Source organism: Populus nigra, chromosome 18 (genome assembly GCF_951802175.1).
Source record: "Populus nigra chromosome 18, ddPopNigr1.1, whole genome shotgun sequence".
Taxonomy (NCBI): Eukaryota; Viridiplantae; Streptophyta; class Magnoliopsida; order Malpighiales; family Salicaceae; genus Populus; species Populus nigra.
Genome location: NC_084869.1, coordinates 13,164,585 through 13,308,763, shown reverse-complemented (window position 1 = coordinate 13,308,763; position 144,179 = coordinate 13,164,585). Strand labels below are relative to the sequence as shown.

The following is a 144,179-nucleotide window of genomic DNA, read 5'->3' as shown; positions in this document are numbered from 1 at the left end:
AATAAGCTAAAATCAAAGGTCTACGTTCAAAGCAATCTTCACCAAGAACAGCTATACAAAGCCCATTTTCCATTTTATGGACTTCATCACTAACCAACTCTTTTAGAATTTAAAACAAAAATTCAAGGGTGAAATTTCTCGCCGACCTTTTGCCCATGAAAGATTGGCAGCTGCCCTTGCAAGTTGTACTGTATAAATACTCTCTGGCTGGATTCTAAATCAAGTTGTCTATGCAATTAATTTCAACGTGATCATACTTCCCAAGAAGTTCAAATATTGATCTTCTTTTATTAATTTATTCATCTGTTTTGATCAGAGAGCCAGTTTCCCGAATAAATGCAACAAAAAATAATGAAGTACCAATTATCAATTCAGTCTAAGAAATAAAATATGATTAATTCTAATTAAAAATCCCTATAATAATCATATGCATTATTGAAGTCCGTGAGACCATATTGACTTATTAAAGTTTTATTCTAATTAGCTGTAATTAAATTTATTAATTTAGGTAATGAAAACGACTCAATTGCTAGACTCGACCTTGTTTAATTATAAAGTTTAGTTAACAAAATGATATAGTTGGTCAAATAAATCAAGGATAGCCAGCCCATGTAATAGGGAGAGAAGATTCTTTCACGAGCTCATACTAACTCGAGCTTTTTTTATGGAATCGCAAAATATATTAATAATTAACAACAATAATAATCGGTGTATTTCACATGGTAATTGCAGAACCAATTAAGTAAGCAGCTTGTGTAATTTAATTACATTTTAGACCCTGTTAATTGAGGTCAATACTATTATAAAAATTCTTTTTGGAAAAAGACATGGCAATTAAAAATTATGTCAAATTATATGTTGGACATCAATTCAAAAGAAAACACCAAAATGCAATCCACTTCAATTAAAAATAATGATGAGTATAATATATTAGATCAATATAAAAAAATTTAATTTTTAAAAAATTATTCTCTATTGATACACACAAATTAATTTCAATATATACACCATTATAATTAAGGATAATATCACGGTAACTTTTCTCGTAAAACCACCGAAAACTAGAAAATTAATCGGTTATGTTTTCTTTAAAAAAATAAATCTCTTGTAATTAGAACTCTTTGTATTAAACAATCCGTGGATGCATTCAATGCGCGCATATATATATATATATATATATATATATATATATATATATATATATATATATATATGATCGGAGCCATGCATCAAATCTCGACTTACCTTTCCATTCTATATATTATTGACAACAAGTTCCTTAATATCTGCCACCAAACATAAGAGTTCTTGAGAAATCTGTAACGGCAATACAAGAAGGTACCTTAAATTGTTACATTTAAGAAGGTACCTTTTCGAGAATTGAAGAGAGCATTCATCAAGCTTACATCATTTTTAAGCTTGAAAGGATAGGAAATTCTTGATAAACTAACCCTGTGGTTCCCTTGTTTTGATAACTGCAGCAATAATGATGAATAACAAAATAAAAAAACAAGAAAGATTGGAATGTGTTTACATCCATATAAATAAAGGGTTATACTTTCATTGTCTATTAAATTAGGGTTACATGATATGTATTAATAATAATACCCTACACATACAAGAAATATTAGTAAATTATAATAATACCCTCTTATTTGATTGCTTTATTAGTAAATTCCAATAAAGTGGTGCGTGTTGTGTAATTATGACCGGTTTGGTTCATGTTGATGTTATTTTTTTTTCCTCTTTTTCCTACTTGATTTTTGTGTTGGCTTTTTAAAAAATCAAATCAGCTCCTCAAGTTATTTTTCTTAAGATTTATTCTCAATTCATTTTTTTATTTAGAATAATTAATGAAATTAAATATTTTTTTCAATTTCATCCCTCGTAGATTTCTTCATCTTTCAAATTTGATTCTCATTCTTTTAATTACTATATTTTTATTTAAGATGATTTTTTAATATTATTCTTTTACACTTTAATCCTTGAGTTTTTTTTCTATCAAATATAATATTTTTTGTTATTATTTTTATTTTTTACCTTGCAAGGCTTTTTTAGATTGATTTTTTTATTGTTTATCCTACAATAGTTAATCGACTGGGTTTTTAGCTTCTTAATTTTGCTCGAGTTGAAAATTTTATAGCTTGTGAATTTAAGAAGTTAACCCGGGTTTCCTTGGTTTTTTTCCTTTTTTTTAAGCGTTTTCTTTGTTTCATCATACAATATTTTATTGTTTTTTAATTCATTTTCAATGGGATTTTTCAATCATTTTAAAGATAGAACAACTTGCCTCAGTGTTTTTTTTTCTTTGTTAAATTTAGCTTTTTTAAAAGGAATTTTATCTTTAAATTAAATTTATTAATTCCATCCTCCAACATTTAAATCTTCAAGTGTTGAGTTTCTGGGTTGAACCCAAGTCGAGAATTTAACGATTTACGAGTTTGAAAATTTAACCTGAGTTTGTAATGTTTGCTCAGGCTTGCTTGATTTTTTTTTTTAAATCAATTTCATCTTCCAGCACTTGTTTTATTCTCTTTCTATAGGATTTATCAATCTTTTTTAAAATAAAAAAGGTTGCCTTAAGTTTTTTTTTCGGTCTTTGTCATATTTAGCTTTTTTTAAAAGGATTTTTTAATTAAATTAAATTTATTAATTTTATCCTTTAATATTTAATTGGGCGGGTGTTGAGTTTTTCAGTTGAATTTGGGTCTGTAATTTAATGGGTTATGAGTTTGAGAGATTAACCCAGGTTTACGAGGTTCACAAGGGTTTGCTTGGTTTTTCTCATTTTTTTAAGCTTTTTTATTTTCAATTTCATCTACCAATATTTTGCTAGTTTTTTTATTCACTTTCTTTGAGATTTTTCTTTTATTTTGAAAGTAATAAGTTAACTTGAATTTGTTTTTGACCTTTGTTAAATCTAGCTTTTTTAAAAGAAATTTTATTTTTTTATTAAATTAAATTAGTAACATAAGTGTAAGAATAAAATGTTCGCTTCATAATGTTTTGTTTTGTTTACTTTCCAGGACACCACCCTTACAACACGTACTACCTCTCGTCTCGTGACTTACCGTATTATCTATCTTGTTAGATCCTATAATAGCTCAACCCAACTTGCCATATATTGTCCATTTTGGGCCTTACCACTATCACGTTTTTGTTCCTGGTGATGCGAGCCCACATCTAAGCCTGACGCTCCAAAACACGTATGACAAGTTAGCAACCAGCACTCTTTATAAGGCCAGCTACCAATCCTTCACTCGACGATGTAGGATATGACAATCCATCCCCCTTAAGGAGTCCGACGACCCCGTCGGCACCATCGAACAACTAGTGAGGTCGGCTCTGATACCAAATGTAACAGTCCGACCCAACTTGCCATATATTTTTCGTTTTGGACCTTACTGCTCTCATGGTTTTGTTTCTGGTGACGCGAGCTCACATCTGAGCCTAACGCCCCAAAACGCGTATGACAAGTTAGCAACCAGCACTCTTAATAAAACCAGCTATCAATCCCTCACCCACCGATATGGAATATGACAGAGCCTCTAATTGATCATGCCATTGAAAATATTTTTCTATTCTTTTCTTTTGACCTTTCAATTTCAAAATGAGATTCACTTCGGAATGACCTTCAAACAATGCTTGGATTCGAGCCCGTTAAGTCCTCGTCACCACTCCAATATAATTATATAAAGCAATTACCAAGATTCATCTATCTATGGATTTGTTTGAAAGATTAACAAAATAATAATGATAACAATGATAATAATGTTGATATATAATAGAACCTTCAACATTTTATATGTTATCATTTCATCTCCTTGGATCATTAAAGAGACAACCCATGATTTTGTGAAGGATTGTGGCTTAGGAATTATTGATGATGCAGCCATCGGCTCTATGACACCGCCAAATCAAGCACTCCATTATAAGAATCCTACGTGGATTTTCATTATTGCTGTAGTCAATTCATGAAACATTAATTAGTATATATTCCATTAATTTGCTTATTAAAATAAAGTTGAGACAGAAAATAATGGAGAATATGGCTCTTCAATGGCTCCAAAGTGATTCTACATTGCCTACAAAATAAAAATTAAAGTTATACACAAGTAAACACGATTTAATTTTAAATAAATACTAAATAAAATAATCACATAAAAAAAGTTTCAAAACTGACAAGCTAACTTTAATTTAATAATAATAATAATAAATATTTTTTATAAATTAAAATTTTTTTGGTACGTTCAAAAAATTAAAATCTAACCCATAAAGTAACGCCATCTTATAAACTAAGTAAATAGTGTATACATAAGGATCCACTTGAACAGGCTTACTTAAGCTATGAAGTTACGAATCCCAAGACCTTAATTGAATATCATTGTTAATTTGTTCTAAAGGATTACATTTTTGCTCAAATGAGGAAATTAGAAGGTCAAAGTAAAAAAGGGCGAACTTATTTAAGCATGGACAACTTCATGTTTTTCCTTCGACTGTTTTATAGGTAAGCCACTAATGTAACCATTAGTTGTAAACTAGTCAGTACTAACCTTAATGCTTGAAGCATAAATCATTATTTATAAAAGAGTTTAAGTTTAATTATCACTCTTAACTAGTCAGTACCTTTATTTATTATAATCACATCCTTGTAATGCAAAAGAAATAAATAAAAATGGAGTGATTAATTAAAGTCTTACATGCATGATCAAATTAAGTAAAAATAAAATTATCATTGAAATTAAGTCTAGGAAGTGAGAAAAGAAAGAAAGAAAAGGAAGAAGAAAATAAAAGATTAGTGAAAACTTATCTCATTCGATGAAATGATGAAGGGATTTCGATCCAATAGCCACTACAAACACCAAAAACTTGAATAGATCATAATATGGAGTGCTCTAACAAAGGCTATAGAACATATTGATTAGGGCAAATTGTAAATTGAATGCAAAGCGACATGAAAGTTCGACTTGGTTCATTAAAAAGGCACTGCAAGAGTGAGAACGAATGTGAAGAACTTGAATATTTAAAATTTAAGCAAATATATATATTGGATTCGCTAGTGAATAAAATATTACTATTATTATTATTAATTATTATCGAATCAACTTTCACATATTTCACATATGAAGAATAAATTTACTAGTTTAATAAATAAAAAATATCATAGTTAAACTCTGCTTTTATGTATGTTCTTAAGAAAATTTGTCTTCTCTACTTGTTCTTTTTTTAAAAAAAATTCTTAAAATTAGTCATGAGTTTATAATCACTTTTCTCATTATTTACATTATTGTCATTGTTTACATCATAATTAACATCAAAATTATCATCAAAATAAACATTATGTTTTGATAGTTGACTCCAATCTAAAAAAAAAAACTATAATTATAAAAATTTTCATTTTCAATATCATATCCTTTCTAATGAAGAAGTTCTCTCCTCTAATCATGTCTCTAAAAAGAATTCTTAAAATTGATTATGGATTCGTGATCACTCTTTTCATTATTTCTCGGGCTCCTCACCATTGTCAATTGGCTAATTAATTCTGCAATTTATTCATGTATGTTTTCTATCACTAGTTCTAGAATGTTTTTTCTCGAGGAAGAACCAACTTATCTATATAAATACATCATGTTCTGCAACTTTTTTCAGACATAGTTATTCAACAACACATAACAACTAATAACCAGGAATCATTGGGCTCAAATATCAAATAATGTTAACAAAAACAATATAAAAAGGATAGGTATAAGCAAACACAAAACTCTATAAAATAGGATTACAACAAAAAATTTCTAATTCAAAATTTTATTATTGAAATTTTTTTATTTAAGTAATCGGCTGAAAAATAAGCTAAACAACTTTATTTTACATTATTTTACAAAAAAAAAAAAACTTCTAAACATAATAATTCATAAACTAAATAGGAAAAAATAAAATTATTAAGTATAATATTTGATTTTTTAAATTAAAAAAATATCTTCTAAACTAAATAAAAATAATTTTCTCAAAAAATTATCAATCTCAATCGTTGTTATAGATATTGCGTCATTTAATGAATTTACTAGTTAAATTAGCTATACGCAAATATTATGGATGAGCTTGATGCATGCTCAAAACTTATGACAATTAATACAAGGACGTCATGACTCGTATTCTTACTTAACAACGAGGTGACCCGGCTGTGTACAAAATCCTCTAGGGGAGCTAGCTTGATCAATGGATATTTATTTATAAGAATCAGAAAATAATCAAAGTCTTTTATCATTATTGGGGTTCCATTCACTGGCATGCGTTGCCCAAGTGGGAGTATGACTGTCATTTTCTATACTCGTGCTGTTCTAATCAGCAATTTCATACGCTGCCCACCATATTTTGGGTCAATCTTCAAGATTCTTTGCAGCTTAACTTTGTGATAAAAAAGTTGCAATATAAAATTTCTTGCTGAAATCAGTTGGCACCCCAACCGCACAAATTGATGAGAGTTAAATCATCACATGCTTTGTTTGACCAGCTTTGTGCGTCCATTGTTGATTGTTGAAGCACCAAAAAAATATGTTCAAATGAGGCCAAAATTTGAAACGGGTCAATGCCAATTTCTTCGAATTAGCCACTGGGCACTGACCAGAGAAGCACGGGAGAGAAGAAAAGTCCGGTGGCACCCTTTCAAGGAGACAAGACGGCGCACGTAACAATCCACTATTTTGGCTATAATGCTTGGGATAGATCCACCCTGGTTCAATGAATTCGTAGCACACAGTATCCTCCAAGAAACTAACATATCTCGAGTTTTGAAGGTGTAAGGCTTAATATGAGCACCTAATAGTTTACTCTCACCCAATTTCTCGGTTGATTGGATTTGACATGGACAAACAATTTTTACGGAGGTTGAAAATCAGACCAAAATATCATATAATGTTAAGAATAATATAATGTTAGAAATCTTGTAGACATTGGATTGTTTTATCTAAGAGAAAAAATACTAATCCTCCATCCATTAAAATAATTAAGATATATTTTTTATAAATATGTGTTTGGGCCTAGTTTTTTTTAAAGGTTAATTCTGTGTGCTTTTATGTACTTAAACGATAGCTAGTAATAGAAATTCATAATATTATATACTGTGAGGGTGGAATGCTTAAAATTTAGGTTTGTTGCATGTGTGAGGCGTTACGGCGATTATTTTTCTGGTTCAGGAAAGGTCGTAGGTGAAAAGGATAGGAAATTCTTGTTATTTATCAATAGAAAAAGGGAATGGGAGTTGTCACATGTTATTTTGGTCACTATGAACCCTAACTAGTCTTAGCGATCAAGTGCGGGGACTGGTTGCGTAAAGAGAAGGTATTAGCACTTCTAATACATCTTATCTAAGGTAAGCTGCATTGTTTAATTGTCTAATAAAACTAAGGTATTGTTGTGTTTTCTAATTGTTGGTTTGTCTAAGGTTTAAGAAAAGTTCTCAGTAAGGAAATTCTTATCTTATTAGGTATAAACCTAATTGTTTTAATGTCAATATAAAAAAATAAAAAGAACTATCTTTTTATTTAATATCAAGAATATGTTTTACGTATAAGTTCGTAATCTCATATACTAAAAAAAAATAAAATATTTTTTTTCGTATCTTTGAATTATGGGCCTAGTTCTTATGGCTTTAATAAACTAGTTATTAAAGCCTAAAATGCATGCTAATACATATCATTTTTTTAATGTTTTTTTATGAAAATACGATATAAATTTTTATATGTTTTTGAGAAAATTAGTCGTATGCATGAAAACAAGATATTTTTTTATTTTAAAAAAAAACCTTTTTGCAATATTTCAGAGAAAATCAGGTATTTTAATACCGGATTTGTATATTTACAGTGTAAAAATACAAACTAATATTAAGAAAAATTGGTAGAAACATTCACGAAAAAATCACAAATGTTTTGAAAGGATTTTTGAAAATTTTTTGAATTTTTTTATTTAATATATAATAAAATATTATAAATTACTATAATTATATATTTAAATATATTGGAATGGCCATACCCAATTATGTGGGATGATCCCATCTTGGTTGGGTCGATATCGACCCAAAAGAAAATGGGTTGAGATCAACCGAAAAGATTTGGTCCAAGATCAACCCAAAAAAGAGGTTGGACTGGTGTTGGCCCAGTAAATCCTATTCTAAAAGAGACAGGGTCAGACCCAACCCAACCATTTTGGTCTGGTCCGGCCCAGAAACAGTGGGCTCTCCACTCTTCACGTCAATAGTGGAGAGTGAATTAATTCACTCTCCATTATTTACTTGCAGAACAGTGAATAAAAGAACGAAGAAGAAGAAAAGGAAGAGGAAGAAGGGGAAGGGAAGCTGACCTGTAGATAGGGGTAGTATGGTTGTTAACGGTGGCTAACGATGGCGTTGTTGTGGCGACGATGAGGAAAACTAGCAGGGATAAAAGGTACTGCTCCTAGAGAAAAAGAAGCCATAGTTGCTGGAGGTCTCTGGTATGGCAAAACGAGTGTAGAAAAAAGGGGTCTTCTCTTTGCCTACGTCCTCTACTGTTTTTTTTTTTTCTCTCTATTTTTTTTTCCTTTTTCATTTATGTTTCTTCTTTTTATTTCCTTTTCTTTTTCTCTCAATTTTTCTTTCTTTCATCTTTTTTTCATCCCTCAGCACCTCCTAGTGAGGGGGTATTTATAAAGGGAATGGGGAGCCTGTGCCACCCTACCCTTGTCCAATCACGTTGAAGGGGTGAGATGGCAGGGTGGCCATTGTGCAACCGCCCGCAAGACTTGTCCCCTCTACCTTTTTTGTCACAATGGTAGGCCATAAGAGGGGTGTGGGTTGTGTCAGGGTTTTGAGCACATAGGAGACAGAGGAAGGGAGAAAGACACTGTAAAGAAGGAGAAGAAAACCTTTTTTCCCCCACCTACAACGCACATCCAGGGGAAGAAGATGGTATACAATACCATCAAAACGGTGTTGTTTAGTTCTGTCTCTTTTGTTTTTAATAATGACAAAATAACGTCATTTTGGCTTTTAAAACAAAATAACCTAAGAAGACTCTATCTACAAATCAATCCTTAATTTTTAATTCATTCAATCAAGTCCTCAATTGAGACTTTGATTTAAGAATCAAATCAATTGCATCCCTACCAAACCCAAATGCTAGCCCTAAAGTTGGTTACCTTTTTTATTTTGGTTCTTAGTTTTGAATTTATATATCTTGACCCTCAATTGTTCAACAAAGTTCCAATTTCTTCAATTTGACCTCTGATTTAGTCAATTTCAACCCCTATATTAACGTGTCTTTTTCAGTTTTCTCATTGGTTTTGGATTTCTTTGATCAAGTCCTTAATTGCCCATCAAACTTCAATATTTATGCAGTTAAACCCCTGATTTGATCAAATTAAACTCTTACAAATTGTAATTCAACCCCTAAACTTTAATTTCTTCCAATTAAAGCCCAAATTGACTTTAAAAAATCAATTTTCTTGTAATTAAACCCTCCATAAATTTAATTAATCAACAAAATCCGATTGGGTCCTTCAAATATCCAATTTTGAATTTCTCTTTCTTAAGTTGAATTTTATTTGTCAACAAGGTCTTCATCAGTCGAAAATATATTGTTAAATTTTAATCTTTATAGTTTTTATCCTTCTCAATAAATCTTTAGCCATTTTTTGGGCACTCTGGTATCCTCTTCTCATTGATTATTTTTTTTGTTTTCTTCTGACACTTTTTTTTTCTTTTTCTTTTTTTTGTATTTTCTCTTTTCCTCTCTCTTTTGTGTGGGGATCCAAAGAATGGGTAACAACAAGGTTTATGAGCTTTTCAAAACTTGTATTTGTTCACACTATAATAAAATTTATCCTCATCGCATATGAATGTAGATATATCAAAATAGGTTAAATCGTGTTGTGTGATCTTTTTAGTTGTTTATTATAAATTATGTATATTTATGTATTCGGATTCATAACATTCATATGTTTTGAATTAAAGTTGTAGTTTACTAAATGATTGAAGATATATAAGATTGGACCATCAATGTTTTTTTGGTGCTTAATATGAAAAATGCACAAATGTTTTAATACATTCTTTGTCGTGACGTCCTCGTGAGAGCGTAACGTCGTGACGACCCTTCCTTAACAGTTTCTAGAAATCTATGGTTATATAGGGAGTTTCCACCTAGTATTATTGTTACTAAGAATCCTAATTAGTCTTTCAGAGAATCTAAGCAAGGGACTGATTGCATAAAGGGAAGGTATTAACACCCCCAGTACGCCTTACCTAAGGTAAGCTCCATTATTTTTTCTTTGTTTGTTATGGACCGATGGTGTTTCTATTTCTATCAGCCTACAATTATAGGTTTGTTACGCTGAACAAACCATGGTTTTCTAAGTCAAGAACTTAGTTTGGAATGGTGAAATATCATCAATTATCATTGAGGTTTCTTTCAGGATAAACTTGGAATTTTTTGCTATTGCATATTTCCAATATTTCGGATAAAATTCCTTGTGATTTTTTGTTATCCTTATATTATAAATGAATGAGCTGTATTACTCCAAATAATATTTTAAGTATTAACCTCATATAGGTTTTTTATCCTTATATTAAAAGTAAGTAATAATAAATTATTATCTCTAATAATATTTTAGATATTAACTCTTTTGTAGGTTTTTTATCCTTATATTAAAAGTGAATAATATACTCTTTCCAAAAATAAATTTCTAATAATTTTGAAATATAGACCAAAATCCTTTGGTAATTTTACAAACTTGTAGTAAAATGCATACTAACACTTTTTTTTAAAACAAGCCAAAATATTTTAGATTTAAAACAAAATCACTCAAATAATTTTTAGGATTTTTAGCCATATACAAGGGGGGGAAGGAAATATTTTATTATTTTTTATTTTTTATTTAGGCTTTATTTGACAAAAACTCATTTTTCCTTGAAATAAAACTGTCAAAACAGATTTAAGGGGGTGTTTGTCAAACACATCCTTAAACCAAAAAACCCTTCAACAAAAAACATTTCCAACCAAATAGGGTCTTAACCCTTTAACTTGATTTTGACTTGAAATATTTGATTCGACCATAAATCGAACTGAAATCCTAGTTTGACCTAAAAAAACTCAAAACAAAACCAAAACCCAAAACGAATTAAACTTGCACAAACATAAAACAACAAAAAATATTTTTGTCAAAACAGATCAAAACACTAGAAAAATGAACATAAAGAACACCGATGAACACTCATACTAATTTCAGCAACATAACTCTCCAACCAGACCAAATACTATCAAATCAATGTCACAGATATATAGTAAATCATGTAATGATCAATAATTTAGCATCCATTCACTTTGATTATCAAAGAAATCATCACGATTTAGTCAAAATAGGTTTCAGTTTGAAATCAAAACTCTAGGATTAAAACTCATTAAAAACTTGTTATTAATGCCAATAAACCCTAGATTATTAACTAATCAAGTATCACAAAGTGTTTAGTACAAAGAAATGAACCAAAATTGATCCAAATCATAGAGTTAAGGCAATGTTCTTTCCAATAATGCAAAAAAAACTGCCTAGCAACCCAGAAATTGCCCCAAACCTTGAACTAGCCTTTTAGACCTCTAAAACATATTTTCTTAGTTCCAATAAACCACATTACTATAACCAAGCATATTTGAATCAAAATAACTAACAAATAAAATAAAATCATTAAAATCATACATGAGATTCTACTTTCCAAAACTATCAAATTAGAATATCCTACATATTCACATAATTTGAATTCAAAATTAGTTTTCTAAACCTTTAAAAGGACTCAACCAAAACCTAGAAACCAAGAACAAGCATCAGCCAACACAAAAAAAAAATCACAAACCTTACTACCACATTTGGCAGATTTCAAAACCACTTAATTCATCAAAACCAACATCAACAAACAACTTAAAGCAAGATTTAAAGAATAAAAATAACATTTTTACATATTAATCAAAATCAAAACTAAGAACATCATACCACTAAAATAAGTTCAAAAAACATCATTAAACATGTAAAATAAACTAAAGATGTGCCTCGTGAACATCACCTACTAGGTTAGTGAAGGATTATACCTTCCCAAAACTCAGAATACTTATTATCCTTTTTCCTTTAAAAATCCAATCTTTTGTTTAATCTTTAACTTATCCTTTTAGCTCTTAGATTCCAAACAATAAACTTGATTACTAATTAACTCCAAGAATAAACTTTTCTCCTCTCTCCCATTTCATTTGGTTTTGATTTTCCAAGGCATTAATAGGGTTTTGTTAGGTTTTTTTGATGGATTCAATCAATGATTGATCCATGCTTGGCCTTCTGATCGAAATGAGAGAGTTTTGGGTATATTTTTATAGTTATGAACTTTGTACCTTGTTGGTTTTGCAACAAACTTGGGTTTGGAGATTTTGGTGGTTTTGCTAAACTTGAAGACCAAGAAGTTGTTTCTAGCCTTTTGATCCTGAGAGAAACGTGGGCAACATTTGATAAAAACCCACTAAGAAGGCTTGAAATGTGAACACATTAAAAATATAAGTGGTTTTTTCATAATGGATATCAAGTCATCGATGTTTAAGTTACCTACTTTCGAAGCCTTGTCGAAACAAATTCGACATCATTATAGTTGACTACCACTTGGAGTTAATAAGGGAGTGCACGCCTTTGTTTTGGATTCAACCTTACTCAATTTAGAAGTTTGTGACCTCACAACTATTCATTTGAAGGTGTCAACTCAATCAGTCAAGAATCTAAAAATACAGTGATGGTTAATTAGGTACAAGATGTGGTTGAGATTGTTGAAGAAAATAGGGTGTAAATGTTTGATGGGAGCAGCTGATATTTGTAGAAGATGTGTTTCTCATTCGAATGGTGGTGGTTACAGCCCCTGAAATTGTCGGAGATGCCATATTCATTCGCCTGAAGTTGCGTATTCGATCAACCAAAATTACCGAAGAAGAAAATAAATTGTGGTTGAACAACGCGTCGTCTAGGTTAAACCGTAAGAATTAGGGTTTTTAATTTGAAATTTGACAAATTTCAATTTAGTTCTTATTCTTTCAATTTATTTTAATTGCACATGTAATTGCCTCCCAACTTTTAATTTTATGCAACCCCACCCCTATTAAACTCAATTGTCAAGTCCAAAGTTCAGCGCCTCTTCTAATTACGTCCTTAGTTCCCAATTTATGCAAATTAACCTTTAATTTACCTTCAAACTTTCAATTATCTTCATTTTGGCCCTTGATTTTGTTGATTCAAGTCCCTAATGTCTCACGTCTTTTACGGTTTGGTTATTGATTTTGAATTTCTTCACTCAAGTCCCTAATTGTCTATCAAACTTTAATATTTTTGCAATTAATCTCTGATTTTACCAAATTAGCTTTTTAAAATTGCAATTGAACCCCAGACTTCAATTCCTTCTAATTAAAGCTCAAATTGAATTCAAAAATCAGTTTTTCTTGCAATTAAACCCTTAATAAATTCAATTAGAACCTTGAAAATCCCAATTAAATTAATAAACATTCAATGTTGAATTTTTCTTCCCAAATTGAATTTTTCTTATTAATAAAGCCTTCATCAGTAAAAATTGAATTGTTAATGTTTTAACTTTGAATATTTTGATCCTCCCCAACCAGTCTTTGACAAATTTATGGACATTCTTTATGTTCTTCCCACTAATATGTTTTTTCAATTTATATAAATTTTTTTTATATTTTGTATTTTTTTTGTTTTTTGTATATTTATATGGGGTTTTAAAAATGTGTAACAGCTTCTTTAAATAGAAGTGTAATAGACAAAATGGGACAAACCGTTCTCTTTATGATACACAACTCGATGTACATTCTTCTTTTCGTGTGTATAAATGGTTTCTGTATCCTCGATTTCACTAAAAATACGATGAAAAGTTCTTAAAGATCAAATAGATTTGAAAAACATGTTCCTGTGTTGCAAATTATAATATATATGATATGGCAACATGACGTGGCTTCGATGGCCGCAATTTGTGCCAACCTTGGGCCCCTTGGTGAGATTATGAAAAGGTCAAAGGCATATCTCTCTTTGTGTCAGGTTGAGGGGTCTACTTAGATTCTTTATCTTTTAGGGGAATCGATTCTTTAATTTATTTCATGCCCATGCATGCACAGTTTGTGGTGGATACATCATGCTCGAAGAGTCTGGAAAATGCAACTTGCAACCATAATTATAAAACCTGACCCAAGATTGACATGGATTAGATAAGAATCATGGTAAGGTGTGTAACTTATTGACCAAAAACAATTATTTTTTTAATTATTTTTTAAAAGTAAGAAGTTAACAATCCGGTTTTATATATGATTGATCTAGTTTTTTAACTGAATTAATCTGATTAATATCTTCATTTATTTTTATACAATTGGAACAATCTAAACTCTTAATTGCACGGATCCCCAATCGACTTGAAAGACTCTTCTAAGTTTTATAATCATGGTTGCAACATGGTGCTAGCCCAAATCTTGCGTGCAGGCTAAATCCATGTTATTCTCATGTAATATGATGCATGCAACCAGATAAATTGAGAATAATTAGAAGATTTAATTTTTAGTTTAGTCAATTTTTTTTATTTATATATGTAGCGTAATATATAATAATTAAGATAAAGATTACAATACTAGAATAGTATATGTAATATTTCCTATATATATTTTATAAGAGAGAAGAAAACAAGATCTCAAATATAATTGATTTATCCCATCGAGGCATATCTATGTAAATGCATATTAAAAGAATGGTTAGGAGGAAAAAAAATTGAAAGGATATGTTAGGATAGAGTCTTAACTATCCAAACTAAAATTTCAACAAACAAAAATTTAGTAATAAATTTTTATTATTTTAGTATCGATGCTTACGTTACAATCTTATCAAAGGACCAAAGATTTTACTTTTTTTTTTCCTAAGGAACTAAAGAATTGAATGAACAAAGCTAGTGCCAGAAATTCCATACTTTACAAATAAATAAATAAATAAAAGGGAGTCGACGAATCTCCCAATTGAAGCAAGAAAGAAAGATTAAGTGGGCATGCGCTTGATAAACATTTTCGTCATCAACGAACACCTTGCCACGTCTTAATCGTGGGATTAGGAATAATAATTAATCGAGAGTTTTTTTTAACAAATAATTAACCAATAACTTTTCGCATTCACGAGGGAGATTTCATCAGAATCTTCGAAGCACTTAGTCACACAAAAACAAAGTAATAGTCAGCAGACATGATTCCAATATTGCTCAATGCACTCAACACTTTGTTTTTATATTCTAAAAAACCTTCAAAATTCAAAGCAAAACTCGAATTAATTCACTACACCCACCCACATTCGGTCTAGCAGTAGGTTCCATATTTGCTCACGGGCCGAAGTTGTGTACTTTCGGGGCGCCATGCTTGGCTTCTTTACTTGAACATTGTGCCTAGTGCAGTGCTTAAAGTCTAATTGCAAGATGATTGCCTGACCGAAAGTTTCATCATCATTTGTTTGCTTTGAAATTCAAAATTTTCAAAGTAAAGTACAACGTGATTTTGAAACAGAAAGCATAAAGTTGCCGGAGATAAATCCAAATTTAACTGGTAGAAAAAATCCTTAAATGTCAGAGAAAAAAAAAACCCATGATCTTGTACAATCTTCTTATGCCAAACTGTATATAGGCTCGTCATTAAGACAGAGCTCAGTATTATAGGTTTAGCCTAGAAGAAAAGTTTAGTTTTCATAGGCTTCAGAAGAGCTTACTATTATAGGCTCAATTTAGAGAAATAGCACAGCCCCTGCAACCTCATCGTGGGAATGAGTACAGTTAATTATAAATATTTCATGAATTTTTAAAAAAATTTATTTTTATTTTTTATTTTTTTATATATATATATATATATATAGTTTATCTTTCTAAAATATCATTATATTTTCTCTCTCTGTAAAAATATTTACTTAAGCATACGAAAGTCCTTACATCTAAAAAAAAAAACCTTTTGCAAATGCTAACTATCAGCCACCTTAGCTTGCTGAACACCAAGCACCAGCTACTTTGACTAGAAAGAATAGATCAGATTGTTAAAACTAAAAGATAAACTAATTATCCAACACATAAAACTTGTTCCTAAATTACTTGAAATTTTTTAGACATCATCATTAGCATCGTCTATGGGAAACTGAAAAACATCCACCAATTTCTTTCTAAAACTTGTTTTTGATATTTCTAAGTCATTTCATAGCAGACAACCAAGAAACACCTGGGCTAGGATGCGTGACGAATCTACTCGTTACTGTAGACATTTCTACCCAGCAAGACCTTCAACAACTCATCAACCAAGTGCAAGTTCTTACTCAAGTCGTGCTGTCAACCTGGGGTGAAGTCAAATCTTGTCACCCCAGCAAGTCTTGGCACATGTGTTAACACACTTGATCCCAGCACTATCATTATCAGTCGCTCTCGATGCTCGTAGATAATTACACTACACAGAGGAGCTAGGCAAAATGATCTCCATGAGAGTATTTTATATCCACACTCAAGTCCCTTCAAGGGCCGCTCACTCCATTACGATACCCATGCACATAGTCGGTATTCTAGACACACTTCTTTTGGCTATTGCAAGATTGAACTATTGTGATACTCGGGGTTTTTAAGGCCTAACATATCATCTCAGGGTGCACTATCCTTGATAGGCAGTAAATTTATTTTTAAAATAAAATAATTGTATCTCTAACATACATTTCCTATATGCAGATCTCTAATGAGGCTTCTAAGCCTCATGAACTTTCTAATGGACTGACCATGGATCTTTCCAGTGTAATGACACCACTCTTCAATGGATAGACATATTCTTCTTAATGCAATAACATCACTCTTCAATGAATGGACTTGGTCTCTCTAGTGCAATATCACCACTCTCTCAGGGATTGACTGAGGGTCTTTATAGTGCAATAGCATCACTCTCCAAGGGACCAATACAATAGCACCACTCTCTAAGGAATGGACCAAGGGCCTTCTTATTACAATAACACCACCCTCTAGGAGTTTCCCTCATCCTTTTAGAAATTCTTATAAGTATAGACTCACTTATAGAGGTCCCCCAATCACTTAAAAGTTTTCTAAGTATAGACTCACCCTCCTTGAGTTCTCCTAATCACATAGAAATTTTTCTAAGTATAAGCTCACCCTTCATGGATTCTCTTCGGCCTCTTAGAAATTCTTCAGTATGAGCTTCTCCTCTAAGGGTCCTATCAGCCTACTTAGAAATCTTTCTATGAATAGACTTCTTCTTTATAGGTCTCCCCTAGCTTATTAGAAAAAAAAAATATAAGTATAGATTCTTCTATGGTTTCACTTTACCCTCCTATAAAATCTTGTAATTAGAGGTTCTTTCTTCATGGTTTCTCTTTATATACTTAAAAATTGTTTCAATCATGGTGCATACCCCTACATACAGGCTCTTTATTATATTACTCAGGGTCTCCTCTCAGTTTCTTATACAAGAAAATTCAACAAGCTTGTCATGATAATCAAGTAATTTTTATAAAGTCTTTGTGTTCCAATATCTCAAAGAATTGGAGGGGCTAGTGATAAATCCAAATTCAACGGTCCTAAAAAATCCCAAAAGCCTAAAAAACCTATGATCTCAAGCAACGTGTCTAGGCTCAACTACTCATATGCCCAGCCTAAGAGAGAGCCTAGCTTCCATGAGCTCGGCCTGTGGGAAAAGCCCAACATCATGAGCTCAACATATGAGAAGAGCTCAATATCATAGGCTCAGCCTAAAGGAAAAACCCTGCCTTCATGGGCTAAACTTTGAGGAAAAGGCCAACTTCATAGGCTAAGTTTAAGGGAAAAACTCTACCCTGTAAGCTCAGCCTAAGGGAAAAGCACAACATCATGGGCTCAACATAATGGAAAAGCTCAGCCCCATGGACTAAGCCCAGGGAAAGAGCTCAACCTCTTTGACTCAGCCTTAATGAAGAACCCAACTTACTGAGCCAATACATTTTGGATCATACTCTCCTTATATCCCTAGGTGTATAAAAAATATCTTAAAAGCCTATCATATTTTCATCTCATTAATATTTGTGTAAGAGATATTTATCCTTCATTAATGCATATGTGAGATATTCATCCCTCATTAATGATATCAAGGCAAAAAAAAACTCTTTAGCCCCTCTACTACACAAAAGAACAAGATTCATGGGCTATAAATACCTTATGAATCCTTAAAGCTCGAGGTTTACAATCTTTTTTCTTTACTGCATATATATTTTCAGAGGTTATCTCTCTATAATACCATTGCACTTTCTCTCCCTTCAAAGGTATTTACTTAAACATCTAAGAGTCTCCATATCTATCATATATGACATTTTGCAAATACCAATTACCAGTCACCATGGTTCACCAGACACTAAGCATCAACTACCAGCTACCTCAACTAAAAAGAATGGATTAGATTACTAGAACTAAGAGTTTAACTGATTATCTAACACATAAGTCTTATTTCTAAACTACCTAGATTTTTTAGTACATCATTAACTAGTGGTTCATCTTAAATTTAAGAGATGTGAGCTTTGTTTGATATGTGGAAAAAATAAAGATAGTTAAGGTGTAAAATTTCTAATGCCAACATAGATGATTTACTTTGTTTGAGTTAGGGAGACAAATTTAACCATGTTATGCTAATGTTGACTCATCATTGAAGTCGTACCCAAAATTATCATTCTATCCTAGTCTATTAAGAGGCTCATCATGTTTTCTAATGTTGAAGTTGGTTGTATTTTTAATGTTAGGTTTTTTTTAATATTTAGGTATAAGAACAAAAAAAAAAACACAATAACAAAATAAAAGGGTTGTAACAAATTTCAAGAATAAAACAAGGTTAAGGTAAAATTGCTTTGCGTACCACCGGCTACTATATATATAGTAGCCGGTGGTACCCAAAGCAATTTTATAGCGATTGTGTGTGTGTTTCTTATTATGACATGGATCTATACAATGACAATGATTAGTGTTTTTCAAAGTTATTAAATCAGATCTGTCTCATGACCTCGTCCAAGGTCTTGGTTATAAGTTGGGAGGATTGACTCGGGTTAACCTAAGTTAATCCAAAACGTATTGCTTCAAGATAATAATAATAAAAAAAGTCAAAACCTTTTTGTTTTGAAAAAATAGTCAAACCAGGTTTTGACTTTGTTGATTAGAGATGATTGGATTAACTCTTATTTAATTTCTTTAATCCCAGATCGAGCAAAGTCCTAAATCGACCAGGTTATGGGTTGATTTGCCAAACGTGATCGAATTTAATGATATTTTCTATTCTGGTATGTGCCTCTACAATGACTTTATTTCTGAATAGTGGGAAATGTGGGTTTAATTTTGCTGATAGAGAACATGACTTGATGAGATGTAAAATTTTCTTGAATTTTATGAACCACTATAAGTGGCTTGTTTTTTAATTGAGTTGGAAAAATAAATTTAATTTTACTATACTAAAATTAACTGAAGGATACATTATTGTTAACAAAATTAAAAAAAACAATTTATCAGAATTCATTGGTTTGCACATTACTGATAGTACACCAAAAAATTAGGTTTTTTCTATATATATATATATATATAAATCTTGGCCCAAATGGTTGGAAACTTTCCAGCCAAGCCTAGTGGTGCCCCGATCCGACCAATTCTACTCGACATGCTCTTCTATGTATTTTTTTTGGTTTTCATGAGCTGCCCACCCAACCTTTTCATATGATTTTTCTATGCATATACATGGTTTTTTATATGTAGAGCTGATACCTTTTTCTATGACAATAGTAAACCATCACCAATATTTTTCACTAATAGCATTCATAACACATCAACCAAGAGCCATCATGGCTACCAAACCAATTTTTTCAACATTGATACGATCACTTCTCGATGAAAAAATTATAAAACCTGAATACACTCAGTCACCCATGCAAGAGGCTATTCTAGCCAGCCATAACATTGTCATGAATACAACTGAAGAGCAATTTTTATCAAGAAAAGCCATGAGAGCCAGACAAAACTATTGAAATCCAGGTCAGATACACACCTTCTAATCCTCATTTTATTTTTTCTCTTCCTATATATTTTTTCCTTTACATGCATGCACTGACTTAAATATTAAAAAGTTCTCCATTCCTTACAAGGTTTATTTTTTCAGGACTCATCAACCCAATCAATGAAAAATTTAATTTATGTGAGAAGCTTTTTCACGACTCATCCATCACCTTTTCCAATATCAAGTAATTACAAAGGTTATTTTTGCTTTTTATTTTCATTTTTTTATTAATTTATAAATAAAACATTCAGTAATTTATTATTTCTTATGATCTTATCGTATCCCGTTCTCTTGAGGGGAAAAAAAAAAGTTAGAATAACAGTACTTTCCAAAAGTTTCAAGAAAGAAAAGAAAAGAGGGAGCTCACTCAAAGGCTGAAGATGAATTGAAATTGAACACAATCAATCTTGTCTCACAAAGGGGAATATGCTTATCTTATCAATAGATTAAAAAATTAATAAAATTAAATGGATGATTATGAATCCATATTTCTGCTCACATTAGATTGCGTTGCTTCAAAAGCAAAAATCAATGCGCACCCCCTTTTTTTTTCTCAGACAAATTGAGTTAAGAAAAGGCCATTTTCATCGTAGTAAAACCGGACCAGTTGTTCTATGAAGAATAATCTAGCTAGCCTGGGAGATGAATAGAGAAGAGAGAGTCTATGCTTACGGAGACAATGGCAACAGCAGAGCTATCAGCGCCTTCGATAGAGAGTATATATTTTTTATATTTCTTGATTTCAGATAATAAAAATTTATTTTAAAATTTTTTAAAAAATATATTTATTTTATATTTATATCTCATCTTTCTAAGCAAATACATTTGTATATATATTTTTTTTTACTAGAATACTAACCAAACACATTAAGTACTACTGTGTGAAGTTAAAACTTTAATTTCTTATTATATTAAAAATTATAATAAATTTTTATACATCGATGCTCAGTTTTAGATAAGCTAACTATATGTCCACATCCCAATTAATGTTTCCCAAAAAAAACTAATCTTTTTTTATATGATATCTTTTGAAAACCAGGATTAAAATGATAATACAAATCAATTCCAAAAATTTATTTTAAGCCTTGAACTTCGAAACCCAAATTATGACTCCGAGATCTAGGCTCGGCCGTCCCACATGTGGGAGACAAACTTGATGACCCATAGGCCACGATTCTTAGTCAACTTTGTTGTTTTGTATGCATGGCTGTCTTTAATTAATTGCCATAAACGAAAGAAGAAGAGAAAAATGCACATACTACAGATCATACATGGATGGTTGCTTCTTTACCTTAACTTTTCCATGGGGTGATACAAATTAGAGAGGAGGAGGAGGAGGAGGAGGCTACATTTATCTATGTTATTCAAATTATGCTATTGATGCTCTTCCAGACCAGACATGGTTTAAAACACGACATTACAGTGTGACAAACATGTATCATGAAGAACAAAAAATTTACTTATGTAGGCATGAAAATTGGATTTTGTGCTAAACAATGTTTGTGGAAATTAATATAATCTTCCAATACCTGAAAAATAGTGATTTGATGAGACTTAGAGCTTAATTAATTAGATCATGGAATAATTTTTCTAGCCTAACATGGTTAACTCTCTTAGTGTATCCAGTTAAAGAATCTTAATTAAACACCTCCTTTGAGAAAGACTTTAAATCAAATAATTCTGTAGATCATCCCCATGATCCCACACAATCTAAGCGCGTCCACTCTCACCCACATGAAAACAAAAAGAAAGACAAATCTTTTCAAATAATACATCAACATTAAATAATATTGTAAATCAATCATTTTCAATTACTCGGAGAATTGAAATGCCTTGCTTCCCGTTCATGCATCACCTGTTTTTCCTGAAAACTATGGGCTGCTGTGCCTATAAATATTGATCCTGTGTTGTTCATTGTCCACATATTCGAACCACAAATTAGGTGCCGAAGCTCATGTTTTCTTTAGCCGTACTCACTGCGTGTAAAGGCAAGTGTCTTGATGCATCATCCACAATAACAAATAATAAGATTGCATAGACCGACCAATGTTTGGTGGTTTTGATTGTAAATTTTTTAAAAAATAAAAGAACGGTTTGAATCAATTCGAAAAAATCCATTATAAATTAAAGGCCTATTAAAGCGTACCTGAAGGTATGTTAATTCAAATTAACTTATTTGATTCCAACAAATTTAGAAATAAATCAAACCAAATCAATTGGTTTATTTAGATTTAATATTTTTAAAAAACAATTTGTTTGGTTTAATTTTTTTATCCAAACAAAGTGTCTGGACCGACACTCCCCCTAGCTATAATTAGAATTCACTATTTCTTAGTGCTTTCACATACAAGGATGTTTAGATGTTCATCATTAGAAAATAATATAAATCATATTTTAGAATCTTATCCAACAATTTAAGCTATTGGGTTAAGATGATTCTTTGACATGATATCAGAGCCTTAATGACCAAGTGATCACGAGTTTGAATCTCATCATCCTTATTTATTTGATAAAAATTAAACACAAGATAATGTAGGTCTTAAGAAGTTTTAAGTCCAAAGAGCTTTCACTTTAGAGGATATATTAGAGAATAATATAAATCATATATTGAAACCTTACCTAATATGTTAAATTATTAGATTGAGATAATTCTTTGACATTCATTGATTTTATTTATTAAGATTTTCCAAAGTATTTCACTTTATACACCTGATTTTGACGGGAATGATGCCCTAATGATAATTAATGGTGGAATAGAAGTTTGAACTAAATAGAACCTCCTAATTGTAAAGTCTTGAAGTGTAAACTCACCTAACCACCCAACATCCAACGGTCCATCAACTTTCATAGTAGTAACCTCTTCTACCTTTCCTTTTTGGTGAAATAAAGTATTAGTACATTAAGTCGTGAACCTAATCTCAAACTGCACTTTTTAGCCGAAGTTGGCTTCTAAAGTATTTATTGATAACATTATGATAATGATGGCAGTATACTACCATCTATCTTCTCTTATATGATGAAACCGTGTTGAAATTCCTCTCATAGCTTTGTTGAGCTGATGTTGAAGTCCACTATATGTGTCATAGCTTTGTTGAGCTGATGTCGAAGTCCACCATATATGTGTATGAGTAGTTTCATTTGACAGGAAAAGAGACGCAGAGACTGATAGCTATATATTACTATGCATTGGAGGTAAGAACTAAGCCCATTAAAGATCTTGTATGAGCTTGTATAAAAGCCTTGATAATTGTTTGAAGAAGTCCATTGGTAAGGCCAGCTACTTTACCAGGCCATTATCAGCCTTGATCGACAAAGAAAAGGGAGAAAAAATTCCTAGCTGGTTGTCACCACAGAAGGTGCTTCTTGTATGCATAATAACTTCGCTATAGATCGAATCTCAAGCTGCATTTTTTTCCCAAGTTGGTTGTTAAGCAAGTTAATTGCATAATTCTTTCTCACAGTTGAATATATGCAGTATGCAATGATATAGAAGCTCTGTTGAAGTTCTTTTTCTCACAGTTTTGTTAGGTCGGTGTTTGGAGCCCACTACCACTTCGCAATTATTCTGAAAGCTTTGCTGGATTGATGTTTAAAGCCCACTGCATGTATGAATAGTTTGATTTGCAAGGAAAAGAGAAATTGCCGACACTACTATGGACTAGAGGTACAAAGTTTGCCTTCCGAAAGATCTGCTAGATGTATACGTTGACCCGACCTAAAGCTTGGTTCATGGATTGAGTAGGTTGGCCCATTCAATTCAAAATTATGATTTCAAGATTCTTTTTAAAAAATTAAAATAATCTTATTTTATAAAAAATTAAACAGGATTTTGATTAGGTTACTGGTTAACATGCTGAGTCAATCGAGTTTGCCCATATTATCTTCTCCTCTGTTTAACTTGAAACCTAACATAGACTAAGTCCTGGAATAACCCATCAAGCGGAGCTTAGTTTAGTAACACTGCTAATGAGATATAATTCGTCCCCGCATAATTGTTAGCCCAACTTAATTTATTTTTAATTTTCTGGAAACAAGTATCATTGCTTTATTGATAATTTATGCTATCGAATAGTGTTTAAAATTAGTCAAACCCTAAATGGGTTGTGAAGAAAGAAAAGCAAAAGGGAGTCTTGAAGTGGGCTAAGTTAGTTTTACATGCTCACCAACGTACTTGACAGACCATTATATATGGGCCAGTGGATCGTGTTTTCCCGACCAAAGATACTTTGGGTTTAACCAGGCACCAACAAAGGTAGTCGGGAGGTTCCAACCATGTTGTCTATCAATTAAGCTAAAAGAGTGAGCCCCAAATGGTGGCCTTCACCCGACCCATTCTCGAGCCACCAATGGGGCCAGCTGAATTTTAAGGCAACAATCCACAATGGATTGGTCTTTGGAGCTGAAATGAAGAAGAAGGAAGGGAGAATGAAATTTTGTTGTAACTGATGGGGCCGGGTGTTGCTGTTTTCATTTGATTTTAGCCACACAAATAAATTTGGCTTTGCAATAACATAATAATAAAGCTTGAGATTGTGTTGATATAGGTTTCAAAATTCTATTTCTAGCACAATTTTGTTTTCTAATATAGTTTGTGATACGTTGGGAATCGAATAAAAAAAAGTTGAAAATTAAGAAAAACTTAAGTTGTAGAAAATTATTTAATATTGTTATTAAACTCGACTTAACATATCAAATTTTAAACTTCTCAACCTGACTCCTTGTCTAATCTCGGGTTTAAAATTAAATTATATAGAAGTTACTCCAATATGACCCAATCAACTTGACAGGTTTGAAGGCAACTGGGACGATTGGTAAAAAGCATGATTTGAGTTTTAAAAAAAATCTTAGATGATCTTTTCTTCAATATTGAAATGTCAATATATCAGATTGACTCAGATTTTGTTGTTTAACCCGTTAGATTTGTGATACGGGTAATGGACTCCATTGTGTTTAGTATTTTTGTTTTTTTAAACTATTTTTTACTTAATTATAAGATAACAAAAATATATACTCGTAAATTCGAGTATAAACTAGATGTTGAGATATTTGTTTGAAAACACAATATTCTCATAGAAAATAAGTCGAAACAATTTATGAATACAAATTTAAAATAAAAAAAGTATTAAAAAATAAAAATAACATAAATTAAAGAAATAAAAAAAGAGGGGAGAAATGTTAACAAGAAATGGGGGGAATATAATAAAAAAAAAGATCATCTCTTTCATTGTTCACATGAACAGTTAAAGAGATAAATTGAAACACCATCTCTTCTAGATATATTAAACAATATCCAAATTTATATCCACATCCAATTCTTCTTTTTTTTTTTTCATTTTTTCATGTGATTAGAGTGTTCAAGATCTATACTCATGTTCAAATATCTAACACTAGACACGATTATTATAACGCAATATCTGAAGGGTCATAGCAATATATATATATATATATATATATATATATATATATATATATATATATGGAAACGTGTGAACTCTGCAAGATACATGAAATAAGAAATTCACCATATTCTTTTGTAATTATTGAATATCCTTTTTTATCTTAATTTTTTAGTTTTTTTTATGTATTATATAACATATATGGGAATTTGAGAGGAAGAACAAGAGAAGATAAAAAAAAATTGTAAAATAGTTATTTGTTTTTAGTACTAAAAGGAAAATCTGAAAGATTTTGAAATCTATAAGAATTAATGCAGAAAAACTTAGAGTTGCGGTGGTAAAAGTAGAATATTGATAAATCATGAAAAAGCTATTTTTACCAATTTGTCAGAAAGGATTTGCCGACTTTCAGTAACAGTAGTTCTGCCAGACAGAAATCTACTATCTTGTTTTATTTTCATCACTGTCAAGCTTCATGTGGGTGGCATGACAATAATGTTATTCTGCTTTGTGTTTTATGCAGGAGTATTTTGTACTCTAGCATGAAAAAAAATACAGTGAAAAATATGTACTGAAAAAAATATGTAAGAAAATAATATAGTTTAAGTTTAAAGAGTGATACCTGTAATTTTTTTTTTTTTGTTTAACGTGGATGTCCGGGTTAGTTTGCGTACACCTCGACTATTCCCACGGGTCCTAAAGTTAACAACCATGTAACCCTCCACTAGCTATCATATGAACAGCCACAAGATTCGAACCTGAGACCACAAAGGATGATACCTGTAATTTGTAATTTACAAGTAGTAACTGTAATTTGCTATATTTTTTAAATTGTAAAATCTGATACAAACATGATTTAATAAGAAGAAATGAAAGACGAGGGATTAAAAAAAAAAAGAAAAATAGATTTTAAAAGTACACCAAAACTCTAATGATGACATCATATATATCGTTGAAAAGATTTCAACGAGATGAATCTAACGATACTAAAAAAAGTTATCAATGATGCTCGAAGTGGGCTACATGAGCGATTTAAAAGTAAGTGAACTTCGAAATTTTTAAACGACTCATGTGCTCATTTCTTTTATCTTTTGTGATTTTTTTTTGTGTCGTTAAACTCGTCTTGTTAATATCTTTCCAATGATATCAGTGATGTCATTATGAAAGTTTCTGTATGTCTCATGAGTATCTTTAATTTTAATTTTTTTTTATCTTCTCTCTTCATAAATTACAAGGAAAAGAGGGAAGAGAAGAAAAAAAATGATATTTTTAATAGTTCGTGGGAGATGAACAATGAGATGTTGAAACTTAGATGCCATTGAGCTTAAGTTTTGACATTTTATTTAAAGAATAATGATAAAGTTACGTTGTCACTAAGTTATATTGTCACTAAGTAATTAATAATTAATATATATATAAATATATATTATTTAAAAAACAATGAGATGTTTTTTGAAAAACTCCCTCGATGTAAAATTACTTTCCAAACGGACCCATGTGTTTGTATAATATTATTATAATTATTTATTTTTTATCCACCGACTAATTAAGATTTTGGTTATGCTTTGCTTAACTGACTCTTTTTTGGCTTTATCCATTGATGCAAGCTTTGATGAGCATCAGAAGATAGAGACACGACAACCTTTTCTAAATTTAGATCGTAACTTTTTCTCTCTTTCTTTCTGCTTCTAGTTTGATATCAAACCATTAAACTAATATTTGTTTAGAGTAATTCAAGTTCCAAATAGTAAAACTATTAATTTACTTAACACAGTCATAACTTTGATGATGGATTTGGTTCTTTAGAATAGGACGCAGAAAATGTAAAACAAACTATCAAATCATGAAAAAGATCGCAAATGCATCAGATTTTTACCCTTTGATTAGCGCTCTAACAATCTTAATTATGAAAGTTAAAGTTGTTTTGTGCTGAAGTTTCGCAGCAATCCTTTCCCTATTGAGACCTATAGAAAGTCTAGCGGTAGTATCCATTTGGAAAAGAATTTGGAGCCATTGTTTAGAATTTAAAAACTTTAAGCTTTTTGTTGATTTGGCAGCCTTTTGATCATCTTGTTGATTTGGCAGCCTTTTGATCATCCTCTTGAAGAAACAATTGGAAATCTTTGTACTTTACAAAGCCCCATGATCATTTTATGACTTGAATAATCGTAACATGTCAAGGATTGCAGGCAGGTGTCCAATTTCTTTCCCTGCACTCCATCTTCTCATACTGGTTGGTCCTAGCAGTTTCATGTTAGTAGTAGGTAATGGATAGCTAGCTATTCTATAGAGGAAGCAAAGTGAGGAAGGTTACTGAATTTGGAATAGGTTCCATGTGTAGAACAGATCATTCCCAAGACACACTCCTTTAAAATAGGTTAAACTAATCCTCTGTTATCATTTCCTTGTGCACTTTGCAAGGCTTGTCTTTGTATGATTGGAGGTTCGTTACTTGGATTTGCAAAAATCTTTCATGGCGACTCCCTTTTTGTCAGTTTGTAGCCCCTACAGGAAGCAAGGCATGAAGGGGTTAATTAATTTATCAGCAAGCATTATACTGTTCCATTTAGAGCAGCTGACAGTCCAAGACAATGATTTACAGCAGCGAGGGGGGAGAAAAGGGGTTTGTGAATTGTAACGTTCTTGAAATAGGGCAGTGATGCAAGTATACAGATCCCCCTTCATCTTGGAAGTGAAAAGGCCTGGAAACTGAGTAACCATACAGAATGGCAAATGAATGTGTACAACAGAATACAAGATAGAAGATATTAATAGCAATAATCAACTACCGTGCTAACCCCAATTATTTCCTGCTTGAACTGAATGTGAGACACAGACAGTAGGGGTTGCTGAAGAAATCTAAATACATTAAAGAATGGAGGAGATAGCAAACCAACTGGAGATAAATCCAAAACACATCCACACAATGAGAAAACAACAACTACGTGGAATAGAGTTTAGTTGAAGAAATCCCAAGGGAACTTCGGCTGAGGGGCTGAAGTTTTGGTCGCTGTGGAGGATGTAGATATTGAAGGGACCGGCTCTAAAGCTGGAGTAGAATCAAATGTTTCCCATTGCGTGGTTACAACAACTTCCCCTGATGCTGAATGCCTTGATGGCTGCTGTTGTTGATGGATCGATAAATGTTCGAATGGGTGCCGCTGTTCTTCTTCTTCGATTGGTATTAATGTGTGTCCATTGGTATACCTTGGTTGCCGCTTTTGAATTGAGGCTATTTTTTGTCCATTAGAATGTTTGTGTTGCTGCTGCATTGGCGCGTGGTGTCCATTACCAATAGGCATGGAGTCCTTGATTTCGTCGTCGGCGTTACCATTAGGCATGGAATTCTTGATCTTCAATATATCAAGAGTCTCAACATACTTTTGCACCCTTTGAACCTTGGAAAGTAAGAAAGTTCAGCACCACGAAAAAAATGTGTTTTATGCAGTAATCAATTACTGAAACCAATATCTACTTTGAATTCAAAATCAAAGTTAATTACCTGTATTTTCCTTTGCAATTTGACATCGCCATCAACCATAATTCCATCCAATTTCAACAATTGATTCATCAATAACTCGATCAAATTAAGCACACTTTTCTCTGCTACTTTCCCACCTTTGGTAATTACTGATTCAAAGGCTGAAACCTAACCAATTTGCAATGAAAAGATCAATATCCACTAAACAAGAACTACCACTACATTTTCTGATCAAGCTACAAGGCATAATTTCAAAGAATACCTGGCCGGCAAGCCGGTCAACTTCCAAGCTGATTTCTGATATGGATTTTGACGCCTTCTCCATCTTTGCATTCTTTCTCATCTCAAGAAACCTCTTCTCCTGACTAATCGGGTCCTCAACTAGCACCATTTTGGACCTGTCCTTAACTCCAGAAATATCAAGAAATGCTTTTGAATCCCTCTCTTTATCTTTGTAAATCAGCTTCTGATCTTGGTGATGCAATCCTGTGGGTGCTGACAACATTTTCTTCAACTCCCCTGCGTCCCAAAAGAACCAGAAAGAAACAAAAAAAAATCATCATTCAATCAATCTCTCTAACTACTGCAGACACCAAAATTCTGACCAACAACAGTTACAAAACCTAAATTCCCATCTGAAGTGTTACAAAAAGAACAAAAATTTAAGACTCTAAACAAGTCAAAAAAGGAAAATAACAAGGAAAAAGGAAGAAAGAAAACTTACCAAATGTAGCCTGTGAGCTAATATTGATTTCATGATAAGTTGACCCATATTTAACCTTGATTCTAATTGTCGGTGGAGGGATAGAGGTCCGATCAGAATCCGGGTCTCTCTTCTGTACTAACATTCCTCCTGGTCTAACCTCCAACTCACCACCACCACCGGCTGAGCCACCATTCATGTGTGACAGCCCAGTAGTTGCCTTAGCAGTCTTCATCTTCATCATTTTTTCTTCTACCTTTCTGTACCCGTCAACAAAAAATATGAAACTTTGAGACACAGAGAGAACACTAGCTAGATCTCTGAAAACAGTGAACCCTGACAATCTTTGCTAGAAACCAAAGCAACCCAATCGGGACAGAGGTTGCTAGACCTTGTTTCAGAAAGCTGTAACCCCAGCATTACACGAGGCCAATCCTAACAGCCACGCGTAGAGTTATAAAACACTAACTAAGCTTGTGTGTGGGTGTAATTTCTACTCCAATGGCGTCTCTCAAAAGACCCAAAAAAAAAAACAAGGGAGAAGAATCTTTAACAATTCTTGCAATTCAAGAAAATCAAGAATCTAAACAACAACCTTTGAAATCAAGAAAGCTAAATGCAACCCCTCCCGGTCAGATCTCTCTTCAACAAAAATGGAACCAGATATTTTCAAGAAACACTTCAAAAAATATTGAAACAAGCCAGAGAAAAATGAATTCAAGAAATGGGATTCTTTCCTTCTCTCTAGAGATTTCAAGAAGACAAAAATTAGACTACTACAAGCAAAGAAAATGGAAATAATGTAGAGAAAATTTATTAAAAAGAAATGAGTGGACAGCTAACTAGGCTGTTGTTGTGACCAGAGAAAGTGCATTTATATATAGAGAGAGAGAGAGAGAGAGAGAGACAGATTATAAATAAATATTAATCTATGTATTATTTGATGATTATAAAACTACAAAAAGCCGCCAAAGCTTACTGTTTATGGTTTAAAGGTAAAAATCTTATACAACATTTTGGCCCCATTTCTTTTTACCAAATTTTAGAAGGTTGGCGTGTTCTTATTCTGAATTCACTAATTAATTATATTATTTTCTTTAAATACATTGATTTTTTTAGTAATAGAGAGAATCTATAAATTGAAATGTAAGATTACTTGCATAATAATTTATTAAAAAAAACTTAAATTCGATTCATAATAAAGATTCATTGAATGTTTAAATTAATTAAGTGATTTGCTTAAAAAGTTATTAGTAAAAAAATATAATTCCAAAATTTTATAATTAAAAAAAAAAAACTATATACGAAAAGGGTAATGTCAAGAAACACGATGATAAAGTTAAGATTTAATGGGTTTTTTCCTTTAAAGCACACGTTTTTTAGTGGTATTAAGTACAATTAATTATACGACAGGATCTCAAAATTTATGAGGATTTAGGTTTATCTGTTTCTTTTTATATTTTAAAAAATTAAAAAAATTTATTTTTTTATTTTAAATTAATATTTTTTAATTGTTTTCAGATCATTTTGATGTATTGGTGTTAAAAATTATTTAAAAAAAATATTATTTTAATACATTTAAAAAAAAACACTTTAAAAAATAACAATAACCACACTTTCAGACATAAAATTTCAGTTATTGAGCGGATTTATCATTATTTATATAAGGTTTTTGAAGAAAATAAAATAAAATTATTTTTAAAAAAAATATAATTATTTTTATAACCTAGCCCTGACAAAGCTTCAAGTCAGCAAGGTATTAGGTTGGCCTAATATCTCAGTGAATATCAAATAAAACTATATGTAAAGAAGATAAAACTAAAAAATCAAGTTCTTATCTATTTTTATAATAACTATAAACCATAATTAATTTTTAAAGATTCTATATAAATGAATAATCATGGGATAAAAATGACAACAATCATTACATGTAATTTTAAAAATAAATTGCATTATTAATTGTCTGTAATGATCAATGTTTTTATTGTATTCACATGCTATTACATTTTATTATTAAAAAAATAAATTGCATTATTATAAATATTACATTTTATTATTAAAAAAAATTGTCTAGATAACTCCGCTTAGGGGTAATTAGAAAAGTAGTTCAAAAGGATATTGTCAGAAGCACCTTTAAACCACCATGCCTATATTCACACAAGACAGAAGAAAAAAAAATCATTGTTATTTATTTATTAAATAAAAAATTATTTATTAATTGCTTCTATTAGACAGGGTTCGATATTATTATTAGAACCGGTGACGTTTCACTGTTGCATAAATCATAGGTGTGGGAGTTAACACAGAGGGAAGAATAGATTTAAGAGTAATTAATTAGAGGTTTTTTATATATATAATTGGGTTATGTAAATTTAAAAAAAATTAATAATATTTTGAGAAATTCTTATGAAGATAACCAGATTAAACGATCATTGGTTTTCACATGACCAATATAATCATGATTTAGAATAATTAATTAAAGATAAAATATTTAGATCAATAAAACACCAATATATATCTTATGCTTAAAATCAAGGAAACTAATCACAACTCAAAAAATAAAGCACGTACTCATGAATTTACCCATGAATGTCAAAATGTAGCTCAATATTTAAAAAATGTTTATGTATCAAGCACGATGTAATGCTCATTAATTAAGAAGGTAATTAAGAATAATTATCTTTTCATAAGTCATTGCTTGTAGTGATTCTTCTGTGGTCCCTGGCTCAATTAATAGAGTTTGAAATCAGTTGGGTTAACCGACTGGGGGCTTTTATTATATAAAAGAATCTAGAAATGCGACGACAAAAGCAATTCTTGAAACGCCGTCGTTTTTTATCCATCCATCCATCCAGACGTCATTTACTATTGTTCCTATTCTTTTATTGTACAAGTGAGAAGACTGTGGTGCAAAGAATCAATTCTAGGATGAAATATTTTTTTTAAGGTAAAAAAGTTATTCAAGTTAACATTTTTTTTAAAAAAAATAATCATAAATTTAAAATTTGATGTATATTATATGCTATTATTTTTAAACATTGAAATGGTAATATATTATTAAAAAAAATCATATTATTCATATGAAAAATTTTAAAAAGAATCAACTCAAATGGATGACGTTGGTTTTTTTTAATAAAATAAATGAATGATGCCTTAGTCTAGAAGCCCAAGCCTTTATATCTATTTTTTTAAAAAAAAAATTGAAGTTTACTATGTGAGTGTTTTTTTTTTAAAAAAATAAATAGTTAACATATATTTCACCAATACTTCATGAATTAGTAAATCGAGGTAAAAGATTTAGACTCTAAAATCCGAAAAAAAAAATCTAAAAAAAAATTCCAATGTCTTTATTTCTAGCCAAAAACCATCCTCTAATTAGTCTTAAAATTTAAAATAAAAAAAATATAAATTTTGATCTATTTTTGTCATGATTTAAATGTTCAGATCACCTCTATTAAATTTTTAATTTCAAGACAAACTTATTAATATTAAAATAGATTTTTTTATGGTAAGAATATGACCAACCAACATTTAATAAATTATATCAATGCATTAAAAGAAATTTAATAGTTTTTTCTAAATATTAAGTCCAAATTTTGAACCTAAAAACTCAAACAAAATAACATACTCTTAATGATAAAATCAATCCCTTAAATCAAACTTAATTTAAAAAGAAACTTCATCTTAGTCTACCAAAATTGACTCAAAATAGCAGCATAAAGTTTTTTTTTCATATAAAGTGCATAAAAAGGGACTATAATAAATAATAATAGTACAAACGTGGACCGTGTCAATATTCTCCGTGGAAACCAAGTTAAAAAACATGGTGCTTACGTCACACATAGGTAAATCACACGTGTCAATCATCGGTACAATCAAAACACCGTCCCAAAATCTAGGTTACTCTACGCCCTTTATTTTTCACTTGTCTCTCTGTTGACTTTATTGCCTGCCACCGACGCTTTTACACGTGAGAGTCACACGTTCGTGAATATACACGTGTCGATTTACTGATGTGTGATTTGCGTGACGGGAATAGATTCGGTGCATACGTATATGATTTCGACAATGTAACCTACTTATGCTTGCATTTAATTTGGAAGTGATGTCCGGGTCTGTTTGGATTTGTCTTAATTTGTCAATATTAATTAATATTTGTCCATCAAAATTAATTTTAGTTTTAAAATTTTCATTTTTTTCATAATAATTATGCATTTAGAGCCCTTTTAAAAATAAAATATTTGCTCTTTAATCTTATAATTTTTATGATGGCACCCCAATTAAAAGATTTCTAGTTCTGCCCATGAACATACATGCATGCATGAATCATAAATCATAAAATATAATCTTGCTTTCGAGATTTATTTCCGTGATACTTCTTCATGTGTTAGTAATTAGTTAGTTAGTCGCTCATTTGATTAACAATGGGATTATAAAATATCTTATTTCCGTGATACTTCTTCATGTCTTAGTATTGTAGATATATTTCTAGATATAATTCACAGATACCACTTTCAAAAATTAAATTACAAAGTAGAGTTTGTTAACTTAAAATTCTAAAAGGTGTAACTCGACTGATCAGGTTATTAGTTTGCTATCACTAATCATGAAGGGTGTAATTCAACTGGTCAGATCAGGAGATTGCTCTCCAGAGGTTACTAATTTGAGTCTCCATAAACCTCAGGATCACTGGAAATTTATATGATCGTTAACTTTAGGGTCTGTGAAATTAATTGAAACGCGCACAAACTGATTCATAAACCTACAATAATCTATAAAAAAAAATTCTCAGCTATCACATGTTTATATATAAATTATAAAATTCAAATTAGAGATGTTATCATTACTTATCTTTTCAATTAAAAGAAAGAAAGAAAGAAAGTCTCTTTAATTAGTATAAAGCTTAATGATTAAACTAGTGAGATTAATTAATATCGATGCATTGTTTTAGGGTTTCGAGCAACTGGGTTTGAAGGCATGTTTGATTTGGGACAAGATGCCGACCAATTGGCATATAAAAATAGGGTTTATCGGAAAATGCTCTGCTAGCTACTGGTTTTCATGGAATTTCTGTGGGGAATATGGTAGAAAAATATATGCAGCATGTGACAGTGGAACAGAGACACTTTTTCTGTACTTTAAATTACAAAAACAAAAATGGTGACAAATATATGGTCAAGTTCCTGCCTAGCAGTTTCATCAAGGCAGCGAAACTTGGAGCCATTGTGTTGGAATCTCTACCAAAGGAGTTAGGACGAAGAATTAATGCATTTTAAATGTGATTCTTAAATCAGAATTTTGTTTGATTAATGAAAATCAAACTACATAGAACTTGATTGATTGCCTTTTTCGAGAAAAAAAAAACAAAAATAATTGGGATATGTCCCACATCCTTTTTATTTTTGAAATTTCAGAAACTTACTCAATTTTTATATCTTTATTTTTATTTTTCTAACCCGATAAGACATGTTTTTATTTTTTATATATTTGTTTATTTATTTTGTCCGTGACACTGACCAAATACAATCTAAATACATACCAACTCTTCAAAAATCACATGATTAATGTTAATCTTGAAAAGAAGTAATAAAATAGAATCTGAAAAATCCCATACGTTGGATTAGTTGTGAAGTCCACCGACAAAAACTATATATTAGGAAACCTATTTTGTGTTAATTATATATTCTAATTAATTACTTCTGTAAATTAATGAAAAATCATAAATGAGAAAAATACAACATAATAAGTTAGAAGATTAAAGTTTGACAATCTTTCTTACTCTTTTTTGTAGGTTTTAAACTTTTGACACGTGAAGGAGTTGATAAATATTAAAGTTAGAAATCTCAATTTATATATTTATTAGAGCATTCACAAATTAATTCCAAAAGATTGAAAGAATTTAATTAGACAAAATATGGTCATAATTAACAAGTATTCTAAGACATTATTATTAAGAAAAGTAATATTCTAAAATATAGCTCTCTCTTTTTTTTTGCTCTTTTTATTTATTTATTTATTTATTTTTTTGTGTTTTTTTAATAATTATTTTAAATTTATTTTGTTAATGTATTTTTTTATTTAGTTATCAGATTTTAATGATATGGATCTCGAATTTGACAGGTTAACAATGATTTTTTTTTTACTTTTTTTCTTTTTAATTAATTTTTTTCATTTAGTTTAGTTTGTTAATGTTAAATTTCTTTCTATTTAATTATCAGATTTTCATAACACGTATCCCGGGCTTGACGGGTTAACCTGATTTGACGGTTTAACCCAGTTAACCTGTCAACTTTTTTTTTCTATTTAGTTATCAAACTTTCATGCCGCAAATCTCAGGTTTAACGGGTTAACCTGGGTTGAAGGGTTAATCCAGTTAATTCAGTTTTTTTTTCTTTTTCTTCATTAGTTTTTTTTCTTCCTGTTGGTTTTTTTTATTATTTTTTTCTTTTTCATTAATCTATCTAATTATCACACTTTTATGACACGACCTTGCAGACAGACCCACATCCAAGGCTATTAGGTTTGGTGTTGCAGCCAAACTCACTTAAACTTAGGTCATGCAAGTTTAATGTTATTATTAATATTATTAATATTATTTTTGGGTCAGACGTTACAGTTAAACTCAAGACTCTTAAATATAATTTTACAGAAAAACCTAATATTTTTAGATTTTTATTTTAGATTTTTATTTTTTATATAAAATAAAATAGACCTGCGGCATCACGCAGATAATGTAACTAGTATGACCGTATATAGTTCGTAGATTAATATCTGTTGGACTGTTCAAGAGAATTGCATTGTTCACTATTTTTAAGTGAACAGTGCATCACTTTACACTGTTCATTGAACAGTGCAATTAACATGAACAGTGAAAAAAGTAAAAAATAGTTGCTTTTCCTTTCCTGCGTTGCTAATGCAGAAATTAAGTGGGGGCCAGTGAACAGTAAATGTAAATCAATTTTTTCCTTAACCAAACAGCTGCGAACTGCGTTTTAAGCAAAACGCAGCCGCAGCCGCAAAGCCAAACAGACTTTTAAAATAGTACGAGAAAGATGGAGTTGAGCAGGGAACTAAAGGTCAACCCGACTTACCCTCATCCTTTTTGAGGATACCTCGTGATCCAGGCTTCTTCTCATCTTCTTCTTCTTTTTTTTCCTTCTAATTCAAACCTGTTTTAACTTTGGGTTAATCAAGTTTTGAATTGATTTACCAGCTATTTGAGAATACACACATTTCTAGAACACATTAATACATCAAAATAATTAAAAAATAATTAAAAAATTAATTAAAAAAATAAAATCTACTAACATTCTGTACAAACATAGTATTAAAGCTGTCTTTGTCAAATGAACAATGTCGGTAACCTCAACATCAGTTTTTAACAGTGATTCACCGATCTTTAACGATGATGACTACGGCGGGCAAATTTGACCCTATCTTCTTGCAAGTTGGTAAGGCTTAGGGCTCAGATATGCAGCCACAAGCATTACGGCAAAGGGCTCCAAACTTCACGTTCTTCAGCCTTCATCTTCATCCAGACTCCAGAGCATACAACCCACCATCTTATCACACATAGCCTCTACAGATTTTTTTTAATATCAATATATTAAAATCAATTTAAAAAACTAGCTGGATCGATGCATTACAAAACATGCTGCATATCTACGGGTTTCAAAATTCGACACGGTCATGAATATATGTTTAAAAGGAAAATTGATCCAGAAATAGAAATATCTTGAATGATTAAAGTTCAAGAATGTTTGTCGTGGCACAGCACTCAAACTTCAATGCCGCACCAGCCATGGAAAGCTAGTTTTCTTATTGCCAATGAATGGGGTCATCAAATGAAAGAAGCGAAATGGAAATGATGTATGACAAGCACATGAACACTATTGTCGATAGGGGACATGTATGAACTCTCCAGCAAAGTATAAGCTATATAGCTGCCATGCACAACATTACTGTCTCGTAAGTCAAATCAATAGTATTGGATAATCCTGGCTTGTTGAAGATTGTTTATTTTTATGTTTTAAAAATATTTTTTTTAAAAAATATTATTTATATATTTTAAATTAATTTTTTATGTTTTTAAATCATTTTAATGTGCGGATATCAAAAATAATTTTTTAAAAATAAAAAAAATATTATGTTAATATATTTTCTAGTGAGAAGCACTTTAAAAATAATTGCTATCACAGCCCTAGATATTAGGTGGAATATATAAGTTTGATTTTATTTTGTTGTTTTTCTATTTGAGATGCATGATTTTTTTCTTCTTTATTTTTTTTTATTCTAGAGCATTTGAGAACTATTAATTACAATTTAAATGGTTTATACATACATATATATAAAATAATATATATATATATATATATATATATATATATATATATATAATAAGATATTTTTAATAAACTTTCATAAATTAAAACTAATCAGTTGTTAGTTTTGTTTTAAACAAATCATCTAAATTTGAATTAACATATTTATATATATAAAAAATAGGAATTAAACTTTGAGAATAACATGAAAAACATACTCATTTAACAACAAAATTAAACCTTAAAATTTTGATTTTTAAGTATCATAATTTAAAATAAATATGATATATTTCTCTCAAAATCCATTAATTTGATTCTCAACATCTTACCAAAGAACCTCCTCAATTAAAATTGAATTATTCTATAATGGACACTATTATAGACAAGATTATTGTGTCATGATTTTTGGTATTTCGTGATGATGATAGTGATTTATATGTTGATGTTAAATTAGTAGCAATATGGGGTCTATCTAACATGAATAATCATAGTCTCTAAATAATAATAATAATAATAATAAACCAAAATCATGATGGTATCATTTCATGTCGTTTATGGCATTTTCAATGGACGTGGGATCAGTTCCTCTACTGTCTAGTCTAACTTGTTGGACTTGGTGCAAGTGGGTTATCATTGCCTCTGTCTGATCACCAAAATCTGTCGTTATACCAGTCTGACCTGCGAGCCTTTGGATCTGCTGACTTTTTGTTTGACTGAAATATTCATGCATAATAGTTAAATTTGGATATTCCAATAATAATAAATCTCCCAAGGTAAATAATAAAAAAAAAACGGATGCAAATTATTATTATTTCAAGCAATACTCTTACGTTTCTTCTGTATTTTTATGTTCAGAGTTTATGCATACCATCTTTCACAAGTCAAAAGCTTAGCTCCTCTCTAATCGAGTTTTTGCATTATTAAGATTAGATATTTCATTGAAATTAAGATTAGTATATTCATAACAAATACTTTTATTATTAGATTTGAACCCATTGCTAGTTAGTAAAACTGATGTGACATTGGTCCCGGGTAATTATATAAATTATATGGATAATTTAATAAAAATATTATGAATTAATGAGATAAATTTAAATCTAAAAAAAGATTTAATATAACATTAAACCATAATGATTATAAAAAATCATAACAGAAAATCTCCACTATTGAATCAGGATTAAGTTTTCACAATTCCGGAAGCTCAGTTTTATATGGGTTCTCTTGAAATTAAATTAGGTAGAATATCTATTTGAGTTAATTTTGTTATGTTTTCTTGATTTTCTTAAATTTTATATGTTATTTTAGATTTTATATTATTTTTCTTTATGTTTAGGGATTATGATATTATTATCTAGTCTAGATTGATGTATTTTAAGTTGTTGGGTTGAAATGGTTATTTGATAAGGTATCAGAATTTTAATGATCAAACGGTCACGAATTTGAATCTCAATGTTCTCATTCTCTTTTCAAAGAGTTTTTATTTAAAAGAGTATATTAAAAAATAATATAAATTATAATTTTAGGTTTTATCTAATAGTTTAAATTCACTTGAAAGAAAATATTATAAAATAATATATATTTTTTTATTTATTTATAATGATTAAAATATTTAGTATTATTGCAACGAGAATAAATTCTTAATTAGAAGATAAGATTTACGGGGGATGAGGAATCTTGTCCCGAACAGAATTTAACAGCTATCAAAAGTAAATCTCATTTAACTAAAAATTCAGTTTTGCATTACAATTTGTCATTTACCTGTCCTTTCCATGGAATTTATTCGCAGGCTTGGCAATGCATTTCAGGCTACCTACTTCATTTCATGAGAGCAAAATTCTCTCTCAAATGGCTACAGACAATGCCCTGTGATATATTCTACTAGCTAGATTTGGCTCGAAGCCTAGAACCCACCCAACATCGATCATTGCCTTATTATTTTTGGGCTGTCCATAGCATTCAATAATTGGAGCATCAGCCTTTGAACACCACCTTCTTGGATTATTTGCAGATCTTGATAAAATCTTTAAATCAATACTGTCTCAAACTGACAAGAGGAATGGAGGTGGCATGTGCTGTGGATTCCCATTTTGTAGGAGATGATATAGGAAATGTTTCCTGTTCCTTTTCTTCTCTCGAGTCATAATTGCTTAGCCCTTTGCTCCATGATTTACTTTATGCTTAATGATTAATCCTTTTCTCTTCTTCGTCAAATGAAATACCACTAATAAATGATCTAATTATGGTATTTAGGTTCCATATCTCAGGTAATTATATGATTAAACTAATCAATTAATCTCTTATTCAACATGACTATAAAGCAAAAGGCTCATCAATTGAGCAATTTGTGATATCTTGCCAGTGCAGTCAAAAGAAACAGGCGTAGCAGTTGATTTTACTGATCCTTCCATAGTTTATGACAAGGTGAAATAGGTTCATTTCCTTTCCATTTTGATTTTTTTTTCACATTATCATCAACAATTACTCCTAATCATAGGCGTTTTTCTGTTTGGTAATTCTCATTAGGCAACAACATTTAGCATGAAAAGTTCAGTGCCTTGGATTAAGGTATTTGGAAGAGTGATTGCGGTTCAAAATGTTTTTTTTTTGGAAATATATCAAAATAATATTTTTTAATTTTTTTAAAATATTTTTAATATTAGCACACGGTATAAAAACATAAATTTTTTTTCAAATTTTTGGTAAGCTAGACACGGTCGGAGCGTTGTCTACATTCTGAGACAAAGCCAGCATGCTGAGCAGAGGGTGAGCTAGAAACCATATAATTACTGTTGGAATTTGTTGATTGCTAGAATCTTAAGACCAACATTTTTTCTGATTTTTCGAGCAATTATTTCGTACCATGAAGATGCCTGTAGGGTTGTCTGATCGCACCAACTCTGTCCATTGGTTCTTTACTCCTTCAGCAAGCTGCCATTACAGCTTCCTTCCATTACAACATTGTCGAAATTGTTGAATCAAGGGCAAATCCAACAGTAAGTGATAGAAAAAAGATGTTAGTGTATTGGTATCAAGTTAACAAGAAACCAAACGTTATGCATTAAGCATTATCTTTTGAACGTCTTTGATACACAGGATTTTCCATCATTGGATTCTATTCAAATTTCAAAGAACCTCTCTAATATGGGTCAAATTTATGAAGATATCGTGGTAAGTTTTTCTTCATCAATTATGAAGGATTAAGAATTTAAACCTTTCATATTTTGAAGAATTGATGAGATGCCACATTGTATAAATTCTGATACTGTAAGGCAAGAGGTCAAGTTCTAGGAGAAGATGGGGATAGGGTATACAGCACAGTCCTGCCAGGGCTTCCCTATATTACAGCCATTTACTTCTCTGGCCCGGGAGTGGTATGATTTCTGCTTCAATTTTCCCATTTTCTGTAATCATAAAGAAGGAATCCAACCGTTGTTCTGATGGCCTCAGGTTTACTCTATTAAACACGATATCACTGATGTGAAGTGCCTCAAGCCTGGCCTAATCCTAGCTATTAGAAAGGCCATCCGACTGAAGGTCAACCAATCCAATAATATTCAATCCTTTCTTTTGAGAAATTATTACATGAACCTCTATATAGACCGAAACAATCTGGCCGAATGGCGCTTCCAATGCCATTGTTCCAATGCCATTGTTCCAATGCCATTGTTCCAATGCCATTGTTATGACTCAGCTTTTTGCCTCAGCCCATATCAAAGTACAGCCATTAATCTATGTCTTTCTTATCATGGAAGAATCTAGTGTATGGCTTGGAGAAACTCTTGTAAGCAGCCAACATCTTTCCCTGGCTTCTGCACCCTCCTTTGGCATAGCTTACAGATTAGATAAAGAAACATGTCATCATGTGGGAAACATGCCCATTTCACTTTGCTATCGACAATAATCAAAACACTAGCCAATAAAAAATATTTATGGTAGTAAGGAAGCTTTATCTGGAAAACAAACAAAACAAAAAGGGAAGAATAGTGGTTCAAAATTCTACAAGATTCCATGAAAAATTAAAGTCTAGATTGGAGCTCAAAAGCAACTAACATAGTGGTGCTCCTCTTATGGGGTCAGAAACCCAAAGCCTTGTAAACTGCGAAACCCAGAAGCCCGAAACAGAGTCCTCTTCTTATCAATGCACTTCTATCCCGCTAGGTTTGTTTGAAGAGACCAAACCAACTTGTGTTCTTGCAAGAACCAAAATAAATTTAATGTTCTGGGTGGTTGGATTAGGTGGTAAGGAGAAAACTTATATAGTCTGAAAGTTTCAAGTTTCAGTCCCGCTACTAATTTTTTTTTTAAAAAAATAGTATATGTCTGTCCGATTAATCGAAGATATTTAAGTTTTTGTCTTAACGTATATGCATAAATGTTTTGTGTTCGGGGGCCGTCCAAACACCTGTTTCTGTATTTTTCTCTTAAGAAAAAAGAATTAGTAACCAATAAATGGAAAATATTAACTTCTAAATACTGTTGTGATTCATGCCAATTGGATACATGCAAATTTCCATAAAAATTCCATCCCTTTCCTCTTTTTGTTTCAACAACGTTGACATTTTGTTGGTGTATTTAGGTTGACCTTGGAGAACGCATCATGGGAATTTCTCTCCACAAAGAAAAACCCGACCGAGGCCGACTAGTTTTTTTTCCAATCCAGCCTGTGTGATGGTGAAGTAATCAAAGAGGCTAAACACAGGATTTAAATATATTTTATTTTGCATAGTAAAAAGAGGTGACGATAATCGCAAACAAGGACTTAGTTGAGGTGATTAGCTCCAATAATTTGTATATAATAAGGACCTGCTAATCACATGATTTCACATTGCAACATACAGTTCTGAAACTTAGCTCCATGGCCAAGTTGTTGCACCTCTCTATTTTCTTTCTTGCAGCATTGGTGCTGCAATGCCATTGCGGTGAAGACGACAGGAAGGTGAAAATCCTATCTTATTGCAGTTTAACACGAGTCAAGCTTTGATTTATAGGTTTACATTCTTGATGGAGATTATAATGCTTTATGATTTATGTGTGCAGTCTCATGTTGTGTACATGGGAGATCGTCCCAAGGATGCTGCATCAGTCGCGTCAACGCACCACAATATGCTAGCAGAAGTACTTGGCAGGTTTGTTATCATCATAGCGGACTAAGTTCTGAAGATATTCCGTGTGTGGAATTGAAACAAAGATTAAAGTTTAATGTGGTTGATTTTATCACATGCAGTTCATCGGAGGCTAGAGAATCACTGATTTATAGTTACGGGAAGAGTTTCAATGGATTTGTAGCCAAACTATCAGACAAAGAAGTTGCCAGGATCAAAGGTAATCATGTCTTAATGTTACAGGTCATGTCTGCATTTCACACTCATGTTTCTGAATTTGTGTCACAGAAATGGAGGGAGTGGTTTCAGTGTTCCCTAATGCCCAACTGCAAGTGCACACTACAAGATCATGGGATTTCATGGGCCTCCCTGAATCTCATCCCAGGTTGTCTGCTGAAGGAGATGTTATTGTTGGGTTGCTAGATACAGGTGACTTGTCAAACGCAGAATGAAACAGAAAAGTCCCTTGAAAATCCTAAAATTCAGCTTTAGTGAAAAATGGATCCGTTTCTGTGATTTTTGCAGGAGTTTGGCCTGAAAACCCAAGTTTCAGTGATGAAGGCTTTGATCCACCACCAGCAAAATGGAAGGGTATCTGCCAGGGTGCAAACAATTTCACCTGCAACAAGTATAATCTGTCTTCCATTTTCTTTCTGTACTAATGTTTAATAGGTCCGATGCTGAAAAACGTTCCTTGAATTCACAGAAAGGTCATTGGAGCCCGTTTCTATGATCTGGAGAATATCTTTGATCCTAGGTATGATATCAAATCCCCGAGGGACACGTTAGGACATGGAAGCCATACTGCTTCAACTGCAGCAGGGATAGCTACGAATGCAAGCTACTTCGGATTAGCTGGAGGTGTGGCTAGAGGAGGAGTTCCGAATGCAAGAATTGCTGTCTACAAAGTATGTTGGGCAAGTGGCTGTACCTCTGCGGATATCTTAGCAGCTTTTGAAGATGCAATAGCAGACGGGGTGGACCTTCTATCTGTTTCACTAGGGAGTGATTTCCCAGCTCCGTATCACGAAGATGTAATTGCCATCGGAACTTTCCATGCCATGAAAAATGGAATTTTAACTTCCTGTTCTGCAGGAAACAGTGGACCAAACAGGAGACAAGTCTCAAACTATGCACCTTGGGCACTAACTGTAGCTGCAAGCACCATTGACAGGAGTTTTTCCACTAAAGTCGTGCTCGGAAACGGACAGATCTTCCTTGTAAGCGTTGCTTGATCCCATTTATGATACATTAAATTCAACCTGTACTGCCATTTTTTTTTCCTTTCGTAATTCAAGCAGAAGCTTCTTTACGATATTTAATTCTTTCCTTCAACTCGTATTTGTAAAATTCAAGGGAAATTCACTCAACATTTTCGATCTCCACGGAAAAACATTCCCATTGATCTATTCTGGAGACTCCGCAAACTATACTGCTGGAGCTGATCCTGAATTAGCAGCATGGTGCTTTCCCGGAACTCTAGCCCCTCTAATAACCAGAGGAGGAGTGGTCATGTGCGATATTCCTAATGCACTTGCCTTAGTGCAAGGGTCAGCGGGTGTCATAATGCCCGTGTCCATAGATGAATCTATACCTTTTCCCTTCCCTCTTTCTCTGATCAGTCCTGAGGACTACTCTCAGCTTCTGGACTACATGAGATCCACACGGTAAGTCACTAAAAATCTATAGTACCTTGAAATGTAATAGTACTAAACTGGTTTGTGTCAGGACTTTACGGATTCTTATCGAGATTTTATTCCTTTTCCTAGGACTCCTACAGCAACCATTTTGATGACTGAGCCAGTGAAGGATGTCATGGCTCCCACAGTAGTCTCTTTCTCATCAAGAGGTCCAAGTCCCATTACTCCTGATATCCTCAAGGTATCTATTATTTCTTCAGTCTCTCACTAAAGAATATATCTCAACAATGAAACACTAACTCTTGCTGTTTCCGGTGTTGAGAATGTAACTTTTCTGCTGAACAAAACACTGAAAATTTTACCTTTGTTTTCCATCGATGTAGAGATAGCTCCTCAACACAATAATGGTCACATAATTCTGATTATTTTGCAATGGTACTCCTTGAGAAGCTGTCTAACTTAAGCATCTTGGTTCCTGAATGCAAAAACAGCCTGACCTTACTGCCCCTGGTCTGAACATCCTTGCTGCCTGGTCTCCCCTAGGAGGTGCTTCGATATCCCCCTGGGATGATAGGACAGTAGACTATTTTGTAATCTCTGGTACATCCATGTCTTGCCCACATGTTACTGGTGTTGCAGCATTTGTAAAAGCAGCTCACCCATCATGGTCTCCTGCTGCTATCAAGTCTGCCCTCATGACCACAGGTAAATGAAGACTGACACTGAAAACAATATAAAGAATTGGTGTTACCATATCCTGCGTGCGCGGTTTATTTGTCAGTAGGAACCTCTCATCTGACTTCTTTTTTATAGCTACAATTATGGATTCAAGGAAGAATGCAGATGCCGAATTTGCCTACGGATCTGGACAGATCGATCCATTGAAGGCACTAAACCCAGGGCTAATCTATAATGCAAGTGAAGCAGATTATGTCAATTTCCTATGCAAGGAGGGTTACAACACTACCCTTGTAAGAATAATCAGTGGAGACAATAGCACTTGTCCAAGCAACGAACTAGGCAAAGCATGGGATCTTAACTACCCAACATTTGCACTCTCATTGTTAGATGGAGAGACTGTCATGGCTACATTCCCAAGAACTGTCACCAATGTGGGCACTCCAAACAGCACTTACTATGCAAGGGTTTCAATGCCATCCCAATTCACTGTTACAGTACAACCATCAGTTCTTTCCTTCTCACGGGTTGGAGAGGAGAAATCATTCACTGTTAAGATTACAGGAGCACCCATAGTTAACACGCCTATCGTCTCGGGTTCACTAGAATGGACAAACAGGGAATATGTAGTTAGGAGTCCAATTGCTGTTTTCAACAACATGCCTTCAATTTTTTCATCCATTGATGAGCAGCCACAATCAAAACCCAAGTTTAAAGGTCCATGGGAGGGTTCCACTTCCACCATCTATCACAAGAAGAGCACCTTTAAGAGCATGCATAGGACAGATCGTACTGATGGCTTCCGCGGCTTGGTATCCAATAACAGGTTGGGTTATCACAAGCACTAAGGAATCTGAATTCCTTGCCAATCATTCAAAGAACGCATCATTATTCACTGAGACTTCCCCTCATGAAAAGTGGTTTTGTCACCATAATAATATAAAGCTAATCCTCAACAAGTGGGTATAAATCCATCTGTACCAGGGTTCTCTATGGATCTCCATCAATAAAGCTTGCATCTGTTTGAATACAAGTTTTCTAAGCTGTGAAATGTGTTGCATGGTATGGTATTATTTCACTAGCAATTCAAAAGAAGTTTTCGCCAGCTATCATGCTCTCCAGAAGAAAAGGCATGACATAATTTTTAACGAATCATATATCCTACTAACTTGGATGCAATATGAGCAACTGGTTAAGTTACATTAATCCACATGCAGTTTTGCACTTAAAAGAATCTCACTTCCATTGATTTACAGAGGAGATCCATCAAATGTTCTATTGAAGTCAATCACTTTAGATTAGACAATGCTTCAATCTCGGGTTTGAAGTTTTAGCTAGGTAACTATCAACCTGTCAATACTAAGAAAGAGATATTTTTGATGCATGGACAAGATATTCAAATCACAATCCAGTAATGACAAATCGCCAACAGACTGTCTTTCAGAAAAGGAGAAGGCAAAGTCAACAGACTAATGTGCATTCTACAAAACCATTGTTCAGCAGCAGCATACAGAAAGAACAATGGAATCCACAAACTTCTCTTAGATAAATGATCCTGGCATTACAAGAGCTACACCAAGGCCGGCTCATTCTACATGTTGAGTTACCTCCACAATACAAAAATTGGGTTTGTCTAAGAAGAATAGTAAATTACAACAAGATATGCCAGAATTTCAAATGTAATCCCAAGATGAACCCAAGAAAAAATAAAAATATTACAAGAAGTCGGGATCCTGTTTTAACACAGGAAAATATAAGACAGTATAAGTTGAGGGAACTAAAGTGAAAAACTTACAGAGATTGCTTGATATAAAAAGGATCTTAGAGATTCAAGCAAAACATGCATCTGAACGGAAAATGTATTTAACACCCTTAGTAACATTCTGAGCTTCATGCAGCATACACTTGACCCCATGAATATGTAGGAGAACCATCCCTTCAGCAGGAGCCACCTACAGAGTAGAGATGGGAACAATAAGAGTCAAGACAGTGTACATTTGATTAAATAAAAACTTAAACTCATTCATAAGGCAAAGAATAATAAAAAAGATTGTTGAAGAAACACAGATGAAAGGCACGAGAGGGGAAAAACAGATTTATAAAGATAAAATGAAGGGAATTTACATCAGCCAAAATACTATTCCTTGAGCCATAGAAGACAGTCTCTCCTCCAACTAGAGGCTCTGAGGAAGAATCCATCTGGCTGTTTGGATCAGTTTTAGTTTTGGCTTTATTCGCACCACTTAAATATATTAAAAGCGTATAATGAGTGCACTTCCCATCACCCAGATTAACACTTTCATCAACATGTCATAATTTTTAATTCTAACCTAGCAGGCTCATCATGTGAATGATAATCTTCCCTAAGACAATAAAGTTACAACATTTTTATAGATTGCTTGCAACTCATTAATAAGCCCCACATACAAAGTGATATTCCGTAAACAAATTCATAGCTTGTAAAAGTTTTATAAACTAGCTAGCAATGCGCAACAATATATATATATATATATATATATATTAAATAGCATAGGAACTACCATATATCTCTATAAGATTTGAAAAGTGTGAGGCAATAAAACTCAATAAACCTGTAAAATCTGATATTTGGATTCAAGCCGACAGTAACCCCCCCCCCCCCCCCTGCATTTTAATATCAGAAAATAATTTGCTAAGTCCTGACTCCATAACATATTTGCAAGAAAAGGATCATTGACAGAAATTCTGTCATTATCTCTTTAAGCTTCACCATGTAATGGACCAAGACTCCCTGGGTGAACAAAGCCAATAGATTCTGCGACTTTAACAAACGCCTTTGATTCAGCAGAAGAGAAGAAATCTTGCACCTGAATTTACTACACGAATTATAACTATTTCAATAATAAAATGGCCAAAAAAAGCAAGAAAGAAAAATTGCTTCTACAAGCATATCCAGGACTTACCCTTCACGCCAGGATCAAATAATTCAAATTTTCCTCACTTCATACAGCTGAACAAAGATTTGTTATTTTTAACGAAAACTGCAGGTATCCAGTCCAGGCATGTGCTTCAGATAGAGACTATATTTGCTTACGGATTTTTCCTCTTTTCTCGAAATTCTCATGACATAACTCTTACCTTATAATCTCAATTCACATCAAACCTGATCTTCAAGAGACCCAAAATCTATTACTTCTGATTGCACATCACTATGCAACCCAAGGGGAAACCTTCATTAATCACTCTAAAGGAAACTATGGACACCAAACAACATACCTTTTGAGCTCAGCTAGTCAAACTAACATCATATCCAAGCTCTAAAAACAAACAATAGAAACAAGTCCAAACTAAGATTATTAATCATATAATCATTCAACAATCTTAAACCCCACACAACTCATCTCAAAAATGAAGAAAATGGCTCTCAATTCTCAAAACCAGCTTCATATTTAATCCCTTCACCACAATCAAAGCTCAAAGATTTAAACTTTAACTAAGCCCCCTCTTTCTCATATCCCTTTCAATTTCACCCCTTTACAGTCAATTCCCTAACCCAACTACAAGAACCCATGTCAAAAAACCACTCAAAGAACAGAACTTTAAATAAAAAAATCATTCAAACACTTAAAAAACCAAAGTGGGCATGATTGCAATTACTAAATCTTGACCGTAAATAACAGAAATTTGTCCAAAAGAAACGATAAAACTTAGAGTAAAGAGATCGTTCTCTTTGAGACGAGTAATTTGGAGATTCTTCTTGTGTTTAATGAGAGGCCACTTCGACTTTGATGATGTTTTGTTTTCTGCTTCTTTTCTATCTCCCATCTTTCCCTTTATTGTATTTCTTCCAGTTTTCTCTGCTTCTGCCATTGAAGGGCAGCTCTAGTTTCATGTACTACATTTGTGTTTCTATTTTGGGCTAAATCTTCATCAAAATGGATCTCTATTGGGCCACTGCTCATTTTCAATGACTAATCACCAAGCCCACAATAAGAATATTTTCCTTTTCCTTTCCTTTTCCTTTTCCTTTTCCTTTTTTTTTTTAACTATACAGAATAATTCAATTTCTATTTTTCCCTTTTAACCTTTTATTAGAACCATCTTATCAATAATTGATATTATCTAGAAAAATCATTCTATTTTTATTTTTATTTTTATGATAATACTTAATAATAAAGTTTTTATTACCAGCAGAGATATTCTTAAACTAGCTAGTATTAATCAAGATTAAATATCATCCTTGAATAATTTTACGAGTACTTTTTTACACTGATTTTTTGTATTAAGAAAAAAACTAATAAAATATTCTAGATACTGATCCTAACGTTTGAATCCAAAACATTAATGAAGAAAGCATACCTTCTAGATCACTCATCCATCACATTAAAATATTGATGAAAGATTAAATACCAGATAAATAATTTGCGCTATACTACTAGTTGGGCTAATTCTTTGTCAACATAAAAAAAATATTTATGCGATTTAAATGTTTTAAAATAAATAAGAAAATTTAAGAATTTGGTAACTAAAAGAGGTCATACGGGCTGTCAGAGTAGTGACTCGAAAAGCAAACAAAACACCATGAATCGAGCATTTCATGCTTACTTTCACATAATTAATTTAATTTAATTAAAAAATAAAGTTTATTTTTAAAAAGCTAGATTCAGCAAAGGTTAGAAAAAAATCTAAGTTAACCGTTGTTACTTTCAAAACCACATAAAAATCAAATAGAAAGAAAATAAAAAAAATGATGGATGAAATAGGAAAAAAATGAACCTAAAAAAAGAAGGAAAAAAAACAAGTCTGAGTGAATCTTGTAAACGCAGATTAATCTTTCAAACTCGTAACATGTAAAATTATAGACTTGGGCTAAACTAAAAAGCTCAATACCAGCCAAATTAAATGTTATAAGATAAAATCAATAAATTTAATTTGATTGATAAAAAATAATTTCTTTTTAAAAAACCAAATTTAACAAAAACCAGAAAAAAAGCCTCGAGGCAACCCTTGTTATTTTTAAAAGAAAGATAAACCTCATAAAAAGTGAATAAAAAGAATGTTGGAGAATGAGATCGTAAAAAAAAAAGAGAATAAAAAAAAACAAGTAAGCTCGAGTGAACCTTATAAACTTGAGTTAAACTCTCGAATTCACAATTCATTAAATTCTCGACCCGAGATCAACCCAAAAGCTCAACACCTGAAGAATTAAATGTTGGAGGATGAAGTCAATTAATTTAATTTAAAAAAAATCCTTTAAAGAAACTAAATTTAACAAAGACAAAAAAAATACCAAGGCAACTTACGTTATTTTCAAAATGACTAAAAAATCTCATAAAACGACTAAAAATCCCATATAAAATGAATAAAAAATAACAAAATGTTGTAGGATGAAAGAATGCTTGAAAAAGGAAAGAAAAAACAAAGGAAGCCCATGTCAACTTCGTAAATTGGGTTTAATCTCTAAACACAAACTCAATTAAAAAGCTAAACAGACCAATTAAATATTAAATAATAAAATAAAAAAAATCAATTAAAAAAAACCTTACGAGTTACAAAGAATAAGAAGAAGTAGCAATAAAAAAAATGATTAGATTTGATAGGAAAAAAAAAACTTCAAAAGGATAAAATTGTAAAAAAAAAAACCATATAAAATAAAACAAATAATAATCAAAAGAATGAGAACCAAATTTCACAAATAAAAAAATCTATTGGGGATGAAATTAAAAAAAAAAAATTCTTAATTTCATAATTATTCTAAATAAAAAGAATAGTAACGAAATCTTAGAGACAACAAATCTCAAAGACAACAAATCTCAAAGGTTGATTTGATTTTTTTTTAATAGCCAACACGAAAATTGAGTAGAGGAGAGGGAAAAAGAAAAGGAAAACAAAAGGTCACACGCGCCGAACCGGCAACAACTAAGCCACGCAAGCCGTTTATATGTGGAGGGGACGCCAATACACTTTGGTCGCCATCCTGAAAGTAAGGTTTTGGCCACAGGACAATGTCACACACGTCGTCAGAACCTTATAGACATTGTTTATGCGCTTTTTTATTTATTTATGAAATTACTCTGCTGCCTCCTAATAATACCTATTAACTATCAAATAACCATATGTAAAAGACAAAATAACCCCTAAATCAATGACTAAAAAATCCCTTAACCAAAGTTTTAATTTTTTGTTGTTGTCATGGGTAATAAAATAATTATATTGTGTAATAAAAATGCAAAAAGACTATTTAATGTTGTTCTTTCTTGTAATAGCTAATGGGTTTCATGAAAAATGACCTCCCTATCCTTAAAACAAAGTTAAATGATTTTGCCAACCAAAGACAAAATAGTAGTTTCATTATGAAAAATACAAAGTAAAATCATGATTTTTTTAGCTTTTGTTATAATAGTTAACAAGCTAATATATTAATATATTCATTATGATTAATATGTTAACCTATTTATAACTTGACAACATATATTAATTTATTGATGACTTGACAGTCAAAATATTAATATGTTAATTTCATGAATTGATAATCAACAAGTAAATATATTAGAATCAATATTAATTATATAATAAAATAGATAGGTGATTCATTTAAAACATTATCCAAACATTCAGATTTCACTTTTCATTATCCACCCTCTTGTTTATTGCCAATTTTTCCTTTTAGATCTCTTAAAACTTATTATTTGCATTTCAGTTATTAAAATTTATTCCCTTTAAATTCCATCCTTCTAAATTATTTTGGCATTGTTTTATGTGTTTGGATATGTTTCTATTTGTATGCTTTCATGGATCTAATGTACAATTAAACATTCTAACGTTAACTTAAAAATCAATATTACAAATTAAAAGTTTAGGTTATCGTTAAAAAAATTGATAAAAAAAGAACAAAATTAACATAAAAAGAAAAACATGGCCTTTTAAATTTCACCATCCAAAAGTACACATAAAACTTCAAATTGGTCCCTGAAGTTTCAAATTATTATTCTTTGGCCCTTGTTATTTTAAGTTTTAACATTTCAATCCAAAACTTTATTTTTGTTATAGTTTATGAATGGTTAGGAAAGAAAAGGTTGTTGAAAAAATAAAGAGATAAAGTGTTTGTCCAGCTACATTCTTGCCACAAAAAAGCCAAACTTTATGTCTATAAATTTGTCTTAAATATAAGAGTTTAATAGTTGTGGTTTTGCCTTTTAAACATGCTCAAAAAGGTAGATTAAGACATATGAATGCTATTTTTATTTAGTTTGATTTTGTGTTTTTATATTGATTAAAAGATATTTTAAGATTAAAATATATTTATTGAAGTTTTTAGAATGTTTTTAAGGGGTTTTAGATGAAAACAAGTTGCAAATTAGGTTTTTAATTACTAGAACTCGGACTCTAATTTTTTTTTTATCATCAAAGGTGATTGGAAAATGCTTGAATGTCATCTATTAATAAAAAAGCTAGAGTGGATGACATATAGTCTTTTTTTTTTAAAAAAAAAAAACTCAATCAGGCATGCATAAACTTCTTCATTTTAGGACAAGCATGTAGCTACCCCATTCTTTTTTATATTTTCATTAATTTTTTTAATTGAAATTTCTATTAATACCCTCTTTTATTTTGAAAATTATTTAGTTTAACTTTCTTAAATAGTAATTAATCTTTTGAATTGTTTCTATAACTTCATAATACTTCAAAGATATAGGATCTATACAAAACTATAGTCTTTATTTAGATATCCGCAAACTAAAACCTAATGTCCCTCACACTTTCTATATACTAAGATCAAAGGGCGTTGTGGATGAATTATTTCAGCTTCACACTTTCTATGTACTATGTTAATAGCATTATAAGATTGGAAAACCTATTGTCGATTGAAACGTTTTATTTTGTCTGGTGAGTGCGAATCCAACAAAGATTAGAAAACCTATGGTTGATCAAAACGTTTTATTTTGTCTGGTGAGTGCGAATCCAAAAAAGATTGGAAAACCTATGGTTGATCGAAATGTTTTATTAGTGGATAAAGTAGGCAATTAGCATGTAATGCAAATAAATGACAAAATAAAACAGAAGAATTTTTTTTTGGGAAAATAGTACACTTTTAAAAGTCGCAGTTGAGAACCATAATAAAATTTTAATTGACATCACAATATTTATTTAAATTTAAGACTAATTGGTTTACTGGTTTATAAAAAAAATTACAAAATTACCAAAACTTAGAGTGATCATGGAATCGCTACCTCGACTATTGAAGAATTTTTTTTTGGAAAAATAGTACACTTTTAAAAGTCGCAGTTGAGAACCATAATAAAATTTTAATTGACATCACAATATTTATTTAAATTTAAGACTAATTAGTTTACTGGTTTATAAAAAAAATCACAAAACTGCCAAAACTAGAGCTCCAGAACGAGATTTTTAAAATCTAAAAATTCAATAGTCGGGGTAGCGATTCCATGATCACTCTAAGAAAAATGATATTCAGAAACTTTTGTAAAAATCTAAGAGCGATTTAACGGTTGAATCAAAAGTCTAGATCTTTTTTAGCCATCATTTTAATCTGGCGTGACCAGACCTTCTTCTAGATCTAGACCTGTCCTATTCATTCATAAATACATTTGCTAGGTCATCCCTATAATCTATTTGTGATAGATTCTCATCTAGTTATGACAGACTCACATCTGATTACTCAGAATTACTCGTGAGAACTACTATGTGAACAAAAACTTTTTAAGATTTTAATTGAAATATGTTTTTAATTCTATAAATTTGACAAAGATTTATATTTTTACTTATAAAACATATTTGAAATAAAAAATTTATAAAATTATGATTTTTATGTGAAATGATCGACCAATTATATGTCTATATTTAATTAGCTGATTGCTTTCGCAATTATCGCGTTTTAAAAGTACAACATGTTTAAATATATATTAATGTTTTAAAACATAACAATTATCTTATTATGCTTAATAATAATAGTATTTATTAAATATCATGTTTCAAAATCAAAATGTGATAACTGATTTTTCTTTTTTTAAAAAATATATTATGGTCAAACTTTTAATTTACAATGCCAATTTAAATAAAAATTCCAACATCAAAAGCTGCACGGTCCAAGACAGGTCCTCCTACCTAATGGGAAATGTAGAATGTGGACTGTGGACCCTACCCCACACACACACCAACCAGTCTGCCACAGCTAATCATCATCATCATTAATCAACTTCTTGCGTAACTTTAAGACAATCAAGTCTCTTCCTCCCTAATTCACATTTACCAACCTCCATTTGGTCTTGACAAGGGCTCGATTAACGTTACGTTTTTACCAACACTATGATGGAATTAACTTGTTGACTCTAATCAAGTTTAATAAATAATATTTATTTTTACTTCATTTTTTTTTTTGCTATAATTGTTATGAAATCTCATTCGTTCAAGTACTGGATTTTTTTATTATAAACATAACCAATTATCCATATTAACTTAATTATCTTTATAAGAAGTTATTCTGAATTGGATAAATAAACAACGAAACTGTTTTTTATCTCTATTTTAGATAATTTTTAATTCAAAATTTCATGTTTTACTATTTTAATACATTCTCTTGATTCTATATATATATATATATAAAATTAAAAAATCAATGTTGGAAATGTTTGTTCATATAACAGTCAATAAATTAATTAATATTTTAGTAATTACATTAGCAGATATGCCAAAGTTATACGTTGAATATTTCTATGTTGGGATTGCTAATATGTGGCCATGGGATACATTTATATATAGCAATGATACATTTGCAATTGAGTGTTATCAGTTTCATAAATGTGGATGTACACCTATTACCCTCTTGAATCCCTATTCAAAAAATTGAGAAATTTTTTTCTTAAATATATCAATTAGGTGAAAATATCTAGTTAAATTTAAATAAAATAAGAAAATTTCTTTAGCCCATCATTCATTTATTCATGAATAAAAATAATTATATTTCAATTAATGTTATTCCTAATAAAATTGTTGTTAGAATAAACTTAAGTGCAAGTAGATATAGTTACCTGGTCCGATCTAAAACCTAAATTATAAGTTGGGTGAGTTAATTCTCAGGTTGGTGAGTTAACCTAGGTTTATTTTTTTAATTTTATTTATTTAAAACGATGTTGTATTATATAAAATTAAAATAAAAAATTAAAGATATATCATTTGGATAAAAATTTAAAATGTTGTTTAAAGTTTTGAACTCGACATTTTTTCAAGTGATTTAAAATCAAACACCGCTAAAATCAAGTTTTAAATCAATTGATTAAGAGAATTTTTTTGTTGTAATAACTTTTGTTATATTTCCAAACACATAGAAAAAAATTATTTGGTTAGATAAATAGTTTTTGTTTTTTGCATTGGGTCTCACCTATAATTGTGTTTCAAATATTAATTTTATAAAAACTAACATGTTTTTTTTATTTATTACGATCTAATTTTTATTTATTTTACATGCAAAAACCCATCTCCCGATGGTTTTAATAAAATAAATATTTTTTTAAATTATAACTAAATTTTTAATTTTTTATTAAATCAGAATCACAAAAATTACTGTAAGATGTAAAAAACACTTAAAGATCAATCCATTAATCCACTGAAGAATGTTGAGTTTAATAAATATAAATGAATATTTATGTGGATTCAAGAACGTCAACCTTTACTTGTTTACATATCTGGTAATTCTAATTGTTCATTTTATTTCTTCCAATATTTATGAAGATTCAAGATTGTTTTTCCAATTGTATCTTTTCACCAAAAAGAAATTCCAATTGTTTCTCAATGATAAAAAAGCAGAAACATTGTACAAGCAGAAGACCCACGTGACACAGTCTTTGCTCATTGGTCGATGTGACTATCTTTTAACGTGTCAAGATTTTATGGATCCTTTGCTTAAATCATGGTACGATGATAGAGACATGTCAATTGTTAATGTCCACTTTCCATATTTCCTTTTTGTTTTTTTAATTTAATTTTATGTGTTTCTAAACTTTTAAATATTTTAATCACTAAAATTTTTACTTTCTTTCCTTATCTATCTTTGATTTTTCCTTAATTTTACCAAATAAGGGTAGACAAGGCAATGAGGCTTCTAAATTTCTTAAAACATTCTTAATTAGTTTAGATTTTTTTTTTTTGGAAGCATATATGCCTTTTCCTTTCTTCTTTCTGAGAGCATTGAAGATTGATGAAAGATTAGAGAATTTGTGGTCATAGAATAAAGAGATCCATCCATCTATCTATCCATCCATCAATCTTCAACCCACCAATCTGAATATCCTCTGCCGCTATGTGAATCTTACTATTCTAGGGTTTTTCACCTTCTTTGATTCTTTCCCGTTATACCGTTTTGATAACATATACCTCCTCCTTCTGTCCCTTCTCTCTCTCTCTCTCTCTCTCTCTCTATATATATATATATATATAGGAAACACCTTCATGAATTTATTTTTTAACCATAGGACTTTAGACTGAATTTCGGTGTGCTTTTTCATGTTTTTAATCATCCCTAGGGTCCATTCTGTAAGGATTTCTAGTTTCTTTGGAGTTTTGTTGATTGTTGTAAAATTTTCTTGAGCTCAAACACAAGATTTCTGGGATTTGGTGAGATATTGAATCATTTCGAAAATGATACTAGCTCTTTTTTTTTTTTTAATTCTAACTTTAGGGTTTCATTGAGAATCCTTTATAACTTGGTTTAGATTTTCTATGAATATGTGAACTAGGAGGACATGGCGAGAGGAAAGGTTCAGCTGAAAAGGATAGAGAATGCAACTAGCAGGCAAGTGACCTTCTCCAAGAGAAAAAATGGGTTATTGAAGAAAGCTTATGAGCTATCAATTCTGTGCGATGCTGAAGTCGCAGTGATCATATTTTCACAGAAAGGAACACTCTTTAAGTTTGCAAGCATTGATCAGTATGTTTCTTTTTCTTTCTCCTTCCTTGATTGCTTTGACCTTGTTTTTGATGATGCATAATATATAGAAAAGATCAGTATTATTAACTAAAGAAATGTCTTTAGAGAAGCTAATGATTTGGCAGATGGATTAGCTAAGGAAGCTTTAGGGAGAGATGCAGAGTGCATATTCTATTAATTCAGATGGCTGTAAGCTTTATTGTTTTATTTGGCTCTCTAAGTACATGCCTAGAGGAGACTGACTTCAAATATTTAATAGAGTTGAAAATGGCATGAAAACTTTGCTGCATCCTCCCTGGCCTGTCACCTGCAGAATCTGTCATCCCATGTTTCGTTAGCTAGGTTCAATGGTGAAGACAGGTGTATGTACGATATTGTAGGGGTCCTATATCGAGGGAAGCGATGACATTTCAACTCATTAAATTGTACCATATAGATTTTACAGTGGTCCTTTCAGATTTGCATATCAAAAGGAAATGCTTTGAGTGCAAATCAGATAGATAGATAGAAAATTTTAGTCATCAATGACCCTTGATTTTTCCCCCTCTTCCTTTCTGATCTTCGGCATCTAGGGCTAAAATTAATGCTTTCTTGAGAAATGGCCCGTGGCCATTTGTTTGTCTTGAGAAAAAAGAGAAGAAAAGAGAAGATGGGTGCTAGCAACTGTACTTCTGGTTTTAGCCAATTGGTTTTAGCTCTATGAAAATTGTACTTCTGGTTTTAGCTCTATAAAAATTGATGTACTAAAGAAAATTCTTTTACATACATTTAATTTGTAGTTTAAATAAAAAAAAATATTCTTCTTGGAATGTAAATAAAAATGGACAATAATTCAGGGAGAGATTTGTATATTGAATAGTCTTATAATTGTATTAATAAGGCTTGTTTGGTGTTGCTCAACAACCTACTTTTAATTTGTTTTATTATTCAAAAAAACAGGTCGAAAATTAATACCAAACAGGTCCTACGTTTTAGATTGAAACCAAAGTGTAAATTGTGGAAAACTAACTTCATTTTACAATTGCAGCATGCTCCAAAACAAATTTTAAGACAGTGGATTCATTATATACCTGTAATTTGTAGTTTAGTTGATGGTTTCTTTGGTTTTAGCAACATCTTATGCTGTGAAAGAATTTTGATGTCTTTGCTTTGTTTTGTACTTTGTCTTGTTTGCTATAGCTAGTTCTTGTTTGTGTCATTGTGTGTGATATTGAAATGCTTGGAAGAGACCTAATCTACTTGTCAACGTGTGTGTGGGAGGTGCTAAAATCTCTGAGCTCAAAGAATCTTCTTGTTTTCATCCATCGATCAGCTACTGAAGGCATGCTTTGTTGCAAAATTTTCTTCATGTGGAGCATCTATATGTGTTCGTACTAATTAATTATGTTGTGTTTAAGAACATTAATAAAAAAAATATATAAACCAATTGAAAATTGAAATAAGAAATTAATTATTTGTTAGAAATATTGAAGCTTGATGTGAGTTTAAAGGTATATTTAGCTATTATCACCGGCCAACTCTACAAAAAAGGTCTGGTCCTGTATAGTAAATTGTGGATCGAAGCTGTTAAGCTACCAAAAAGAGGCTTTGAAAAATGCTTGGTGCGTGGTGGCTCCACACGTTGCACCTCTTTTTTTTTGCTACTGTTCTTGATGCCTTTTCAACTTGAGAACCTGTTACTACAAGCTGCCTTGAGAATGCTAGTCATCGATTGGTGAAGAAGCCACTGGTTCTTGTGTTAGAATTTTCTGACCCTTACACTATAGTATTTCCTTTTCCTTGTAAGCTTTTGTTTTTGTTCTCATTTCTCTGTTCTCTTCTCCAATTGGGTTTAGATTCTTGAGCTACCAAATATACACTATCACACACACAAATTCTGCCCCTTTTGATATTTGTTCATAAAAAAGTTTTAGTTCCATTTTTTTAATGCTATATCTTATCAGATTTTCCTTCTGAAATCACTTCATAAAAGGTTTAATATATCGAATGAGTGGATCCTATACATCTAGCCATATATTATCGAGGTATATACTTTAGTGGTAAGTTGTTACGTTAGAAAGGAGGAGAGCTGAGATAAATACAAGTTACAACGTGAAATAATCTGATCATCACAATAAAGATTTGGAAAGTAAATAAGTTTAATTTTCAATATTTTATTAAAAATTGATCCCCTGACTTCTTAGAATACACCAAGAGTACATTACCACTGGCCATCTTTTATGTTTTCTGCAACGTAGGGACTGGATGCTATGCATAGGGAGGTTATCCTTGTGAAATTTAACAAGGAAACAGAATGTGATATTCAAGTTATAGTCAAGATTTACTAGCATTATAGAGTGGTTCTTCTAGTTTTCTTGTCCCTTGTTCCCTTAGAGATAAAGGAAAGCTTCATGACTTGATGCTATCTTATATGTTTGGGATGCTTCAGGATACAAAAGACGATTGATCGGTACCGTAAAAATGCAAAGCAATTGCACACTGACAGGATTGATGTGGAACAGTCTAAGGAGGTTAGGCCTTTTATCATATGAATCTTTATATGTAATTAGATTGTTAAGACTATGTGATTGTCTAGTTCGAGAAATTGCCTCTTCCTTTGTCAATCACTATTTCTTCACCGTAAGTAGTTCGACATGCAGCAGTTAAGACAAGAATCAGCAAACATGGCCAAGAAGATTGAGATGATCGAGATTTTGCAACGGTGAATAACTTAGTTTGATTCTTCTTCTCCCAATTTTCTACATAGCGATTATGCCTGGTGTGTGTACTATTGGGTCTCACTGAACTTCTGAAATTTGTTTCTTAGAAAGCTTTTAGGGCAAGATTTAGATTCATGTTCTCCCGAAGAGCTCCATGACATTGACAATCAGCTTGAGATCAGTTTAAGCAATATCAGGGCTAGAAAGGTATATGTTTCTCTGAAGAAACTGTGTCAAATGTGGCAGACAAAAGATTGTTGGATAGCTTTGGACTGCCTAATTAGGAGTTCTGGGTTTAATCAATAAACTCAAATGCTAACAAGTTTTTATATTGGTTATAATTCAGACTCAGTTATTCAAGGAGCAGATAGAACAGCTGCAAGCAAAGGTAATTAGAGGTGTTGGTTTAGCTTTACAGTTGTATTAAAGCAATTTCTTCTAATTGTTTTCTCATTCCTATTTCAGGAAAGATTGTTGTTAATGGAGAATGCAAGGTTAACTAAACAGGTAAACGCTTGGTTTTCGTTTTTACATATATAGTTCTGATCAACCTAATTAATATGCGCAATGACTGTTGTTAGCAAAGGTTAGTATTGTGAAATCATGATGAATATGGTACCATGGGACTGGTTTTACATTATAGAGCAATCCAGGTTTATTATTTTTGTTCCATTTGTTTTTTAAAAATAAATTCATTGATTTTAACCCTAACCCGATAAAGTTTAACCTAGTTAACCACATCATGAGTTAACCTACTACAACGTCAAAACATCAAAACGATTGAAATCCTCCCATGTTGATTTCTCAACCCTTACGCTGCTAAGAAACCTCTCTAATGGGATGGTCTTCTTGTCATCTGTCAGCAATTCTAGTGGTCTTGTTTGAAAGTTTTGTTGATATTTTTCGTCTTGGTGTTGGTTTAGTGTGATGCACAGCCATTGCAGCAATCAACTCAATCGAACCAAGTGGTGTCATACTTGAGCTCATGTAGCAAGAGTTCAGATATCGTGGAGACTGATCTGTACATTGGACTGCCACAGATGCGCTGCTTGTAGTTTTTCTCATGCTTTTACAGATTTATATTTAAATACGGTTGATTTTCATGTTGGAATGCTATTGTTGCCAACATCAAACAATTGTTCTTCTCTGTAATTTAATGTATGGTATGCAATAAGGGAGACGTATATAATGCAATAAAATAACGACGATATATTGTCCTCATATATTCAATTCTATTTACACTTGCTAGGCTCCAATTAAGAGGGAATTGTGGGTTCTATGTAAATGAAAACATCGCAATTAATCCATATTCTTATTATAATTATTAAATTAATTAATTTTTCTTTAAAATTCTTGAAAGATAAAATTTCACAGATAGTATTAAGATTTTAGGAACGGTTACTGATTTTTAAAGAAAAATTCCGATAGTTAAAGCTTAAAATTTTTATTTTGAGGTCTCAAACTCAAATTTAAGGACAAGTGATAAAGATTTCCTTATTAATTAATTGTGTGCTTATTTACGATTAGAGATAATGAAAATTTAAAAATATTAGGATATCACTACTCAAGAAATCATTTGATGATCAATATGGGTTTGTTTTTACAATTATTTTTTCTTGATTTATTAATTAGAAGGGTTTGTTGACTTCCTCTATTATATAATAATTAAGTAAATTATATATAATTATTAAGATCAAAACATATTGTATTGAATAAAGTTATTAATAAGACTGTCTCTCCCTAATTTATTTGCATGATTTAGGCATGTAGACCCATTAGCCCATCTGTACCCGACCCCTTCTCTTCAATAATGGCTCCCTTCTATACCGAAGACTAAACATATCCTCTTCCACTCTAAAACCCTAGCCTATGTCCAGCAGCTCCAGCTACTTAGGCCCTAACCAGCACACATGTTTTATGGAGATAGAAAGGTCCATTCGGTCAATTATTTGGTGCATTTAATCGATGAACGTACAAGACTTTTTGACATGCTACTGGAAAAACAATGTATATATTTCTCCAGAGACTGGTACAAGACATAGATCTAGCTACATGATTCAGTAAGAATTACTTTTTAATTTGTAATATCATGTCTCGAGATAAAATCAAAATCTAGTGTAATATCCAACGTTATCTAATTTAAAAAAATGATTTTTTATCATGTTTGACCTAAATTAATATGAAAATGGTTAAGGAGTTTATCTGGTTCATCAGTGTTCGACTTGACCCGCACTTAGTTTATATATATATATATATATAGATTTATAATTTTATTTTCCAATAACATATATGAAATCTTATAGTTTTATGCATGAATTTACAGTTGAGATTATTTTATGATTTTATGATTCATGTGATTTACTTTTTAAGATTTAAATTATTCTTAAAACTTGATTTTTTAAAAGGTTAGGTTAAGTATTTAAAATTCTCCACCTAACCCTATCCAAATTAAAAATGCAAACGGTTGTAGATTTAAATACTCTAAGTTGGAAAAAGTTGGAACACCATCCCTAGATTGTATATAACAATGTGTATAGTTTCTTAAGATGATATACTTTTGTCCAACACTAATCAATGTACAATTTTCTCCTTTTTTTTAAACCATAATCATATGTTACTCACTCAAATATATATGTGTGTGTGTGGTGTATTTGAAAATACGATAATAATTGCTTTTCAAAATGTTTTTTACTTGAAAATGCATCAAAATAATATTTTTTTATTTTTAAAAAATTATTTTTAACATTAATACATCAAAACGATATGAAAATACAAAATAAATTAATTTAAAATAAAAAATAAATATTTTTAAATACAAAAACAAACAAATTTGAACACATATTAATATTATAGTGTTTAGGCCCTCAAAACTGGACCACTTTGATTTTGGAAAATGTATTCTCTCCCTCTTCGTTTTCTATCATCCAATTTAATTAGATTTCAGAGTTAGTGAGGAATATCATGCAGGGGAATCTGCCAAGTTTTGCGCAAAATTGACTCATCCCTTAATGCATACTATATAATATTGCATAGGGGGGATAGAACGGTAATATTTGGCAGCATTTGAAAAAAATAAATAATTTAATTAAGTAAGTTCGTGCCTGCATGAAACTTTTTATTATAGGAAATAAATATATAATATTCGAGTAATATTTCACAGGATTTTGAAGTTCTGAATCATCTATCATCCCTTTATTTCACGTTATAAAATCCATTGCAAGTTTAAATTTATAAAATATAGATTAATAGATAAATAGATAGATTTGTATATAGCTTTTGTCACCATCAACATTATTAATAACCTCATTGAATGGAAAAAGTGTTTAATGTTTTTTGTTTTTGTTTTTTTTAAGAAAGGTGTTTTTGATTTGAAAAAAAATATTAAATTTATATATATTTTAATATTTTTTATATAAAAATTTTAAAAAATTATATTTTAATTAATATATTAAAAAAAACTATTTTAAAAATTACTCTACCGTGTAATATCATATAAAAGGTGACAACCAAGGATAACCTTTGTTGGAAACTATTTTAAAAATTAATTTCCAATATAATATCATATAGAAGGTGACAGCCAAGGATTACCTTTGTTAGAAACAGCTCCAAAATCATTCAAGGGACAATTGGTCAACCAACCATAGAACTTTCCATCTCTCTCTCTCTCTCTCTCTCTCTCTCTCTCTCTCTCTCCCTCTCTCCCTCTCTCCTCTCTCTCTCTCTCTCTCTCTCTCTCTCTCTCTCTCTCTCTCTCTCTCTCTCTCTCTCTCTCTCTCACACACACACACACACACATCACATCACATCATCATTATTGATTGACAACCATAATTATAAAGCTTCACACATGTTGCAGCCCACATGCAAATTTGATTTTAATTTTTTATTTTATTTTAAAATTTCATTTGAATTCTACATGTAAATGTCTGCATTTGCATATCTATATTAAATAGCACAGCAGGGAAAGTTTTTTCCCAGGTTAATAAACTATTTAGAACGTTGTGCAAACTGTATTTAAAAAAAAATTTAATTGTTTTGTTAAAATTTAATATAATTTATATATTTTAAATTGTTTTGATGTGCTGATATCAAATTTTTTTTTTTTTTTAAAAAAAAAATCATTAACATGTATTTCAGCACGAAAAGTTATTTAAAAACCAACCGCTACCACAACTAAAAATATTAACATAGCTAAAACTAGTGTGAAAAATATTTTAGTTGTAAACTAGTTACATTGTTTATTGAAATAATATAGTGATATTTTTGTCTCTCCCATTAAAAAATTTACACCAGATTAAGCTCTTTTTATAAATATATTAGTCATTTTCAAACTGATAAGAGTTAAATATTTAAATACCTTTAAATAAAAAAATTTAAATAGCAACATCAAGAAGCAATTTAGTACTTCTCAAATTGTTTTATTTTATTTTTTTATTATTATCATATAAGCGTAGAGGTAATTTTGTATTTGTCCAAACATAATAAAAAATTAAAAAAAATTAAAAGCACAACAAAAAAAATAATCAAAATGTCTTTGAAAGTTAAAAAATTAAAATTGATATTGAGGGGTTTTTCCATCTTTTCTCAAAGATTTTTTTGATATTAACATGTTAGATCAATAGCAATTTGGTATTTGTCTAAATACTTAAAAAAAAGGTGGGGATGAAATCATTAAGGATCTTCTTGTTAGTGCGACATGTGTCGCAGGTGGTGATCTGGTTTGTAAAATTGATGAAATTTTTTTTCTTTTTTTTTGAAAATTACATATTGACCCTCTCTATTGTTTGTATTTCAATTTCAGTCCTTACTCTTTTGATTTTTTTTTTATCTTGATTATTTTGTAAAAGTTTTATTTGTTTTCAATTTTATCATTCAATCTCGATTTATCAAATATTATATTCTTCAATTTGATCCTCATTCTTTTAATTTTTAATTTTCTTCCTTGGCTTTTTTATAAAAAAATTATTGGTTTTCAATTTCATCATTTAATTCAAATTGATGGTATTATATTTTCCGATTTGGTCCTTATTATTTTGATTTCTAATTTTTTTTCTTGATTCTTTCATAAAAGTTAAAGTTATTATTCTTTTTAATTTGACTCTTCAATCAAATATATATATATATATATATTATTTTTTTTATGTCAATTTTAATCCTAATTTTTTTTAATTTTTGATCATTTAATTAAATTTATTTTTCTTTTTTACAACTCTAGAATATTGTCAGTTCGAAGGAGAATATTTTAACGTCATGAAAGAGTTTTTTCTTTTAATTCTCTAGCACTATTAACTTGTAATTTTCATCAAAAACCACTACGATCATCATTTTATCATTAATATAACCATTGATTTATCATATCATTATACTATAACTCTCTACCACAATCACCACCACCGCCTTCTTTCACCATTTTACTATAATCTCATTATAACAATCTAATACAACCACTAGTATATATAATAATAATAACTGCCATCACCACAATTATTATTGCTATCATTGTCACTATGACTAACCTGTTATCAAGATAATTATTATTTAATTGTTATTTTTGTATCACCATTACCATAACAATTATCATCTTACGACCATCCATCATTATTATTGATAATGTTAATAACTTAACACTACATTAACTATAATCATTGTTAACTCTATGATCATAATTATCAATACCACATTTATGACAAACATTGTTAATTTTTAAAAAACTTATTTAGTAACCTCATTCAAAAAAAATTACTAAAAAATATTAGATATTATAAGAAAATATTTTTTATATATATCCAAAACGGAAAATAACTTAATTTTTAGAAAATTAGTTTTTATAGAAAAAAAATATGATTCTAAAAACAAACGGATTATAGATATGGCAAGCATGACAATGCATTGAGTATTCTTCCATTTAACTTGAAAAACTAGGTGGTAATATTTATGGGAAGTGGGCAGGGTTTTTTTTATTTATTAAAGAAAAGGTTATAACTCAAAATTCTAACAGAAATTGATATCAATTAAGTTAATTCAATAATACACTTCAAAGTATTGAATTTACTTTGTGCTTTTCTACTAAAGTGTTTCCTCCCCTGTTTTTGAGAATCTGTTAAAGGGTTTCTTAATAAAATATATACATGGTCTTTTGGCTTGCCCACGTTGTCTGCATTACAATTTGGTCTCACGGACACAGCTTTGAGGAGGCTTTAAAGTTCAAGTGTACATGTGTATGTCTCGGGTCCACGCAAAACCATGATCTTCTCAATCAATGGCCTTTTTCACTTTTCTGCACTTTTACAAGCTCAAATCTCCATGAAGAAATCCGATCCAAATCTATCCTGAAAAGTGAAATAAGTACTTGTGTTGAAATTAGTTTTCGATTTCGTTTCTTTTCTTGACCTGGCTTCAAAATTTCTCGTTCACAAGTTCTTTCTTTGCTTAAGGTAACTCCTGTAGAATCCCATCTGCAATCAGCTATATCAGGTTATAAGAACAACAATAATCAATCAAGTATATATCTGACAATACATTTACAAACGTAGCTGAATTAAAAAAAATATTAGGATTATATATTTTATATTCTTAACCGCGCATTATTATATTTCTATCTTATTTTAAAAATTTAAGTTACTGTCTAAAATTTTATTAGTGAATTTTATATTAATATATTATAAAAGCTTTTAGATTTAAAACTTATATAGATAATATGAAAGTGTTGAGATTTGAACTAAAATTATTAAAGTTTTATTATCTTTTTAAATAATTATTTTAATTTAAAAATTTAAATTGTTAAATGAATTTATCAATATATAATATTTTTTATATTAACTTCTTAATACACATCGCTACATGCGTCCTCGAATTAATTAAACTAGTCAATTATATATTATTAATCCGGATGATGTTGCGGTAGAATAATTTTTCTTCTATCAAAATGGAGATCACACACAGCAATTAATTATATATACGACCACAACATAAGGGCAGATTCTTCCTTGTTAATTAGTAACCTGTAAGATCAATTTTATTTAACTGCTCTTTTAATTAAGTTGGAAATAAATTATATGATACGGAGTTTCTTCCATGAGCAACGTTTGTTTTTGGGGTTGAGGGTATAAATTATACCCATGGGAACTCAGTCAAACAAAAGTATGGCTGGTTTTCAATTTCAGTGGACTTGTCTGAAAAAAGATAGTAAAAACAAAAGGAGGATAAAAGGCAAGTAACGATAGACCAAGAGTGAAACTTCATAATCATGGACACCATGATGATCCATCTGATGATGACAATCTGAAAAATCACAGATGAAGGTACACAACCGTATAATACACCATAACAGGACCACTACTAAGAACCCGATCTGTTTTAAGATTAAAAAGAACATCATCAAATAAAGGAAAAGGTGATAGATATACTTTACAATATACTTACAGGGGAGGGAGAGAGAGGGGGGGGGGAGAGAGAGGAATGGAATCCTCTGTCAATAGTTGCTGTCTTTTAAGAACCAATGAGACAGCAAGTGTGTTGTTGTCGGATAAAAGAGTCTAAATCTCCACTTGTAGACCACAAACCTCTTTTTTACAAGTCCCAACCTTTAGTTTGGACCCCCCCTAGCATATAGCATCTCATCACGTGAATAACCCATGTGACCCTTCTGCTCTCTTGTCTCTCTACCATCACTTGAATCCATCCCCATAACTCTAATCGAATATTGTCTAACTCATGGTAATTAATCGATCCACTTCGTTATTCACCATAAAAAATCATGGCCATTTCATGTATTAATGTGTCCATGATGTCCTTCTCCACTTCCATTACGATCCTTTCACCTTCTTCTCCGAATGCAATTTCACTTTGATCCTTCAATTGGGCCAAATCTTTGTCTATTAACCCATCAATGTCTTTGAGATCGTGACAATCAGCGCAAGGGAAGCTCCTAAGCTTTGTACATAACATTTGAACCAAATGCGACCCATTCATGTGACTAATTCGATCCTGCTGACTAAACATGCCTAAACTAGTACTACTCCAAGGTTTCATGTTGATGTATGGACGCAAAATGTCGACCAAAATTTCATCAACAAGATTGAACAACAATTTTCGATTGCTTCGACGGTTTAAGGTGCGATTATTCTCCCAAGTACTGGTAACATAGCTAGGAGTGGTAAGATGTTCGAGGTAGTAAAAAGCTGAAGGGTTTAGAGGATGAGAAGGAGAAAACCACCTAGTAAAAGACACCGGGGTATCTTTGTCTACACCTGTACGTTTTAGTATTCTAGTAATGTACTCATATTCTTCTGCTGATGCTCCATCTCCGGTGGGGATAATCTTGGTGGCGACACCGTTATTACACCTATCCTCATTGTTTTTTTCTCGGGAATCGAGCCTACGCGTCGCTTGTTGTTGTTTGTACGACTGGCTCGAACAACTAGATAACTGTGAGCTCCATTTCGATTCTTGAGCAACATTTGATACCTATATTTATAACATAACACATGCAAGAAAAGTAATCTAATTATTTCCTTGAAAAATAAGCAAAATGTGTATCTTATAACTAAAATTTTGAAAAAGGAACGGGAAAGTAGTCATGTAGCACCTGTTTTTGAGGGATTTTTGTCGCTGGAGGAGTAGGGTCTTTCTTGACAGGAAGGAGAGTTGGGAGAGAGATGTTGAGGTCATTTGATAACGGGGTTTTCTTGTCAGGAATATTGGTTCTTGTAACTGACGTTGAAAGTACAAATGGATCTTCCTTGTTGGTTCTGATAATATCTGATGATTTTAGAGGTTTCTTGATGAGTCTTGATGGTGGTGGGTCAAATTTTTCTTCAGTCACTTTCTTGCAATTCTTGGAAGGTCTCTGCTGATGCTGATGGTGGCATTGATCCTGCAGGAGGACCTGAGGCAAATCTGGCTTTGTTGAAGGTTTGGTATTTTGAGACAGAAGTAGTGATGGTTTTTTAGAATGAGAATTATTATTGTGGTCCTTGCAAGGTAGAGTTGTGATTGGCTTGTTTTTGGGTTCCAAGAATTTGAGTCTTGGAGAGCAAGAAGTTGTGGTCACATAATGGTTTCCTGAACTATTACCTGTAACATCAACAATTTTTGTGCTACTTGGAGCTTTGGAGAGAATTTTCTTGGACTTGTATTGATTAATAAGCTCAAGCTCTTGATCTCTTCTTCTTGTTTGCTCTCTATTTCTTACCGTGTTTGTAATATCCAAGCCGACTTTCCTGCTCACACTTTCTTTAACTTGCTTCACAATTTGCCTTGCATAGTGGCCTGGACTTCTGTTCTCTTCTTCAACTTTGAGCTCTATTCTTTTCAAAGATGAGAGACGAGAGAGCACCAAGTCTTCACTTACATTTTCTTTGTTGATTTGGAGTGACAAACGGTGCTCTACATCTGATCTTCTAGCTGACGATATTCTTGGTGTCTCAGGCAAAGAACGAGTGCCTGAAAAATCATGGTCCAAACAACTTCGAGGGCTACTTGTTTTGCTATGGAGAGGACGTGGTTGTTGAGGTCTGCAATGTTGGTAATGAAAATGGGATTTTGGTGGAAGGTTTGGTGTGCCAAGAGTTGATGAAGAAGAATGGCTTGGCGAGTTGGTAAGATGATCAGGTAGAAGATCAAGCCCCATAAGTCTAGCAACCAAATTTGGTGTCTTGGTTCCTGGAGAAGAGCTGATCTCTGATGAAGATGAATCATTTGGAACTCCTTTTGTTTTAATTTGAATACCAATCTGGATTTTTCAAAAAAAATAATCACAATCTATATCATCATTATTATAATCATTACTAACTTTACTGAATAAAAAATCTTAGGAAAAGAAAAAGGTGATAAAGCTCCCAAGGAAAGAGTTTTTGAAAAACCAAATTCTAGGTGGCTAGCTAGCTAGCTAGCTAACATAATAAAACTTACAGGGATATTGAGATTTTCATCTTTTGATGATGGCAATGGAGGTTCCTCTTCCAATTCCAAGCTATTCCTTGGTGCTTCAACACCTAAGTCAAACAAAATTACATTACTCAAAGTTTCTCCAAAAAACAAGAAAAGAGAAAGAGAAATGGTAAAAGAGCTACGTACCTTTTGGGATTGGATGATCCTGCAGAGGAAGGAAAGAGTTGGGCTGAAGCACGTTAGAAGACTGTTGTTGAAACTGATTTAAAGCAAATAACTGAAACACAGCACACATACAACCAGTAGATAAATTAGCAGTATCTTTCTCTCCCTCTCTCCCACCTTCACGGCCAACACCACTACCACCACCACCTTTCTTCAAGGTTTTACCACCACCCCAATAATACCATTCCTTTCCCATGTCTAGTAAGAGTTTCTCTTTTGCTTTAGTTTTTGCTTTGAATGTACACAAGAAACAAAGATATGGGTTGGTCTAAAAAACAAGAAGATGAGGGTGATGATGACAAGAAGTAGTAGTAGGAGTAGGAGTTTTAGATTACAGACATAGAGAGAGAGACAGAGAGAGAGATAGGAGCTTGAAATGTTTATAGGTGGCAGATTGAACTTTGAAGAAGCGGAAAAAGCGGATCCATGAAGCATATAAAATCAAGTCTAACAACAACTTTTGATTTTGGTTTAATTGTATTTATTTAGTTCCTATACTTTAGACATTTTCTTACTATGGTCCTGCTTCTTTTTTCTACGTCTTGATCCTGAAAAATAAATCATAGTAATTCAACCGGCCGGGTTAACTTAGAAAACCCTCAACCTAGAGTCTAAATCAGGACAAGTTTTTTTTTTTTTTTTGAAATCAAGACATGCTTTAATTTGAACGGAAAAAAACGTTAAGCATGCCAAATTAATCATGTTGGTATATAACTTTGTTAACTCTACTAAACTTGGTTTAAATTCAATCAATAATTGTCGACTGATGAGCTGATTAACTCAAATTATCTTAATGATCCATAAATTGACCCGATAATCAGAGATATAAATCTTTTTCTGAGTCAGATTTTATGCATATTTAACAATATCTATGATAAAAATTGTGGTCTTTTGTAATAAAAATATTTTATTCTTATTTTTTTTATCATAATATATATATATATATATATTATCGAAAATTTAATCATTATCATAGAATATTTCATGTATTCCATACTCTAATCTATAATATGCACGGCCTGACATTCATTTATAAACAGTAAAACATATTATGAAGGTATTCCTTTGGCTTTCATTTTTTATGTAACGTCGTATTTCTAATCCTTTTCTTTTTAGAAAATCTGCCGAAGTATCAAAGGCGAACGGGGCTCCCAGGCCTGGACATGTCTCGCTGAATGCTTGGCGTACCTGAAGGAGAGTAGTAGAGACCAGGTGAGTCTAAAGACTCCTCCCGAACCCTTTCTTGTGAGCTACTGCTGTAAAATCTAGATTGGCTAGGACTCAACCCAACCAACCTGAGACTTGAATAGATTCAAGTTAAAGAAAAAAACTTGAGTAATCTAGTCAAGAATCTAGATTGACCCATAATCTAGGTGAATTTTATGATTTTTTAAATTTATTTTTACAAAATAGTATGTTGTTTCGATCTATTTGTTTTAAAAAATTGAAGATTAATCTTGGTTGATCATCTCGTCCTTGATTGAGCCTTGTCACATGATGACCTTTTGGTTGGGTTATATAACTTTTCTCTGAGCACCGAAACAAATGGAAAAATAGCATTGTCGTTAATAAAGGGACATACTTTGAACAATTGTGAAATGCAAGGATTAATGTGATGAATTGTATGACAAAAAAGTAGAGTTTTTTTTTACATAATATTTTTTTTTTGGTAAAGTAACATAATTGAAAAAATAATTGGGAAACTAGCACACTTTAACAAGTCGCAGATAACATTTACGACTCGTTTTTCATGCCATTTGCAACATGTGAGCTGTAGATAACATATGCGAATTGTTTCGAATTAGAGTATAGAGTTGACTCAGTTTCCAAGTAATTCTCAGAGAACCACGCAAACATCACGAGCAGATGATCCATCTAGGTTAGGTGGTAATGCTAATAGACAAGTGTCGATGCTGGAAATTTTTAATATAAAACCTTAGTTAGGTATGACATCTGCTATATATTGCTATGGAGAATCAGAACCAAATGATGATGAAGATGAATGTCACATTGATAGAGTTGTGGTTGATGAAAGATGGAGATGATGAGTTAGTTGAGTCTATTAATCAATACATGACACATCTTGCTCCTGAATTTGAGGTTGTTAGTGTGGATGACAAATATGGATGCAATAATTGGGTTGATAGTCGTATGTATTCAGACTTATTAGTTAATGAATTGGAGGTTGAGAAAAGATTTAGAGACAAGTTTGAATGTGTTAATGCAGTAAAACGATGACATATAAAGAATTCTTTACAGTACAAGGTTCATTGTTCAACAAAGTCCTATGTTCAGTTGCAGTGTGTTTAGAAACCGGTTTGTAGATGGTATTTGCATGCAAGGTATCACTAAATGTCTTATTCATGGAAATTTTTAAATTCAGAAGGCCACACACATGTCAGAAATCCTTTTATTTTGCGACGTCATCGTCATATTGACTTAGATTTAATTATTGAGGTGATGTTGACAATTGTGAAAAGAAAGCTAAGTATGAATGTTACAACGATACAGGATATTATGGTGAGGGATTATGAATGACCAAACAGAAAATATTAAAGAGATTATTTGGTACACATGCGTTGTAATCCATTTTTGGGTCCTCGCATAAAAAAAAAAGAAAATACAAAAAAATAAAAAATATATATATTCAAAAGAAATAAAAAATGATAGCAGTGAGAAGAGGATGCCGGAACACCTAGATAATAGTCAGAAATTGGTTAAAGAGGTTTAAAAATACAAAGTTTGAAATTTGACAATATATTTTTGACTGATAAGAGTCTTGTTGACAAAACAAATTCAATTTGAAAAAAAAAAGTCCAAAATCTGATGTTTATAGACTCAATTAAATTTTATTAAAGGTTTAATTGAATTTATAAAAGGTTTGATTGCAAGAAATTTTGATTTTTAAGTCAATTTGGGCGTTAATTGAAAGAAATTAAAGTTCTGAGGTCGAATTATAATTTTTAAGAGTTGATTTGATCAAATATGGGGCTTAATTGCATAAATATAGAAGTTTGATAGTTTATTATGGACTTGATTGTAGAAATCCAAAACCAATGACCAAACTGGAAAAAGACGCATAAATAAAGGGTCTGAAATTGATTGATTCAGGGGCTAAATTAAATAAATCATAAATTAAGGACTAATTCAGAAATTAACACATTTGGCTCCATTTTCTAATTCACTCTCCGTAGCATGTGAACAATGGAGAGCCACTATTCATGGTCGGACCAGGTCCGACCCAAATCAAAAAGGTTGGGCCAACTCTGGCCCAATTATATATATCTTTTCAAAGTTGGTGATTTTTTCCGAGTATTTTTTTTATCAATGTTACTTAATATTGGTTTGTATTTTTATACCATAAAGATATAAATCTGGTATTAAAATATCTGGTTTTCATTGAAATGTTGCAAAAAAAATTATATAAAAAAATATTTTATTTTCATGCATACGACCAAGTCTCAAAAAAATCATATCATATTTTCATACGATAAAAAAATAAAAAATATGTGTTAGCATGCATTTCGATTTTAATAACTAGTTTATTAAAATTATGAGAACTAGGCCAACATTTTAAAAATTCCAAAAAAATTATTTTATTTTATTTTAATATCTGGGATTACGAGCTTACATATAAAACATACTTCTAATATTAAAATTAGTTTCTTTGGTTGATATCAGAACGGTTAAGTTTCACCTTATAAGATAATAACTTCCTTATCGATGATGACTTTTCTTGAATTTTAGACAGACCAACAATTAGAAAACACGACAAGACTTTAATTTTTTATCAGACAATTAAACAATGCAGCTTGCCTTAGGTAGAATGTATTTGAGGTGCCAATACCTTTCCTTTAAGCAATCAGTCTCCGTGCCCAATTTCTGAGACTAGTTAGAGTTCATAGTGACCAAAATACTAGGTGGCGACTCTCATTCCCGCTTTCCACGGATAAAAGATAAGAATTCATTGTCTCCTCATATTTGCCAGATAGATACACATATCGAGAGTGAACGATATCATCATGACACCGCACACGTGCGACAACATGAATAGTCATTTCAAAACTTGATAATAGAATTACAGATGTTATTTGCAACTCTTTCAATCGTGTTAGATTTCTAATTAATTTTTTAGCTATGCTATTCTACTAATTAATTTTTTTAAATATGCTAACTTATCAAAATACTCAACAAAATAGCGTGTTTGTGGGTTTTGAAGAGTGTGTGTATATATATCATAATGTTTCTTTCTTTCTTTGCTTTTTTTTTTTTTGGTAATAATGTTTCTTTTCTTTCTTGTTTCCCTCCTTTTATCTTAACACACTCACTCCGAAGTTTACAAGGCCATCTCTACTCTCTCCCCCCCCTCTCAGTTTCATTGGGAATAGAGATTTGTGAACACATGCAAGAAGATGACGATATGGCCACGCACCTCTCTCTCTCTCTCTCTCCATCTGGGTATTGCTGGGCAGCTCTGTTTACAATGCGATTCCCATTACAGTACCCCCCCTGATGTTTTAAATATACTCCGTGGAAGGTGGTTGACTGGGGATCTGCAACATTACCCTTCAGTTTGAGACTATGACGTTTTATCTTATTATTAATTATTTATTATATTAAAAATAATCATTTCTTCATTTTAATTTTATATATATTTCTTACAAATCTATTAAATATTCTTAAAATTTTATATTTTAACGGATGTTTTTTTTTTGTATCTTTAACATTCTTTTCAGTAAAAATTAACCTTTAATTTTTAACCTGAACTAAATACAACTTAAAATTAATTATATTTCTTTGCATTTATTCATCAAATGAAAAATGAATAAATCATAAGCAACAATGAAAATTAACATTGTTTGATAACAATGATCTATTCAATAATCATATATAAAAGTCACCAAAAAACTGTAAATTGTATTTTAATTTTTACATAAATAAATTATAAAAGATTCATATTTATAATGGATGATGTTACAGAAAAATAGAGAAAAGAAACCGATTATACTTATTGCAAAATAAATAAACTAATCCCTTGAATTTCTCTAATAAATCAATCCCAAGATCTGTACTCTCAATGCTTTTTGTTGATTCTTGTGTGGAAAGTCAAGACTTCGATACTTGTAATTGCACTTGTTTGGTGTGAAAAAGCTCTCCAAATATGTACCTATACAATGTTAATGCCACTTAATTTGCGAGTATTCTTATCAATATCAGTGATGTTAGTTTTCGAGATTAAACGAAATTGCAAGGGGAACACAACTCTTTTATCCGACTAGCTGCTCACTTTATATATCTGACAAATTTCAACTATTGTTTGAGTTGAAGATCCAGAGAAAACTTGTAGTAAAATGTAAAAGAATAAAAACATATTATCTTTGTATTTGACAAAAACACTCAAAAAAATAAAATAAAATAAACTAGTTGATAACCAAGTTTTTACTAGATTAAACCCAGGTTAATTGGATCGCTAGGTTAACTTAGATTTTTAATTAGGTTAATTATGTTTTTTTTTCTAGTTTTTTTAACATGAATTGGTTTAGGTCCAGGGCTGATCGAGTTTCAAGTCGATTATAATGTATTATCTAGACCAGTTTAGATTTTAAAACCATGGTAAACATATGTCTATAATTTTATAATGTATTTAGAGTCTTAATCATAGTTTTTAATTTTTCCTTTTTAAAGTTCAAATTCAATAGCTATTGAGAGAGCAAATCATTGTCGAAGACCATTATTAACAAGTTTATAATACCAATAAACTATAACGCATTAAAATAACTCTCAACTTGATAGCAATTAACAAGTTTGGCCCATCATGTGGATTGGAAGGCTAGTTCTTGGGTTGACTAATCCTTCATGGGTCTACTCTATTGCTTCCTTAACAATATTAATGATCAGAAATTAATTAATTGTGCTTTGAGAGTGGAAAAGCATGAATATGGGATCAACATTATTCCTACCACTTATTTCAGTATCTACAACTCATTACCACCTTCGAAAGTTCTGCAAGGCTAGTTGCATATATTATCCTTGTACTTTGGCAAAAAAAAATAAAAATGCAGCTCATCATGTTGCGACATAATCATGTGTTACGCAGTATTCTGAACCAGAAAGTCAGGAATCATTTTGGACATTTTAGTGTGTAAACCAATACAATTAGGTTCAACCAAGTACAAAACATTCTTCACTAAAAGTTAAGTAATTTTAGAGAAAAACTTGAGTGGTAAAGATTCCAAAAGGAAAAAAAAATGTACAAATGATATACGATTTTATATATTTTTTTAAAGTGCTTTCGAATTGCTGGGGACCGAAATTGATACACATTTGCCCATCATGTGGATTGGAAGGCTAGTTCTTGGACAGATTGGCGTCCATGTCCTTCATCAGGGCCCTCTCTCTATATAGGAACTGTGGACTGTTCAATAAAAAAGCTACCTCACCGAGGTTAGGGCTTATCAGTATGTAGCTTACAGACCCTCGATGCAAAGGGCTATATATGTAGGACCACAAAATTATGCCTTCAAATTATTTCTGTTCTTGCTTTGATGTGTTACTACTCACCAGCTTGTTATGATCATACATGTCCTAGCTAGGGAAATCGATTACAATATGTCCTTTTTATTTTGAATTAGTGGTGAGAAAGAGAGTTAATGAAACAGGAGATTTCTCTTCTTACAAAAAATTCCAACTAATTATTTTTTTTGGTTTTAGAATATTAGTGCCTACAAGACATTTTCCCCAATTTGTTTCTTAGTTAATTAATTCAAGATTTGTTGAGCTGCGATTGTGAATTTGTTTTTAATAATTTCACCGAGCAGGAAAAAAAGAAGAAGCTATGATAACTCAAATTCATTTGAATTATTATTCTCTTCCCTCCAAGAACCCTAGTTGAGCAAAAAAGAAAGAGTTTAAGTTTGATTAACATACCATTTTTTTGAATTTTAGATGTTTAATTTATAATCATCACATCATTCAGAAATCCCCATAATTAAAAAAAAAACTTGGAATTAAATTGGCCCATACCAATGATAATTGACAGAAAGATGGACAGAAAACAAGAGTTAAACCTTATGTGTAATTAATCCAAGGACTAATGAATTGAACCTCATGACCAACCAAAACAAAATTCACAAGCATATAGAGATTTATTTTCACTTGCAGCCGTAGTATGATGTATCAATAATAGAAAAATATTACTCATTGTTGCTGATGAATTCTTGAAAACTTCATAGAGACCCTCTTCGAAGCTTAAGTTGGTAAATTTTCACTGGTGTGAAATTAATACTGAACAACATAACCAAATGATGAACACTGAGATTTGCTACCACAAATGAATGCACGAGTCATGATATCTAAACAGTAACACATGCTAGTTTAGTGCTTCACCAAGAAAAAAAACAAAGAAATTATAGCAGTACTGTGAGGAACAGAAGCTGAAGATGAATTAATTAGGATTATATATATATATATATATATATATATATATATATATATATATATATTCAAATATGCATTTACTTTTCTTCATTTATGTGACAGAAAGTGATTAATATTGGTAGGTAAGTGATCGCTGTTGGATTGGTGGCGGATTCCTGACCTCTTGCAGACATACGTGTTTAAAGGGAGGAATTAAACTACCAACATAAATTTTGAATGGAAACTGAAAGCAAAGTATGGTGACCCTGTGAGTTCTTGACCCACCATTTATTGTCTACATAATTCCAGTACAGCTCTGCACATTTTTCTGCCTTGTTCATTGTTGTTAGGCTTCATCTAGTAACTGACAAAAAACACCCGATTCTTTAACTTAATTACTAGGTCAATTTGTGAATTGCGAGTCACCAGCCCACCTGTTTTTATTAAAATTACAGTGTTTTGTTCTTTTTCTTTAGTATTGACCCGTCAAGTTGGGTTACAAGCGTAACTCTATTACCAAAAACCCAAATTCGATTAATATTTTATTTGATTTACATTAAAAATAAAAATTTACATTAAAAAAATCTAATAAAAAGTCCATAAATTAAATTTTGGAGCCAAAATATCTCCAAATGAAATAAAAATAATATACAACACACAAACTATCAAATATAAAAATATAAAAACAAGTGGAGTATATGATATATAAGATTGAGTTGTAATGTTTTAGAAATCTAGGTCAATTACCGGACGAGCTTGTAGTATAGTATTTTTATGTTGTTTGATCTTTTATCGTTTATAATTTATAATATCTGTATTATTTAATTTTGATGGGTTGAATGGGATTAGATAATATAAATATTAGACATGTATCAATTTTTTTAAACATTTCTTGATGGGGATAGCAAAGGGACAATTTCCTTTTCAGCCTGTAATTATTCACGGGTCCAGTTTTTCGAATAGAAAAGAAGAGAAGGGCTTTGTTGCCTCATCAAAACTAGGAATGTGAAACCGGCCTTTGTTTTGGGAGGTTAGTACAGACGTTAGTTTTGAAACATAAAGAACAATTTAGGACTTTTGGCTTCTAATCATTTAATCAATTCACACAGAGCAGAATAATTCAGTAACTTTTTCATCAGGGCAGGACAGGTTTGGTGTCAACAGTTGTAAGTTTAAATGCCAAATCAGAAATTGCTTGCTTTATTGTACATGAAATTGAAATTCCACGCACCTTGCACTGTTTCTTGACCCACAAAAGATCATAGAATTATGCAAAATGTCCATGCATGCTGCTTAAATCATTTGATTTGAAGTTCACCAGCAGCATTGGATTAACCCCATGAGTATGCTTAACAATTTATAGGAAATGGCATTTCGAAAGTTTGAATTTGAAACAGTATGAGTTCTTGTTGAATTTGAAACAGTATGAAGAACAAAAACAGTGTGGCAGATTTACAGATTATGACACCATATAAAGACGAATGGATCAATCAAGTCTGGTGTTGTACAAACATATGCAAGTAATGTCAATAACATCCATGGCAGAAGCAGATACGGACATTGATGATATCATGCACAGTGAACACTTCCACAAGATCAGTTAGGTCACAGTTCCAGACAAAGCCTAAGTTAAAAGACATTGATGATGGTATGCCAGTTTGTTTGTGCGGTGGTGCACCGTACCCCGCATGAACAAACAAAGCACAAGTTTGCCTTATTTTCTGTGGAAACATGGCATTATTTTTGCAACAGTAACATTTACGAGATTCAGAGTAATAGATGTTTATCCTAACTCAATGTTCAGTGATTACAAGAAACTCAAAACTTTAGACATTTTACCATTGTTTAATGTTTTTTATTTTCTCATTTTAATTCTTAAATTTTTTTTGGGATGATTTTATCCTTTTATGACCAAATTGAATGATAATTGCTTTAAATTTATTGAGGAATTGCAAGACTAAAAAAATGATGATCAAAGTTAAAAAAAACTGAGAAAATAAATGGTGATTTTAAAATTAGATCAAAAAGTTCATTCTAATCTTCCTACATTTCAAATTATAAACTTTTGTTCCTAATATTTCTCACAAATTCAATTTTGATTCAAAACTTTATTCTTTTTATTTTTTTACTCCTAGTTTGAGGGAAGAGAAAGAAAGTCTCAATATTTGACACCAATTTCCTCCACTAAAAATGTTAATTTTAGTGTTAATGAGTTTCATTAAATGAAAAAATTTTATCCTAGGTTTTCTTTGTCATTCACTTTGCTTGAGATGATAGATTTGATCTCAAAAAGGTTTTTGGTTTTTAGTTTTTGGTTGATTTTAGATTTTTAAATGAAATTTTAAGATGTTTAAGGTGATACATGGGTTTATCAAAATGTTTATAGTATTTTATAGTATTTTGTTCAAAAATAGGTTTCTACAAAAAAAAAACAACCTCGATTACTCAACCATTATTATAGCCAAAATCAAAGGAAAAGCAATTAATGGGTCGCCTGTTTTTATTTTTTTCAAAACATTTTGGGTTGGATAACATGCCATCCGCCTCATTACTTAGAAAATTTTTTGGGTCCAAGCACGCGGTCTTGACTTGCCAAACTTAGTAGCATCAAACCTTTTTTTTTTTGTAGGTTTTTTTAAATCATACTTTTTTTAACATGTTTTTTTTTAAATAACCTTTTATTTTATATTTAATTTAATATTCATTCCCTTTGATTTTTTTAGATTGTTTATTTAGCCTTTTTAAATAGCGGTTGTTTTTTTAAATTTTGTTTGTATTTAATTTTTGAAGAAATTATTTTAATTCATCTATATTTTTTTATTTTATATAAATAAAATTTATTTTTAAAAATAAAATAGTTATTCTTGCATAATATTTTTTTCCCTTTGATTTTATTCCATCAATTTCCTGTATGTATCAATTTTTATCATCACTTTACTAAATAAAAAATCAATTTTAATAAACAAATTCATTAAATATAAATTGATAAATGACTCATATTACAAGATTAAATATCTTTATTTACATTTATCTCTTTATTTTTCCACTTTTATCTTTAGTTAATAACTTATTTATTTAATTAATTAAATCCTTGCATAACCTTTTCTATTTATGTTTAGGATTTTTTTTATGTCTATTTATTTCTTATGATTGAAATTAATGATTTTTTAAAAATGAGCTTTTGAACAAAGTTATTAAACCTAATCTAACCCATAACTTGGGTTATAAGTTGGGTAGGTTAACCTATGTTAACTTAAATCAACCCAAAACGAAATATTTTCAAGATTTTTTAAAAATGTTAAAACAATGCTTTTGAAAAAAAATTAAAATCAAACTATGTGGACTGAATTGTGGTTGACCGGGTTAATTACCATATGGTTTAATTTAAAATGCAGGTCATATATCAAATTTAGTAACACTGGTTTTGGATTGTCCGAGGGCGATTTTGGTTATACAAATATATTGCTGACCGAAGAGAATGATAAGATTTCAATTGTTCAATCAAAGCCCACACGGGGCAGAAGTAGCACATGTGAAGGGGAAGGGGAGTCTAGAGATTTAAACGTACAGCTATAGCCAGAATAAAAGTGAAGAACAACAAATGTTTACTTTACATGGGTAAACACTAAACAATATCGAAGGAATCTATTTGTAACACAAGTGAAGCAGCAGTGGGAAGTAGGATCAAATGCCACTTCTATATCAACAGACTATATACAAGTAAGGGGACAAGGAGAGTCTAGAGTTTCAGGTCACAGCTTTGGCTAGTTAAAGAGTAAAGAATGAGAAATGTTCTTGAGCCATACTTCCTTGAATGAGGAATTGATGGCAAGGGCAAGTGGCAATGTGAAGTTCAAAAGGTCAGATGGCATTTTCTATATCAACAAGCTAGCTATAGCCAATTGAATAAATACAGTAGGAAAAATCAACCAGCGTATATGGAACAAAGAGCATGCTTGCTTGGTGGAGCAAAAGTAGAGGTGCTCACTCACAGATTCAGTATAGGAGAATATGAAATGTTGCTTCTAACTTCTACCATCAACATCAAATCCTGCCACCGTCCAGCCAGGTTGGGAAAATCCTCTACCCTTGGGAACAGCCCCGATTCGCCTCCCCCTTCCTTGGAAATGGACTTTCTTCTTTCCCCTTCCTTCTACCTCGACATTAGGCTGTTGATTTTGCTAATTCATGACTTGGACATTTCCCCCATTAATTTGCGTGATGAGGAGCATTCTCAGCCACTCCGGCACCACTTTCTGTTGAAAATGGAATCGAGGCATCTTGAGCTGGGTTGTTCGGTGCAGGTCCCATTGGTTTTCCATCCCATGGACAACCACAAGTGCAAACTTTCAACAATTTCTCTACAAACATGCAATGTGTATATCAGTATATGCCTATACTAGCACTCAGTGGAGCAGCATGATGTAATGACAGTAAATGGAACATTCACAAACATTAGCTCCTTAAGGGCAGCCACTTTCAGAACACACCTGATGTTATGGTTTTAATGAGTTTGCTTATACGATCTCATGCACATCAGAACATTTTCAAAGCCTAAGTTACGCGCACACACAGGCCAATACCTTCTTACACATGCACAATGCAATCCCAAAGAAAGAGCAGTATTAACTAATAGTTAGCCCATGACAGTTAATAATCAATGTGAAAGTATACCATGAGAGTGCTGTCCAAGCAATTAACTACATGTATTGATAGATAATTAGATACGACCGATATTTTTAGAAATAGAGTTTACATGAGGAGGAGACATAGATGCTCCACTTGGGTTTAGGGCTTCCAGTCGCCTTTTTAATTTCTTAATTCTAGAAAACTGAGAGTTACTGCTTTCTTGAACCTTTTAGAGATAATAAAATAAATAGAGAAAACCTAACAAACAATAAGAAGTAGTGAAGTTCAAAACTTCATTCAGAGATGATCTTACCAGATGATTTAAGTCTTCACACTTCTGCTTAATTTCTTCCTCGTCCTTCACAACTTTTGTTGCTGCTTCCAAGACGCCGAGACTCCAGTTGGGTCACATTGCAGCGTCTACTTAATCTCCCCCAGACCCGTGAGAATTTACTGTGACAGTATAGCTGCCAAGTAACCCAAGTATCATGGTAGACCATGGAAGTATGGTTATAGTTCCATTCCATCATTCTATTAGTGAAATTCATAGCTTACAAATTTTTTTCAAGCCAGTAAATGAAAAAGATTTTCAAGAATTATAAAAACCCTAAAAATAAACAGGAATTTCCGTTACAATATCTAGGTTAGGAAAGTCTTTATAAAACCAATTGATTATTGGATTTTACTAACTTAACTACCATTATCCGGGGATTCCTGGATCCGCTTTCAGATCACATTCTAATAGAATGAAAACAGAAGATTGATTAGATATAATAGCTGCAGACAAATCTCGTGACTGTGATCGAACAACATTAGCTACGTCTCATCTCTTGATGAGTTCTTATTTCAGAAAAAAATGTTATGATGATTCTCTTTGGTGCTGCTTACCAGTGGAGGTTGGATTATCTGAACTATGAATAAGAAGTCGAAGAAGTAATGACTCCCTAGATCCGCCTCTTATTTAACTATCTTCTCAAACTAGCTAGTTTGTTTGGTATCTATAGATACCTCCTTTCCAGCTCATACATAAAGGTTATCCTTGAGTTAATTTGCTGCTAAATGAAGACGGTAATGGATGGCTGAGGGGACAAAAAAGATCAATTCGGTTCATCTTGGACGGCTGGTAAGGCTGACAGAGACCATATCATAGTCAGAAAATTAGGAACTATAATCACGAGGTTGAGAGAATTCAAGGGATTCGGCTCTTAGCTCCATAGTTTAGCGATCCATATAGGAAACAACTTCTGAAGCTAGATAGATGTTCATTCCAAAAGAACTACGGAGTTCAGGGTTCGCTTACCCTAAACTAGCTGGTCTAGAAACTATGAAGTGGTATTTGTATAGGGATAAGGATAAAATGAATAGAGAATCAACTGAAGAAACTAACTTTTTTCGCTTACCCTTCATAGAATGACTATTTATATGGCTTACGCTTATAAAATGAAGCCCGCCAAAAAAAGAAATGGGACAGTGAAGGAAAGGAGAGCTTGGATTTCGAAAATGGAGCTGGTTGTTTTCCATGAGAAGACGTTGTGTTAAGGTTACCTATGGAAATGACAGGAAGGGGGGAAAAGGTGTTGTTGATAAGCTAGACTTGATCAGGCTTACTGAGGGACTCAGCCTCGTATCCACGTGATGTTCCTTGGATACCAAGGCTAAAGCCAAACGATTGGAGTGCTTTTTTGGGCTAAACCTATTTTAGAGAGTTCTTTGGGCTTGAACATGATGTTTGCTTGATAATGGACAGAATGAGCTTTATTTGCTGCTTTGCTGAGACTAGGCTAGGCTAAGTGAAGTGACCTCACTCATCATATCATCTTAGAAAGCTCTCCCTCGTCAATAAGCTCACATTTAAAATATCTAAAACCAGTTGGTTGAAATAGATTGGTTCTTTTATAATATTTCATATAAAAGAGGAATACTCAAATCATATATAATGATATAATTAATATTAAGGTTATGAATTTCTTTTATAGATATGTTTATGTCTTATCAATAGGTCCAAAAACTCTTAAATCTCTCTTTTTTATAAGAACAGGAATTTAATGGAGTCCTTTCTTTCCATTTCTTTTCCTAGCTTGGTGTAAAATCCTCACTGTCAATACTTTTTACTATCAATTGACAAGAGTTATAGAGACAAAAATAAGTAATCTAACATCATATCACATAACTTGATATACAATATTTTAATCAATTATTTTGTCAAGATAGCTTCTTATATAAAATCATGAAAAAAATATAAATCTATACAAATAGCTCATAAAATAATAGTTATTAAAAGTTCTAAGTTCATATTCTAACCTCAATTTGTCTAATGGTCTCTACCCAAGTAGATATGACCCATAATCCAATGAACATGCAACCAGTTAGTCATTCTTTCTTTATTTTCTAACCAAACATCAAGTTTTTTTTTTTATCTTCCAATCAATCCTTTTAATTTTATTTTTTTTGCAGTAGTATATAATCTTGATCCCTTACCTTGATGCCTACAACTCAATTTATTTTATAGTGATGATAATAATCCGTGAAATACTGTTTTTTTTCTTTTTCTTGGGTTGTTTCTGAATGGCACCATAGCTACATAACTGTTTTCTTCCGCTAAAAAATGTTAGTTCCATCACCAGGACCCAACAAGCAGCATAATTCTATCCAAGACTATCGAGATAAAATGCCACTCATGTCAAAACAACACTCCCGGTAGGTAAAGGAAATGACTTCCTAATAGCTTTCTTGCTCCTTGGTAGGATGCTAACTATACTGTTTACTAAGCCCTCATGATGGAATCGATATTTTTTAAAGGAAGAAAGCTGCCCTTTTTACGGTAGAGTGGGTAGCATCAATTTACCTCGTGTAGTTATGATATCATTCAGAAACAACATAAGAAGAAAAAAAAACAGTATTGCATGGATTATTGTTATCACTAGAAACAAATTGAGTTGTAAGCATTAAGATAAATGACCAAGATTATATGTTGTTGCAGAAACGAAATCGAAACGATTGGTTGGAAGATAAAAAATAAAGAAAAAGAAGAAGAAGCATGATGTTTGGTTGGAAAATAAAAAAGAATGATTAACTGGTTATAGAGCCATTAGATCATAGGCCAAAGCTCTTGGGTAGAGACCGCTAAACATCATTTTAATAGACCAAGACTAGAAAATAGATATAGAACTTTCGATAATTATCATTTTATAGGTTATTTATATAGATTCATATCATTTTCATGATTTTATATGAGGAATCACCTTGACCAAAATCATTGATTAAAACCTTATAGATCGAAGTATGTGAAAGGATCTAAGGGGTTATATTCATTTTTTTCCCTACAACTCTTTTAAAGAGTAGAGATCCAAGAGTTTTTGGACTTCTTGATAAGAAATAAACATATATATAAGATAAGTTCATAGTCTTAACTTCAATTATATCATTATATATGATTTGAGCTTTTCTTCTTTATATAGGATATTGAGTGAACTACTTCAGTCTAATCCTAATTGGTTCTAGATATTTTAGAGGTGGAGAATGTTAAGAAAAGAGCTTTCCAAGATAATGTGATGGGTGAGGCCAATTAAGCAAGGCCCACTCTGTCCAATATCAAACAAATATCATGTCCAATATCAAGATTTGTTTGCAACTACTATAGCTAATCAATCTCTAGCTTTCATTTCGTTTGATTAAAAATTGAAATGAGATCTAAAAAGGGATCTAGGAATCTTTTGGTAGTGGGAGTTTGGTTAGTGAAATCCAATAAGTAATTGGTTTTAGAAAAGTCTTCTCAACCTAGACATTGTAACCGAAAGTCCTGCATACCTATAGGCTTTTTACAGTCCTCGAAAACCTTCTTCTTTTATTGGCTTAGGAAAGACATGTAGGCTATGGATCCCACTAATGGAATGGCTTCAATGGTCTATCAATCTCCTGCTTTCATTTTGTTTGATTGAAGACAATAATATAATCTGATAATGGATCTAAAAATTCTATAGCAGTGGTAGCTGGGTTGGTGAAATCCAATAATTGATTAGTTTTAGAAAAGTTTTTCTAATCTAAACATTTTAACTGAAAATCCTACCTACTTATAGAGTTTTTATAGTCCTTGAAAACCTTTTTTTACTATCTTGGGAAAGAACCATATGCTATGAATCTCACTTATGGAATGAGACTGTAAACATACTCTCATTATCTAATATGCTAATTAGAGTTCTTGGTATAATTCAAGGCAACCATACTGTTACAATAAATTTTCGCAGGTCTGGGGCATGAGTTGATAAGAATAAATTTTTTTAATGGAGTAAACTACATACAAACTATCAATGGGCTTTCTAATTTATGGTCTTCTTTGTCTTTTTTTAGTGGGGATCTACTATGATAGACACCTATTGCATGTAGATGGTTTTTATTGTGTGTTTACATGTATTACTAGTAGTCAATAATATGCATATCATATCAACATATCAAATGAAGAAGGAAATACATTTTGCCAACAACATTAATGAATTAACAACCACACATCTCACAAACTTCAACTGTGTGCAGCAAGAAAATCATGAGACAAATACTACATTTCCATATCAAGGAACTGATTACATCCAATGATTCCAAAATCAACAGATACTTGTTCTTGAAAAGCATTTCCCCATATAGCAAAATAGAGGTTGCCTTTACTTGTGAAATCTTTTTTTAGTTTTTCAGAAAATTTTTATAAGAAACATCAAACTAAAGAAAATGTGTTTACTAACTGAGAATGAATTTTTTTTTTTCTGAAATTTGAAAAACACCAAAATGATTATTTCCCAAAGTCTCCAATATAAAAATAAGGGCCTTATTTATATATAATAACATGTTTCTTTGATTTTTAATGGAAAAATCTCCTTAGAATAAATGTGAAAACTAGAGATGGAGATTAAAAAAAACATTTTTCTGAAAGTAATTACAGCCAGAAATGCCTTTGATTTTTCCTATTCCTTTTTTTGGCCTTCTTTTAAAGAGCTCAGCCGATGTTTGAAGGGATTGAAGACATAAAGGTGTTTTCATTTTCTTTTCCTTTTGCTTATAGGAAGGCACCTCATCAATTAACATTCATTTTTCATCTAAGAAAAACAAAGAGAGAAATAAAAAAGAAAAAGATTCAGTGAAAGCATGGCCTTTTTAAGGAGCTCGGCCCTAACATTGTTCAACATCGAGTTCTTAGCTCAACTCTTTATCCCCATTGCATCAGTCGTGTTCATGATGATACAGACATGCGAGATCATTTTTAATGAAACAAAAGAAGAAAAATATGCAGAACACAATGTAATGCGACTGACGAAGGAACTGGTTTCACTACTGCATCACATCACATTCTTCCGAATACCTCAAAAATCCATTTCCACCATCCCAAAATCATGCTACCCATATTACTCCAAATCATTCAAATACTACTTTCATTACTAACAGTAAGAACCAAGTTTTGACAACGAAAAGGGACAAACCTTCTTGAGCTTCTCCCTCCTTCAACCTCGCAACACGAATTCTCTCCGTCGACATCTGTATCTTCTTCCTCATATGTTCAAGCGCTTAAGCCTATCCACACCCCCATCATACACAAAAACCACAAGCAATGTCAGTAAAACACCAAATCCAAGACTGAAAACTACAACATTGCCGCATACCAACCTGCTTTAACGTAAGATTCGCTAGCTTTATCTCTACATCACGAATCTTCGAATAATTTTCTTCAATATATCTAACATCTACAAAAAAAATTCATAAAACAAAATTATATAAATTGTTCATTTTTTAATTCTTAAAATTGAAATTTACCGATTCTCTCTACATCACAAATCTATGAATAATTGTCTTCGACATATCTAACACAAATTAAATAATAAAAAAATCATCAATAAGATTTCAGAACTTCTTTTATTATTTTCTTTTAGTTAAAGACTGAAATTCACTAATTCTCTCTGCATCACGAATCTTCAAATAATTTTCTTCAATATATCTTACATTAAAAAATAAAAATATCAAACAAATTCATAAATAAGTTATTGACGACTGAGATTCACTGATTCCAGGAATTATTCTTGTTTTTTTTTCTATTATTCTTGTTTTTTTTTCTTTCTCAGAAACAGATTAAATCACTAGATAAACTGATTATCGAAACTACATTTTCTGCTTATCAACACATAATTACAGATCCAAATAAACGAGAAGCGTAAAACTTACTTCCTTAATTGAAGTTGCTCTTCTTCGATTATCTAAAAAATAACAATGATTCACATTAAAATAAATAAATTCAGTAATAATTACAATAATAACGAGAGAGAGAGAGAGAGAGAGAGAGAGAGAAGAGTGAGACCTTCTCGGTGTAGGCAATGACAGGAGCTTCTCGAGGAAGACTGTCAGGTCCGACCTCTGGTTTAAGCATCGTCGACGACGACGGCATTTCTGTTCCTGTTTTGAAACAAATGTGAGATTTTCAGCGGAAAATCCGAATGATTATCTTTTTTATTAATAAAAAAATTGAATAATTATCAATAAAACAAACTCTGAATTACAATCTACGGATTAGCTTATGTCTTAGCTCTCGACGATTTTAGGATCATATTTCCATATCGATTTAATGCATGTTTTTTCATATTTACTTTTAATTATGTGAGTGAAATGTTAACAACGTGGTAGTTAGCACGGTAGTTGTGACATGACTATTACGTGATGATGATAATAATTATAACAATATTAAATTGACAATAATTATTATTTTATTAAAAATAATGATAATTAAAATAAATAATCATATACGATGTTATATAAATTTTAAATGCACACATAAAAGTTATAGAGCGAAGAGTGATGATGATTGTGGCACCAAAATTAACAATGAATGTGATGATATTAAAATGGAAGGATTGTTTGAAACTGTGTAAGAATACGGTGTAAATTATATTTTTAAAAAAGTTTAATTTTTTTTATTAAAATTTAATATAATTTATATGTTTTGAATCGTTTTAATGTGTTGATATCAAAAAAAAATTTAAAAAAATAAAAAAATATCATTGGTATATATTTCGGTACGAAAAATTATTTGAAAAGCAATCACTACTACACTGTCAAACATACTGTCATGCCTTCTTAATGTTAGAATTTGGTCAGACTTGCAGTATTAATTTTTTTAAATATCAATAAAACAACAATATTTTAATTATTGTTTTAAAATTAAGATTGGTTCAATATAAGACTTAGGCTAATTCAAGTTAAAAAAAAATAAAATAAACTCAGCTAATCTCGTTAAAAATTCAAGTTGATTCATGAATTTGGTTAACTTAGGTTTGATCTAGTCAAAACTCAATTATCAATCCATTAATTTTTTTAATTAAAATAACTTTGTTTTGATTTTTTTAAATGAAATTAGATTGATGCCTCTGCCACTTGACTCGAAAATTATCCTAAATCGAACTCCAAGAACAAGTTTTTAAATTTTAATAAAAAATAATTGATCTGATTATCCATATTTTTTTTCAAGTCCATACTAAGCTAGATCCAAAGCTATGATTTTTTGGTATGTTCTGGTTTTTTTTTTTTTAAAAAAAAATGCATATTCTACTTCTTGATCCTTCTATTATAATTTCTTGATCATGCGCTAACAATGCATATTCCTTCATCCAATCTTTGTATAAACACAATCGATGTTAGGGGCAACACACTTGAAACCTTTCAGAATGTGGAGACCATGTATTTTCGAGATAAAACAGTGATAGCAAGCATGGCAAGAAAAGAAAGTTGTCGCCCTTGTGACCTTGAGGCTATATAGCTGTGTGCAAAACAACTCGTGCACGGCTAGCAAGTCAAGAAACGTCAAAACACTTGAGTTTTGATAGTGGAAGTTAATCTGATCATGTTGAAACTAGATTTGAGATCATTGATTTTATTAAATAATCAAATCTACAATGCTTGTAGGGATTGATTATTACAACCTTTGATGTTCATGAGCATGAAAGAGAAGAACAACATGCGAAAACCAAAGGTGTTATGCAAAGATTTCAAACTACAACAACTTGGCACAAGAAAGAACACGAGGGTTGATTTATGTCTGTGCTTTCCATCCTGGGGAGACTTTCCCTAAAAGTTTCAGGACGGCTTCTTTGGTAGGTAGTGCAGGGATTGCACCTCTCTCTGTTACTGTGACAGCACCGCAGGCATTTGCAAACAAAAGAGCTTCCCTTAATAGCTTCTCATCCTGCAGGAAAGGAGGGAGGGGGAAAGGTTCGGTTAGGGGTTACTATAATGACAAATGGAGTCCACACAAATGGTGTCTGGAGTCTCGGAGAAATACAGTGAAATTTCATTCTGTTTTGTAGCAAAGGAGCATTTTGATGGAGTCCACACAAATGGAGTTATTATAATGACAAATGGAGTCCACACATATGGTGTCTGGAATCTCAGAGAAATACAGTGAAATTCTATTCTGTTTTGTAGCAAAGGAACATTTTGACTACAAGGTTGTATGGAATCTATAGGAAGCTGTATTGATTCAGAGATTTAAAATTATCAATGGGATAAAAAGATTGAGCCATTCTGATTCTGCGTGCAACTATATTTACCTCGAATAGATTTAGGTTAAAAGCTAGGTTGCTCAACATCCCACCAACAAACGCGTCGCCTGCACCAGTGGTGTCAACAGGCTTCACCTTAACACCAGGAACACGGCCTTTGAATTCCTGAATTGGTTTACAGTTTATGTCAATTTGCTGTGCCACATTGAAATATCAGATCACATCGCATATGAAAATAACCATCTACAAGCAGCACTGCAGTGATACTTCCATTTAATACAGCAGATTTTCAAACTTTTTGACGACCGCACATAAATCACCTAGACCTATAAGTAACTTTGCATTAGATACACCTACACATTCAGAAGGATCCGCACATTCATTCAGATCATTTGCCGTGTAAGAGATTCTGACTTGAGTAATTGCATATTGTCATAATTGAAGAAATTCAGCAAAACATTTCTCTATAATATCATCTGGTAAGACATTGATGACTGGTGTTTCTCGAGGGAATATAACAAAGGTTGGAACAGAATATCAGTTATTCATATGATTCCATAATTAAAAATTTTCTAAATTATCCAAGCACGATAACCAAGACAACTAATAGTTTGCTTTTTCTAGCAAAGGCTTCGTTAGCCAAGGTCCTTAGCTAACATGAACTAACATTCCAACAACAGGAAAAAAATAGAGAGAGAGAGAGGGAAAGAGAGGAGCAGTTTAGCAGGAAGCCTCTTCTACAAACACTAAAGGGACATTTTTGGAGTTTGTCAGGGATATAATTGTGGATGGATTAGAATCAAGATCCTGTCTTTAGTTTGATAATTGATGGTCAACAAGAAGGTTTATATTTATATATACGTGACAATAATCAGTAGGTTACCTTGGTGTAATACCGGCAACCCTCTGACCCTTCAGTTACAATCAGAAGCTTCAGATTGGGATGAAAAAGCTTGTCCAAGACCACTTTATCATCAGTATGATCATCACATCCAGTTAAGAATGTAATTTCTTCCTCACTTATCTGCAATTTCATATAATCAACCCAATGAGTTCCAAATATATTACTATGAAAGATCCGCAAATGTTTCACTTCAGAACAATAAAATTGAGCTGGTGTATATGCGCTTGTGCAACAGCAGGTTTCAACTACACCTTAATAACATCAGCTTGTTCCCATATGCTCATTATGCCTTCCCTAGCAGCCTCTGCTGATGGCCATAATGCCAATCTCAAATTTGGATCATAAGAAAGGATGCTGCCAGACTTTTTGGCAATTCTCATCGCTGCAATATGGCTTGACCTGCAAGGTTCTGAAATCAAACTAATTGATCCATAATGAAAGATCCTGGCCTGCAATCAATGCAATTTTGGAAGTGAAAATTTTTCAAATGGATATCTGCCAGAATTTGAAAATCTTGTGGAATGCATCCTAACATGCTACATCTTTCTTACTAAAACCAAAAGGAGAAAACAGACCTGCTCAAGGAGGTTTATATCTAATTCTGATTCTTGAAGAAGCATGTCTGCACTTGGATGACGGAAAAATAAGAATTCACGCTCACCATCAGCTCTGAGCGTAATAAATGCCAGAGCAGTCCTCGCAGTGGAATCAAATCGCACACCAGAATTATCCACATTGTTTTGTTTCAAAATGTCAGACAGCATGTACCCAAAATCATCATCACCAAGCTGGGAAAATATGCCACGAAAGTTGAAATTAGAACTATGGCTAGATAAAAAGCATGGATTCATGGACACCAAAACCGTTCACAACATTAAAAAAAAAAAAACAGGGGACTGAGATCCTGCAACGTACAGTTTACTGTGAAATTACAAAATTCCATTTGGCCAAAAGTTTAACCAAATTCCAATTGAAATGAAATCTTTATGATAAATCAATGCAATTTCAATTTAAGTTCCATTTACTCAATGCATCAAAAACACCAAATGAAATGAATTAACCAAGTGTTTGGCATGTGCAACGCAACAAGTCATTCCATAAATAAGTACCCCAGAACCATATCCAAATGCACCTTGCCTATAAAAGCTGATGAACCACCTAGTTTTGATATACAAACGGCCACATTAGCAGGAGCACCACCAGGAGCCTTCTTGAAAGTAGGTGCTTCAGCCAGTGAAACCCCACCAACTGTTGGTACAAAGTCAATCAACATTTCCCCGAAACAAACAACTAGCGACTCATTCGCTCCTTCTTTCATATTCAATGCATGATTATTAGAATCACCTACAGATTTTCAATTGCTTGATATCAGTACAATCTGCACATCAATAACTACAAAATCACTCAGCAAATTGGAGTCAATAAAAAAACTATGCCTCCCTTTGTCATTCCCAAGACCAAAAAAATCTCTTTAAAGCAGATTCAGATTGAAAAACAATTCAACTAACTGTGAATTAACACAAATTTTCAATCTTGATTAGATCACAAATCAATAGTCACTGATAAATTCACAAAATCAATCCTATCTTTTTCAGGGTTGGTCCACCTAAAGCACTATAAGCTAGTATACAGTAACTTCATTGTACAAGATAAGAAAAACTTTCTACAGGACTCAAACAGAGACAACAAACCAAAGAGGAATAAAGAAAGGTCTATGAAAGAAAAAACAAGAAACCCAAGATCAAGAATCACACGCACAAAATAAAAGGAGAAAAACACAAAACCAGCTCAAACCCAATAAGAAATCATCGAAAAGAACATCAAAACAAAGAAACAACAAGCATAGTATTGATCAATCAAGAAAGCAACAACTTTAAAAGAAATGAAACAAAAGAGAATTACATGGGACATAATCCTCAGCCATTTTACAAGCGTTAAAAGCAAGAATCAAGAGAGAGGAAGAGGAGGAGGAAGAGGAGGAAGAGGAGGAAGTGTGGTGCAGTGTAGGTGTCTTATAAAGAAGAGGAGAAGAGGAGTTATGGAAGGAGGAGATGACGGTGCTTGCTTTGTTGGAGACCTTACACTATCCTCAAGGATCGTTCTAAGTGACAAGTTGACAAACAGAGCTGCAAACTAATTATCTATTCCTTTCTCTCTTTTTTTGCCTTTTAATTATCACTTTCCTAGTATTTTATTTTATCTTCCTTTCTTTTTGTCTTATTCTTAGATGTTAACATTGTTGTTTAATTTTTGTTTTAATAAATAATAAATCAGTCCCTCTAGTTTAAAATAAATCAATTAAATAGTCCTTCTAGCTTTAAAAATAATTAATTAATCATAACATTTTACTGTTAATTATAATTGGGAAGTGATATATGTTTTTATTTATTTATATGGATCTTTGCATATTTTAAATATCATCATTTTGAATTTAATGATTTGAATTTGGATTAATTGTTGTAATTTTATGATACAATTTAATGTTCTCATGTTATATTTTTAAAATCATGGAATTCAAATTGACATAATTTACTGTATTATATAAAATACAGTAAATTATGTCAATTTGAATTCAATGATTTTAAAAATATAACATGACATGGCATCTATATAACTATGAGAGCATGATGAATATGATATGATGTTTTTATTATTTAACAATTATTTTTTAATGTATATTTTATTCGAAAATGTTTTAAAATAATATTTTTTATTATTTTTTAAAAAGTATTTTTGACATAAACACATGGAAACAATTTAAAAATATAAAAAAAAATCTTAAACAAAAAAATTTAAAATTTTAAAAAACATTGTTTGTAATGCAATTGTAAACGACCCAATACTTAAATATCTAGTGGAATATGTCCTTGTTACCCCAATTGAATTGTAAATAAACTATATTCATGTTTGTTAGACTTAGCATTGATTGATCAAACTAAGATATTAATTACGAGTCATTGGATCATTAGGTTATTGTATTGAATTGTTGATTAAAAATATTATAAGAAATTAAAATTAATTCAAACTTTTTTATTATATCCAATCAGGTTTTAAATTAATTATAATCGGTTAATATTTTAAATAATTATTAAAAAGAAACCTAATCCAAATCTACATTCCAGGTAATCGGTTTCCTGAGGGTTTAGGGTTGGTAAAGAATATCATATATTGAATGTGCATGCATGTTTTGATGACGTGGCAACCTTGATGACCAAGGCTGTGAAGAAAGAAGGTGAATCTTAGCAGCACAATTAGCTGGAAAGTATCCGACGATGCATCTTGCAAATTCATAAACTAAAGAAAAGCAACATTTTTGTCTTTTGACCTCCGCCAATGGTTCACAAAAAATATCTGGCCGGCCACAAGCAGTTTTTTAAAGAGGGATTTTACAGTATTCAGAAAAAATAATTATTTATATATACTATTTTAATAAATAAATAAATATAAAACTAACTAAGAAATAACTACTCATAATTATTCTCCTTTTTCCCCATAATTTTTTATTTTTTTTTTGTATTTCTAACCAGAATTTGCTTTCAAGAAATTGAGATTAAGATTAATGTTAATCACCAAGTAACGATTATTCTTGGCATGTTATTCCAATTTACACATATATATTATAGGCTTAATTGATTTTCCTACTATGAATTAATTAGGGATCAAAATTGATTTACTCCATCAAAACACGGAGATTATAGGAAGTTTTCTCCATTCCGAGTAAGATGAAATTATTTTCCCTCGACATAAGATATAGATTACCAGTAATCATGCATCAATTTGTTCTTAATTAGGATAATGGGATACCTACTGAACTTGGGATTCTGATCATATATATATATATATATATATATATATATATATATATATCGCGATGTCGATGTCGATGTCGATGTAGTATTGGAAGGTCCGAGGAGGGTGACTGTTTTTGCAAGAAGGACATGGATGCATGAAAATTGTTTGTATATATGCTGTATAGACGACATGAAATGGCTGTTATCGTCATCATCGTTAAGAAAAACTTTATCTTACAATTAGCCCTAGCTAGACGACATGGGTAAGTCTGTAAATTTGAAGTTAATTTCTTTTACTTTTACAGCCATGTAAACGACATATGATGATGTCGTTTTTTCTTGGATTTTTGATCGAAAAGTCAATTAATTGTGTCTGATGAAACAAGAGCTAGCAGTAGAATTCGAACAAGACTCATCGTTAAGAATTGAAAAGCAGATTTATTATTATTAAATGCTTTATTTCAAAGCTCTTCTAGCTTTTGATTCATACTATTTATAATTTTAAGTACGAGCAATGGTTGGATCCCTCCAAAATTATCAAAAGATCACTTTAGTCCTTGAAGTTTAAGCATATTTGCACATTAAGCCCTTGAAAATTACCGTAGTCCTTCCAAAGCCTGAACTCCAATAATTCAATTCACCCTCCAATATCACTGAAAAAACAAATTTGGACCAAAAATTAACTTTTTATTTCTAATTACCATTATAGCAACATCCACGACTACAATCAGAACTATTCTCCTCCATGCTAAAACAACAGGGGTGCATTGCTGCGCTGCACCCTTTTTTTATTTTTTATTTTTTTCTTTTTAATTTCATTAATTTTTTTTAATTTTATTCTTAAACAAAGTAATGATTATTTAAATTGTTTTTTTACTAACCAAGTTGCTTGCATTCCATTAATTTAACTTCAACAGAATTTAATTTTAAATTCAATTTAAGTAAAGAATCAGGTCATAAAGTTTTTTATTTTGTTAAATTTTTTTTCTTTTAATTTCATCTTCAAATATTTTTATGGATCGATCGAGTTGCTTTTGCACTAACCAAGCCAACTGGATGGAGACTTTCACAATGTTTAATTTTAAATCTTGGTTAAGCAAGCAGATTATTTTTAGATAAGTCAAGTCGATTGAATCTTGTTGCATTAACTCTCGTATGATTTAATTTTAAATTCGAGTTAGATAAAAAATCAGGTCGGAAGATTTCAAGATTAACTTGTTGGACTAGGTCGAAAAACAATATGAAAAAATTATCTACGACCTAGATGTTTTTGGTTAGGTTTCAAAAAAACAATAATTCAACCCATAAACTTGTAAACTAATAAAAACTATAATTACAATCATAATTCAATCATTGTTATTAAAACCAGACCAGATTGGTCGGTTCAATTTGAATTGATAAACTAAGGACTCAACTGATTCGGTTATGATAAAGGACTATCTATGTAATTGAACCCATTAAACCGGGTGGGTACCGGTTGTTTTTTTCATAGAATCGGTGGCCTGAATCGGAGTGAACAGTCGAGGTTGAGTCCTTAGTTTAAGGAAGAATTAAGTGGAACATTCAAAACGTTGTTGAGCTTCCTAAAAACTCAATCTCAATCAATTCGCTACTGCAATGAAAGGCAGCCTGAACGCCAGCACTTGCAGCCTTGCTTTCTTCGTCCTTCGTCCTTCAATTTTTGCCGCAGCTGGGATCAAAGGATTGCTTGAACCTTGAAGAAATTCTTTTCTCCAGTTGGACCAGTCCTACCTAGTCCTTTCTTTTGTTTTTTCCCCTTCAGCCTAGCCTCTCTTTCTATACATTATATTTATTTGAAAATAATATAAATAATATATTAATACCTCATCTAATAACTTAATTAAACTCTTCAACATAAATAGTTTTTTTGATATGATATTGGAAATTTTTAAATCGATGAAGATATCATTTTCTACAGGGACTTGGTCCCAAGTTTGGCTAGATACTTTTCAAGAGGACATGCTTTTACAGAGCTTTGTTAATAACATTTAAATCAAGCAGTACAGATAGCCAAATCTCAAACAGTTCCAAATCATGCTTTAATTAGAATAAATACTACAATGTCATTAATTACTTGAGCTAATTAAACACGTTCATGTTCATCAAACATCAACAATTTTGGAAGACATCTTGGAACCCATTAATAACTCATCATACACACACTCGAAGGACTTATAATACTTCACGAGAGCCATCTTGGAGTAGGGTTGCTCTTTCCTGGAATGTTAGTCCTGGCATCAAAGGCTTGTTCTTGGTAAACAAATTGATGGTGCCTGTTTGACAAGAAACATTTTTTGTGCAAAAAAAAAAAATTGTTTTAGGTTAAGTGACAAAAAGTTACTTCTATATATCATGCTCTCAAGTCAATTTTTTTGTACACAAAAGCTTCATTGAAAATCAAAATTTGCTTATTAAAACCATGTGATAAAATTAATTAATTATAAGTCAGGATTAATTTAATGCTGTGATCTTAAGAGTTAACCAATATTGTAATTAATAAGGTCGGGTTAAATTAAAGTCCTAAATGTACATAAGCTTCCACACACTACAAGTACTTGTAAAAAATTTGAGACTAAAGCTTTTAGGGCTTAGGAATTTTACTTAATTAATTTTGAGAAATTAAGAATTTTATTCTCTAAATATTAATTAATGAACACTTAATATCATATATATGCATGCATGGTTATTAAGTGGCCATTTAAAAATGTTGACGTAACTTTATCAAAAGGATTCTAAAGGAGTATTTGAGAATGTGATAGTAGTTATAATTTAAAGTAATTTTTATTTGAAAATACATCAAAATAATATTATTTATTTTTAAAAATATTATTTTGACATCAACATACCAAAATGATCTAAAAATTAAAATTAAAACAAAAAAAAATTAAAACTTAAAAAAAAACACGATTTCAACTATTCCTAACACTGGATAAGTAATTCATATGTAAACGTCCAACATAGTTCACTAAATTAAAGAGGAAGAAGAAAGAGGCATACCCCATCTGTAAAGTGGGTAGAGGTTCAGAATGCTTATATCCATCTGCCTTGCTAGGGTCTCCTACACCTTGAATAGCTGGGAGACGCGGAACAACTTCCTCTAGCTGAAATTTCAAAAACCATCAGCAAACTTAACCAGCTTAATCCCCTCCTTGTATGAAGACAATAAACAGCTTCCATGCATTACCATCATACACAATTTGGATTACATTTCATGTGACTTGTATAAATGTGCAAGGTCGAGAAAGAAGAATACCTTGGTCTTGAGCTGTTTGTTTTCCTCTTCAAGCTCTTGTTCCTGCATGATAAGAAAGATGATCAAATTTTGTAACAGTGATTCTGTTTTCAGTCCACCACAGCTTGAGCAAGTCTTTAACCATCATGTCAATATTTGCATTAAACATTCTCTTCGATTTGATCGTGACGCTTCCCCAGAGAGTCAAAGGGAGGGTGAAAAGTTTGCAAAGGCTATTACGGCTGCCATAGATTTAGCAGTTGATGGAAGCAAAGTTTGGGGGGGGGTGGGGGGGGGGGGGAGCTATGCAATCTTACCTTTTGGCGTAACTCTTCCATTCTATCAAACATCAGTTGTGTCTGCATTGATGAGGAGAAATTAAGCATTATTATGGTCATCTTTATCAATTTTACCATTTGAAAGATGATCTTTATATATTAAATATTATATAGAATAGCTAGCTCGAAAAGACCAGCAAGGAGATTGAAAGGGAACAATATGGGCCACTCTGCAGCAGAAGACTTCAAAACCATCATTAGACAGGAACACCAAACGTAGAAAACAATGCTGACTACTTTCAAAACCTAAAAAGAAAGAATATGTAACCCTAATTGCCAAAAAGTCACCTACAAATTAAGATAAGAAAATCTATTAAAGGTAAATAGATAAAAATATAAAATAAATATATTTTAAGACAGTTCTAAAATGAATTTTTATCCTTTCAAATTAAGATATATAAGAGGATTCTTTTCTATTTCAAGATAATAATCAAACGACTATATAATAATTCTAATATTTCAATATATAGCAACTATATCATCAATCTGATGAGTATTTTGGTACAAAATACTAGCAAGTAGATAACATGGAAGAACTTTGCAATGGTCCATAGAAAGTGAGTCCAGCCCCTGAGACTTGAGATAAAAACTGGAGAGATTTTAAACAGGGGCGAACAATTCACATAAAAATTGTATCATTTTTTAGCCAATAATTAAATTAATTAACACATTTCACACTAGTTTTTATAATTGGTAAGAAATTATATAAATCTTTGAGTTTAACCATAATGCATGTGTAAATGTATGTACCTTCCTTTGCCTAGCTTGTGAAAGAGTTTTGTCAAGCTGTTTCTCAATCTTCTCCAACTCTTTAAATGCAAGTGGTTCAAGATCTTCTCCAAGAAAATTCCTGAAGAAGAAACATATATAATTCTCTAATTTATTAGCATGTTTTAAAAGTAGAATGGTACAAGCTATTTAACATGTGTTTCGTAGTAGGTCGAGTATTATTTTTTTCTTTTTTAAAAAAATAATGTGTATGCATACTTTTACAACGTGTTTTTATACATAAAGAAATTTTAAAATGGAATTCAAAAAGTTTATACATACATCTAATTAAATAAATTAAGAACTATTTATGCAACAAAAAAAATTATCAAGCCCAATTCCTACGCAGCCGAAGTTAATCAGCCACACACATGACCCGAAGTTAAGAACCAATAAAATATTAAAGTGACTGGAAAATAAAATCAAACCATAACAAATTACATTATTCAACTAATAATCAATCAAATATTTAGTGATAAAACTAGAAAAAAATAAGGCTTAGGCATGCAGGCCTAGAGTAGCCCACGCACATGTGCCTTATTGTTAAAAACAATCTCTTGAAGAGCGGACAACAGGTGGTCTGCCTCTTGATGCTTTGAAAAAATTGTTTGCATTGCCTTAGATTTTAGCAACCTTCGGTAGCTGGAAATCGGACTGGTCTGGTCTGTTTCAGACCAAGAAAAACTTATTTTCAACCCGAAAAATAACATAAAAAACCACCTTGTAAAACATATCTATAACATCTAACAACTCAAATATTAGCTGTAAAACCCACAATCAACCCATAACTAAAAACATTTTTGGGTTCAAATATTTCATCTCATGCAAGTTTAAGGGAAAAAAACATCTTGTGTAAACTTTCTCCATCAAAAGAAACCCATTTACACTAAAATCACCTTCTTTTTTTTACCGGAATCTAACCACTTTCTCTCTTCTCTTTCAAACCAATGACCAAAAATAAGAAAAATAAAACTTGGGATCAAAATTGAATTTCAGAAATTGTGAGGGACTGAAAGTTTATAATTTGAAAAGTTGAAGGATCAAAGTATATGTTTAGCTCCATGTTTAAAAATATCATCTATTTTACCATGTCTTTCATTTTAGTCCTATCTTTGAATATTTCATTTCCTTAGTAAATATGCCTAATTGACCATCAATTTGGGTCTATAAAGATGTAATCAAAGGAAAAAAGTAAAGGTACTAAAAAAATCATTGTGACAATTCATAGTGATTTGTTTCTTAAAGAATAGTAGCATAAGAAACAATATTTTTTCCATATCTTTTACAATATTTCTTAGTTTATTATTTATACAAATTAGATGTAATTCGAACTCGTGATCTTACTCTTTCTATTCCTTCTAGATTCAGTACAGAGCTTGAGGGATAGAAAGGGCCTCATATTCAATCAAACCCTACTTAGGGAAAAAATTATTTACTTCCCTCCTCCCTCTAGAAACGATATCTTATCTACCATTAAGTATTTTTAGTCGCATTTTAAAATACTTATTTTTATTTAGAAAAAAATGAAGAGATTAAAAAGTGAGATCACCTTTGAGAGCGTTGAAGAGTCTCACATTTTGCCCTTAACCTGGAGACCTCTTGGTATAAGTTCTGGAATTGATCAACAAAAAAAGAACAGATTAATGCATTTAAAAAGATATTGTAACAAAAAAAAAAAAAGAATTAAGTTCAAGAATTGGAAATAAGAATTGTGAAATTAGTTTAAGGATTAAAATAAGATGAATAAAACAAACATGTGACCCTTCCTCAGGAATGTTGGCGTCTTGTGTGTTGTAGCAACATTGTCGATACCGCTGAAGGATATTGTTCATACTGATTAAGAAGAAACAAATAATAAACCGATATTAAATTAATTTATAAAAATAAGTGGAAGCAACAAAATTAAGAAAAGTATAAAGAGAAAAATCATTCAAATCCTCTTTCCTTTATTTTTCTTCTGTAAGGTTACACCACCTCCTTTATGCTAATTAAATTGATACACTAAATGGTTTTATTTCATGTTTAATTATATAAAGAGGCATTAATTTCTTTTTCCTTAGCATGTAGGGACTTTAATTAATTTTTTTGAAAGAAAAAAAAACAATAATTACATCCAACTATTTAACAAACACAAGCATCACTCGTAAACACTAGGGTATGTATAAGATTTTTTTTTCTATTTTGAATAATAACTAAAAAAGGTTTTGTTGTTTTTTATTGTCTACATATAATTATAATAAGAACCGGTTTATCAAAATAAAAAATTTAAAAAGAATTCTGCTGGAATAACTTTTCTATCATTTGTTTTCATTTTACTTTTAAAATATGAGCACGAAATCATTAAAATATTTATTTTATTATAATTAAAAAGATATCATTCAGATATTATTTTAGTCCCTTGCCTTACCACTCAGTCATGCCACCAAATCAATATAAAATAGATAAAAATACCCCTTTTTTTTTCTTCCTAAACTTCTTTGTTTGTACTTGTATCTTGTATCTCATTTTTCTTAACTTGAATTCCTTTTCTAAAAATAAATCCTTCCTTTGTTTTTATATAGTGATTAATATGATTATGAACACCAAAAAAAGAAAAAAAAGGTTGTGAAAAATCCTTGCATGTCCTATGTTTTTCCCTTTTTTGTACTTCAATAAATATTCATGTTTTATTAAAAATAAAATAAAGTAAGTTTTTCTGTTATGTAGTGACAGGAATGATTTCATCTTGCTTCTACAATCTATTCTATTAGATATTGTTTGATTACTATATCGAGATATAAAAGATAGATAATTGAGGGGATGTGTCTTCTTGTACCTCGTTTTTTAAATAAAAATTCATTCTAAAATTATCATAAAAATAAGAGATAAATTTATTTTATATCTTTATTTTTGTCTCTCCAACCAAATATATTTTTATCTTTTTTATATTTGTTATTTCTTTTCTAGAACACTAACTAAACAAAACCTTAAATATTAATATAAAAAAAGTGCTAAATTAGTTTACTTGTAAAGTTATTATTTCAAGTTCAAATCTAATAAAAGATAGGAAAAACATATTGTGAAAATATTAATTTAAATATGCTTAGTAATATGAATAAGAGTTAATTAGAAAGAGATTTGGTCAAAAGTTGACAAAAAAAATATAGATGTGCTTAATTACATTAGAAAAAAATTATGATTATTCCTAAACTTAATAATTTGAGTAACATTGACAACAATTAGGTGATCGTGATCGTAATTTATTTCTTATTTATCCCATCCCAGATAGGCCAAATAGATTGAGTTTCTACCCCCAACAAATGATTTAAATTGAGTTTCTCTTAAGTTAGCTTCCACTTGAGTACTTGAGATAATTAAGCTGATTTAATCTAAGCTGAATTTGTTCAAATTTCAAAAGAAATAAATAACAAGCATGATACATTTAGAAAATAAAATTTTTAAAAATTTTTATTTTCAAGCAATTAACTTTATTTATGTAAATTTAGTGGAATTTATGTAACTTTAAATTAAATTATATTAAATTGGGTCTAAAGGTATTTGTTTCAAATGTCATTAAGTAATATTTGAAACAAATGTAAAGATATATCACAATTACCACTCAAATTAAGAAAAATTCCACTAAAAATATATAATAAAGAAACTTATAAAATGTCATTATAATGTATATCTATTATAAGATTTAGTTTAGTAAGTTTTTTTTTTAAATAAACACCATTAAAAGTTAATTTTATTATAATGGTTGATTTGAACATAATTGTTTTCTCAAAATCAATTTTTACTAAAAAAATTATATATATCTAGGAATAATAGTTCCAAAAAAGTGTGAATATAAATTAATGATACATGCATGAATAAAAAGTTTAAACATAGTTTTTAATAAAATATCATTCATTTTCTAACATTAATAATATCAGTACAAAAGAGTGAAAAATATCTTAAGACCAAAATAAAAAAATGATTTATAGGAAATTAACTAATGATTAAATTTAAAAACTTGATGAATTATAATTTAATTTAAATATTTTTAAATTCTCGGATAATCAAAATAAAGTACCAATATAATACTACATAGTTTAGAAGTGATTTAATTAGCTTCTCTTTTTCTTGTATTTAGGTTCTTATGAGGTATACAGTAAGGAAAATATGGGACTAACATTTCTTTAGGATTCATTCTAAAAGAGCCTAATTTTTATTATTTTAAATTTTACCAATATTAATATTTTTCTCAATCAGAGGTGAGGTTGAATTTACTTATTAGTATTGATAATTTATTATAATGTTATTATTTTAAATGCAAAATAGTCAATTAATATTTTTAAAGAGTTGATAATTTTATGTATAATTATGAATTTAGGAATTGATATATACACAACACACTTATTCATTCTTCACAGGCTCCTAGCTAGTAATGGAGTTGGGTATGTTCCATTGGGAATTTGAAGGACAAACAACAAAAGCTTTAGCCATGTTACTCTCATGTGCATCATCACTAGAAGTCAACAGAGGAGAAACAATGCTCCAAATTTAAAAGCACTGTTCAAATCATAAAGCAATCACATCAGAATGCAGAGGCAGATTAGAAAAGGAAGGAAGAACTATCCAGACACATTCACAATCACATCAAATGCATGCCCAGAACCTGCAGGATGGTGGTGATACTGTTCTTGGCCAGAAGATCTCACTTCCTACCCACAGCATATATAATACTAAGAGAAAGATACCATTAATGTTGTCAGGAAAGTAATCGCACCAAAGCCATCTTGGTTCACCTCAGCCAGGTTTTGGCGCGTCATTACCTTGATTCTTGAGAAAGATCAAGAACAATATAGACGAGGAAAGATGCCATGATTTGACTCTTCAATACACTACTAGTTTTGAATCTGGCTGGACACATGTCTCAGCAGAGACAAAAGAGAGACAGAAACCCTAGACACCACCCCCCCCCCCCAACCCTGTCAGTCTGAGAAGACTGTAGAGGCGTCATGGATAACAAAGGACACACAAAAACGTGTCGAGATAGCATTGGGAATTAGGTAGTACTTGAAAACCCCAATTTAAAAGATTAAAAAGAGAGGAAAGAGAGAAAGAAATCCGATCTCCCTCCCTTGTGGATCCAAGGAACTGAGGAAGTCTGTGTGTTAACCAAATCTCCCTCCCTCTTTCTCTATATCATTTGTGCTAAGTTTGGTGAATGAATCTTGAAGCAAACAACAGCAAGAAAGCAGGAGAGGAAGATAGGAATATAAATAAACGAAAAAGGGGGGAGAAAGATAAGCTTACTCAATGCTACTAAACTCGAAAAGCTTGCCATGGCTAGAAAAGATGATAAGAGCAACCTCAGCATCGCAAAGAAGCGAGAGTTCATAAGCTTTTTTGAGCAAACCATTTCTTCTCTTGGAGAAAGTTACCTGACGACTGATCTTGTTCTCTATCCTCTCCAAAACCACCTTTCCTCTCCCCATTTCTTTGGCCCTCTTGAGGAAGAAAACATAAGAACAACAAACAAATTTAAGAAACAATGAATTATTCTCTCCCTTTATATATTATCTGTAATAATTATCTATTATTTATCTGACCTCTAATTACATCACTGTCAAGCTAGCCCTCAAAAATTAAGTTCGCACACTGGGGTTAAAACTTATATGGGAGTGAAACACAAACTTTATGTTAATGGGTTTTTTGCTATAAGAGGAGAAACTGAAAAATAAGGCTGAGTGTTTTACCACTCTTAATTTGTAACAAAATAGGATGGTGATGACTGACTTTTCTTCTCTTTCTCTTTTTGTCCAGTAGCTTCTTACAGTTTCCTTCAGTTTGTTAGCTTCATGTATGTTTATCCGTGCACAATATACATAAAAATAGGTGCAGACATATATATGAGTGGAGATAAAAGGATAAACTAATATGAGAGAAGTTTAGGGGTATTTTCCCAACATGTGATAAGAGAGAATTCAATCTTTAGTTTAGCCATTTTTTGGTGAAGAAATTCGTGTGTGTCAATGGTTTTTTTCTTTGAATATCCCTAAGAAATGAGATTGAGCTCACTCCAGAGATTTTTCATTAAATTAGTTTTCAGGTGATTTTAAAGTGTTTTTAGATTATTAGGTACGTAGTTTGGTGATATTTTTATGATGTTTTAAAAGTTCTTTTAAATAAACATGAGTTGAAAATGAATTCTCAATCAAAAAACCCCTCTTGATTTTTTTGGTTGGTGGTTGAAATCTAGGTTATAACCTAGCAAGTGATGCAATGTTTGTTACTTACTTAAAAAAAAAATAGAGAGAGGCAAACAATTCCTTGAAAAAGAAAAAAATAATTAGCTCATCCATTTTATCTTTTTCTTAAAAAAAAAAAAACTTAGGTGTGTAAGTCATTCAGGCTTATGCACTTGGGTTTTTTTCTTACTTTGATTTTTTTATTTTTTTATTTTAATTTTATCATTCATTATTAGGTTTTTCTTGAAATTTTTTTATTTTTTTTAATTTTATCCTTTAATTTTTTATTGATTTTGAATTGATTTTTGTATTTTTATTATATAATAAAATAAAATAAAATAATCAAATCTAGTAGAGTTTATGACCCGAGTTGCAAATTAGAAGCTAGTTGAGCAGGGTTAATATGGGTTGTTTATTTTTTTCCTTTATTTTTTTTCTTTAGACTTGACAAGATAACAAAATCATTTTCATGAAACTTTTACAGAGTTTAATTTGAAACTTGGGTTAAACAAAAAGTAGTTTGGAAGTTTTCAAATTTTACCTATTATATCAGGTTTAATAAAAATTTCAAAAATTTCTTACACCTATATATTATTTTTTTTACATTTAAAAACAATTGATGCAAGTAACCTAGTTTAGTCACTAGTGGTTGCAAATTTTACTTTTTCAAAAAAATTGAAAAAAAAAGATGGGCTGAATTGAAGAGAGACAGGGAGAGTCGTGAGTGTCTTTGTTGTTATTCAGTCGTTTTCTAGTGTCACTTTCATATGGACAATGGAGGACATACGTAGGGCCATCCCTCGTTAACTTTTTTATTTTGTTGAAGTCGAGAATAAATAAATTTTAAAAAAAAACATGAATAGTGTGAGAGAGTTTTAGATTTAATTACATAGATTGTAGATAGGGCATCAGTTTAGTTATAAAAAATAAATACAAGAAAAATTAGAACTTTACTATTTGGCTAAGCAAAAACAAACCCACACTAAATCTCTCGTGAACTCTCTTCAATTTCTCCTTAAATATTAGTGTTCTTTTTTTTTTAATTGATTTTATTTTTATTTTGCTGGTTTCTCTCTTAACTAGTGTACAACCATGGAAATTATGAGAGATTAGTATGTGTCGAGCTTTGTACAAATGGGGGAACTTCGAAGGTCAAAAAGGTTGGAGGTGCGTGTCTTCTTCCCATTTCTGGTTTTGTATACTGCCCCAGAAGAAAGAACTTGGCAAGCTTTATTTTAGCCTCTATGAATTCATCTATGTTCCCCTCATGAAACTTTAGTTTAAATTTTCCTGATTTTTCATTTTTAATTTTCAAAAATTCTAATATTCTCTCTTTGTTAATCAAGAGAGTGTTTGGGATAAAGATATAATGAGTTATAATTATATTTTTTTTAATGTACAACTCATTAATTTAATGACAATCCATTAATTATCATACATTGATGAGAAGTGGATTGTGAGTGAGAAAGCACATATTGATGTTTAAAAAAGTTAGAACATGATTTTGCTCCAATTTTTTTGTGTGGCAAACAGAGATGCATATCTCTACTAGTATTTCATGATTTTGTTTTGCTTTCATGACAGCGACTCACACATGGCATTTAGCCCTGAGATGTCGACTTTTTATTCTTGATTATTATTGAAAAAAAGTACTTTTCTATAGTTTATATGCCGCGCGCCATATGGTTTTTTTTTATATAAAAAATAGCATAATTATCAAGAATATGTCGTAAACTAGCGAAAAAAAGATGGAAAATAACATCTTTTTTGGTTGCGCTATTGCCTTTGGCTGCATCAACAGAGCACAAAAACAGATACTATTCCCTTAACTCTTTTCAAGCATCTATATATATATATATATATATATATATATATATAGAGAGAGAGAGAGAGAGAGAGAGAGAGAGAGAGAATGATAGGGTAGGGCAGGACGTCCATTTCACATCGATGCATGCACCTGGCAATCAGGCCTGGCCATGGCTTCTGAAATCTTGTTAAGATGCTGCTGAACAGGGCTTATTCTTCGACTTTTTCCTTTTTTCCTGGAACCGGAAGATAATCCTTCTAAAAAGAAGTAAATACCCAATTACTGCTCTGGAAATTGCAGTCTGAACATGTACAATTGTGTAAATGCATGACCTTCATGATGATGCTACTACCACAAGGCCACCCCCTTTGCAGATCATGCCTCTTTGACCAAATTTACCACCCGTAAAAAAGGTTAGAAAATATATTAGCCAGGCCTAAATCCAAATGCCTCGTACACGACAAAAGAAACCTACCTAAACTCAGGTAAAAACAGAGAATTGAATGTAAAAGGGAAAGATGTAAAGCAAGTATCTGATTTAAGATGTTATTCAACCCGGCCAGAACCGCCGGGCTAACCTGGTAATTATCAGGCTAGAACTCGAGCTAAATTAGATTTTAAATTAAATCAGTGAGGAGTTTATTTGATTAGACTCAATACAAACCTGGTTGAATTTTAAAATGACATGCATTAAAATTAATTTAAATTAAGCTGTTCAATTTATAATCTAACTATTATGCTCAAACATATTTAATAACTTTGATTTGATATCGTGTATTTCGGTGATTTGGCTTTGTATTAATGGTGTGGTTGTTTTAAGAATTTTGATGCTCAGGTTCTGGGTTGTACAGTGATATTAATGATATGGTTGATTTTGTCTCCAAGTGGTTGGAAATGTTTGATTTGGTAATTGGTTTAGAAAATTTAAAATTTATTTTGATTAATTTTGGTGCAAGCTTTGCAAATTGAACTCAGGGTTATTTTCTTTGAGATTAAAAAAAAAAAAAAAACTTAAGAGTTCATGTTTTGGATTTGATTTTATAGCCTTCGTCAAGCCCCACTATATCAAGCAGCCCTTGCAATTTGTATCCACCATCTGCGGCCATTTTTCTTCCCATTTTTTACAAGAATTCAATTGTGTTTTTTTTTCCGCTTCTTTTTGTGGTATATATTTTTTATTTTTTGAGTTTTACCTTTTCAACTCCGAACTAAAGCAGATTAGCTAAAAAAAACTTCATTTTTTTAAACAAGTGAACCATACATGTGGAAAATAAGAAATTGCACATTTCATTTTTCAAAATAAAATATATATAGCAATCAAAAGTTTGAGGATCAAATTTGATATAATCAGTAAATAATATAACTTTTTTAAATTTTTCACAACTTTCGAAAAGTATTTTCCGTCCAAAATAAAACGAAAACACTTTTCTGGAAACTAAATTAAATTTTCTTTTGACTGGAAAGTGTGTTCTGTTAACCAGCTTTTCTAATGACAAGCAAACATAAAAAAGTTTAGAAAGTGGTTTCCAGGAAACCACTTTCCATCAAACAAACGCCCCTTTAGACTTCTTTGGGCGTTCTCCACTTGTTCGAGAAAGAAACTTGAGTGGGTTTGTAGAAAACCCGGTAAAGTTTTGTAAATCAACTCGATAATTTATTAACTCAATAAATGATTTAAGTTGGGTTTTATATTGAATTAAATCAAGAATTCATATAGTTAAACATAATCAATTTAGTGTATTAAATCAAGATTCAATCAAAACTAAGATAAGATTTTTTTTCAAAACTATATTATTTTAATTTTTTTGTGAAATAATATCATTTTGAATTGACATACTCGATCAATAAACTAAACTCTATACCAAAATAAGATAATGCTACCATAATTGTGTTAGGTATTGTGGTACATGGTGTTTTTTTTTATTAAAAATATATTTAAATAATTTTTTTAGTTTATTTATTTATTTATTTATTTTTAATATCATCACCTTAAAAATATAAAAAATATTAATTTAATATTTTTTTTAAATCAAATATACTTTTAAAATACACAAATTTATTACAATTAAAAAACAAAAAACACTACCGCCCAGTTGCCTTCTTTCGTAGGCTCATAAGTGTATCATCATTTGTGGCATTCAAATCATGCATTATTTGGAAATTGTGACCACAAGAAAAGGAAAAAAATAAGGGACAAAAACCTTGTTTTCTTGCTGTCAAGTGGTATTTGGATTCTTCTACAGAAAAAAGTGATAGAATATACCTTATACAAGAAATATATATACCTTGAAACTTTACCTTATAAAGGAATATATCACTGAATAAAATCTTTCATAATTTAATTTCGAGTTAACAACTTCAATTTTTCTTCTTCTTTTATATAATTAAGAAAAATAAAGATTGGAATGAACAAGAATCAAAATGAGATTTATGACCAATAATAAATAAATATTATTTTAGAATGTATTAATTGTGTTAAAAACAATATTAATAAAAAATCAATATACATTTCTAAATATATTACTCAAAAAGTTCGACACTATAAGCCTAATCGATACTAGAATCGAAAAATATTTATCTATATAGATATATTCATTATATAAAACATTTAATGTATGCTATATTTGGTTCATGACTCAAATCCTACAAATTCCTTAAAGTTGTTTTGGAATATATAGATTTTTTCAAAATCAAAACTTTACTTGCATTCATGTTTAATATATACATGAAAAAAGACAACACACATTTATTTTATATATAATCGATTGATTGGCTCACTTGAAACAAAAGAAAAATATATTTATTAAAAGATGAAAATATTTTATAAAATCAATTTTACCATTAAAATCATGGTCATCCACAACAAATTATTAATATATATTTTTTCTTTTTAATATTTATTCTTCCATACATACCAAACATCATTATAATTAAATATTACCTGACCATAAACTAATAACATGTTTTAACACAATAAAAATAAGTTACTTTTGCATGAAACAAATACATTCTTAGTCTTGATACTAGATATGTTGTCCGTGTGTCATCACAAACTGAATAATTTTTTTAATATAAAAAAGTGATAGGTAAAAAAAATCAAGCCCCAAGTCATTGGTTAAATTAGCAATTTAAGTATTTCTTAAAAAAAATCAACAACAGTAAATAAATTGATAAAAAAAACAATGAAAGAAAAGAAGAATCACACCCGAGTCTATTCAGATTATCAAACAACTCAATATTAACCTAATTGAAAGAAAACCATGAAAAAAAAGACAGTCAAACTTAGAAAAAAACAATTGAAGACATGATCAGCTTAAAGAAAAGGGAGGTAACCGGGTGAACCTAAACCTAGTACAATCTAAAAATTATAATTTATTAAATTATGGACTCAAGTTCAATCAATAAGCTTAAATGTCATTCAATTTAATTTTAAAGAATGAAATCGTTGAAAAAACTATTAATAAAAAAAACTTGTAAAAAAAAAACAATAAAAAAACAAGGCTAAAATCTAACAAGAAAAAACCTAATGAGGATGAAATCTAAAAAAACAATATCACAAACAAAAAAAATTCAATTAAAAGAATTAGGACTAAACTTGAAAGGTTAAAAAATCATAGATGGTGAAATTAAAAAATGGCATGGTGAAATAGATTATTTGTAATATAATAAATTATTTGTAGATTAAAAAATGGTGGGGTGAAATAGAATTTTTTTTTATTAAGAGCTAACTCAATATAATCAAATAAAAAAAGAAAACAAAAGTTAAAAAAGGAGAATTAAACTAAAAAAAAACTTTAAAAAAATGATAAAAAACAAGACAACATTAATTTTTTAAAAAGGAAAAAATAGGGCAAACCTCTTAAATCTTGTCTAATATTTAAAAGTCGCTTCCCATGAAATTGTTTTATCCAAATTCAATTAAAAAACATAATTCTCAACTAATTTAATTTCAAATGATGAGATCGGTAAAGAAGTATTAATAAAAAAACCTACAAAAGCAACAAAAAGAATGAGGATGCAATTTAATAAAAAAATAAAATATAATTCCAAATAAAATAAATATCAATTAAAAGAATAAAGACCAGATCTTAAAGATTAAAAAAATCATAGGCCATAAAATTGAAAACATTTGTAAAAACTAAGTAAACCTGAAAAAACATCTTAAACATGGTCAAATTTTAAAAACCTTACAACCTATGAAACCCTAGATCAGGGTCCAATCAAGAAATTTATTATAAGCCAATTTAAAAATATAAATTTAAAAAACTTGTCAAATAAAAAAAATTGATAACAAAAAAACCTCGAGTGAACTCAGCAACCAACCTGGGTCAATAAATCAAACACATAACCTAGAACATGAAATTGGGATGACCTATAAATAAGAAAGAGAAAAAAACATTGGAAAAAAAATTAAAAAAAATACTTTAAAAAAGATGAAAGTCGATCAGGGCTAATCCTTTAGATCTATTACCTGAGTCATAAGATTGGGGCGACCTTATTAAAGACAAATTTGAAAAAACAATGAAGTAAGATTCTTAATCAAACAAATATTAAGGAATAAAATTAAGAAAAAAATCAATAAAAAAGCAAAAAAAAATAGCAATTAAAGAATTATGACTAATTTCGACATAAAAATTAAATAAAATTAAATGTTCTGGGAAAAATCAAATGAAATTAGATGTTTAGGAATGAAATTGTAAGAAACAAATCCATTAAGAAAATGATTAAAAAATAACAATCAAAAGAATTAGGTGTAAAATTGACCTAAAATTTAAATGAAAATAAATGCCAAGGGGTGGAATTGAAAAAAAAAATCAATCAAGAAAATGATTCAAAACAAAACAAATAGAAATTTAAAAATAAGGATCAAATTTAAAAAATCAAATGACTAGAGATGAAATTAAAAATAAAATCAAATTAGAAATAATCAATGTAAATAAAATAATTGCAAATAAAAGAAGAGAGACTAAATCAAAAGAAAAAAAATAAATAGAAGGGCTAATATGAATTTTTGCATTGCTAGCATGCAAATCCGAGAAAAAAAGAGAAGGAAAATAAAGATAGAAAAGGAAAGTAATTTTAAGCCAAACCACGCTGGACCACAATACATATGCCACCCAGAGAGGAAGGGGACATCGAGATGAAGCAAATTATGTGGTGAAATTATGGTTACAACTACCGAAGTCGGCCGTAGATGCCGCCTGAATGCGACGGAGCTGCTGACCCATTAATGTGTGCGAGACATGCGTTAACAACTTTTTTATTTTTATTTTTTTGTGCAAAAATAAAAAATACCCTTATGACTAAACAATATTAACAAACAAATCATAATTACAACCAAGCCCTTAAAGTCAAGGCTAAAATAATTCTAATTGTAAGGGTAATGTAGTAATTCAATTGTTCTATAAAATATAAAAATACAAAAAAAATCTTTGTACAGAAGACATTGTATTATTTCATTAATTGATTATATTAGTAATTTTATTATACATTACAAAACATATTTATCAAAATAACTTCTTATATTTTTTAAAATATATTTATATTACGGTAAAAACATCATTTTACCCTCGAAACTAAAACTAAAGTTAAAATAACTAAGGGGTAAAATAATATGTGTTTTGGGTCACAATATTATTGATAGTGTTTTATTTTATTTATTTATTTTTAATAACAAACAAGACAAATAAATAATTGTTTTTTGAAAAATAGAAAAGAAGAAATAAAATAAAACAATGGAGAGGAAGTTCACAGTGTGTTTGTGTGTGTATTTGTACGAGTATGACTAGATAGGAAGCGAAGATAAGTCTTTTAAAAGTACATGCGGCAGTCAGAGATTTCCTCAGCTCTCCTTTTCTTCTCAGCTCACTTCCCAAAATCTTTCTCTCTCTTATACAAAGTATTCCCATTCTCTCTCTACAGTGATCACTGCTGACTACATTTGCAAGGGAGGAAGAATACATTGAGAGAAATTGTCGATCAAGAAGCGATAAAAATGGCTTCCTCTACTTCTTGTTTGAGACTTGAAAATGTTATCTTTTCATCAACTTATAGAAAGCTGAGGCAAACTAATGCAAATGGCAGTGTCCTCCTCTCTTCACCTATCCGTTCTTTCTCTCTTTTATCATCATCTTCTTTGTTTTCACCAAAATTTGCTCTCTTAAAAAATTTACATTCAGTTAGTTCTTCCCTCTCTGTCAAAGCTTCCTCTTCTACTGCCATTGCTGAACCTGAAGGCATCAAGGTCCTTCCTTTTCTGTATTTTGTGCATATACAAATGTATGTTTGCTTTATATGGAAATAAGTAACAAATGGGTACTTGATTCTTGTGTTTTGCAGATTAATTCAGTGTCTACAAAGCCAATTGAGGGTCAGAAGACAGGGACAAGTGGTCTACGAAAGAAGGTAAATTTCTGCTTCTTTTTTCTGTTTGGTTGCTGAGAAAGTAGAGAAAAGTGATTTAGAATTCTGGGTTTTATATGCTTTGTTGAATAAAAATGAGTGTAGTTTGATTTTAAATTGATGGGCAGAGGTGATTTATTCTGGTTTCAAATTTATGTTTTTGTAGGTTAAGATTTTCAAGGAGGAAAACTACCTTGCAAATTGGATTCAGGTTTGGTTGTTTTCTTTTACATGTTTTTTGGCATTAAATTTTGTGTTGTGTCATTGTTTAGGGGGCATTTGATAAAGGTTTTTGGTAAAGTTTGAATTTTTGTATGTGCAGGCATTGTTTAATTCATTGCCACCAGAGGATTACAAGAATGGAGTGTTGGTCTTAGGAGGAGATGGTCGTTACTTCAACCTAGAAGCTTCACAGGTGATTGTTGTTACTTAATCAACCTGTCATGATAAGTTAATAATACCTTTTATATGTTTAATTCTGTGGCCCCTTCTCTGATTATTGGAGTTGTGTGGACTTAAAATGCAGATAATCATCAAAATTGCTGCTGGGAATGGTGTTGGTAAAATCCTTGTCGGCAAGTAAGTACCACGATTGATCCTTTTGTTGTCAGATGGAGGAAATGGTTGTATGCAAAGGAGGATTGATGTATTAGATGAATGATATATGCTAGGACTAATTGTTTGAGACCGATTTTTATGCACTGTGATAGCTGCTTTTGACTAATAGAACCAAACTTTGAGTTGATAACAAATTGTTTTTTTAAGTTAATTAACTCCAAAAACCCAGGATGGTTTGAATGAGAATCATGTTCGTAGTCAATTGGGCAGAAAAAATAAGGTTGAAATATTAATCAATTATAACTTAGCTAACTCTCTTTTATCAGATGCTTTGCTTGATAATCATTTTGGAGAACTTCAAAGAATTATAGTATTTTCTTTCCATCTGAAGTTGTAAATATGAAATACCTTTTGGAATCTTGAATCATGTTTATGCAATTTTGGCACTGTTTATGGTGTTATTCCAACATTTCAGGGAAGGTATTATGTCCACTCCAGCTGTTTCTGCTGTGATCCGAGAGAGGAAGGCAAGAACATACTTCTCATCTATGCTTTGACCAGACATTCAGCAACTCATTTCAAAGCCTTAATAAATTTTCCCCTTTCCCTGCCTAACCTAGCAAATAAATCTGCAGGCCAATGGTGGATTTATAATGAGTGCAAGTCATAATCCTGGAGGACCTGAATATGATTGGGGTATCAAGGTAAATTGCTAATTCTCATCTAATACTCCTGCTTAATTATAGTTTCATCTCGACCCTCAATCCCACTCCTACCCTATTTATAAGCTGTAAAAAAATATAGGAATCAAGCACGATGAGCTGATAGGCATAGTGCAGCAAGCTTCACTACTTTTTTGCTATCATACTACTGGTAGTTGTCAGCTATCTGTTTTTTAATTTATTTTTGCATTTGTCATATATGTTGATGATTTAACCATCCTGACATGTTATGGTTTGCAATTTAGTATCTGGTTAACAGAGATCTTTTTTTCCCATCACATATTGGTGTTTTAGTTGAATGAACTGACCATGTTGAGTTACTTGCAAACCTACCAGTTGATGTGGCTTCCTTCCTTTTTTCCCCTTACATTTCCCAGTTTAATTACAACAGTGGGCAACCTGCACCTGAATCCATCACTGACAAGATATATGGAAACACCCTTTCTGTAAGTATCTGGCTATTTCTTTATCAAAAAAGTATCTTGTTATTTACTTGTAATTCCTTATGTTCAGCTATTCATCTTTCTTCAACATGGTTATGTTCTTCTGGTTTTATATCCTTTTTGAAGAGTACAAATGTAATCATTGCGTAGGTTTACCCCTGTACACTAGTTTTTTATTCAATTGTAAATAATGTGCTCTGACTATAAGTCTCTATTCGAAGTGTAAATGCTTTAGATGAAATATTTATTTGTTTCCTAAAGTAGACACCAACCTTGGCAATTCCGAGCACAACCACTTGAGTATGGTTTTTTCTCCTTTGTGTGAATGAACAATCCAAAATTTCACAGCTATAAACCTGTACCAAGATGACAGGATCTTTACACAACCAATCTGTGTTTTCTGATACGAACCTTTACCAAGGTTCAGCCTTTTTGCTATAATCAACATGAGGAAGTTTCTACAATACTTCTCTAGGTCAGTTATGCTAAATAAAACTGAAAGACCAGCAAACCAATAGGTTACCTGGTTTAGGCAAGTTAATTTATAAGCTAATTGCTCATTGATTTTATTTAGACTCGGTCAATTTGAAGTATTTCTGTGTTTATTAGTATGGATGTTCTGGTTATTTTTTTTGTTTTCTTTTGCTTATTTTTAACTCGCTTAATACTCGTTTTTTCTTGTTCAAAAAATGCTATAATCTTGTGATTTTCATAAGTGAAGGTTTTGGGTTGCAACTGGACATCGTCTCACCTCCATAATTATTTAGACGTGCATGCTTGATTATTTGACTTCCTATAATTTGGTAGTTCCTGCATGAATCTGAAATTTTGTGAATTCTATGCAGATATCTGAGATTAAGATGGCAGACATTCCTGATGTTGATCTTTCTACTCTCGGAATCACAAAATATGGAAACTTTAGTGTTGAAGTAGTAGACCCAGTTTCTGATTATTTGGAGTTAATGGAGGTTAGAAACAAAAACATGAACGTGCATCTTTGGATGATCATGCATTTGGATTTCGTGTCAGTAATTTATGGATTATTTTGCAGAATGTATTTGATTTTGAGCTCATCAAAAGTCTCCTTTCACGGTCTGATTTCAGGTACATTTATTCACTGCCAAGTGACATTGCCATTTTTTCTTACATGTTCCTTCATGCATATGATAATGAAGAAGATCCTCTATTCCTTTTGGCTATCTTATGTTATGTATATTCCTCCAAGTATTAACTTATGGATGAATTAACCTGAACTGATGTTCATAACTTCTCAACTTGGCAATAAAGTCTCCCCTGAACTATTTGCAGCCAATCTATGTAAGCCTGTTTTCACTAGATCACTATATCTGTTGCTACTTTCACAGATGCTGTGTTTCTTTTGCTTCTGATATGAAGACTTCTCAGCTAAAATATTGTGTTTGCCATCATAATCATCTGTACCTTCCGCTATTTATTTTCCCTGTACAGAAGCATGCACAATTGTTTTTGCTTGTGTTTGTGTTTGATGCAAGTTCTATACTCTTGCATAATAGGCATTGTTGAATCTTGAATTCATATGTGGAAAGCTATCTTTCTGGGTTTTAAAGTATATTGTATGGTATTTTACTTTCAGGTTTATATTTGACGCCATGCATGCTGTTACTGGGGCTTATGCAAAACCTATCTTTGTGGACAAGCTTGGGGCCAGTCTGGTATTTTCTGGATGAGACATTTTGAAAATATTTTTGAACAATCCGATATTTCCTGATAATATATGTTAAGTTTTGCATGTAGGATTCAATTTCAAATGGAGTGCCTCTGGAGGATTTTGGGCATGGCCATCCAGATCCTAATCTTACGTAAGATGGCTATTTACTTCTTGACCATATAGCAAGTTGTAATCATTTGATATCCTATTAACCATATCTTTTACTCTAAAACAGATATGCCAAGGGCTTGGTCGACATCATGTATGCAGAGAACGGGCCAGATTTTGGAGCTGCAAGTGATGGTATGTCAGATGAATTTTCAAGAAAGTGACATGCTTCATTTTTCAAGTGTTTGATGTGCTATTAATTGCTTGAGTGAATGTATGCATGGATTCACTGGCAGATTAGGCCGCACCGAGTAATTCCTTTGGGGTAAATTAAATTAAGTCTCAAACATTGAAGGAAAATATAAGTTTTTAATCCATATATGAATAGCTAATTGCTGAAATTTATATTTCAATTGATTTTGCTCATTTTGGAGAGATACCAATTACTAAGCCATAAGTATTTCTAATTAACAAGTCCAGTTATGCAAGTATATCAGGAGGCACTCTTTTAGTAAATGTTGTTACTGATAGTAACGTTACTTTATTTAATTAATCTGCCATATGCGTTCAGATCAGAATTATATATACTGTGTGCATTTGTTGTTTTCACTCTTTTTCATTGAAATAAATGAGCCAATTTGAAATCAACCCTCAAGTTACACTGTTTAACACAGTGACATTTTATACAACAAGATCATTTTGAGTCTCGAATTTGTTGATGTTGTTTCAGTGGTTTTCACTGCTATATCCGTAGATGATATAATGAGGAAACCAGTAGTCAAATAGGAAGAAATTGTGTAAAATTCTGGAGGGGCTGGTGCAAATCTTGAATGAATTGATTTGGGTGGTGAACCATATTATATAGTTTCTGCCAAGCTTGGGACACAACAAATCTGCGGATGCTAACCTTGATACAGTAGTTGAATTTAAATCAAGGTTTGATCCACTCTTCAGCTCACTATAGGATAGATTTTGATTAAAAAATAAACTAGGTTAATATAAGCAACCAATGCTTGGTATGCTATTTTGCTGCTATATGCTAAAGTAAAAGGAAGATTCGTGTTAAAGTACTTTAAATCCATACAATAAATATATATACCAGGATCTGTAAATCCTGGGCAGGAACTTCGTTTTGGTCCTTGAAGTTTTGGTAAGAGTGTTTGACAACATTAGTGTGGGGGCAGGTATACTGAGAAAGGTGAAAATGAAAACTTAGGCTGCCAAATGTCTTTCCTAAACACTATGTGGGTGTATTGCTTGTATCAGATGACTGAGTAATTTGTGTTTCTTATTGAATCATTTGGCTCATCTTGAGCTCCATATTGTGATTAATCATGATATTGTTATTCCTTAATATCCCTTTTTCAGAAGTAACTTTTCTTACCATTATTCAGGAGACGGGGACAGAAACATGGTCCTAGGTAGAGGGTTTTTTGTCACTCCTTCAGATTCTGTCGCTATCATTGCTGCCAATGTGCAAGCCATTCCATACTTTACAAGTGGCCCCAAGGTAGAAAATTCTGCAGATGTTTTTCAACCTTTTTGATGTCCAAAGAAACAAAAAATAAATGTCTTGTTTCCAAATTTCAGGGTTTAGCTCGGTCCATGCCAACAAGTGGTGCTCTAGATCGTGTGGCTGAAAAATTGAATATTCCATTTTTTGAGGTCAGGCAACCCTTGAACGAAATTCTAGTTTCAATAAACGGGGAGACCATAGAATGTAGAATAGGGTTTTGCATTGATAGAGATGCTTTTCTCCTGACAATCTTTTATCTTGGGTTCAGGTCCCTACTGGTTGGAAATTTTTTGGGAATCTCATGGATGCCGGAAAATTGTCAATTTGTGGTGAAGAAAGTTTTGGAACTGGTTCTGATCACATTCGTGAGAAGGATGGCATATGGTAAATGTCTGAGATGCATCCAATGAACCTCTCACATGGACCAACAATAAGGCTTTTCCTGCCAATTAATGTTAAGAAAAATAGCCCTACATGTCCTACTTAATGCTGGTTATAAAATTCCACGTTGCTATAGAAGGTTGTCTGCAGTTTTATGCTTTTTGTCTCATGACATTCCTTAAACCTTTCTTCATTTACTTATCATGCCACAGTCATCTAAGCCTCATAATTTATCACACTTGTAAAAATCTCTGTGGTAATTGTCAAAAATTCTACTTCATATCAAAATGAAAACCAGAACCAGCACCTCCCTACTAGTATATTATAATTCAAGCATTTTGCGGGTTGGTTTATATGTGAAAAAATCTTCATCTTGCCAAGGTCTGCTTGATCGTTGGGTGTTTATTACCCTCCATGGATCGTTTCCAATTCTCTGGCTGCATCCAATAGCAACAGATTGTCTGCTACTCTGCCATGAACTTTGGCTGGGTCCAATTGCTAGGGGTAGAAGGGCTGCCGTATATTTGTCCTCACCTATTCCTTCTGAGAGATTAGAGGGTCTGGATGGAAGTGGTAGATTGGCTGCTTTGCTGATGGAACTATATGCTAGTTCAAGTGGTTCACAACTTAGGAGCTAAATTAGGATTTAAATAGTTGTCTGATATTATCTTTTCATAGGAATGCTTTACTTTAAATTGTTAGGTGTTTGACCTTATCACAACACAGTCTGTCTCATTGCATGTTTCAGATTTGACCTTATCACAGCAGTCTGTCTCATTGCATGTTTCAGATTTTCCAACACAAGTATATTGTTTAGATTTGCTATCTATTGTTGATTATTGCAAAATCTCATCAGAATCATGTTACGACCTAGTATATTTAGAAAGCTTGGTGAACCAGATTCAGTGTCTGTTCTTTTCCATAAAGGTCTATTGCACTGAATCATGTTTACATTTTTAAGGCTATTGTTTGGTCTCTAAAAGACCCTCATATTTTGTTTGGTTTAGCTCATCTCACTTCCTCTGCTATGAAAGACTGTCAAATCCCATACAGAATAACAAATCTATCTAAATGCAGGGCTGTTTTAGCATGGCTTTCGATTATTGCATACAGAAACAAAGACAAGAAACCAGGGGAGAAGTTAGTATCTGTTGCTGATGTTGTGAAAGAGCACTGGGCAACCTATGGAAGAAATTTCTTTTCTAGATACGATTATGAAGTAAGCATCGTCCAAATCTTTTGTAGATCATGGTATAGTTGATGCTTTGGATGCAGCTATGGACTAAACTTCCAGTGTCTAAGTAGAGGTGCGTACTGGGTACAATTCTTTAATTTATGTAAATTCTTTTTCAGGAATGTGAATCAGAAGGTGCCAACAAAATGATACAGTATCTTAGAGATTTGGTCTCTAAGAGCAAACCAGGTGACAAGTATGGTAAGTTTATATCTGATCTCCTTCTCATTTAATCACCGCCTGCTATCTGACAATCTCTGAGCATTTTATTACAATTTGCTTTGTAGGAAATTACACCCTTCAGTTTGCTGATGACTTTACATACACTGATCCTGTAAGTTAAAACTCTGCATGTTTAACTGATCAAATTTGATCAGTTACGATTTCACCAAGCACCTGTAGCCTGATATCACTGCCATGTTTAACTTATCTTTTATGTGATTATTATAGGTGGATGGAAGTGTGGTATCAAAGCAAGGCATCCGGTTTGTTTTCACTGATGGATCGAGGATCATATTCCGTCTATCTGTATGCTCAATTGATTATAGTTTTCTGTCAGAGTTTGAAGCTTCATAGGCTCTGGTTTTTCTTCTAACTGGAACATCTACATCTACATCTACAGGGAACTGGATCAGCAGGTGCAACTGTCAGAATCTACGTTGAACAGTTTGAACCAGATGTCTCTAAACATGAGATGGATGCTCAAATAGCCCTAAAACCATTAATAGGTCAGTATTATTTTTTCCTTCAAGTAAAATGCTAATTTCTCTGGCATTACTAGAATATGTATTCATGATATGTTTTGGTTTGTTTTAGATCTGGCATTGTCCGTATCAAAGTTGAAAGACTTCACAGGAAGGGACAAGCCTACAGTCATCACTTGAAATTTAACACCAATTGGGAGTCTGAAGAATCAAGTTGTATGCCAGGTTATGCTTAATGGCAGGTCGGGCTTTCCATCCTCTTCTGGCTTTACTTGCCATACGTATTGTTTCTGCTCAATTTTGGTTGTTCTTTAGCTAGTAATGGCATTATGGTTCAATAAATCTCTCCATGTAAAGTATGTAAAAACATATCTATGCAAATAAAATCTCTTGCTTTCGCTACATGCCCTTGTTAACCTTCATATCTCCCTTGTTGATTTGAAGTCATCATGCATTGATAACAGTATAAATGTAAGACATAAATATCAGCTATACGTAAACAGAAACCTTGTCTGGAATATGGTTCATGTAACCTTCTTATCTGATGCCATTAGAACACACCCACTCAAGCTTTATATAAGTTTCCTGTTACTCCTGCCATTCTAAAATCCTCCAAATCAATGTCAACTTATTCTCTGACCTTTTTTTTACCTATATGAAGATCCCACTAATCTACTTTGGAGCTGTCTAGATTTTTCACATTTGATTGATTCTCTCGTTTGCTCGCTGTCTCAGCCTACAGTATTTTGATCTTTACGTTTACTTTAGTTTCACTAAATTGTCGCTCGAATGTCACTGGAATTTGGAACCCTTTTAGGTCGGAAATAGGAAAAAAAAGTAACAGGAAATGGGAGCGAGTGGAAAGTACCAGACTAAAAAGGCTGAATAGAGAGAGTGAGTATATTGTTACATCGCTTGTCATTTCATTTAGTTTCATCCATCTGTTTCATGACAACAAGATGCAACAGTATATCCATGATAAGACAATTACAAGTCACTTGCAGATATTGCCGTGAATTTGCACACACCAATTTGCCTCCATCTGATAAGCAATTCCCCCTCAATGCTATGTCCATGTAATAAATTTGGCCCAATAACTACCAACGATGAAGATCTTTAGTATTATGCATCATCCAGTGACCATTCTTTATGCATTTAGATCGATGATAGAGCTTGTTGCATGGTCATGTCGATCCCTTTAAAAGACATGATCTTGTGGTGTGTTTATGACAATCAAAACAGCTCTTTTTAATGTCAAGGTTGATCTTACTGGTCTGCTTTTAGCTGATCAGATCATCATGATGAAACATCCAATGGCAGGCCGCGACCGCCTTTTGTGGGAGCCTAGTGTACAACAAAGACAAGCATGACCACAATATGCCTATAATGGGGAAAATTTGTCTTAAATACTTCCCTAGTCTTCTTTAAAATGCAAGCTAACACTCTCCAGCAGCTCCAATTGGTATAATGGCACAGCAAGCACTCAACATGAGAGAACATGCTGGGACACTATTTTTGTCCTTCTAAAGTTAAAATGCAGCGTCATCCACTTCCCTCTCATAAACTTTTATACCCTTTGTTAGGACGTGACATTATCTAACTACATTCTCATCTCCACAGACTAACACTTCAAAGAGGGACCCCAGAAGTGCTTTTTTTCAGTATGAGAGAAAACTTGAGATGCAGGCTTTTCTTAATTTCTTTATCCCCTCCTACTTTCAACCCGGAGCAGCAAAATGTTAACCCTAAAATCCCTTGGCTTCTATGATGTTTCCTATTGAGGACCCAATACTGTGAATTTTCTGCTGTGGACCATTTAATTGAGGGAGGATTTGGACTTCTTAATCCCACACTTGTAAGGCTATTTTTTTTTTTGTTATTTGCTCCTGAGTTGCCCCTTAAATGGACACTTGAGATTCCAAGTGAAGCTGGAGCAGGTTCAATAGGGTTTCCTTTGGCGAAGAGAACATACTTTCAGGATCATTACAATGGAGCCCGCCTTTTTCTTCAAAAATCCAAAACCAAAATCTATCTGGATTGTCTCTGCTCCCCATTTCTAATGTGATTTAAGTCCTCCACCAGACCCACCAACAAATAATTGTACAGACAAGGGAAAAGCAAGCAAAACTTGTAGTGCATAATATAAGAGGATAGAACTGTGTTTGTCCTAATTTGATACACACACTTACGCTATAGTTACTGTAATAGATCCAACCTTGTTGGGTCTATCAGTTTCATAGGATTTGCTCTTGAAGAGAGAAAACTCAATTTGCCCCACCTTTTTATCTGCATGACATTGTGACAACTCCACCATCATGCTAGTTGCTTCTAGTGATGGACCTTGATGTCTCCTCTTTCTTTTCCACCTACTGTCCTCTGTCCTGTAGTGAACAATTTCATGTTTGGCGAACTTCTCTCAACTTTTAGAGAGTTTTTTGATCATCAGAAATTATATAAACCATTGTCGAGAACATTACATCTAAACATATCTCTAGAAATGATGCTGCCAACCCTATAACATATTGGAGTTGAAGGTATTTTTGGTTTGCTGATTTGGCTATACCATATCAAAAGCATCATAAATATATGTGTGTTTGGCATTGTATAGGTTATCTTTAAGAAAAAATTATAAATTATAATATTTTTTTTAATCAAAGTTTTAAAAGACAGTTTTTTGTAGGATATATGTAAAACTATAGTACGTTGATTAATTAAATATTTTCAATCCGTGATTGAGATAAAATACAGACCGTACCACATCACACTATATAAATAAACAGATACTAAAGCGTCTTAAAATGTATTAATTTAACGAATTTTAATTAAAAAAATAACAATTCACGAAATTACTTTGAATTCTTCATGTCATATCAAATAAGGATAAAACCCCATGCATTTAAAACTTGACTAAACCATGAAGGGGTTAATAATTTTCTTAATAAGCTTTCTTTTCTTGAGCATTGAGAGTTAATCAACATGCTGATGATTTGAAGAGTAATTAATTTCTCCACAAGATCTTGTCGGTGATACGTAAATCCCAAGTGATTAATGGAGATTTATTATTAATTATGAAGAATAATGTCATGATTTTAGGTTTTAAAATAGTTCATATCTTACAATCTATTCCTTGCAAAAAAAAGAGTTAATTTTTATTACCATTCATTATTGTTCTCAATTTTTTTTTTATTAACGTGAATGTCCAGGTCAGTTTGCGTACACCTCAACTAATCCCACGAGTCCTGAAGTTAACGACCATATAAGTCTCCAGTGATCATCATATTAGTAACCACATGACTCGAATTTAAGACTATAAAGGAGCGAAACCCCTCATTTCTCTCATACTTCTACTTTATTTGTGACCCTTAATGGCTTCCACTTCATTTACTAAAAATTAAGAAGAAACAAGAAATTTCTGTTATGTATTTACTTTCCAAGCATCCCTTTTCATGGCTTGTCCAAATTGATGTCTACTTTTTTGTATTGTTTTAATGGGGGGATTAATTGCTTTTATACATTTTTTAGTAGGTAATGGTAGCTACTTTGTTACACCTTAAATAGTAATAATTAAGTCAAGGCAATTATGCACTCCTCCACTATCAAATACCATTCATCTTGTCATGCATGTCTTTGGCAGTCCATTTTTCTATATAATTCTTGATTTCCTTATTTATATTTGACTTTAGGGAACAATTATTTATGCATACAACTTTGACTTTATGAATTTTATTAAATAAAATCATTCTCTTCATGACTAGTGTTAGATTAATTAGATCTTTAAATCTATGTATACCGTTGGATCTTAATAATATATATTATCTTAAAATATCTAATCGAAAAGGTTTGAACTAGTGCAAGTGGAGAAACATAAAGCCAACATATTAAATTATTACTTAGAAAAAAGATAATCCTAAAATAATTGATAGTTTATTAAGAATTTTACTTATAAAATATACTTAAGAATTTTATTATTCATTTAGCCAATCCACATTAAACTATTGAGTTAGAACTCGAAATTAGTTGTGTAAATATTAATGTGATGTCTCTATACAATTTTTTTGAGTTATTATATCCCTATATAATACTTGTATTGTATTATTGTCTCATGGCTTGTTACGAGTTATATTAAATATTTTTATGTAAAAAATATATAGGTGTTATTAATGTTTTTTTCAATTAAAAAATTAAAACAGTGTGAGAATTGAATTAATGTAATTTAATCGTCTTGACAGGTCTAAAAATAATCCAAATGACTTGTAAAAATATAATTTAATTCAAAATAAATATTTAAAATGAAATGATTCGACTATTAAAATATGTACTTGGATGTGTCAAAAATAAATTATGATTTTCTGACCGTTTGACTCTCTCTTTCCTTCTCTCTCTATAACTAATACACACACACACAAGCAGGGTGGTAATAATCCAAAAAATTATACTAAATTGTTAGTGTAAGGGTACAATTTCAAGCCTTTAACTCTTGTTCTGTTACATGGTAGTGATACTATTGAAACATCATGTAGGTTCATAAAATCTTCCCACTTGTTAGATATGTTAATAATGGAGATTTGCTTAGTGCTTTACATGCAACTCACTCTAGTCAACTGAAAAAAATACACCATTATTTTTAAGTTCAAACAGTAGATGTGACCATGCCTTAGTGCTCAACACACACTCTTCCATTCTCTTTCTCACTGAAGAGACTATCTAAAATTATGTCTCCATTATTATTATTATTATTTTTGGGAATTTCTCCTTTCTGAACATTAACAAGATATTCTAAAATTTTGTGTTTTTTTTTGGGAATTTCCCATAATTATTGACACAAGACTAACATTTCTTCTCTCCTTAATTCTAACACACAGAATTATTGTGTTAATTTCAACACAAATTTGATTGAGTACTTTGTGGATTTCATGTGAAGTCTTCTGAGACAATTGTTTTTTGGGCTTCAAGGACATTTCCGGGCACAATGTATTGAGCATGTACTTTGATGCCGATGGATTTTTCTTCTTTTCTGCCATGGAATTGGTGCTAGGAAGTTGTTGGGACTACTTTCTCATGTTGAATGAAACCCTTGTTGATCATGGAATTTCTGACGCGCATATCATATAAAGTGTTGAAACATGGCAATAAAAAGCATATATATCAAATCGGGTCCCAGGAATAAAAATGGGCAAAATCAGCTGCTAAATAAATCATTAAATTTCTTGACATTTTCCAGTTCCTAAAATGCTTGTGGTTATTAAACCAAATGCCTTCTTTGTATCAATTCTTACAATTTTCTTTTGACAATGTTTTTCATGGTAATTTGATGCTATCACACAAAAATTCATAGCAAATTAATTTTGAAATTAATTCCCACTTAGTTATTTTGTATATCTTTTTTCATATTAAATTTTACCAAATGTTTTCACATTCGAATTTCAATCAACCCATCATGTGCCATACGACGTCTATTGATTGAGTGTTTCAGTGATAATTTTTTTTTATAAATTGTATTTTATTAAATAGCATTTGGTTATTGTCTCGTAACAAAGTAGACAAAGTTAAAGAGAATAAAAAATATGTATTTTCATATGTTTCATGTGAAATTATAAAAATTTACTCTAATAAAACTATTTAGAGATAATTTATTTTATGTCTTTATTTTTATCTATATCTCATTAAACAAATATATATATATTTTCTATATTTGTCTATCATGTTATAAAACGCTAACCAAATACAATATTTAATGATCTAATAATTTCTTAAATTTTTTTAATACTATCATTATGTTAAGTTAATATAATTCTCCCTTAATTTCAATTAAGTGAATGGAATCTAATTAAGTGCTTGCAGGTATATATTTTCTTAATCATTGAATAATAGTACAACAGAAGATCATATATATATATATATATATATATATATATATATATATATATATATTCTAAACTAATCAGTTATGAAATATTATTATAAATATAATTTCAATTTCAATTTTGAAATCACGATTAGTGCAGGTTCATCAATGCAGCAGAATATCCATCATCATAAACAAGAAGCTCACAGTTACAAAGTTTGAATTTTTGTAACTGTAACTCTCTTTTGAAACTCTCTTCTTGGTCTTCAATGTTCGTTAGCTAGCTGGAGATTTAACAATTACAAAGTTTGAATCTCTGTAGCTGTAACTCTCTTCTTGGTCTTCAATGTCTGTTATCTTCTTATGCTTAACACCGTGGAGGGAAATACCATCATACCTAGTAATCTCCGTTGAAGTGTCACAATTGTTTTTATTTTTTTATTTATTTTATGTGGTGAAATTAAAAAAAAATAATCTCTTACAACTTAATTTATTTTTTGTCCTTTCTTTTGTATGGCATATTGTAGCTTCCTTTGGCAACTAGCCAACTAGTACGATGAGTATAGGTCTCCTTTAGTTTTATAGTTTCTTTTCTTACCATTCTTTACCATAAACACAACAAAATATATATATAGTTTCCCAAGTGTCTGTTTGTTTTCGTTATAAAAATTATATTTTTTAAAAAAACATCAAAAAATATTTTTAAAAACTTAAAATGTAGCAAACCGCATAGATAAATGAGAACTAAAATTAAATAACAAATAGCTGAATTGAAGATTTAAGTGACGATTTTTTTTTTGTCGCAATATATACCTTTTGAGGGGCACACTTTCTTGAAAAAATAACATTTCTTTTTTACTATAAAATCTACAAGCAAAATCAAGAGGGAGTGCTACTACTTAATGCATGTCCATTTACTCCTGAACTCGAATCTCCGAGAGACCCCGCCAAAAAAGAAATTGATGGTACAAATGGTGCAAAAAGCAAGCAAATATTGGTGGATTATTAAAGGAAATTGAACTATGTTGCCCTTAAAATGACAGATTTCCTTTTTCTATTTATGGCCAAAGAATTCATTTAAGGTGTTAAATCAAATTTAGTTGAGGCCTGCTTTAGAGAGGAAAATCATAGGCTCCCTTCATGTGAATGGGATTTTTATGTCTAACCCCCCGAGGCACTATCCTACTAGGAACTTTAATCAATTGACCTTAATTGCCACCTATAACCCACCCCACTAGGAACTTTCAAAATTCCTAATGTTTGACAGAATTTGTGGTGTTTCTTTTTTCAAATTCAGACTTAGTACATGTTTGGTAGAGGGATCAAAGGGGTAAGAATTTACCCTTATATTTTTTTCTTCCTTTTACTTATGTTTGATACAAATTTAGAAGGAGAAGTTTTTAAGCCATGAAGTTTAGCTAGAGGTTTCAAACCAAATCCTAAATAGAGGTTATACGTGTGTGGCAACGATATTTATTAGGGAGGAAGTTCTTCATTCAAATCAACCAACGCAAGTTAAAATATTTTTTAGAACAATGTTTGGCAAAATCAGAGCAACAAAAATGGGTGGCCAAATTGCTAGGCTACGTTTACAAGATAACTTATCGCCTAGCTAGGCTGTGAAAATTAAGCGACAGATGCCTTCTCACACAAACCTAATAGTCCAGTCCTTAATTACCTTCATGTACCTACCATAACTATATGGGATGAAGTTCAGTAGGCATATGAAGGAGATATATCCATGCATTCAGACAATCATTTAATTGGTGAAAACTCAAACTGAAGGGTTATATATACAACGACAAGGGTTATTCTATTTTAGAGGCAAAGTAATCATTCCTTCCCAAGGGGAGTTATGGAAAAAGCTGCTACATGAGACTTTCGACACAAAAATTAAGGGCATTCAAGAGTGTTGCGGACATTCGAACAGTTAGCTTAACAATTTTATTGGCCTAAAATGTATCAAGAAGTCCACAAACACATCCAATGTTGTGAAGTATGTCAAAAGATGAAATCCAATACATTCTCACCTACAAGACTTCTCCGATCATTGCCCATTTCGTGCCAAGTATAGGAAAATATCACTTTCGACTTCATTAAATGACTGCCCACTTCCCATAACAAGGACACAATATTGGTAGTAGTGGACAAGTTAAGTAAAGCTGCACATTTCCTAACTTTAACTCATCTATTTACTACTAAAGGTGTGGTTGAAAAATTTATGGAAGGGATTATCAAGTTGAATGGGTTGCCAAAATCCATCATCAGTGATCTCGATCTAGTCTTTATTAGAAGGTTTTGCAAGAATTTTTTCAAATGCCAGGCACCAAGTTACAGCTTAACTATGCCTATCATCTATAAATCGACGACCAAACAGAAGTGGTCAACTGCTATGTGAAGCAGTATCTTCGGTGCTTCGTGTATCAATAGTCATGCAAGTGGATTGCCTATCTTCCTTAAGCTGAGTTATGGTATAATACAACGTACCATGCCTCAATAGGAATGACTCAATTATAGGCATTATACGAGCATCCACCCCCTTTATTCTCACTTTATCATAACAATTTCTCTTTCATCAATAAAGTGGATGGGCAATTGATAACTAGAGATGTGATACTACGATAGCTCAAAGCTAATTTGGAAGCCTCCATCAATCGCATGAAAAAAAATGGCTGATAAAAAAAAAGGAATGTCACATTCGAAGTAGGTGAAATGGTGTTTCTCAACCTATCGGCAACAATCAGTTTTTAAATGTGCCCACCAGAAGCTTGCCAATCGATTTTATGGGTCGTATCCTATGATACAATAAATTGGAGTGGTTTCTTATCAACTTCAAATGTCAACGGGAGCCCACATCAATTCACTCAATGTTTCATATTTCCATCTTAAAGAAATTTATTAGCGAGCATACACTGTCCTTTACTGAGTTGCCGCCCATAACTGATGAAGGAGCAATCGTACTTGAGCCCCAACACATTCTGGATGCTTGTTGGATAAAAAAGGGTAAGAAGTTTGAAGAAGAACACTTGGTTCAATGGAAACATTTGTCAGCTGAAAAGGCTATGTGGGAGACGCATTAGTCATTTCTTGAGCAATTTCCAAATGTGGACCTTGCAGACAAGAGTCCACCCGATAAGGAAAGTATTGGTAAGCCACGACGTTCAGCTAGAGGTTTCAAACCAAATCCTAAATATTTGGGAAGAGGTTGACGGGAGACGCAAACAAGATGTAATGCATGGGAGTAGCGTGCATACGTGCATGGACTGGGTTTTAGCAGTTAGAGAAATTTATGCTTAATGTTATCTTTTTGTTGCATTTTATTTCAGTAGTACATGGAGTCCATTTCATTTATTTTATTTGTTAGGCATTAGTTACTAGTAGTGGCCTTAAAATGTTCCTTTAGTTTTAGCTTATTTTGTTAGTCAATTTCATTCATATGGTCTGCTATTTAAGCAACCGTGGATTATCAATATGAGATAGAAAAATTATTGTAGTTAATCTGTGATACATCTTCACTTAAAGAGGGTATTTTCATGAACATTTTTATTTATATTTAAACGGATCCTATCAGTTAATCCCAAAAAAGGATTAAATGTTAACATTGTCAAGGGAGAAATGATGGAATTAAACCAAGTTTGTATTAAGTTTTTATCCTTATGGTCTAAGGATTTGATACTTAGTAATTGTTGGTTTTTTCCTTGACATAAAACTTATTAATCCTTTTTTCTTGATTGATGTAGGATTTTTTATTTGTTAATTAGAGCTTCTATTTCTATAAATATAAGAGCTTAATCTTGTGTCTCTATGGTTAAAAAAAAACATTAATGTTATATGTGGTTTATAAAAAAATTGTGTTGTATGTCAAAGAACCATCTCAACCTAATAGCTTAACCTGTGAGGTAAGGTTTCAGAATATGATTTCTATTATTCTCTAACACACTTCCTCAAGTGAAAGCTCTTTGAACTTAAAACTTGCACAGGCCCACATTACCCTGTGCTTAATTTTTATCAAATAAATGGGGATGGTGAGATTCAAACTAGTGACCGCTTAGTCATCAAGGCTCTGATACCGTGTCAAAGAACCAATTCAACTTAAAAGCTTAAACTGTTAGGTGAAACTCCAAGATATGATTTATATTATTTTCTAATACACCCTCTCAAGTAAAAGCCATTTGGGTTTGAAACTTGCACAGACTCTGATACCATATCAAAGAACCAATTCAAATCAATAACTTAAGCTATTAGGTAAGATTCCAGAATATGATTTATATTATTCTCTAACAATGTAAAAGGAGATTAGCATGGGTCTAGGTCTTGTAAAAATTATTTTTTTTTAACTCTTCTTTAAAAATTTTAAGATCAAAACTAGTAAAATTTAAGTTTTTTCTTTGTAGAAATTTTTTTCTAATCTTAGCCCCCTTAAAAAAATTTACGGCTTAAGTTGCAACTTAAATTTTAAATAATTAATTGTTTTTGAATCAATAAAATAAAATAAAATAAAGTCCTGTAATTTTTAGATATTTAGTTTTTCAATAATAGAGAAGAAAGTTTTAAGGGAAGAAAAATTCTGGGCCATACCAAATTAAACAAGAATTTAGAGAGGTTGGAGAAATGTAAGAAAAATGGCATGACAAAGTTCGGCAAAGGAAAATGAAGGCTTGTCCTTTAGGTTTTCTACCATGGCTAGAACAACCTTGCACACATTTTAAGCATCTTTTATACAATAATTATCTACATTTTGCTCGGCATCACCCATTGTCGTGGGAAAAAAATAGTTAAAATAAATATTTTAGGGTTGATAATTTTGTCAATAAGGGACTACTTCTTCTTCTTCTTCTTCTTCTTCTTCTTTTCTTAAAGCTGACTGACTACTGTTTTGTTTTATTAAAATTATTAAGAATTCTATTATAAAGTCATGATCAGTTAACATGTCGGGGCACTTTTTTCAATCAATTTTGATAGAGTTGTGGACGCGATTGGTACGATTTTTAGTATGTTTTCCCAATAATGTTGCTCTTGTATGACAAAATAGTCTTGACATTGATTAAAACCACATGTTTTTGTACAAAATTTCAAAGGTTTAGCCCTAAAATTCGTCTCATTGTCTGTTTTCAACCATCAATTTTATTCATGTGTTAATTTCCAATTCATCAGTTATTCCTAACCTTATGTTATCTAATTTAAATTGATTTAATTGATAATTTTTTTTAATTGATTTAAATTAGATAACACAAAAGTAAAATGATGAATCGAAAACACATGAACGAAATTGACGACTGAAATGAAAATAAATACAAGAGCAAACTATGAAGAGCATCATACTCTTTATTGAAAAGCCATATGCTCTTTATTGAGTTTCTTCATATATAAATATAATAAAACTGTCAAACCCACATTTAATATTTAATAGGAAAAAAGAAAGAGCTCACTTAACAAAGTAATTATAGGACATCCTCCATCGCCCATATCAACACCTTACCAATCTTAGTAGATGCCGACTACTAGGCTAACCAAACCATGCACTGGTCCTTTCTCCGAGTAATTATAGCTTGCTATTTCCATGACAGGAGAACCCCTTTACTCTTTAGTCTGTGTCGCCATAAGACTGGAAGATCTTTCTACTGAAACAGGAACGGTGTCTCTTTAATCTGTCTCTTCCCTTGTACTCCAATGTTGTATTTGCAATGATTCTGTTTAGCCATACATGCTGCAAAAGCTACTCATTACAAAGTACTAGGTTGCATATTCAATGTTTACACCTTCTTTTCTTGCCAACTCCCTTTAATTATCCCCGACATATTTCATTAATGCTATGTAAACTTTTAGTTCTATCAACGATAGTTGTTTGCTTCAACTCTTTACTTTGTTTCATGGTGAATCCATGTCCGATGTTGGATAAGACAGAGATATTTTGATGCCCCAAATATATGTAGTCACAAAGAAGATTTTAAAAAATTAATTAGTTCGACATGGGTATGCATGTGAAGCTTCTGCTGTAACTTGAATCACTTATGTTACATGTGTGGCTAGTATTCTAGTACAAAAAGCTAAAAGTACGTTTTGTTAAAAAGTTAGAGATAAAAAATATAAAATAAATCTGTTTTGAAATCTAAAATATGAGGAACAGTAACCTTGATTAACATACAATAAATGATAAAAATGACTTAGAGATGTGATTTAGCGGAGAAATCTGTTTTTACAGGGCAATTATGCCCCTCAAAACAGTTTGCTTTTTCCTTCTGTTTTGGTGTTTTGATGCACTTAGCAGTTACCGAGCTGGGGTTGCTCCCACATAAGAATGCAGAGTGGTAGCACAGGACCCTTCTCAGGTGGGGCTTTGGCATATTTTAAACAGAACAGGAAATGATGGGTCTAACACAGGTCCAAGCACTCTCTTGATACAAGGCAAGACCCTTCTCAGGTGGGGCTTTGGCAAATTTAAAACAGAACAGGAAGTGATGGGTCTAACACAGGTCCAAGCACTCTCTTGATACAAGGCAAGATAAAGTGCCCTGCTGACACTAGCATAGAGCATCCAAAAAAATAAAAATAAGAACACCATTGGAAAGAGCTTTCCTGGCAGCTATAAAAAGGACGCAAGTCCAACAAATTGGAATATCACCTAATTTTCTCATTGAGTAACTCCTTAAACTGCAAACCCTCCCCTCCCCTGCAAAAATAAAAATCCACACAAGGCATATAAGAGTGAGGGAAAGACAGGTAGCTACAAGATTCCAACATTTGGGCTCGGCGATTTCCCCAATGAGAGCGGTCTTGGCTTTTCTTTTATCATCATCACACTTCTCTTCCGTTTCTCTTGACTGGCTAGCAGCTACTCTCCCTGCCACTTACATATATATCTTGCCTTGCCACTTCTTCGAAGCTAGCTATCACACTAGTCACAAATTCGTAATGCAATGGCAATAGATTGCATCAAAACCATGCCTTCAAAAACCACCCATCATCACCATCCCAAAGATCAAGATCAATGCAAAGATGATAACAAGTCTTTAGTGTTTGATGCACAAGTTCTTAGGTACCAATCAAGCATACCTCAACAGTTCATTTGGCCTGACCATGAAAAGCCTAGTGCTAATGCACCTGAACTCCAAGTTCCACTTATAGACTTGGGTGATTTCCTCTCTGGTAACCCTGATGCTGCAATGGAAGCTTCAAGACTTGTTGGTGAAGCATGTCAAAAACATGGTTTCTTTCTTGTTGTTAATCATGGAGTTGATAAAACACTCATTGCTCATGCTCTTAATTACATGGACAATTTCTTTGAATTGCCTCTTTCTGAGAAACAAAAGGCTCAAAGAAAAATTGGCGAGTCTTGTGGATATGCTAGTAGCTTTACTGGCAGGTTTTCCTCCAAACTTCCATGGAAAGAAACACTTTCTTTTAGCTATACAGCTGAGAAGAATTCATCAAAACATATCGAGCAATATTTTCATGACAGGATGGGGGAAGACTTCGCCAAATTCGGGTATGTTGCAAAAGCATTTTCCATTCAATTTGGTTCTGTTCAATGTTGTTTATTAGTATTCACGTTTCTTAAAACTAAAATTCATCTTCCTTGTGTTGTCATCAGAAGCGTGTACCAGGATTACTGCGAGGCCATGAGCACTTTGTCACTAGGGATCATGGAGCTATTAGGAATGAGCCTTGGTGTGAGCAGAACACATTTCAGAGAATATTTCAAAGAGAATGATTCAATAATGAGGCTCAACTACTACCCTCCATGCCAAAAGCCTGAACTTACTTTAGGAACTGGTCCTCATTGTGATCCAACTTCTTTAACCATCCTTCATCAAGACCAAGTGGGTGGTCTTCAAGTGTATGTAGACAACGAATGGTGTTCGATTAGCCCCAATTTCGACGCTTTTGTCGTTAACATTGGCGACACCTTCATGGTAAGATACTAATCCGCACCGAGCTGTGTTATAAATTATCATCATCTAAGCGAAACGGTGCTGTCTATGTGCTGTGATAATCTCATACATGATAAACAGATAGAATTGTCTCGTAGCTACGTGGACAGTTGTTTAAATTATTTCCAAATTTGCGTTGATGATTACAAGGAGGACTGATACTTGGAGGGTTTTTGTTGCCTTTCAGGCTCTATCAAATGGTAGATACAAGAGTTGTTTGCACCGAGCAGTGGTGAACAGCCAAACGCCAAGAAAATCTCTTGCTTTCTTCTTGTGTCCAAGGAATGACAAGAAGGTAACTCCACCAAAGGAATTAGTGGACACATGCAATCCAAGAATATATCCAGATTTCACATGGCCTATGTTGCTTGAATTCACACAAAAGCATTACAGAGCTGACATGAAGACACTTGAGATGTTCACAGATTGGCTTCAACAAAGAAATGTTAGCTGAACAAGTGGGTCAGGTTATGTGTCGCATAAATAGACCTGGGGGCATGCTAAAGGCCTCTTTATCAAGGACAAAGAAAGGAAAGTGATCCTGATGGCGAGGGGAGTGGAAAGGGAAAGAAATGAAGCTTGAAAGAGATGGGGATTCTGATGAGATTTGGAAGGGAACAACACTACATGAAGAGAGGAAAAGAAATTTGAGACTCTCAGAGGACAACTTTCCTTTATGCCCATAGGTCTGGTAATTACTAGCTAGCTTATTTAGTGGCCATGAACAAAACGTAAAATCCACAGACCAGTAAAATGTTGGATTGGCTAATTGCTTTTTGTATTTTCTTTGATAATGTAAAAAGGTTATCACTAGCATCTACCAATTATCAAAAATTAAAAATTAAAAAAATCCCCTGTTTTAGGGGCATTTGAAGTCACCATTACCACATGACTTGACTTATTTTTTATTTTCCTTTATACAGAACTCACATCAGCTAATTAATATTGTTTGCACATGTTAAAATTAGTGAAAAATATCTAAATAAATATCAATTTAATATTTTTTTAATAAAAATAATTCGAAAAGCCGAAATCATCGCTAAAGGTGCTCAGAATAACAAAGCTAACAGTAGTCTTTGTAACGAAATAAATTATTCTTTCTTTAATTTATTTATTTTTCTTTCTTTGTTGATACATCAATTCTTTCAGAGTGATAGCACAATCAGCCAAAAAATATTTCCCAACGTGCACGCAAAATTACTTTCCCTGCAAGCACCAAAAAGGCCTTTTCATCAAGCATGTGGATGGATGCGAAGGACTGAATATGTGGGACAAATTGACAAGTCCCAAAAAAAAAAAATTCAATACCACAAAGAAATGTAGAGAGGATATATAGCCTCCCTAATGTCAAGAAGGCAAAACAAACCGAACAAATTATTAATTTGGTTTTTAAAAAAAAAAAACAATTTTACATTTTTCTTTTTAGATTGACGTTGAAAAGCTAATCCTGTGCATTAATTAGTAAAATAAATATTATTACTCAAAAAATAACTAAAGATATTCCATTAGTTACTCCTTATAATTTACTTTAAAAAACTATAAAGATATAAATATGAGAGAAAAATTCTTCATAGAGTGTTCTTATTACTTTTGAGTCATGAATTTAATTACCTTTATTCTTTTAGTGTCAATTTCTTTCTTCAAAATGAGTAGAAAGAGTAACTAATATGATGTGTTTGATTTCTCCCTAGCAACAAGGAATTTTATAATACTCAAGCTATAATTAGTGAGATCATATTAATAGAATTTACTTTATAAAAATAAATAGATACAAGTATGAGAGAAAAATATTAGATAGAAATATTCTTATTATTTTTGATGTGTTCTACTTGTATCTGCTTCTCCATTTAATTTCTCTCTCAGCAGTGAAAATTTTTATGATATTCAAGCTGTAATTAGTGAGATCTTATCAATGAGATCTACTTTATAGATAAATAGATATAAATATGAAATAAAAATATGAAATAAAAATTTTTATCACTTTTGATGTGTTCCACTTGTGTCCCCCAGCCCTAAAATCTTCTTTGGAATGGTCAAATTGGATATGAGTATAATTTTTCATAAGTCATCACACATCTTAAAGTTAGTCCCCCAAATTTCAAATGATTAACATTGTAGTCCCTACATGAAACCCTTCTCAATTGGATCCCATATGTATCATGTAGTTCTCAACTGAAACCCATCTGAAGTTATCACTCTCTTTAAACAAGAAAGATTAAATGATATTGAAAACGGTGTCATTTCGTTGCTTGCAAAGATTAATGGACATGGATGTAGAGTGACACAATTGAAGAATACTTCTGGGTCTTGAATGAAACCTTTTTTTAAAATTATTTTCGAGGTCTCTTTTCTTTTTCTTTTGAATATATTATTACTGCATATGATTACAGCAGTGACCTTCAAGTAACATTCATGTACTAAATGATTCATTTACTTCATTTAAAGTTTCCAAGGCCCTACATGAGGGGTAGGATCAAGAAGCTCCACATAAATCCAAGTGAAGAAATGGCGCACCAATTGAATGATTCAGAGGAAGAGGTTGCTTGGATTGACAGAGAAATTCACAGTGGTAATTTAACTCTGAGGTTCTGCTAGTATATATATCTTTTGTAATTTTAGATATCGAGATGAAATTACATGTATTTTAACTAATTAATTTTTCAAGATTCTAAAGTTAATGATCAGATAAACAAACTTCTAGTAGTTGTGAGATTTATAGCACTCGAATTAGTAATTTATAAAAAGCAAGTTACATCTCTTGTATTATATTTTATATTATATTATATTTTTAGCTATTGTTGTCTTCTCTTGTGTCTGGAAATTTGGAAGTTTTGCATCATAGAATCGAAAGTGAATACTCGCAACATTTGTCGTGGTTTTCGTCTTTAAACGGTGCAACATTCTTTCTGGCTAATATTACAGGACACTGCCAACATTTTTCAAAATGAAAAATGTCTACATAATTACATTTGGTTAATATTTCATGATAAAAAGAACAGTTATAAAAATATATAAATATGTTTAATTAAAAAAATAGAAGCGAAGATGAAACTAAAAATAATATTTTGTATTTTTAAAATAAAAAAATACAAGAACATATGTTTTTTCTATTCCAAGACAGTAACTTGTTAGATTTAGGGTAAGGAGAGCAAGGAAAGGAGACATCATAAGAAATAATCTATAAAACTTAATTAAGCTAAGATTTTTATTTAGATTTATTTATTTTGAATTCACTGGAAAGCTTCACAAGAATAACTGGATGAAATAAATTTACTTTGAAATTATCAACAAGGTGTTAAAAGTTAAAACATAAATTACAAAGCAGTCCTAAACTGGAGTTCCCATGGTACTATCACACAGTTAAAAGGACACTGTCATCATTTTACTAATAATTATACGCGTGGATGTTTGGATTGCCTAGTTATATGTTCCCACTTGGTCCAAAGGTTTGGAGGCCGTGTCAAATAGATTGATACTGGGTTATTAACAAATAAATATTTTTTTAAAATATATAAAAAATTATTTAGATTTTGTTATGTATTTTTTTTTAGAGAAATTATAAATTTAAACTCTTTCTGTATATTGGATGTTATTTTTTAAGATATTAAAATAATAATATATTAAATATATATTTACTGAGTGAGTTAAATTATCAAATTTATAAACTAAGTTATGAAACAGTAATAAATTTATAAAAAAATAAATCAAAATAAATTATGAAATTTAATTTTAAATCAATCTAATGTTAAATGATGAAATTAAAAAAAAATCTATAGAAAGTGGATAAAAAAATAATAAAACTTAATTCTCAATTAATTCAGTATTGAAGGATGAACTTGAAAAAAAATAATTAAAAAAAAATATGAATGAACCCGGGATAATCTATCAAATTCACGATTTGGATTATGAGACGAAGATAACTCCATAAAAAATAATTACAAAAATTACAAAACCCAATTCAATTGGATCCAATATTAAATGTTAAAATCGAGAAAAAAAAATAAATTTATAAGACCATTTATAATATAAGGATAAAAATCACATAATTTTATCTGAAATATTATTTGAAACGACACAATAGCCAAAAATTATAATTTCACCCTAAAGAAACCTCAATGATAATTGAGAACACTTCATTATCCAGACCAAGTTCTTGACATAGAAATCAAGGTTTGTTCATCGTAACAAACCTATCATAGTAAGCCGATAGAAATAGAAACATCAGATCATAGCCAACAAAGAAAAAAAAATAATGTTGTTTATTTTAGATAAAGTATATTATGGGTGCTAATATCTTTTTTTTTACACAACAAATCATTAACTTTGAATAACTAAAAGATTAATTAATATTTTTAATAATTATAAGACTAGATGATAATTTCTAAATCAACTAAAAACTATTTCAAAATATATATGAAAAGGATCGTCACGACGTAGAGCCCCACGAGAAGAGGAAGACAAATGTAATCCCATCAAAAATATATTCTTGATATTTCTTAGGATTTCTTTCATGGATACCCCCACTGACTCTGCCCCTTCTTGTTGAAATGTACTATTCTTGTTTCTAGCTATCATCCTGCATTATATCATAGTATTAATTGTTAGTCTCTTTGCCATTGAATGGTTGACACCTTTTAATTTACTTATTTACACACTTTTTCCAGCTATCATCCTCCATTAGATCATAATGTTGTCAGTCTTATAGCCGTTTGATTGGTTGACGACACCTTTCTTGATCGATCACACGTTTAACTTGCTTGTTTGTACACTTAATTAATTATCTCGACTTGACAAATATTATCATTAATAAAAGACAAGAGTTTAGAACCACAATTCGACACGTGGATTGCGAATCCCATAGATTAATCTTTTGTCAATTTAACTTTACTGTCTCCCATTTGCAATCGCTGTGTGGTTTTTTATTTATTTATTTATAATCTTTTGTCACTCTAGCTTTAAAGAAATTTTAAACTATTCCATGAGTAACTATCAATATATACTTCGATCCCTCTTCTTCTTGAACTTGATCAAATCAAACATTTTACTCTACATTGACTGCGAGCAGCTTGCTGATTAATTGACTAGCTGAAGGGCACCTGTCATGAGGCATATAATTAATTGGATTGAGAGACAAATGGTTTGATTTGGCGAGATTATTGTCCAAATTGAAGAAGCAAGTGCAAATGATTTTAGCCTAATCCACATTCAATAACTTAATTCAATTCAAAGAAATTCATTTGAATTGAAATATTACATTGCAAAAATATATAGAATTATTGAAAAAAATAATTTGACTTAAGGTGTTATAAATTTGAGGAACTACATAGATGCAAATCGAACAATTCAAGATATTTTATGTGTGTTTGATATTATGATATAAAGTAATTTTTAAAAATATTGTTTTTTATTTGTAAATATATTAAAATATATTTTTTAATTTTTTATATTAGTACATTAAAATCATAAAAAAAACATAAAAAAACATTAATTTAATATATTTTTAAATTAAATATATTTTTAAAATACACTAAAAAAAATGGACAATACTTATAAACACTCTCTTGTAGTCGAAAAAGACAATCAATTTATTTGCTCATTCACACACACACGTACGTATATATCCATGCAAACACAACTTTTTTTAAAATTTATTTGAATTCGGTGAGGACAAACATTAATTGTTTTAATTATAAAACGTGTCATTATCAAGCTGAACAAGAATTAAGTGCTGAGAAAGGTGATACTTACAACAATGTTCACCCATAAACAACAGGAAAAACAACAAAACAACTGTTCGACGGTTTCCCCACTAATTATTTACTTATAAAAAAACAATAATCACACCCTTTTAATTAATCCAATCAATGCTTAAAAGTTTATCTTTACGATATCTCTATCAACCACTTAACTATGCCGTGGGCTATGCCCCATATATTTATTTTTTCGTGCTTGCTGCTTGATTAAGAAAATATATTTCTCGTGTAGTTTTTTTCACTTAAAGACAAGATTAAATTAATTATTTAAATAACAGTGAAAAATGAAGTTTGATTTTGTTAATCTAATGATAATATTTATATATAACCAACATTGCTTGCAAGATTAGCTCACTTCTTTGGCTTGTTCGAGTTGGCTGGCTGATTTAGAGCCATTAGGAGTTGATGATGACGAAAAGCATGATCAGATTGAGTTGGGATTCATAGTTTCAGATCTTTGGAAATAATAATTAAGTGATGATTTACTTATGATCCTCCTCCATAATTACGTGCCAGCATGTCCATCACACGAATTAAAAATTATGATTAGTTTTCACATACACATAATCTTATTTCTTCTATATATTAATTTTCTTGTCGTTTCTTTTGGAATTTTAGTTTGGTAGTGAAATATGTGGAGATATTGTCGAGAGTAAACGACGAAATGAGATGAAAATAACTTATGTATACATGCATGTGCTACCAAGTCTAGAAGAAACTAATGTAATTATAGAATTATTGTATTAATTCGAAGATTTTTAATACAATGTATGGTAATTAATGGTGAAAATAAAAAATTCCCACTGTTTAGGCAAAGTCCAAACAGCTGAAGTTTTATCCGTTCGATGCCAAGCTCAAATCGGTAGGAATATCACCATGAAAGATTCATTTTTCATATGTGGTGATGGTAAAAAAAAAGTTTATTTACTTCAATCCTACCCATTTTAGCTAAGTCCAAACCAATAAAAATATTCCGTTATAAAATATTTATTTTTTATTTAAAGTTTTTTTAATGATTTTATCAGTTTATTATATTTTAAATAGAACATAAAATAATATTAGACATTAAAAAAAAACAACAAAAATTTTTAAGAATTGGCATAACCATTCTTGGCATTCATAAATATTTTTCTAATCTTGATAAGTTTATATTTTTCAATGAATTTATCTGGAGAGCTTCCATTTCATTTCATTGATTTTTTTGAATGCATACTCCTAAATTATCATAGATGAAGATTAACCTAATTAATTATTTCAGCCTAGCTACCAAGCCAGCTAGCAATTTATAGCAGGTATCTCCACCGTTTGAAAACTAGATACAATCAGAAGATTAAATTTTATTGTTGATTTAATAACGAGATAGCTTAACCAGTTAGAGATTGTGTTTGCTCTCAAATAGTCACTAGTTCAAGTCTTCTCAAGGCCAATAAAAGCTTACATGGTCGTTAACTTTAAAACCCGTAAGATTAGTTAAGGTATGCATAAACTGACCCGGATACCCACGATAATAATAAAAAAATTATATAATAAAATAAACTACATTAATTTTATAGGCACGTCTATCTATAATTTATTCGTTTTGTTATCCGTTACTCTTCTGTTAATGGGCCTGCTTCAATGGGTACAGGGCTTGCATGAAATGGCTAGGCACCAATTGTTTTAGTTGAACCCGATATATTCAAGGCCCATCCTCATTCTGAATATTGTAGCATACAGATATAAATATATTATCTCCATGTTTTTTTTTTCCGGGAGAGTAATAAAACACCATTTCATATAAATAATATATTTAATGATGTGCTTATTAGTTGTTAAATAACCTTATACCATATATTTAAAAAAATACACCAACTACATTATATCATATATATTACTTCGTATTGGATAAATATATGTATTAAGAGAAATAACTTTATATATTCTTAATCAATCATCATTATTATTATAAATTAAACTTATATTATAAAATAAAGTTAGAAATTAGATTGGTTTTTACAAGATTTGTAGTATAATATTGTAATAGTAATTATTATATATATTAAAATTTAAATATTTGTTTTGGTATTTATTAAGTAACATTTAGTTTATAAGTGAAGATTGGATAGTTAGGTTAAGAAATTTTTAAAAAGTAATAAGAGTATTGGGCCAGATAAATTCTATATCCAGAATTAACTGAAGGGAAACCAAATCAAGCGTTTATCAAATCGAGTAAAAATCCAATCAAATCGAATTGAGTGATTATAATTATAATTGGATATTCAATGAGTTTAATGAAATTGTCATTCCTAGATTTGGCTGGAATTTCTTATTACCAGGCCTTGGAGCTTGTGGGAGAGTTTGATCTTGTAACTTTTCTCGTGCTTCTTTCATTCTGTTTATGATTCATGCACTCTTTTCTTCTTCTTCTTCTTCTCCTCTGTTTTGGCCTTAGCTATTCACTGGTTGCTATTCTCTTATGCAAGCTGGTTAAAGCAATTAATAGTAGCAGACACAACCCTAGCCCACAATGTTGGCCTATTGGGCTAGCAATTTCTGAAAAGACACGGCTAGCTATTAGACTCCAGGTTGATAATGGAACGGGTACGAAGTAGGTATCCAGTCTATTAAATTTGTAGGTGCTTTAATTGCCCTTTTCATTTTCATGTTCTGAATACCATATAAACTGAAATTAGATTAGTGGTATAGAATTTTATTGGGATATGGTGCTCAGAACTTTGCTATGAAATCAGAGCAGGATTCGATGGACTTGCCATAGCTTGATAGGATTTTCTATGAAACATCAAGACTACAGCGAATAGGGTATAAAGTTTTCCACAGTAATCAGTCACAGGCATTACTCAGCTATTGTCTGGTGAAGTAAGGCCCTAGAAAATGAGCAGTGTATACGTCGTGAAAAAGGAAAAACGATTTGCTCAATCAAGAATATAACTGATACAGTTTCCCTAGGTGTCAGTTTTCTACCATAATTTTACTAGTGAAGATATAAATTTCTGCCTCCTTGTTTTGATCCAACATGACATTTTTTTCCCCTCAACGAGACATTTTCATTTTGGTACTCAAGATCTCA

The 144,179-nt window shown here is 31.3% G+C and overlaps 9 protein-coding genes, 1 long non-coding RNA gene and 1 pseudogene across 18 annotated transcripts; 5 read left to right on the top strand and 6 right to left on the bottom strand.

The window, feature by feature from the left end:
* Positions 1–28,184: 28,184 nt before the first annotated feature.
* LOC133678620 (BAG family molecular chaperone regulator 1-like) lies at positions 28,185–30,566 on the bottom strand. Its single transcript, XM_062101001.1, has 4 exons — positions 29,722–30,566; positions 29,260–29,516; positions 29,019–29,165; positions 28,185–28,914 (listed from the first exon to the last, which is right to left on the bottom strand). The coding sequence occupies exons 1-4, from the start codon at positions 29,942–29,944 to the stop codon at positions 28,474–28,476; spliced, it is 1,068 nt and encodes a 355-aa protein (XP_061956985.1). The 5' UTR covers positions 29,945–30,566; the 3' UTR covers positions 28,185–28,473.
* Positions 30,567–37,558: 6,992 nt separating this feature from the next.
* Positions 37,559–41,806, top strand: LOC133678352 (dihydrodipicolinate reductase-like protein CRR1, chloroplastic; annotated as a pseudogene).
* Positions 41,807–42,876: 1,070 nt separating this feature from the next.
* On the top strand, positions 42,877–46,468 carry LOC133678351 (cucumisin-like). Its single transcript, XM_062100645.1, has 10 exons — positions 42,877–42,957; positions 43,059–43,147; positions 43,246–43,343; positions 43,412–43,552; positions 43,649–43,751; positions 43,830–44,343; positions 44,480–44,790; positions 44,893–45,004; positions 45,255–45,468; positions 45,577–46,468. The coding sequence occupies exons 1-10, from the start codon at positions 42,877–42,879 to the stop codon at positions 46,287–46,289; spliced, it is 2,376 nt and encodes a 791-aa protein (XP_061956629.1). The 3' UTR covers positions 46,290–46,468.
* Positions 46,469–46,965: 497 nt separating this feature from the next.
* LOC133677994 (uncharacterized) lies at positions 46,966–49,353 on the bottom strand. 2 transcript variants are annotated; one of them, XR_009835881.1, is made up of 2 exons: positions 48,033–49,353; positions 46,966–47,393 (listed from the first exon to the last, which is right to left on the bottom strand). It is a non-coding gene; the product is annotated as an uncharacterized LOC133677994 (long non-coding RNA). The 2 variants fall into 2 exon arrangements; XR_009835880.1 differs by lacking the exon at positions 48,033–49,353 and adding an exon at positions 47,566–48,026.
* Positions 49,354–56,516: 7,163 nt separating this feature from the next.
* LOC133677860 (MADS-box protein AGL42-like) lies at positions 56,517–61,286 on the top strand. Of its 5 annotated transcripts, none has more exons than XM_062099995.1 (8): positions 56,517–57,051; positions 57,150–57,364; positions 59,793–59,874; positions 59,992–60,065; positions 60,171–60,270; positions 60,410–60,451; positions 60,529–60,570; positions 60,987–61,286. In XM_062099995.1, exons 2-8 carry the CDS (start codon positions 57,180–57,182, stop codon positions 61,116–61,118), a joined length of 657 nt encoding a protein of 218 aa, XP_061955979.1. In that variant the 5' UTR covers positions 56,517–57,051; positions 57,150–57,179; the 3' UTR covers positions 61,119–61,286. The 5 variants fall into 5 exon arrangements, with proteins under 5 accessions (XP_061955979.1, XP_061955981.1, XP_061955978.1 ...); XM_062099997.1 differs by having other exon boundaries at positions 56,521–57,051; positions 57,174–57,364; positions 60,999–61,286; XM_062099994.1 differs by having other exon boundaries at positions 56,523–57,051; positions 57,174–57,364.
* Positions 61,287–67,283: 5,997 nt separating this feature from the next.
* Positions 67,284–70,566, bottom strand: LOC133678238 (uncharacterized). Its single transcript, XM_062100497.1, has 4 exons — positions 70,141–70,566; positions 69,976–70,058; positions 68,651–69,796; positions 67,284–68,529 (listed from the first exon to the last, which is right to left on the bottom strand). Exons 1-4 carry the CDS (start codon positions 70,373–70,375, stop codon positions 67,801–67,803), a joined length of 2,193 nt encoding a protein of 730 aa, XP_061956481.1. The 5' UTR covers positions 70,376–70,566; the 3' UTR covers positions 67,284–67,800.
* Positions 70,567–81,057: 10,491 nt separating this feature from the next.
* LOC133678350 (uncharacterized mitochondrial protein AtMg00170/AtMg00620) lies at positions 81,058–88,645 on the bottom strand. Its single transcript, XM_062100644.1, is given in 5 exon segments — positions 81,058–81,956; positions 82,538–85,043; positions 85,046–85,102; positions 85,105–85,312; positions 88,559–88,645. Coding segments are annotated over 4 exon segments (423 nt in total). The 3' UTR covers positions 81,058–81,956; positions 82,538–84,972.
* A 1,444-nt stretch (positions 88,646–90,089) lies between these two features.
* On the bottom strand, positions 90,090–93,816 carry LOC133677946 (probable fructokinase-7). 3 transcript variants are annotated; one of them, XM_062100092.1, is made up of 7 exons: positions 93,739–93,816; positions 92,789–93,000; positions 92,232–92,444; positions 91,908–92,105; positions 91,636–91,776; positions 90,801–90,917; positions 90,090–90,436 (listed from the first exon to the last, which is right to left on the bottom strand). In XM_062100092.1, exons 2-7 carry the CDS (start codon positions 92,972–92,974, stop codon positions 90,284–90,286), a joined length of 1,008 nt encoding a protein of 335 aa, XP_061956076.1. In that variant the 5' UTR covers positions 92,975–93,000; positions 93,739–93,816; the 3' UTR covers positions 90,090–90,283. The 3 variants fall into 3 exon arrangements, with proteins under 3 accessions (XP_061956076.1, XP_061956075.1, XP_061956077.1); XM_062100091.1 differs by having other exon boundaries at positions 93,559–93,812; XM_062100093.1 differs by having other exon boundaries at positions 93,734–93,804.
* Positions 93,817–97,565: 3,749 nt separating this feature from the next.
* Positions 97,566–105,268, bottom strand: LOC133678349 (agamous-like MADS-box protein MADS3). The gene is made up of 8 exons (XM_062100643.1): positions 105,087–105,268; positions 101,561–101,639; positions 101,356–101,417; positions 99,789–99,888; positions 99,018–99,059; positions 98,722–98,763; positions 98,466–98,569; positions 97,566–97,741 (listed from the first exon to the last, which is right to left on the bottom strand). The coding sequence occupies exons 1-8, from the start codon at positions 105,266–105,268 to the stop codon at positions 97,651–97,653; spliced, it is 702 nt and encodes a 233-aa protein (XP_061956627.1). The 3' UTR covers positions 97,566–97,650.
* An 8,363-nt stretch (positions 105,269–113,631) lies between these two features.
* LOC133678905 (phosphoglucomutase, chloroplastic-like) lies at positions 113,632–121,985 on the top strand. The gene is made up of 22 exons (XM_062101419.1): positions 113,632–114,072; positions 114,168–114,233; positions 114,397–114,441; positions 114,553–114,645; positions 114,757–114,809; positions 115,264–115,315; positions 115,424–115,492; positions 115,888–115,956; positions 116,799–116,921; positions 117,005–117,057; positions 117,566–117,644; positions 117,727–117,791; positions 117,876–117,943; positions 119,143–119,258; positions 119,339–119,413; positions 119,533–119,648; positions 120,723–120,864; positions 120,999–121,080; positions 121,167–121,213; positions 121,330–121,407; positions 121,502–121,607; positions 121,696–121,985. The coding sequence occupies exons 1-22, from the start codon at positions 113,824–113,826 to the stop codon at positions 121,761–121,763; spliced, it is 1,914 nt and encodes a 637-aa protein (XP_061957403.1). The 5' UTR covers positions 113,632–113,823; the 3' UTR covers positions 121,764–121,985.
* A 12,081-nt stretch (positions 121,986–134,066) lies between these two features.
* LOC133678946 (gibberellin 20 oxidase 1-like) lies at positions 134,067–136,243 on the top strand. Of its 2 annotated transcripts, none has more exons than XM_062101470.1 (3): positions 134,067–134,914; positions 135,023–135,341; positions 135,547–136,243. In XM_062101470.1, the coding sequence occupies exons 1-3, from the start codon at positions 134,346–134,348 to the stop codon at positions 135,811–135,813; spliced, it is 1,155 nt and encodes a 384-aa protein (XP_061957454.1). In that variant the 5' UTR covers positions 134,067–134,345; the 3' UTR covers positions 135,814–136,243. The 2 variants fall into 2 exon arrangements, with proteins under 2 accessions (XP_061957454.1, XP_061957453.1); XM_062101469.1 differs by having other exon boundaries at positions 135,020–135,341.
* Positions 136,244–144,179: the final 7,936 nt, after the last annotated feature.

Excerpts from the sequence above, each read along its gene's own strand:
- LOC133678620 (XM_062101001.1), bottom strand. The coding sequence starts at position 29,944 with ATGATGAAGATGAAGACTGCTAAGGCAACTACTGGGCTGTCACACATG. Across the intron at positions 29,166-29,259 it reads TTGACCGGCTTGCCGGCCAG|GTTTCAGCCTTTGAATCAGT; the intron begins GTATTCTTTGAA and ends CAAATTGGTTAG. Across the intron at positions 28,915-29,018 it reads AATTGCAAAGGAAAATACAG|GTTCAAAGGGTGCAAAAGTA; the intron begins GTAATTAACTTT and ends TTACTTTCCAAG.
- LOC133678351 (XM_062100645.1), top strand. The coding sequence starts at position 42,877 with ATGGCCAAGTTGTTGCACCTCTCTATTTTCTTTCTTGCAGCATTGGTG. Across the intron at positions 42,958-43,058 it reads GCGGTGAAGACGACAGGAAG|TCTCATGTTGTGTACATGGG; the intron begins GTGAAAATCCTA and ends TTATGTGTGCAG. Across the intron at positions 43,148-43,245 it reads CTAGCAGAAGTACTTGGCAG|TTCATCGGAGGCTAGAGAAT; the intron begins GTTTGTTATCAT and ends TATCACATGCAG.
- LOC133677860 (XM_062099995.1), top strand. The coding sequence starts at position 57,180 with ATGGCGAGAGGAAAGGTTCAGCTGAAAAGGATAGAGAATGCAACTAGC. Across the intron at positions 59,875-59,991 it reads ATGTGGAACAGTCTAAGGAG|TTCGACATGCAGCAGTTAAG; the intron begins GTTAGGCCTTTT and ends CACCGTAAGTAG. Across the intron at positions 60,271-60,409 it reads GCAATATCAGGGCTAGAAAG|ACTCAGTTATTCAAGGAGCA; the intron begins GTATATGTTTCT and ends GTTATAATTCAG.
- LOC133678238 (XM_062100497.1), bottom strand. The coding sequence starts at position 70,375 with ATGGGAAAGGAATGGTATTATTGGGGTGGTGGTAAAACCTTGAAGAAA. Across the intron at positions 70,059-70,140 it reads GGATCATCCAATCCCAAAAG|GTGTTGAAGCACCAAGGAAT; the intron begins GTACGTAGCTCT and ends TGTTTGACTTAG. Across the intron at positions 68,530-68,650 it reads CAAAAATCCCTCAAAAACAG|GTATCAAATGTTGCTCAAGA; the intron begins GTGCTACATGAC and ends TTATAAATATAG.
- LOC133677946 (XM_062100091.1), bottom strand. The coding sequence starts at position 93,580 with ATGGCTGAGGATTATGTCCCAT. Across the intron at positions 92,445-92,788 it reads CATCAGCTTTTATAGGCAAG|CTTGGTGATGATGATTTTGG; the intron begins GTGCATTTGGAT and ends ATATTTTCCCAG. Across the intron at positions 91,777-91,907 it reads AACAAGCTGATGTTATTAAG|ATAAGTGAGGAAGAAATTAC; the intron begins GTGTAGTTGAAA and ends ATGAAATTGCAG.
- LOC133678349 (XM_062100643.1), bottom strand. The coding sequence starts at position 105,268 with ATGGGGAGAGGAAAGGTGGTTTTGGAGAGGATAGAGAACAAGATCAGT. Across the intron at positions 99,889-101,355 it reads ACTCTTCAACGCTCTCAAAG|GAATTTTCTTGGAGAAGATC; the intron begins GTGATCTCACTT and ends TTTCTTCTTCAG. Across the intron at positions 98,570-98,721 it reads ACAAACAGCTCAAGACCAAG|CTAGAGGAAGTTGTTCCGCG; the intron begins GTATTCTTCTTT and ends TTGAAATTTCAG.
- LOC133678905 (XM_062101419.1), top strand. The coding sequence starts at position 113,824 with ATGGCTTCCTCTACTTCTTGTTTGAGACTTGAAAATGTTATCTTTTCA. Across the intron at positions 114,234-114,396 it reads CAAGTGGTCTACGAAAGAAG|GTTAAGATTTTCAAGGAGGA; the intron begins GTAAATTTCTGC and ends ATGTTTTTGTAG. Across the intron at positions 119,414-119,532 it reads TGAATATTCCATTTTTTGAG|GTCCCTACTGGTTGGAAATT; the intron begins GTCAGGCAACCC and ends TCTTGGGTTCAG.
- LOC133678946 (XM_062101469.1), top strand. The coding sequence starts at position 134,346 with ATGGCAATAGATTGCATCAAAACCATGCCTTCAAAAACCACCCATCAT. Across the intron at positions 134,915-135,019 it reads GAAGACTTCGCCAAATTCGG|AAGCGTGTACCAGGATTACT; the intron begins GTATGTTGCAAA and ends TGTTGTCATCAG. Across the intron at positions 135,342-135,546 it reads ACATTGGCGACACCTTCATG|GCTCTATCAAATGGTAGATA; the intron begins GTAAGATACTAA and ends GTTGCCTTTCAG.